The sequence below is a fragment of the Mizuhopecten yessoensis genome, unplaced genomic scaffold (genome assembly GCF_002113885.1).
Source record: "Mizuhopecten yessoensis strain PY_sf001 unplaced genomic scaffold, ASM211388v2 scaffold4033, whole genome shotgun sequence".
In the NCBI taxonomy this organism is placed as follows: Eukaryota; Metazoa; Mollusca; class Bivalvia; order Pectinida; family Pectinidae; genus Mizuhopecten; species Mizuhopecten yessoensis.
The window spans coordinates 848,269-992,447 of record NW_018405342.1 but is presented as its reverse complement, the minus strand read 5'-3'; the positions used below and the strand labels follow the sequence as shown (position 1 = coordinate 992,447).

At 36.5% G+C, this 144,179-nt stretch overlaps 2 protein-coding genes across 2 annotated transcripts; both read right to left on the bottom strand.

Moving 5' to 3' along the window:
- Nucleotides 1-16,615: 16,615 nt before the first annotated feature.
- Nucleotides 16,616-20,305, bottom strand: LOC110448398. The gene is made up of 3 exons (XM_021494615.1): nt 20,185-20,305; nt 18,718-18,883; nt 16,616-17,290 (listed from the first exon to the last, which is right to left on the bottom strand). The coding sequence occupies exons 2-3, from the start codon at nt 18,881-18,883 to the stop codon at nt 17,085-17,087; spliced, it is 372 nt and encodes a 123-aa protein (XP_021350290.1). The 5' UTR covers nt 20,185-20,305; the 3' UTR covers nt 16,616-17,084.
- Nucleotides 20,306-50,997: 30,692 nt separating this feature from the next.
- LOC110448397 (ras-related and estrogen-regulated growth inhibitor-like) lies at nt 50,998-84,227 on the bottom strand. Its single transcript, XM_021494614.1, has 4 exons — nt 83,718-84,227; nt 52,848-52,904; nt 52,222-52,295; nt 50,998-51,512 (listed from the first exon to the last, which is right to left on the bottom strand). The coding sequence occupies exons 1-4, from the start codon at nt 83,791-83,793 to the stop codon at nt 51,093-51,095; spliced, it is 627 nt and encodes a 208-aa protein (XP_021350289.1). The 5' UTR covers nt 83,794-84,227; the 3' UTR covers nt 50,998-51,092.
- Nucleotides 84,228-144,179: the final 59,952 nt, after the last annotated feature.

Below are 144,179 nucleotides of genomic sequence, written 5' to 3'. Positions count from 1 at the left end.
AGAGCGAAAAGAACACAACATTTAATCGACCGATAATAAGGTTTTTGGTCACGAAGGTGGACGCCGTCCGCATTTAACAATGAAAATACGTCCCAAATCGACCGCCGATGGTCCCAGAAAATAGTCTGAGGACAACACAAACGTTGTGCTAGGAAAGTATTAACCCGTGAAACCCGCTCGTTGTAAACATGAACTGAGACGTCACCCTTGTGGGCTCGCGTTGATGCCCGGAAAAACAATTTGCATACCGCAACCGTTTGAACACCACAGGATTGTACCAACCAGTCAACAAATGTACAAATCTCCTGTACGACCGTGTCTGGGTCTGCCGAGGGGCAGCTCAAATCATTGCCACCGCATTGTAAACAAACAACGTCAAAACCTGACCCACGGAATCTACGAGAAAACTCTCTGTATATCCGATTGATACCAGCTCCTGGAAAACCGTGATATTCAACAACGTCATGATGAAGCCCTAAATTCGCACGCGAGGGCAATTCATTAGCGTACCTCGAAAGCCGAGTTATGAAGCTATGGCCCAACACCAAAACTTTCCTTCGGGGCGCCGTGACATTGTCAGACATGGTTCACTGAAACACGTGCGGGCGTGATCAAATGTAAACAAACATTGATGATGACTCACCAAAAGTCCAAGATGTGTATCCTTGTGTTCGGGATGATGCTTAGAAAACTTTTGCCGTATAAAAGGTCAAATTACTTGTATCTTTTGTTTATCGTTCAGAAAATCAAAGATGGCGTGCGGTTGCAAATTTTTCTGTCCCCCTGTGGGGTTCACCTGCTGAAACAGGGGTCAGCTATCACGTGGTTTAGACTTGACCAATGAAATTGTATACCAAAATTAAACACCGGGAAATTCAAATAATATATTGCACATGAATATATACGTTTGTGAAAAAAGATGTCTATTGCTAGACTTTTATTTTTTGTCACCTCAGCGTTACCAAGGCACCGCCGTTGTTCTAACGATGTGCCTACGTTGACCGGAGCTATAGCGGAGTGATACCGTTGCGTTGCCGACGTTATGGTAGTACATCGTTAGTACATCGGCGGCGCATTAGAACTGCTTCGATGGTATTCGGTAATACTACGGTATCACATCGGTACCGGTACGTTACACATTGAGGCCACCGGAGAGCCGCCGATCCATTACGGGGCGCTACCGGTGCTCTACCGACATCAACGAAGCCGTACCGGAGTACTGCCGTTGTAGTCCCGTTGCTCGCCCCGGCAGCACAACGGCGGACATTTTTGAGCATGTTCAAAAAATTCTACCGTCGCCTGCCGTTGCTTAATTTTTCGCCGATGTCCTGACGATGTTCTTCCGTTCGTATCGATTTGATACTGTTGCGCTGCCGTCTTAGTAATGATCCCCGAACATCGCCAAATATGTGCTCCGGAATAGCTCCGGCGACCCAAATCGGCTGGGTGTGACAGGTCCTTAAATGGCCTGTTACACATTACCGATGTACCTCGCCGGGACTAAACCGGAGCAAAATATTAAACGGCAGAGCTCCGGTGAGAAAGCACTTGCAAAATTGACCGTAGCAATACCTAGTACCGGCGTTCCCGTTGTTCTACCGTTGTAAGAGGCGATTTGCTACCAAATATCAATTTTCTGTCGTTAGTGCATCGGCGGCGCATCAGAACTACTGGTGTAAGCGCAAGGCAAGATTTTTTCGAGCATCTTCAAAAAGTCTACCGTCGCCTGCCGCTGATGAATGTTTTGCCGATGTTCCGACGATGTCCTGACGATGTACTACCGTTCTTAACAATGTGATACTGTTGCGCTGCCGTCTTAGTAATGATCTCCGAAAATCGCCAAATGCGCCTGTATAGCTAGCTCCGGCGCCCCAATCGGAAATCTGAACAGAGCCTGCCATTTTCTCTAACTTTTGTGACAGCGACGCTGATTAGCTTCTTAATTTTACGGACCAATTAGCTTCGAGGTCACACAAGTTAGAGAAGATGGCAGGTTCAGTTCAGATATCCGATCGTCAGTCTGACCAGCTTGAAAACTGGACTCTGGTGTCTGACATGCTACTGTAAGGGCATGAACTATCATACATGTTAGTTTGTTTCCTATCGTAGAAACATTGTACTGACCATTTTTCGATGTTTCATGAAGTCCACCGAAGATTGTACTGCATGATATACGGCAAATCATACATCAAATTAAATAAATCTTACTGTCCTGTCTTATTAACGTTTATGACAAAATCGCATGTTTTTTGGAACGGGGTCATTTTACTAGCGGGAGTTAGCAACCTTGATTTAAGTGTATTGGTAGCAGTATACAATAGAAATGGCCCGACTCTGATAAACAAGGCACATGTCGGTGAAATGTAAACACAGCGGATTTACCCTACACAACACATGTATACATGTATATATATTTGTAAACTGCATTACATTTACAATACATATCAAGTACTGAGAAGTGTATAAACCTCTTTTTTCTATGTATGTCACTTGTGTGTAAACCATGGTTACCACATCAAAAAATACCAAAAAATGCCAAAAAATGCTATTTTTGACCCAAAATTTGACCCCCGCAACTAGTATTTTTTTCCCTAAGTTCTGTCTGAAGTTAAGGATTACTTACCTGGTTGCAGAGCTATCTGTATCCCAGTAAAGTTGTAAAACTTGATTTTTTGCAATTTCGCGTCGTGTGATGTTGTCAAAATTTTACCTCCTGTTAATCTAGCTTTTCAATTTTAGGCACCCTTTCGGATTATGGCCCAAATTTTATTCTCGAACCAAAAATTTTTTTTTTTTACAAATGTGAAGCTCACATAGCCCACTTCATCATGCTGATACCAATTTTAGTACAGTTTTATTTTTATGATTTTTTTTACATATCGTTATACAGGGGTTAGCTATTTAACAAAAATATCACCCATGGCCACAACCCTTTACTGTATACTGCTACCTCATACATCCCTTTCTCTTTCCCAAAATTTAATCCAAACCTTTTAAATGTCTGAAAAATGAGACAATGAACACAACGATGTATCCGTTTCCTTTCACAGTTTAATTTTGACCGAGTAATATGAATTCTCCTGACAGGTTTATTCCCCAATTCTGCTCTCAAACTACCAACAAAGTGAGGTAATCTGAAAAATGAAAAACTTGAATAGGTTTGTAGTTTTCATGATTAAAATTTCTTCTTGGGTGAAATATGATGCTTTGAGATCAAGTGCATGTGAAAAACAAACAGTACAGTGATACCATGATGTTACTGTCTTGTTTGATGACGTCATAGTAACTCTGATGTCATCATAACTATGACGTCATCAATGGACATCTATGACATCTTCGAGGATCACTGATATAAAAAAATTGAACACTAGGAAACCCATCTCAACAACAAACTAGCAACAGACACACTTCCCGTAACCGATGAACAGCACAGAAATGTCAGATATTCTGAAAAATCAGACAAATGCCACCATAGCAGCCGTTATTTACTTTCCTCGCATAGAATTGACAGTGACCCTCAGAAATTGTTCATTTAACATATTTCGCTAGAAAAAAAAGATTTTCTTCAGCTGTTATTATGGAAATAAAATATATTGACATCACTGACTTTGCTTATTAAATCTGTATGCTGAATCAAGTGGAAAAAAACATCTAAAATAGTGTAATTAGAATGAAAATAGAATTTTGCCCATTTTCAATAAATACAATTTTATGTATTAGTAACCATGGCTACCGGGTGCTGAACTGAGTGAAACAGACTGAAATCTAGTATGAATGCATCAGGAGATATCCTGTGAACTATTTGAACACAATTGACACATATGTGATCAATTGCAGAATTTCACATGTGCCTGTGAAAAGGGCGAGTTACTCCCTTTATACATCCACAGGTACATTGTAATAGGCTATTGACCTATATATTGACCTATCTATGTAACGTTTTTGGGGGCGTTTTTGAGTAGTTTTAAGCGATAATGAATGAAAGTGAAGCTGAATCAAGCATTAAAAGGCATTTTTTTCAGAAAAAATCAAGTTCTATGTGTATATGGTAGCAGTATACAGTAGAAATGGCCCGACTCTGATAAACAAAGCACATGTCGAGGAAATGTAAACACAGCAGATTTACCCTACACAGCACATGTATACATGTATATATATTTGTAAACTGCATTACATTTACAATACATACATGTATGAAGTGCTGAGAAATGTATAAACCCCTTTTTTCTATGTATGTCACTTGTGTGAAAACCATGGTTACCACATCAAAAAATACCAAAAAATGCTATTTTTGATCCAAAATTTGACCTCTGCAACTAGTATTTTTTTTCCTAAGTTCTGTCTGAAATGAAAGATTACCTACATGGTTGCAGAATTATCCGGGTCCCAGTAAAGTTGTAAAACTTGATTTTTTGCAATTTCGCGTCGTGTGCTGTTGTCAAAATTTTACCTCCTGTAAAACTAACTTTTCATGTGTAGGCACCCTTTCGGATTATGGCCCAAATTTTATTATCGAACCAAAAAAATCTGTTTTTTTTTTAAAAAAAGATGAAGCCATTTAACAAAAATATCACCCATGGCCACAACCCTTTACTGTATACTGCTACCATTGGCAGACGAGGCTAGTACCGGTATACCTGTGGTCTAACGTTACGATAACGAAAAGAACATTGACAACATACGGGGAGCAGACGCACAATTAATAGAAAAATGAACACGAAAAACGAAGAATCGTCTCAACAACAAAGACTGAATTGAAATTGGAATGAATGGTTTCCCCCGTGCCGAACAGAGAACCAATAGACTGTAATAACAAACGTCATATTCGACACGATTTGTGCCATTGGACAGTCAGTCAATATGTCAGGTAGATAGTCAATATCTTTGTATTTAAGTGATTAGCATTCCTTGTTTATCCTATACCTAGACGTAGTGATTCAACGTGCAAATGATTTTACGACTATTGTTTTATGTTCTGAGAGTAACATTCTAATTTTCGATACAGACGTGAGGTTTTTTTTTATGTGATGGAAGCTTAAAAAAGAAACAAAACCATTTTTATATTAATACTGCGTTGGTCATGACTTCCTATTAATTGCCACAGGGTTAATTTATCAAGACATTATTGATTAGTTATTTTTGTATCAGCCAAGTAATTGGTCCGCGGCCTGCTATATTTGCCGTTGGCTTCGTCTCGGACCAATATAGCAGGCCTCGAACTCAAGCAGAAATAACCAATCAATAATAGTATTATATGCGTACTCTGTGTTCAGATGCTATTTGGTAATGACGAAAAAGTAGGTAGGCGTTTTTCAAATCATATGTTGCAACTGTTGTAGCTCTATTATATGGTAAACCGTACTTCAGCGTAGAATAAAGTATCACCCATAGAAAACCTGGGCTACATACACTAGAACAAGGTTGGGGTCAAACGTTTACGCTACAGCAAAAGACGGTTTGCTAAGGAAACACCACCGAAAAGAGAAGACAACAGAGGAAAAAAAAGATGTACAATGTGTAGTTTCCAAGTTTGCAATGGGGCAGCAGATCAGCAATTCTGGTATCTTCAATGTCACTTGAGCGGAAGACACACAACAAACTCCCGATTCTGCGAGGGCTGCCACATAAGTCTCCCTTTAAGATAGCATGCAGTAAGATACAGCAGGACTGTTATTGGGAACCATTCGCTATTTGTGAGCTTAACAATCAGGAGGGACTGGTATATTACTACTAACAAACGGAAATTGCTTCAGTCTCTCTTGGTCTTTACGAGAAGTAATTGAATCAACTGTGATGCACAAGCCAGGGAATTCAATATTTGCCATGTTTTCCCGTCCTTTCGTGCGTACATCCATCCCTGCATGCATGTGTCCGGCCCTAAGTGCATCCCACTTACCCTGCATATTTGCATTTGTGTGAGTCGAAGTGGTTTCCTGATACTGTTTTATCAAACTTGGTACGTGGGTAATTGTAGGTCAATTGTAAGGTCACAAATAAAACGTAAGTCGATGCCGCGTTTGACCTTAATCAAGACACAACTGTTTCTCTTGTTATACGTAAAAAACACAAACAACAAAACAAAAAGAATAAAAAGAATCAAACGAATGAAATCTATATTTTTAGGACAACACAAGTAAAATGTGTTCTAATTTGTTTTCTTTAGTGCAATTTTGGGTAAACTCGTCCCATCGGGGATGTGGGTATACAAATGTAAGAAAGACAGGTACTCAAAAAATACTTTTATCTTTATTTTGGATCTTAATCAACGAAAACGGTGTCTCTGAATCATGTATTTATATTATTTGATATTGTATGTTTGTTTATCACTTTCCTTTTTACATAACATATTACCAATGTAAGAGTGAGGTCAAATCAAAATCAAAGTAACACTGCATTTCTAATTTCTACGATCTTGAATTCATGTTTACGAAAGTAGGTCATATATGAGAATACAGATTATAGCAGCAACTTTTTTCTCTGTAATCTGAGCCTCTGCGCTATTGTGTCATATAAAGTACCGGAAAATAAGAGAATTGAAACGAGAAAAGACGTTCTTTTTGCTTTCGGCCTAACGTCATCGCAATAGCCTAGGTAATATGTTAACATGATCCTAGTGAGACACGTCTGAGTCGGAGAAGGCAAAATCTATAGATTGTGAGTGATGCAATGGCGGCAGGTCATTGTTTGTTTCTCCCTAAAACGGAGAACAGAGAAAAAAACACCCGATTATGCAGAAACCCTGCATTAAATAATTAACTTTATACTAAAATGACATTCACCTTTGATTCTTACGTATGACAAGTTATTTATTTGTTTAGGTCAGGTGACTGACCTCCGTCTAGGTTCTTAGCTGGAGGTGACAGAGCTTAAGCATTTAGCAGCAAATCGATAACGAAATGGGACAGTGCATTGCCTTTGCCATCCGGATGTGATATCTCATTCCCCAAATCTAATAACACTCAAATCTAATAACACTTCAATTCATGACATAACGTTCCAGTATTTTCTTAGTATGCATCAGAACCTGTATCGCATAATAAAAAAGAAATGGATTTGTCATCAAAGTTTATTGAAATGTTCTACAGAGTATTTAGTTTAAAATGGCCTTTAATTACATAGGAATCAATTTACGCAGTTTACTTTTCACACGGCACATACTAGATAGAATCACTTGCATTGTAGATAATCTATGTCCTTTAACGTGAACCCTTTAAACATTTTAACAAAATACGTAGTCCTGCTAGGCTTTATGTTAATATTGCCTCTGGTTTTTGTTTGTTTTGTAGTCATTCTGATCTTATTATACTAAGGGAAGTTCCTTATCGGCTTTAATTAAATAAATGCTCACTCTATGTTTAGAGGTTGGTTAGTAATTCGGAAATATACTAACTATATACTCAAATCAAATGTCTCAGTCGTTACAGTGTATCCTTTGTAAGTACATAAAAAGGTAACATGCGTAGACAGAAGTTAAATCTGTTGAGGAAAACCCGGACTACATATCTTAGAACAAGTGAATAGTGAATAAATTGTAATTTGTAACCTACACGAGCAAGAGAAACTGTTATATTAAGGTTCAACAAGCCCCCTAAAAGATGCCTGTATAATAACAGTAAATTTCAACCCCCCTGGTTAGTCATGTTCAAATGACCTTTGGTAAAAATCAAAATATATGTATGTAATTTAAATATATTGAACGTGTACATTAGCTATTAAAAGGGCAAATAACTAGATTAACGTAGTCAATAATAAAGCATTAAGGCTGATGTCTGCATAAAAATAACTCTTTTTGAAGTTAATTTCTATACCGAGGTCATGCGGTGCTCAAATTATCTTTAACTAGATGTGGAGAGGCATACCGGCCTCTAATGTAGATCGTAATGGTTATGGGAATGTACAGACATCGTAGTAAAACGTCCGAATAATATATTTTAATGGTATATATGTGTAAAACAATAGACCTATGGCCATGAACGCTACATCAATTTCATATAATGTGTCCTTCTTAACATGTAATGTTGTTATCAAAAAGCTTGACATATGAAAAACTTTATCGCACTTTTCAGTTTAAATGTTAACCGCATTCATAACATCACAGAATGTTGTCAAATGGCTTATCAACCAAAGTTCATTTATCGATCAAGGTTGCTAAGCTTTAGTTTTCTTATTCATTATCTGCTAAAATATATTACAAGGGGATTTAGCTATGATTTTATTGGTTTCGCATGGCAACAGCTATCTTTATTTGAGGTCGGAATTTCTCTAAACAGCTAGTAGAAGAGACAAAAAGCTCCGCATGACCTAAGTTTCGATACATGTTTTTGTATATTATTGAGGTATGTCAGTTATTGCTTAAGTAAACTAACCCATTTTACAATTTATAGTGGTAGATATGCCACATGACTGAATGTGTGTATAGTTTGAGTAGGTTCGTAAAAGAATAGATATGCTGTATCCCAAAGCATAAAGTAAAAGCCGATTAATGTAGGGCTTTCTGTAGAATCTGGCTTTTCTTCGGTATCTTCTTCTTTGACAAACAAAGTTGATCTGCTGTTCAAATTGCAGTATTCGGATTTTGAGTCTTTTCTTTTCTCACTTCCTTTTTTTCCCTTTAGGCTGTATCTCACCAGACATCCGTATACATGTGACCTTATCTGTGGCTTAGTCGTTAAACCACATACAAATAAACAAAGATATGTGTGTTTAGTGTCGAATACACTGTTCATGACTCCTCGGCTACCAGAGCCGGTCTGGTATATTTAAGAGTCATTATATTTATAATTCATGAATGTAATTTGTTAAAATCAGTGTCAACAAAGAATGGTATGATATGAAAATAGATATAGCTTTGCATGTCCACCTATTTCTCTTTTAATGTTTAACCTTATGTTAAATTAGACTTGCGCGTCCTCAACTGCAGTAAATGGTATGTGTCAAAAATATTATCTGATTCTTTAGCTGAACAGACTGGCATTAATATAAAACCGCTCTAAAATATGACAGCTCTAAAATAGGTCACAAGAAATAAAAAGCAAGGAAGCATTTACTATAAAAGTTTTTTTCCTCTCAAAACAATACTGTACGATTAAAAAGGTAGCTAACTTGCTACATATAGTAATATCGTCTGCGTGTCTGTCTCTGACTGTCTGTCTGTGTGTCTGTCTCTGACTGTCAGTCTGTGTGTCTGTCTCTGACTGTCTGTCTGACTGTCTGTCTGTTTTTCTATCGCTTCTTGGTTTTCATATAGCGTTCTGAAATATTTTGATACGAAATCAACGGAAACTTATCTAAACAATGACAATTGATTCCAGTAATAAAAAACAACAAATATATTAATATTTTATTATATTTATTTTTTTACACATACCATTAACCGCTTGGCACGTAAAATGAAAGCATAACTGCACTATGGTATCGATAGTATTATGTTTATACAATTTATACTGCTGCACATAGACTTAACTTGTAACATCATCTTGAACAGTTTCACCTGATTAAACTGAATTCAGTAATGATAGTGTATCTGAGGAAAGACTGTTGTTAACATTTATATACATTTTAAGAAATTTGTGTGAAGAGTTTAGCTACTAATCCAGTTGATGACGGATCCTGTTGTCCGCAATAAGATGCAGTTCACATACTGAACAATTTGTTGGCCTCCTCGTCTTCTTGTCGTTTTTCAGGAATATATTCCTTGTGATTGCCCTCCTGGAATTTAAATGTATGTATATAAATATGCATTTACCTACAGTAGTCTTTTACAACTAATTATAATTATTCTAATCTGGTATAATTATAAAGGCATTCCGATCAAGAAAATGTATCTTTTGAACTCAATACTGAATCTATGACACAACTGCAAATTCCGTCAATTTGTTTCATTTTTATACGTTATTCATTGTAAAAATACGTAAGATGAGGGGCATCATAATGCGTTCAAAAGCTCTTCATTAAAAAGGACAGTTTAACATACTAAGAATCAACACTACCCAGTCTACTTCAGTAGTGGTTCAAAACAATTTAATTTGTTCAGTGTTCAACGTAGCAGCAAAAACTAGGGTAAAATGAAGACGGGCACATAACAGAAAGAACAGGGAAGTGATAAAGAGAAGACAGATATACAAGGTGATGCAATGAGAGCAGCCGATCAATTTCAGTGTATAAGACACAGGAGAAACCTCCGAAACTGCAGGGACCCTACATTAATCACGTCTTACATGTATGATAAAACGCAGTTGGAAACAGCAGGTCTATTCTCTTCCCAAACCTGCAGGTACTATTCTGTCTTTGCGTATTGCAGAGTTATCTTCTCTTGGGAGTAGGTATTGATTGTTACGTCATTGGTTTGTGCAAGAAAATTACGTCGTTTTCTCAAAAACTGATGACGTTACTCTCACAAACAAGTGACGTAACAATCAATACATGCTCCAAAGAGAAGATAACTCTGCAATACGCAAAGACGGAATATACAGTGACTAGTCATCGGTACTTCACGTTTCGTCATTTTCCTATAAGGCTCTGTTATTTTTATTTGGTTTTATTAATTTTTGTGACTTCGTTTGGAATCCGATTTTGATAAAATTTGACATCCCGATACAGTATTATCAAGTCTTGTCTCTGGTAAAATATACTATTATCCGTGGGTCATTTGTTTAGATTTCACTTTTTCCCAGCATTAAAGTTATACTTTAACGTCGTTCCCGTAGACTCATTGTTAATTTTCGCCGTACAAATGGTTTTGCCAAGTAATGCATTAATGTTAGAATGCTTAGAAAAGAATAATTTAATATTACCAAGAGAAGTGTTTGATCGTTCTCGTGTTATTTTTTGCTAAAAACGAAGCCAAAACAATGAACTTCTTAAACATAGATTCAAACTGGAAAATGACGTAACGTGAAATAATCATGGCATGGAACTGTATTTGTTGCATATTGAGATAAAGTATTCCGTCTTTGCGTATTGCAGAGTTATCTTCTCTTGGTACAGGTATTGATTGTTACGTCACTTGTTTGTGAGAGTAACGTCATCAATTTTTGAGAAAACGACGTAATTTTCTCACACAAACCAGTGACGTAACAATCAATCCCTGCTCCCAAGAGAAGATAACTCTGCAATACGCAAAGACGGAATAGATGTGTCAGAAGCATTTGCATTTGACCATATGTACTGGAAGTATTTAAAAGTTAAGACCAGTTAGAATTTCATTTTATAAGAAGCAATCAAATCCAATCGTCAAAGCACTTAAAATGCCAAATATCAGCAAAACCGGACAAAAAAACATCAGTCTGAAAAAAATATTATACTGAACAATAAAACCTAAGGGGGAAATAAGGTAGCGTGGATTATACTGAACAATAAAACCTAATGGGGAAATAAGGTAGCGTGGATTATAATAAACAATAAAACCTAATGGGGAAATAAGGTAGCGTGAAATACCTATGGCATGCCACTGTACTTTTTTGTGTAGACTGACAAAATGAACAAGGCAGACATAGTTGATCATCGCTAACGTTTTCAAATCTTGTGGGTACATGTATCTCCAGTCCGTAATATATAGGATGCAACCTGCATTTAACCGTTCACGTCGGGCAATTTGAACTTTATCATATATGATTAGACCCAATCAATTTTGACCACATACATCAAGAACTATTTGAAAAGGATCTAGAAACCAAAGTGACATCAGTTTTATCACAAACGTTTATACACTAATAGGGTGAAGACAATTTTCGAACACTTAACGCAGGTGATTATGGGTATTACCTGTCGTTTGCCGTAGTTAGGGAGGGAACACATCCGACACCTCCCACTGATCAAACACTGACGTAGAGAGATAATGCATCGCAAGGGGCACTGACATTCTGAAAAAAAGACAGGTTTAAATCGTAAAACCAAAACTCACGCATAACATAATTTTAATAGCGTCCATTAAGAGCGGCGTTAATATTGAACTATTTAATGTCGTACTGTTTACGCTAATTAAATCAAATATATAAAAATATATAAAATGATTGTCTTTTTTTTTCTTTCATGATTTTATATCAAAGATTTACAATGATGAAGATTTCAATTAATTATTTTCAAACTATTATCATGTATGTGTGTATTCTCTCATTGTATATTGATTCTTATGTTTTGCTAAACAATTCATAATTGTGTGCCTACTTCAAACAACATCATCATTGAAAGGAAGTAATTAGAAATGATGTATTTTCTTTCAAATAAAAGCAGTGAATATTTAAAACCTAAGCATTGAATTCCACCCTAACGTTAGCGGCAGGAAAACCACTAATAAACCTTCACACATGCCCAATTGTGATTGCAACCCTTTTCTGGTCCCTAGCATCACCGATAATTCCGAAACAGTTCTATGGTATAGTGTATTTCATTTTTTTGATATGCGGTATCTATTAACCAAATGTTATCGGAGTAATATCATAATGTCTCTTAATTTTATCTTTTAATATACAATGTTGTAGACCTGCATGTGGATTTTTGTGCCCCCGAGGATTGCCGTGACCTTGATAGCTACAGTTATCTTTATGGAACAGTGGTACGGTTCTCGATATCAATGTTTTACTCATTCTTAATTTTATATTAATCAGTACTCTGCTAACTTGTAAAATTCATAAAATTATGCGCCTAATCTTCAGTTCCAACAAGTAGTTTAGACAAATTTAGATTGTCACCTTTTTGGCCTTTACCATCGCGAAGAGTCCTGGAAGGACGACACAGCTGTGTGTTGTTGGTATGGTATTATAATATGGCATACTGCATCTAGTACCAATTTTTGAAGGTGCTTGATAGCTTTTGTGTGTGTGTTTTACGTTCATCTAGACAAGGTGATAAAAAGTTACTTACCTTGGATTGTTCTGTATATTTGTCGTGTCTTCAGTGATGTTGACCTCACACATGTCACGCATATCAATAAAGCAATGCAAACCAGGAAGATGAAATGATGCCGCATTGTTCTAAGATGAAAGTCAAACTGTGATTCCTGAATATCACTCTTACCAGAAAGGTATACAGTTACAATTACAGTTATTTCTATTTCGATAGAAACAGTGACGCATCCAACAATAACAGCTACCCAGTTTTGATAAGTCTAATTTCTCAGATGCCTATTGACCACAGCACAGAGTACATATACAGATATATTAAAACGTGCAGTCAGTCTTCTCTTCTGCTATGACCTAAGCAGCTGATCGCCTTTTATAAACATTTTTTGCCTGAATGACTTTGGTATTTAACCTTTCACGCATGCGTATAAAGATAAAACTATTTTTAACACATGTTAGATAATTTAATCAACAACGTAGGCTACCTCTATGATTAACTGCTGACACCTACAGTGAGCAATTATAATATGATGGTCGTTCACCGCGATCAGATCATAGCTGACGTCGCTGAAAACATGGCGTTAAGTGACTGATTTCTGCTCCCTTTAATTATTTGTTTTAGGATTCAACGCTACCGTTAAAGTCATATAAGTCATGTTTTGATCTAACAATCTAATACATGTTAGACAAAACTTAGATGTAAAACATATGAATTTAGATAAGTACATTACAACTAATATATTATCAGAACTTGTTTACCATTAGGTTAATAGGTACTAATTATTTATAACACAACATGGATTGAGGTGAGCGTGAGTGCAGAGCGAATACAGATTATTTAAGATATTATTAGATACTATATATATAATTAGTATCAGTTTCAATTCTATGTTTGCGTTGAGGAGTAGGCATACATATAATTATTATTATCAGTTTCAAGTGATATTGCAACTTGTTTTAATATTGAATGTGTCTCTTTGTCTTTCACAATGATACATGTACGTTTTTCTAACACAACGTAGAGGACTTTGAGTGTCGAACGGAAGCGGATGAGTTTTTTTATATATGCAATATATTTGTCTGTATATATTTACATCAGACTTAAAAAAAATAAAAAATAAATAAAATGAATAAACGGTGTATGGCATAAGAAAGACCTCCTACGTGAGGACACTTTTCTTAGTCAGGGGTTGCACCCAAGGCCCCTCAACCCTGGCAACCTCCACTATTTTAACTCTATATTTACATATGTATACCTCGGTAAGATTTATGTATACATGGAAATCTGCTGCTGAAGAATTAAATCTCTTTCAAAAATCCTATAAGGACGGATGCCTGCGGCGAAAACACTGAAAAGAAAGAGTCGGAAAGTGAGAAGATAAAAAATAAAAAATCCAAACTGCTTTAATAGTGAACAGTTCATTTCGTGGCGTTCAGTTTATGTGACCCCCTTAGCCAGTCACGTTATTCGACATTCAGTGGGATACCGCATGCCCATTCGTTGGAGAGAATAAACATATCATGGCAAAAAGAAGAAAGCAGCGCGATTCGCGTTGTTTACCAAAAATGTTTTTTTTATTGTTATCTGATACTTCACAATGGCAACTAATGTCAAATATGTTGTTGTCCTTTAACGCCACAATTACTTAACCAGACAGCAGGTTCGGTGTCCGTCTTTTTATATATCTGTTGTACGTTCTTGCGCAAGGTTATTGTTAAGATTATAGAAATCGTTGACTATATTATATCTATTTTGATATCTTTTTCATCAAATGAATGACTTGTCCAAATTTCTAAAATGACATCAAAATATTTTCATAGGACGCATTAATGTACTTAACATAACGGATAAAAAAATAACGGAAAAAATACATGGGGATATTTTTAGTTTTTCAGGGGTGAGGGCGGGCCGTAAAATATCCAGGCCAGAACCACCATGAGCAGGAACGAGACTCATGTGTGCAGACACCGAGTGCTTACTCTATTTCGTGTTTTTTTTCTATTAATTTCAACGTAATGGAAAGGGGATAATAACACCGGTTTTTGTTTTCATAAATTACGAAAGTACAGTAGTTACGTAAGAGTCGATTGATATATGGCCTCCAACTTTGTCTGGGATTTCCTTTGGTGTTTTCCACTTAGAGGGTATTAAAGAGACAAAAATTATCTGCTACCCCATTGCAACATTTGGGATCTATCTTTAATTTTTTCGCTTACCTTTTCTTTAAACAAAATTTGGGGTTTAATGCCTCATTTCTTAAATACTATTCAGAAACGTTCAACCAGTATTGTTTAAGTTCGCTTTCGGAAGCGCAGTACCAAATATGAGCGCAACGATGCACATATGATTAAAACAAAGTTTCCGTGCTTTGATCTTTGTGCATCACAACGCACACAGAAGCAATACCTCCGACGATAATTAACTACACAATATATGTCACATGGCTTGGGATTTGTATTTATTAGATTATTTTATTTATTGATATTTATTTTATTTCATCATTATTATCATTTTTAGCTGAAAATCCTCGGTTGCTAACACTGATCAAATCGACAAATATTCCATATTTTTGCGACAGTGTTTTAAAGTCTTCTCGAGAGTTTTTAAACAAAAGTATCTTTTAAACAGGATGATATTTTTGGAAGTTTACACGTTTAACAAATTGTACACATGAAAGCATATACATGAATATCAGAAAAAGAAAAGAATTTTTCACTGTCTAATTTAATATTGAATATATGGTAGCATGAGGGTGGCAGCTAACTTCAAAACAACTGGTTGATATGTTGGCAGTATAAGTGACCGGGTTGGATGCTATGCTGGATGTCTTAGGGATGATTACATTCAGTAAGGTAGCTCTATAAAATCGGCGTATAGCTGTGTTGACGAAGTGGTATGACTTCCAGCTGATACTGTTGTTTATCACTGTGTGGTCGCTGTAGTATTTCGTTGTGTTGATGGTGTTTTTTGTTTTTTGTTGAAGCTGAGATATAAATAAGGCTTGACCTTCATGTTGACGGCGTATACGGTAGTATAATCGCAGTTGGCAACGAACATAATGCACTCGATAAAGAATATATTCGTAACCAAATGCGTTGATAATACCGTCCTTATTTTTACACTAAAAACATATTTGAATGCTGTTCGCAAGAAACCAGTCGGAGCTAGTTGCTACGAAGGTATTTATATGACGTATGGTAGCCGTGGTTGCTAGGATAATATAGTTTAAGTGAATTTACATCGATATATGATCAAATTAAGAAAATACATAGTGAATAACACATTTTTTTATTTTTTGTTTTAAGCTTTTTAATTTAATAGTCTGAGAAGCTCCTTAGAACCTCCATATTCATTTTAATGGTACGTGCATTTAAACACTGCTCTGGAAATGACGCGGTCGAATGTTTCAGAACAAAGCTGCCATTTTTTAATTTTCGTCAAGGAAATTTGAATGTGCATTCGTGGAATAAGAAATGTGTCAGAACCCCTTTGTTGCGTAATAAGACATGATGAATTCTGAATATGTTCTATGTTTTTAGATATTGAATGACCATAGCAATTACTGTCATCGGACTGTTATCTCGCGGAATAATGATCGATGCTATATTTGAAAATAAGAATATGACAATATGTATCACTCCTCCGAGGTTTTTTGTCACTGCGTATACGCTAATTTATACGCAATAAGAGTTAACTTAGCTGAAGAAGGGAGAGTATAGATGTACATATCTCTGTGTGGTGAAAAGTCCTTTCGCCGAAAAATAACACAAGTTAATAATATTTGATTTTTATTAACATTCTGCTTTACTTACTCATAGATAAAGTTCAGATTGTAAAATGAAAGAAACATTTATTTGATAACACCTCAACGGCATTTAACGAACCGTACACATGATGTGCTGCTTAGTGCAACATACAAATTGCATTAGAAGAGCTTCAAAAACAAGGAGATAGGCATGCAAAAAGAGTGCAGTTTCCTTTTACAGCGTTTAACTGTTTGCAAGTAGTACCACATCGAATGCCTTGCGTAGTCTGCTTGTCCTGAAGGTCATCGAAAATGAACTGACATATTTTTACCATACCATAGCGTAAAGGTTCATAAGTATATGAGTTGACCGCAAGTGTCTTTTAAATTATAAAGTTCATGATAATCGCTGTAGGTGAAAGTCTGTTGATGTAAAACTGAATTAAAATGATAATAATAAGTTTCTTGCCATATTGCAAACTTCAACAAGGAAGTTCAGTTATATCCCTTTGTATATTTTAAACGTATCTACGGGCCAACCGATCTCGCCAACCTGTCCATTTTTAGCCTTAGGGAATGCCTGGCCGGGGGGAGGTCTGTTAAGGTAACCCGTCTGACTCGTCACTTCTGTTGACCGGTCGCCCTCTCCTACCATTTGAAACCTCTCGAATGTCGTCGTACGGTGGTGGCGGTTTCCATCAGGTCCTGAATAGAGAACATTTCTGTTAGTACACTATTTACGGACGCTGTGCCGTACCTATCCTAATTGAACACAAAGTATATGTACTTTTAGATAATTTTGGGTTAAGAAAATGCTTGCAATATCCCATGGATACACCTAATTATTTATTTGACATCATCGAACCTTATATTAATATTTAAGTCAATCAACATTTACGGACAAATAGATTTTTTAACATTCCTCATTCTAGAACTTGTATTAACAACTGTAGTTTCTTTCCTGATGTCATGCGCCTATGGAACAATGTCGATCATTCAGTCACTTCTTCTCTGACTATCAATTCTTTTAAAAAGAAAATTAATCAAATTCAAACACCTCCCAGGACCATTTCGGAAGACTTTATCACCTGTAATCCAAGAAAACTAAATAAATCATTGTGTCAATTTCGTAATAATACTAGCAATTTAAATTTTGATAAATGCAATGATCACTTGATAGTTGATCCATCTTGTTCTTGTGGCGCATCTTGTGAAAATGCTGAACATTATTTCTTCTTCTGTCCACTTTATACTAACTATAGACATTTCATAACTGACATCATTAATCATTTTGGATATTCATCTGTTGATCTACTTACATCTAGTAATGCTTATCTTTCTACTGATGATAATTTATTTATTCTCTCAAAAATTCATCAATACATTTCTGCTACTAACAGATTTATTTAAAAATTAGGACTGTTTTCATTGCCCCTTATACTTATATTTATTTATATGTATATATATATTTTTATTTTTTTATTTTTTTAGTTTTACAATTATATAATTTTTAGGTTTTTGAGTAAGGGCTTGTGTGTGTGTGTGTGTGTGTGTGTGTGTGTGTGTGTGTGTGTGTGTGTGAATACTTATTTATTATGTGTGTATGTGAGTGTGTATGTGTGTTATGGAATGGTTGTAAGTGTATATGAGTGTGTCTTGTTGATCTATGTACTAAATCTATGCTTCTTGTCAATCAATACCGGATAGGAGAAGACTTATTTAGGCTAAGCCTGTTGTCTCATCCAATTGTGATCCTTCGATTATTCATGACGAATTCCAGGAATACAGAGAGCGTAAGTGAGCATAATCCCAGAAGTATAGAGGATGCGTACCACCTCTAAAAACTTTAACTTCACATTGGAAACTTTGTTATGGCATGGCTGTAGTTTTAATAAATCATTTCTTCAACTTACAGGGCTTTATTGAAAAGAAGATAGAGACAATATAAACTAAACATTATCACCACTGTACGGATTGTAAAACTTCAGGAGGGTTTTGGGATCTCAGATTGGTACACTATCCCTCTAACCCACGGAGCCACCTGGTCAGCGAAAGTGCTCTTGATCAACTGGCTAAACAAAGGGCAGGGATCCTTAAGATATGTATGAGGTGCACGTGCTATTTGTAACTACCTGTGTAGAGTACTGGACCCTGATACGCCGTCCACATTTGATGACTTGCGGTGGCTGGGTTGGATGACGGCCCCGTGGCTGTGGCATTTCCTCCAGGAAGCGGTACCGAGGAGTGGTGCGAAGTGGTGCTAACGAAGGAAACAGGGCGAGCCTCTCGTTGAGACATCTGAAGAAACAATCACGTCATACTCAGAGCAACGTGTTCATAACCATCGGCAATTTATGTCAATTTGGCTAAATACGAAGTTCAAGACACACGGAAGTAAACAAATCAAACTCAGACTAAGTTAAATAGGTAAGAAACTATAATAATAAAAGCATCATACTTTAACCAAGTTTAAAAGTTAAAAACAGATACAAAAAGTATCATACCTGAACTAGGGTAAAAAGGTGAATAAATACAAAAACATTTATACGAAACATAATAGTCGAATAAAATATCATATCTTACCGTAAAGATTAACTTAGTGTAAATAAAAATATATTTAAGTCAATGAAGTTTTATGAAAATTCTTCGATGATAACTTTGTCAAGCATAGGCATCGGGTCTGCGGCGCAGTGGTGAAGGGCTAGTGATCATAGATTAGAAGGCCATACACCTTTACCAGTCAGCAATCACGTCTCCCATTTCTAACCACCGGAGTTGCTATTGTCATTGAATTAATTTAATGAACTATCGATGTAGGTATACACATAGCTTCGTTATCGGGTTTTATACGGTCAAAGCATTGTACATGCCGCTTTGTTAGCGTTGTTAGCAACTGATAATCAATTTGCGGTATTAATAATTAAAAAAAAATGAAATATAGTAGGGAGCCTTATTTAAGCAAGTATATATGTACAAACCGTGATAAACATACATCCGGACGATTACTATCTAGTCATCCAGAAAAATATTCTTTACTGTCATATAAATGTCACGGTTTTAAAGTTGATAATTAACGTTTCAACGTATGAGGTACTTACGTAACGCCTTATAGCTACATTGTACATGTAATATTTAAAAGAATCTAGTTTCGCCATTAAATTACACTGGCTATGATTTTACTTAAGCCGATATTTAGTGACAGATTTGTAGGCATTCGTTCTATTGCACAATATATGTATATATCCAAATATGTATACATGTTGCAATACAGGCTTACATTGCATAATTTACACATGCATGTACTACCATTAATGCGTAATTACTACAATACATTGAATATAGCCCCACATGACTTCGATTGTTTGTAAATAAAGAGTAAACATACACTGACTACAATAAATACAAACACAAACTCCGACCTATATATATACATGTACGTACTGTCGCACATGCGTACCACAGTCCATATCACTGATATTCAGTTCAAGGATGTCAAAATATCAAATATAAGTACTTACAAAGAATTATCAGTTATATGGCAACAGTTTACATTTTATCAGTTACGTGATCATGGTCCCTTTAAAACCCAGTCAGCTTACCTTGATTATCAATGCTGTGTTTGTTTTGTGGGGAGATAGTTTCGCGTTCAACGAGGGGGTACTGTCTCCCGGTATTCGGTAGCTATAATGTCTAACGGTAACGGCTGTTTGATATGTATACTGTCTGTAAATTGTTATGATATGACTGCAGAATGTAATTAATATTTAAATGGTCGTATGGGGTACATTAAGGATAAATGTGATTAAACATATATCGAAATGTGCAAATTGTCATATACGTCATGTGCCCTGCATATGTTAACGTGGTACGGTTGAAGTTTAAAACCAAACAGCAAAATAAAATCGTCCATAAAACAAACACAAAAAGCAAGAGTAATAGTGTCAATAGATAACAACAGAATTTTATTAAAATATTAAAGATTACAATTTAGATTTAGTAAATAGGCTTAATAGTTTCCTTATCGTATGGTATGCTTTCGTGAAATAGTGATTTAACCCATCTTTAAATTTCTTTATAGTACCAGTTAAGTATTCAATACTTAAAGGGCGCCACAGCTCCCCATACTGGACCCCTCAGCTAAGGAATTGACTTAACGGATTTATAAAAGAGCTTTTTGAATGCTTCAATACTGTTATGGTTGGTGGCCATATGTACAGGTCACGGTCATAATGGGCTTCCTTTGCTAGGGTTAATCGGAATGGATACAGAGTATTGAATAATTCTGATTCTGTAATGAAAACCTTGGCGTAGTATTCTACTCCGTCATTCATGGTTGGTTCCTGTGGGAGGGTATATACCTACCATAGAGGTATGACATATATGAACCAACAACAGTACATTTAGCGATTACAATCCGCAAAGGTAGTTGTAATGCATGTCTAACGTAAGAGGGTTTACACGGATCAACGCATTGTCATAATACTGATTTATACCTATAGAGTGTGTTAATTTTAATCGATAATCAATTTTATCAATTAACCGATTAGCACTTATTATTTAATTAATTCTTTGTTTTTCTAATAACCATGCATATTTATATCAAAAGTTTCATGGAACTAATTCTTTGCCGACCTATACATTAAAACCTAACCATTGTTTACTAAACGTTAAAACATGTAGAACATCTATTGCATTGTACAAGAAACAGTACAGATATGACCTATATGGTAATGTTAATAATCTTTATTACATACTTACTAATAAATACGTTTTTTTTTTGTATATGCGATACGACACAATTGCCCTTACTTATATCAGCCCTCGCCGTATCACACCCCAAAAGCCGTATCAGCCCCCGCCGTATCACACCCAAAAACCCGTATCAGCCCGCAAAACCCGTTTCACACCCATTTTGGAAATTTTTCTTTTTTCAATATTTCAAAAGAAAAATAGATAATAAGATAGTAGCTTTTATTAGTTAGTATGTAATAAACAGAATAAAGCATGCCTTTTTTTCCATATTACACCCAGTATGAACCCTCAACCAATATCAGCTCTCGGGCCTTCGGCCTTTTTTAATCTCACTTCACACCCTCTCCCTCTCTCTCTCTCCTTATTTTTAGTGTTTCTTTTGTATATTACATTTATATTTTTAAGCTAGATAATTCTATAAGCATTGTTTTTTCCTCTTTTACAATGAAACTTGTATGATTCATCTTAAGACAGTATACAGAATTATTAATCAATCAATAAGCTCAATCAAATACCCTTTTTAATCAAGGTCTTTATATTTTCTATAAACGATGTTCGAAAATATAAAATAAAATAAAAATGTAAACAAATTATTGTTTGAATGACAGATATTAAATCATGTTTGAAATGAAATAGAAACACATTTCAAGATGCCTTGTGGTATTCCTGCTCAGATACAATTTTGTAGATACTATTTGTTTCTATTATAAACGAGATTCTTATTACATTTTTCATATTAAAACACAAAACCACATATCATACATGCATATACAAGAAAAATAATCGAAAATCGAAAAACTAGATGTTACAATATATATAGACAATGCTGATTGTAAAATTTCTGTGTATGCATTTGAAAGTTTGGCATGGTTTTTCCCTGTTAGTTGCCAAATAACGTTATTATGACGTCATTATCAGGTGTTCATAGCATTACAGTTGATATGTAACAAAACATTGCGTAGGCATTACATTGGTGGAAATTTATCCTTATTCGGAATGTTGTAAAGATACGATTTGTTCTTTTAATGGCTAATTATTTCAGTCTATGAAGCAATATACGATGATCACTTTCTCTTCGACTGTGATTTTAGCATTCTAAGAACAGTGCCCGGGCGTCGTCAGGTCAGGCACTTTGTCAATAGTGAATGGCTTCTACAGTATAATTATATATGGTACACATACAGGTGTATGGTTGTCTGTCATCACGAAGTCTTAATGGAGACATTCACTGAATTCAAACATTAATCATGAGAAATAATCATTTCTATTTCGAGAATGTTTTAATTATTGTAACATCAAAGACGGACCACAAATGCAAATTGGGCTTTTCCGATTAATCCTGGTCATTGACCACTGTTACAGGAGCTTGGATGCATACACTCTGAATGAATATTGATAATTGCTAGTAAGGGAGTGGTGATTAAAAACGGTTTCAGACGAACTTTAATCTTTCGATGTCTACTTTGTCAATACTACTCTTACAAAAGTAGGTGTTGAACGGTCACTTGCCAATCACGTGTCTCATCTACGTCTGTTCGGACATTGTCACCTATGTAGTTTACTGTACCACAAATCCTGCTACTGTACCTCAAACCATGTAACTGTACCACAAATCATGATTCTGTACCTACCTGTGTCTATATGTACCACAAATCATGCTACTATACCAATAGTTAAGTTACTGTACCACAAATCATGCTACTGTACCACAAACCATGTCACTGTACAACAAATCATGCTACTGTACCAAACCTTCAGTTTCTGTACCACAAACCATGTACCTGAACCACACGTTACGATACTTTACCACAAACCGTGCTACTGTACCAAACCTTACGTATCTGTGCCACAAATCGTGTTTCTGTACCACAAACCTTAAGCAGCTGTAACACATACCTTCTTACTACTATACCACACACCTTTTTACTACTGTATCTTAAACCTTATAACTGTACTACAAACCTTGTTACTGACCAAACACCATGTTACTGTACCACAAACTTATAACTGTATTACAAACCTCGCTACTGTACTACAAACCTTGTTACTGACCAAACACCATGTTACTGTACCACAAACCTTATAACTGTACTTCAAATCTCGCTTCTGTACTACAAACCTTGTTACTGACCACACACCATGTCAATGTACCACAAACCTTAAAACTGTACTTCAAACTTCGCTACTGTACAACAAACCTTGTAACTGTACTACAAACCTTGTTACTGTACTACAAACCTTGTTACTGACCACACACCATATCAATGTACCACAAACCTTAAAACTGTACTTCAAACCTCGCTACTGTACTACAAACCTTGGTACTGTACTACAAACTTTGTTACTGTACCACAAACATTGTTACTGTACTACAAGCCATGATACTGTACTACAAGCCATGATACTGTACAACACACATTGTTACTGTACTACAAACCTTGTAACTGTACTACAAACCTTGTTACTGTACTCCAAGCCATGATACTGTACTTCAAGCCATGATAATGTACTACAAACCTTGTAACTCTACTACAAACCTTGTTACTGTTCTACTTTCCTTATTACTCTACTACACTCCTTGTTAGTTTCCTATAAGCCATGATACTGTACTACAATCCATGATACTGTACAACACACTTTGTTACTGTACTAAAAGCCTTGTTACTGCACTAAAAGCCATGATACGGTACAAGAAACCTTGTTACTGTACAACAAACCCTGTTACTGTACTACACTGTACTACAAGCCATGATGCTGTAGTACAAACCTTGTAACTGTACTACAAGCCATGTAACTGTACTACAAACCTTGTAACTCTACTACAAACCTTGTTACTTTACTACAAACCTTGTTACTGAAAAACAACCCATGATAGTGTACTACACACCTTGTTACTGTACTGCAAACCTTGTTACTGTACTTCAAACCTTGTTACTGTACTTTAAGCCATGATACCGTACTACAAGCAATGATACTGTTCAACACACCTTGTTACTGTACGACAAGCCATGATACTGTACTGTTACTGTACTACAAGCCAAGATACTGTACTACAAGTCAGTAACAAGGTTTACTGTACTACAAACCTTTTTACTGTACTACAAGCCATATTACTGTACAACAAACCTTCTTTCTGTACTACAAGCCTTTTTACTGTACTAAAAGCCATGATCCTGTACTACAACCATTGTTACTGTACTACAAGTCATGAGACTGTATTACAAGCCATGTTCCTGTACTACAAGCCATGTTACTTTACAACAAACCTTGTTACTATACTACAAACCTTGTTACTGTTCTACAACCCTTGTTACTGTCCTACAAACCTTGTTACTGTACAACAAGCCATGATACTGTACTACAACCATGTTACTGTACTACAAACCTTTTTACTATACTACAAGCCATGATGCTGTACTACAAACCTTGTTTCTGTACTACAAGCCTTTTTACTGTACTAAAAGCGTTGTTACTGTACTACAAGCCTCGTTACTGCACTACAAGCCATGATACTGAACTACAAGCCATGATACTGTCCTACAACCCTTGTTACTGTCCTACAAACCTTGTTACTGTGCAACAAACCTTGTTACTGTGCTACAAACCTTGTTACTGTTCTACTTTCCTTATTACTCTACTACACTCCTTGTTAGTTTCCTATAAGCCATGATACTGTACTAAAACCCTTGTTATTGTACAACAAACCCTGTTACTGTACTACAAGCCAAGATACTGTACTACAAGTCAGTAACAAGGTTTACTGTACTACAAACCTTTTTACTATACTACAAGCCATGTTACTTTACAACAAACCTTTTTACTTTACTACAAGCCATGTAACTGTACTACAAACCTTGTTATGGTCCTAAAAGCCATGATACTGTACTACACACTTTGTTACTTTACTACAAGCCATGTTACTTTACAACAAACCTTGTTACTGACTAAAAGCCATGCTACTGTACAACAAACCTTGTTCCTGTACAACAAACCCTGTTACTGTACTACAAACCTCGTTACCGTACTACAACTCATGGTACTGTACTACAAACCTTGGTACTGTACTACAAACTTTGTTACTGTACTAAAAACATTGTTACTGTACAAAAAGCCATGATACTGTACAACACACCTTGTTACTGTACGACAAGCCATGATACTGTACTGATACTGTACTACAAGTCAGTAACAAGGTTTACTGTACTACAAACCTTGTTTCTGTACTACAAGCCATGTTATTGTACAGTAACAAGGTGTGTAATACAGTATCATGGCTTGTAGGACAGCATCATGGCTTGTAGTACAATAACAATGTTTGTAGTACAGTATCATGAGTTGTAGCACGGTAACAAGGTTTGTAGTACAGTAGCAAGGTTTGTAGTACAGTATTATGGCTTGTAGTACGGTAACAAGGCTTGTAGTACAGTAAAAAGGTGTGTAGTACCGTAACATGGCTTGTAGAACAATAACAAGGGGTGTAGTACAGTAAAAAGGCTTGTAGTACAGAAAGAAGGTTTGTTGTACAGTAACAAAGTTTGTAGTACAGTACCAAGGTTTGTAGTACAGTATCATGAGGTGTAGTACGGTAACAAGGTTTGTAGTACGGTATCATGGCTTGTAGTACCGTAACAAGGATTGTAGTACAGTAACAATGGTTGTAGTACAGGATCATGGCTTTTAGTACAGGAAAAATGTTTTTAGTACAGTAACAAGGCTTTTAGTACAGTAACAAAGTTTGTTGTACATTAACATGGATTGTAGTACAGTAACAATGTGTGTTGTGCAGTATCATGGCTTGTAGTGCCGTAACAAGGCTTGTAGTACAGTGACAAGGTTTGTTGTACGGTGACATGGCTTGTAGTACAGTATCAAGGCTTTTAGTACAGTAACAATGTTTGTAGTATAGTAACAAGGTTTGTAGTAGAGTTACAAGGTTTGTAGTACAGTGACAAGGTTTGTAGTACAGTACCAAGGTTTGTAGTACAGTAGCAAGGTTTGTAGTACAGTAAACCTTGTTACTGACTTGTAGTACAGTATCAGTACAGTATCATGGCTTGTTGTACAGCAACAAGGTTTGTAGTACAGGAACAAGGCTTTTAGTACAGTAACAATTTTTGTAGTACAGTAACAAGGCTTCTAGTACAGTAACAGGGTTTGTTGTACAGTAACATGGCTTGTGGTACAGTAACAAGGTGTGTAGTGCAGTATCATGGCTTGTAGTTCAGTAACAAGGTTGGTAGTACAGTATCATGGCTTTTAAAACAGTATCATGGCTTTTAGGACAGTATCATGGCTTTTAGTACAATAACAAGGTTTGTGGTACAGTTACAAGGTTTGTACTACAGCATCATGGCTTGTAGTACAAACCTTGTAACTGTACAACAAACCTTTGTACTGTACTACAAACTTTGTTACTGTACTAAAAACATTTTTCCTGTACTAAAAGCCATGATCCTGTACTACAAACCTGGTTACTGTACTACAAGCCACCATGTTACTGTACAACAAACCTTGTTAATTTACAAAAAGCCATGATACTGTACTACAACCATGTTACTGTACTACAAACATTGTTCCTGTACTACAAGCGTTGTTACTGTAGTACAAGCCTTGTTACTGTATAACAAACCTTGTTACGGTACTACAAGCCATGTTACTATTCTAGAAGCCATGTTACGGTACTACACACCTTTTTACTGTACTACAAGCGTTGTTACTGTACTAAAAGCCTTGTTACTGCACTACAAGCGTTGTTACTGTCCTACAAGCTTTGTTACTATACTACAAGCCTTGTTACTATACAACAAGCCTTGTTACTGCACTAAAAGCCATGATACGGTACAACAAACCTTGTTACTGTACAACAAACCCTGTTACTGTACTTTGTTACTGCACTAAAAGCTACAAACCTTGTTACTGTACTACAAGCCTTGTTACTGTACTACAAGCCATGATACTGTACTACAAACCTTGTTACTGTACTACAAGCCATGTCACCGTACAACAAACCTTGTCACTGTACTACAAGCCTTGTTACTGTACTACAAACCTTGTTACTGTACTACAAACCTTGTTACTGTACTACAAACCTTGTTACTGTACAACAATCCATGTTAATGTACAACAAACCTTGTTACTGTACTACAAGCCATGCTACTGTACACCAAACCTTGTTATTGTTCTACAAGCCATGTTACTGTACTACACACCTTGTTACTGTACTACAAGCCATGTTACTGTACAACAAACCTTGTTACAATACTACAAGCCATGATACTGTACTACAAGCTATGTTACTGTACTACAAACCTTGTTACTGTACTACAAACCTTGTTAGTGTACTACAAGTCATGATACTGTACTACAAGCCATGTTACTGTACTACAAACCTTGTTAGTGTACTACAAGTCATGATACTGTACTACAAGCCATGTTACTATTCTACAAGACATGATACTGTACTATAAGCCATGATACTATACTACAAACCTTGTTACTGTACGACCAACCTTGTTACTGAATTACAAGCCATGATACTGTACAGCACACCTTGTTACTGTACTACAAGCCATGTTACTGTACTACAATCCTTGTTAATGTACTACAAGCCATGATACTGTACTACAACCATGTTACTGTACTACAATCCTTGTTACGGTACTACAAGCCATGATACTGTACTACACACTTTGTTACTGTACTACAAGCCATGATACTGTACTACAAACATTGTTACTGTACTACAAGCCATACTATTGTACTACAAGCCATGATGCTGTACTACAAACGTTGTTACGGTTCTATAAACCTTGTTACTGTACTACAAGCCATGATACTGTATTACACACCTTGTTACTGTACTACAAGCCATGTTACTGTACAACAAACCTTGTTACTATACTACAAGCCTTGTTACTGTACAACAAACCTTGTTACTGTACTTCAAACCTTGTTACTGTACTACAAGCCTTGTTACTGTACTACAACCCTTGTTACTGTACTACAAGCCTTGTTCCTGTAATACAAGCCATGTTACTGTACTACAAGCCATGATACTGTACTACAAGTCATTTTACTGTACTACAAACCTTGTTACTATACTACAAGCCATGATACTGTACTACAAGCCATGATACTATACTACACACATTGTTACTGTACTACAAGCCATGTTACTGTACAACAAACATTGTTACTATACTACAAACCTTGTTACTGTACTACAAACTTTGTTACTGTACTACAAACCTTGTAACTGTACAACAAACCTTTGTACTGTACTACAAACTTTGTTACTGTACAACAAACCTTGTTACTGTGCAACAAACCTTGTTACTGTACTACAAACCTTGTTACTGTACTACAAGCCATATTACTGTACTACAGACCTTGTTACTGACCACACACCATGTCAATGTACCACAAACCTTATACCTGAACTACAAACCTCGCTACTGTACTACAAACCTTGTTACTGACCAAACACCATGTCAATGTACCACAAACCTTAAAACTGTACTTCAAACCTCGCTACTGTACAACAAACCTTGTTACTGTACCACACACCGTGTCACTGTACCACAAACATTGGTACTGTACAACAAACCTTGTTACTGTAATACAAACCTTGTTACTGACCACACACCATGTCTATATACAACAAGCTTTATACCTTTACTACAAACCTTATTACTGTACTACAAACCATGTTACTGACCACACACCATGTCAATGTACCACAAACCTTATACCTGTACTACAAACCTTGTTACTGTACTACAAACCTTGTTACTGTACAACAAACCGTGTCACTGTACCACAAACATTGGTACTGTACAAAAAACCTTGTTACTGTACTAAAAACCTTGCTACTGACCACAAACCATGTAAATGTACCAAAAACCTTATACCTGTACTATAAATCTGGTTACTGTACTACAAACCTTGTTACTGTACTACAAGCCATGATACTGTACAACACACCTTGTTACTGTACTACAAAACCTTGTTACTGTACTACAAACCTTGTTACTGTACTACAAACCTTGTTACTGTACTACAAACCTTGTTACTGTACAACAAACCTTGTTACTGTACTACAAGCCATGATACTGTACTACAAACCTTGTTACTGTACTACAAGCCATGGTACTGTACTACAAGCAATGATACTGTTCAACACACCTTGTTACTGTACTACCTGTACTACAAACCTTGTTACTGTACTACAAACCTTGTGACTGTACAACAAACCTTGTTACTGTACTACAAGCCATGTTACTGTACTACAAACCTTGTTACCGTACTACAAGCCATGATACTGTACTACAAACCTTGTTACTGTACTACAAACCCTGTTACTGTACTACAAACCTTGTTACTGTACTAAAAGCCATGATACTGTACTACAAGCCATGATACTATACTACACACCTTGTTACTGTACTACAAACCTTGTTACGGTACTACAAACCTTGTTACTGTACTACAAACCCTGTTACTGTACTACAAACCTTGTTACTGTGCTACAAGCCATGATACTGTACTACACACCTTGTTACTGTACTACAATCCATGTTACTGTACTACAAACCTTGTTAATGTACTACAAGCCATGTTACTGTACAACAAACCTTGTTACTGTACTACAAACCTTGTTTCTGTACTACAAGCCTTGTTACTGTACTACAAGCCATGATACTGTACAACAAACCTTGTTACTGTACAACAAACCTTGTTACTGTACTACAAGCCCTGTTACTGTACTACACACCTTGTTACTGTACTCCAAGCCATGATACTGTACTACACACCTTGTTATTGTACTACAAGCCATGATACTGTACTACAAACCTTGTTACTGTACTACAATCCTTGTTACTGTACTACAAGCTATGGAACTGTACTACAAACCTTGTTACTGTACTACAAACCTTGTTACCGTACTACAACTCATGATACTGTACTACAAACCTTGTTACCGTACTACAAGCCATGATACTGTACTACAAGCCATGTTACTATTCTAGAAGCCATGTTACGGTACTACAAGCCATGATACTGTACTACTAACCTTGTTACTGTACTACAATCCATGATACTGTACTACAAGCCATGTTACTGTTCTACAAGCCATGATACTGTACTGCAAACTTTGTTACAGTACTACAAGCCATGTTACTGTACTACAATCCTTGTTACTATACTACAAGCCATGATACTGTACTACAAGCCATGTTACTGTACAACAAACCTTGTTACTGTACTACAAACCTTGTTACTGTACAACAAACCTTGTTACTGTACCACAAGCCTTGTTACTGTACAACAAACCTTGTTACTGTACTACAAGCCATGATGCTGTAGTACAAACCTTGTAACTGTACTACAAGCCATGTAACTGTACTACAAACCTTGTTACTGTACTACAAGCCATGATACTGTACTACAAACCTTGTTACCGTACTACAACTCATGATACTGTACTACAAACCTTGTTACCGTACTACAAGCCATGATACTGTACTACACACCTTGTTACTGTACTACAATTCATGTTACTGTACTACAAACCTTGTTACGGTTCTACAAGCCATGATACTGTACAACACACCTTGTTACTGTACTACAAACCTTGTTACTGTACTACAAAAATTGTTACTGTACTACAAACCTTGTTACTGTACTACAAACCTTGTTACGGTACAACAAACCTTGTTACTGTACTACAAACCATGTTACTGTACTACAAACCTTGTTACTGTACTACAACCCTTGTTACTGTACTACAAAAATTGTAACTGTACTACAAACCTTGTTACGGTACACCAAACCTTGTTACTGTACTACAAGACATGATACTGTACAACACACCTTGGTACTGTACTACAAACCTTGTTACCGTACTACAAGCCATGATACTGTATAACACACCTTGTTACTGTACTACAAGCCATGTTACTGTACTACAAGCCGTGATACTGTACTACAAGCCATGATACTGTACAACACACCTTGTTACTGTACTACAAGCCATGATACTGTACTACAAACCTTTTTACCGTACTACAAGCCATGATACTGTACTACAAACCTTGTTATTGTACTACAAGCTATGAAACTGTACTACAAACCTTGTTACAGTACTACAAGCCATGATACTGTACTACAAACCTTGTTACTTTACTACAAGCCATGATACTGTACTACAAGTCATGATACTGTACACCACACCTTTTTACTGTACTAAAAGCCATGTTACTGTACTAAAAGCCGTGATACTGTACTACAAGCCATGATACTGTACTACAAACCTTGTTATTGTACTACAAGCTATGAAACTGTACTACAAACCTTGTTACCGTACTACAAGTCATGATACTGTACTACAAACCTTTTTACCGTACTACAAGCCATGATACTGTACTACAAGCCATGATACTGTACTACAAACCTTGTTATTGTACTACAAGCTATGAAACTGTACTAAAAACCTTGTTACCGTACTACAAGTCATGTTACTGTACTACAAACCTTTTTACCGTACTAAAAGCCATGATACTGTACTACAAACCTTGTTACTGTACTACAAGCCATGCTACTGTTCTACAAGCTATGATACTGTATTACAAACCTTGTTACAGTACTAAAAGCCATGTTACTGTACTACAATCCTTGTTACTGTACTACAAGCCATGATACTGTACTACAAACCTTGTTACGGTACTACAAGCCATGTAACTGTACTACAAACCTTGTTACTGTACAACAAACCTTGTTACTGTACTACAAGCCTTGTTACTATACAACAAACCTTGTTACTGTACTACAAGCCATAATGCTGTACTACAAACCTTGTTACTGTACTACAAGCCATGTAACTGTACTACAAACCTTGTTACTGTACTACAAGCCATGATACTGTACTAAACCCCTTGTTACTGTTCTACAAACCTTGTTACTGTAATACAAGCCATCATAGTGTACTACACACCTTGTTACTGTCCTACAAGCCATGTTACTGTACTACAAGCCATGTTACTGTACTACAAACCTTGTTACAGTACTACAAGCCATGTTACTGTACAACAAACCTTGTTACTGTAGTACAAGCCTTGTTACTGTACAACAAACCTTGTTACTGTACTACAAGCCATGTTACTGTACTACAAGCCATGTTACTGTACTACAAGTCATCTTACTGTACTACAAACCTTGTTACTATACTACAAGCCAGGATACTTTATTACAAGCCATGATACTGTACTACACACCTTGTTACTGTACTACAAGCCATGTTACTGTACAACAAACCTTGTTACTGTACTACAAACCTTGTTAATGTACTACAAACCTTGTAACTGTACTACAATCCATGTTAATGTCCAACAAACCTTGTGACTGTACTACAAGCCATGCTACTGTACAACAAACCTTGTTACTGTACTACAAGCCATGATACTGTACTACAAGCCATGTTACTGTACAACAAGACTTGTTACTGTACTACAAACCTTGTTACGGTACTACAAGCCATGTTACTGTACAACAAACCTTTTTATTGTACTACAAACCTTGTTAATGTACTACAAGTCATGAAACTGTACTACAAACCTTGTTACTGTACTACAAACCATGTTACTGTACTACAAGCCATGATACTGTACTACAAGCCATATTACTGTTCTACAAGCCATGATACTGTACTACAAACATTGTTACTGTACTACAAGCCATGATACTGTACTACAAGCCATGATCCTGTACAACACACCTTGTTACTGTACTACAAGCCATGTTACTGTACTACAATCCTTGTTACTGTACTCCAAGCCATGATACTGTACTACACACCTTGTTAATGTACTACAAGCCATGTTACTGTACTACAAACCTTGTTACTGTACTACAAGCCATGATACTGTACTACACTACAACCATGTTACTGTACTACAATCCTTGTTACTGTCCTCCAAGCCATGATACTGTACTACACACCTTGTTAATGTAATACAAGCCATGTTACTGTACTACAAACCTTGTTACCGTACTACAAACCTTGTTACTGTACTACAATCCATGATCCTGTACTACAAGCCATGTTACTGTTCTACAAGCCATGATACTGTACTACAAACATTGTTACTGTCCTACAAGCCATGATACTGTACTACAAGCCATGATACTATACTACACACCTTGTTACTGTACTACAACCCTTGTTATTGTACTACAAGCCATGATACTGTACTACATACCTTGTTACTGTACTTCAAGCCATGATACTGTACTACACACCTTGTTCCTGTACTTCAAGCCATGATACTGTACTACAAACATTGTTACTGTACTAAAAGCCATGATACTGTACTACACACCTTGTTCCTGTACTTCAAGCCATGATACTGTACTACAAACATTGTTTCTGTACTACAAGCCATGATACTGTACTACAAGTCATTTTACTGTACTACAAACCTTGTTACTATACTACAAGCCATGATTGTACTACAAGCCATGATACTGTACTACACACCTTGTTCCTGTACTTCAAGCCATGATACTGTACTACAAACATTGTTACTGTACTAAAAGCCATGATACTGTACTACACACCTTGTTCCTGTACTTCAAGCCATGATACTGTACTACAAACATTGTTACTGTACTAAAAGCCATGATACTGTACTACACACCTTGTTCCTGTACTTCAAGCCATGATACTGTACTACAAACATTGTTACTGTACTACAAGCCATAAAACTGTACTACAAGCCATGATGCTGTACTACAAACCTTGTTACTGTACTACAAGCCATGTAACTGTACTACCAACCTTGTTAGTGTACTACAAGCCATGATACTGTACTAAACACCTTGTTACTGTACTACACACATTGTTACTGTACTAAAAGCAATGTATCTGTACTACCACCCTTGTAAGTGTACTACAAGCCATAAACCTGTACTACACGCCATTATGCTGTACTACAAACCTTTTTACCGTAATACAAAGCCATGATATTGTACTACCCCCCTTGTTACTGTACAGAAACATGGCTAGTTACTACAAGCCATGTATCTGTACTACAAGCGTTGTTAGTGTACTACAAGCCGTACAGTAACAAGGGGTTTAGTACAGAATCATGGCTTGTAGTACAATAACATGGCTTGTAGATCAGTAACAAGGTGTGTTGTACAGTAACAAGTATCATGGCTTGTACTTCAGTAACAAGGTTGGGAGTGCAGTTACATTGCTTTTAGGACAGTATCATGGCTTTAAAAAAATTAAAAAAGGTTGTTGTAAAAAAAAATTTTTTTTTACAACAACCTTTTTTACTTTACTAAAAGCCATGTAACTGTCCTACAAACCTTGTTATTGTACTAAAAGCCATGATTCTGTACTCCAAGCCATGATTCTGTACTACAAGCCCTGATACTGTACTAAAAGCCATGAAACTGCTCTCCAAACATTTTTACCGGACTACAAGCCATAAACCTTGTTACTGTACACAAAACATGTTACTGTACTACAGTTACTATACTACAAGGCATGATCCTGTACTACAACCCTTGTTCCTGTACTACAAGCCAGGTTACTGTACAACAACCCATGATACTGTACAACAACCTTTGTTCCTGTACAACAAGCCATAAAACTGTACTACACGCCTTGTGAATGTACTACAAGCCATAAACCTGTACTACACGCCATTATGCTGTACTACAAACATTATTACTGTACTACAAGGTTTGTAGTACAGTAAAAAAGGTTGTTGTAAAAAAAAATTTTTTTTTACAACAACCTTTTTTACTGTACTAAAAGCAATGTATCTGTACTACAAGCCTGGTTAAGTTCCTACAAGCCATGTTACTATTCTAGAAGCCATGATACGGTACTACAAGCCCTGATACTGTACTAAACACCTCGTTACTGTTCTACAACCCTTGTTAATGTACTGTACAACAAACCATGTTACTGTACAAAAAGCCTTGTTACTGTACACAAAACATGTTACTGTACTACAAGGTTTGTAGTACTCATGGCTTGTAGAAGAGTAACATGGCTTGTAGATCAGTAACAAGGTGTGTAATACAGTATCAAGGCTTGTAGTAAAGTAAAAAAGGTTGTTGTAAAAAAAAATTTTTTTTTACAACAACCTTTTTTACTTTACTAAAAGCCATGATCCTGTATTACAAACATTGTTACTGGACTACAAGCCATGTTCCTGTACAAAAAACCTTGTTCCTGTCCTACAAGCCATGTTAATGTACTACAATCCATGTTACTGTACTGCAAGCCATGGTACTGTACTACAATCTTAGTTACTGTACTACAAGGTTTGTAGTATGACTTGCAGTACTGTAACCAGGTTTGTAGTACAGTTACATTGTTTGTAGTACAGTAGCGAGGTTTGTAGTTCAGGTATAAGGTTTGTGGTACACAAGGTTTGTAGTACGGCATCATGGCTTGTAGCACAATAACAAGGTTTGTAGAACAGCATCATGGCGTGTAGTACAGTTTTATGGCTTTTAGTACACTAACAAGGGTGGGAGTACAGTTACATGGCTCGTAGTACAGTAACAAGCCTTGTTACTGTACACAAAACATGTTACTGTACTACCCTTGTTACTGTATAACATGCTTTGTTAAGGTACTACAAGCCATGCTACTGTACAACAAACCATGTTACTGTACAACAGACCTTGTTACTGTACTGCAAGCCATGGTACTGTACTACAAACTTTTTTCTTGTACAACAAGCCATAAAACTTTACTACAAGCCATAATAATGTACTACATGCCATGTTACTGTACAACAGACCTTGTTACTGTACCACAAACCTTATACCTGAACTACAAACCTCGCTACTGTACTACAAACCATGATACTGTACTGTAAACTTTGTTACAGTACTACAATCCTTGATACTGTACTAAAAGCCATTTTACTGTACAAAAACCCATGATCTTTTACTAAAAGCCATTTTACTGTACAAAAACCCATGATACTGTACTGCAAACCTTGTTACTGTTTTACAAGCCATGTTACGGTACTACAATCCTTTTTAATGTACTACAAAATGATTCTGTACTACAAGCCCTGATACTGTACTAAAAGCAATGATACTGTACTACTACTACAAACCATGTTACTGTACAAAAAACCTTTTTATTATACTACAAGGCATGATACTGTACTCCAACCCTTGTTACAGTACTGGAAGCCATGTTACTGTAAAAAAACCCTTGTTACTGTCTTACAGGCCATGTTACTGTAGAACAAACCTTGTTACTGTGCAACAAACCTTGTTACTGGACTACAAGCCATGATATTGTACTACCCCCCTTGTTACTGTACGGCTTGTAGTACACTAACAAGTTTGGTAGTACAGTTATATGGCTTGTAGTACAATAACAAGGTTTGTAGCACTGTAGAACAGTAACAAGGCAGTATCATGGCTTGTGGTACACTAACAAGGTTTGTAGCACTGTAGAACAGTAACATGGCTTTTAATACATTAACCAGGGTTGTAGTACAGCATCATGGCTTGTCGATCAGTTTTATGGCTTTTAGTCCAGTAACAAAGTTTGTAGTAGTAGTACAGTATCATTGCTTTTAGTACAGTAAAAAGGTTTTTTGTACAGGAACATGGCTTGTAGTAGAGTAACAAGGCTTGTACTACACAAGGTGTGTAGTACAGAAACATGGCTTGGAGTACAGAATCATGGCTTGGAGTACAGGAACAAGGTTTGTAGTATGACTTGCAGTACTGTAACAAGGTTTGTAGTACGGCATCATGGCTTGTATAGTACAGGATCATGGCATGTAGTATAGTAACATGGCTTGTAAAACAGTAACAAGGTGGGTAGTACAATATCATGGCTTTGTATTACGGTAAAAAGGTTTGTAGTACAATAAAAAAGTTTGTTTTCAGTAACATGGCTTGGAGGACATTAACAAGGCTTGTAGTACCGTAACAAGGTTTGTACTACAAACCATGATACTGTACTCCAAACCTTGTTACTTTACAACAAGCCATGTAACTGGACTACAAACCTTGTTGCTGTACTACAAGCGATGATACTGTACTACTACTACAAACTTTGTTACAGTACTGCAAGTCATACTACAAACCTTGTTTCTGTCCGACAAGCCGTGTTAATGTACTACAACTACAAGCCATGATACTATACTACACCCCTTGTTACTGGACTACAAGCCATAAAACTGGACTACAAGCCATAAAACTGGACTACAAGCCATTATACTGTACTACAAGCAATGTAACTGTCCTCCCAACCTTGTTACTGAAGTACAAGCCATGATACTGTACTACAAACCTTGTTACAGTACTGCAAGCCATGTTACTGTACTACAATCCTTGTTACTGTACTACAAGCCATGATAATGTACTACACACCTTGTTACTGTACTACAAGCCATGATACTGTATTACAAACATTGTTACTGTACTACAAGCCATAAAACTGTACTACACGCCATGATGCTGTACTACAAACCTTGTTACTGTACTACAAGCCATGTAACTGTACTACAAACCTTTTCACTGTACTACAAACCATGATACTGTACTAAACACCTTGTTACTCTTCTACAAACCTTGTTACTGTACTACAAACCTTGTTACTGTACTACAAGCCATGTTACTGTACTACAAACCTTGTTACTGTACTACAAGCCATGTTACTGTACTACAAACCTTGTTACTGTACTACAAGCCATGTTACTGTACAACAAACCTTGTTACTGTACTACAAGCCCTGTTACTGTACAACAAACCTTGTTACTGTACTACAAGCCATGTTACTGTACTACAAACCTTGTTACTGTACTACAAGCCATGATACTGTACTACAAACATTGTTACTGTACTACAAGCGATAAAACTGTACTACAAGCCATGATGCTGTATTACAAACCTTGTTACTGTACTACAAGCCATGTAACTGTACTACAAACCTTGTTACTGTACTACAAACCTTGTTACTGTACTAAAAGCCATGTTACTGTACTACAAACCTTGTTACTTTACTACAAGCCATGATACTGTACTACAAACATTGTTACTGTACTACAAGCGATAAAACTGTCCTACAAGCCATGATGCTGTATTACAAACCTTGTTACTGTACTACAAGCCACGTAACTGTACTACAAACCTTGTTACTGTACTACAAGCCATGATACTGTATTACACACCTTGTTACTGTACTACAAGCCATGTTAATGTACAACAAACCTTGTTACTGTACTACAAGCCATGTTAATGTGCAACAAACCTTGTTACTGTACTACAAGCCCTGTTACTGTACAACAAACCTTGTTACCGTACTACAAGCCATGTTACTGTACCACAAACCTTGTTACTGTACTACAAGCCTTGTTACTCTACTACAAGCCATGTTACTGTACTACAAGCCATGATACTGTACTACAAGTCATCTTACTGTACTACATGTACAAACCTTGTTACTATACTACAAGCCATGATACTGAACTACAAGCCATGATACTGTACTACACACCTTGTTACTGTACTACAAGCCATGTTACTGTACAACAAACCTTGTTACTGTACTACAAACCTTGTTAATGTACTACAAACCTTGTTACTGTACTACAATCCATGTTAATGTACAACAAACATTGTGACTGTACTACAAGCCATGCTACTGTACAACAAACCATGTTACTGTACAACAAGCCTTGTTACTGTACTACAAACCTTGTTACTGTACTACAATCCATGTTAATGCACAACAAACATTGTGACTGTACTACAAGCCATGCTACTGACTACAAACCTTGTTACTATACTACAAGCCATGATACTGAACTACAAGCCATGATACTGTACTACACACCTTGTTACCGTACTACAAGCCATGTTACTGTACAACAAACCTTGTTACTGTACTACAAGCCATGAAACTGTACTACAAGCCTTGATACTGTACTACAAACCTTGTTACTGTACTACAAGCCATGATACTATACTACAAGCCGTGTTACTATTCTACAAGCTATGATACTGTACTACAAGCCATGATACTATACTACACACCTTGTTACTGTACTACAAACCTTGTTACTGTACTAGAAGCCATGATACTGTACTACAACCCTTGTTACTATACTACAAGCCATAATACTGTACTACAAGCCATGATGCTGTACGACAAACCTTGTTACTGTACTACACGCCATGTAACTGTACTACAAACCTTGTTACTGTATTACAAGCCATGATACTGTACTAAACACCTTGTTACTGTTCTACAAACCTTGTTACTGTACTACAAACCATGATACTGTCCTACAAACCTTGTTACTGTACTACAAGCCATGTTACTGTACTACAAACCTTGTTACTGTACTAGAAGCTATGATACTGTACTACAAACCTTGTTACTGTACTACAAACCATGATACTGTCCTACAAACCTTGTTACTGTACTACAAGCCATGATACTATACTACACACCTTGTTATTGTACTACAAACTTTGTTACTGTACTACAAGCCATGATACTGTACTACAAACCTTGCTACAGTACTACAAGTCATGTTACTGTACTACAAACCTTGTTACTGTACTACAAGTCATGTTACTGTACTACAATCCTTGTTACTGTACTACAAGCCATGATACTGTTCTACACACCTTGTTACTGTACTACAAGCCATGCTACTGTACTACAAGCCATGATACTGTACTAAAAACCTTGTTACTGTACTACAAGCCATGATATTATACTACAGGCCATGCTTCTATTCTACAAGCCAATATACTGCACTACAAGCCATGATACTATACTACACACCTTGTTATTGTACTACAAACCTTGTTACTGTACTAAAAGCCATGATACTATACTACACACCTTGTTACTGTACTACAACCCTTGTTACTGTACTAGAAGCCATGATACTGTACTACAACCCTTGTTACTATACTACAAGCCATAATACTGTACTACAAGCCATGATGCTGTACGACAAACCTTGTTACTGTACTACACGCCATGTAACTGTACTACAAACCTTGTTACTGTATTACAAGCCATGATACTGTACTAAACACCTTGTTACTGTTCTACAAACCTTGTTACTGTACTACAAACCATGATACTGTCCTACAAACCTTGTTACTGTACTACAAGCCATGTTACTGTACAACAAACCTTGTTACTGTACTACAAACCTTGTTACTGTCCTACAAGCCATGATACTATACTACACACCTTGTTACTGTACTACAACCCTTGTTACTGTACTAAAAGCCATGATACTATACTACACACCTTGTTACTGTACTACAACCCTTGTTACTGTACTACAAGCCATGATACTGTACTACAGGCCATGCTACTATTCTACAAGCCATGATACTGTACTACAACACACCTTGTTACTGTACTACAAGCCATGATACTGTACAACAAACCTTGTTGCAGTACTACAAACCTTGTTACTGTACTACAAACCTTGTTAATGTACTACAAACCTTGTTACTGTACTACAAACCATGATACTGTCCTACAAACCTTGTTACTGTACTACAAGCCATGTTACCGTACTACAAACCTTGTAACTGTAATACAAGCCATGATAGTGTACTACAAACCTTGTTACTGTACTACACCCATGAATCCTACAAGCCGTGTTACTATTCTACAAGCTATGATACTGTACTAAAAGCCATGATACTATACTACACACCTTGTTACTGTACCACAAACCTTGTTACTGTACTACAAGCCATGAAACTGTACTACAAGCCTCGATACTGTACTACAAACCTTGTTACTGTACTACAAGCCATGATATCGTTAATGACTAAAAGAACCTGTTTAAACTAGAAAAAAAATGTCCTATAAAGACGAGCTCGTAAATATACATGCTTGGCACTTTTTTAATAGTTCTAAATGCGAGCTTTTTCTTTTCTGATTACAATCTCGAATTTTTATACATTTATTTTTACATTAAAAGGAATAGTTACACAAGATAAGCGATACAGGCATTTCGAGTCTCCATTTTTTAATTACTATTATCGATTTTGTTAATCGTTAGAAACTTTTCTGTTATGAAGCAGAAAACGTAACAAAACGAAAAGAAGCTTAATAGAATTATCACTTTTGCGCCCGTTTTTACAAGCAATCTGTATATGGATACATAGACAACAGAAAGTTGATACGATTGTTATTACATATCATAAAGCTAAAACAGATAATAAACAATTTGGATGTTTTGAACACAAACATGAATTGAAAACTTATTTTGCGAGCTGTCGACAAGGTCTGTTTCCTTGGTAAAGACTCTCTGCTTTGCAAGCTTATGAATATCTTTTTTCGAGTATTTGGCTTATAGGAATAACTTTTGATGGATTATTGTCTCTGTTATAGATATGTTTTTTTCTTGTAAACATCTAAAGCCATTTTGTAGTACTTGTTGTCTATATGAAGTGTGACTATCTTGCATAGTGCCCGTCTATTATGACTTATATAAGGAGGCACGGTAGTCCAGTGGTAGGACGCCGGGCTCGGGACTGAAGGGTTGCGGGTTCTAGTCACATCACGGCACTTTGTTGTATATTTGAGCAAGATAATTTACTCTGATTGTTCCAGTCTACTCAGTTGCAAATGAGTACGTGGTTGGGCAGTGATAGAATTGTTGAATACTATTTGTAAGCGCCGGCTGTATGATCCCAAGGGAGCTGAGAAAGATAATGGCTGGTTACAAAGGCCCTATACTAAAGGAAAATAATGTGTGAACTTCTTTGAGACGACCTACGAACTAGGTTGTGATACAGCGGTGTATAAGACCCTCGAATTATCAATTATCTATTTTTGTATCTTGCCAATCTTTCAATTAAATCGATAAAACAGTGGCATACGTTGGTTGTTGTTACAGTTTTCTGCACCTATAAAAAAATGTTCATATGAGGCACAGTACTTCATTTCTTTAGAGTTCTAGCGATAACTTTTAATATCTTCACTTTTATGTTTATTTGTCAAAAAACGACTGCCCTTCCATGTCCGCATCTTTAACGGCCAAAGTTGTTTTTTTCGTAGGTAGCAAACAAGAATTTCTTTGTCTAAGGGAAGGGTGAACATTGTTTTTACACGTAATGGCAAACAAAATCGAAACGTAAATATGTCAAACGTTCTTATCTCAAACTGATTAAGCTGCGGTCACATCTTACGTCAACGCTCGTAGTTGACCGTATTGGGGGATGACCGCAGTTGGCTGTAGTAGACTGTAGGTGACCTTAGTTAAACGTGTTAAACTATGTAGTTTAGTGACACTACGGTCAACTACGTTCACATGAACTACGGTCAACTACGTTCGTGACCGTATGATGTGACCGCGGCTTTATAAGGCGGATTCAAACCAGATTTATTACGAACTTCTACTTTACCGGTTTAGGTGTTGATGTCTTCTGTATATCGGTAAAGGTGTTTTTCCGTTTTGTTTAAATACTGTGTTGTATTTCAGTTTGTTCTGAGTTTGCCTTTGCAGAAGTGCTTGCTGTTTCCGTGTTACGCTCTCTTCTCCGCTGGAAACGCAAAGACGTTGCACCATTGTATAATGATTAATACATACACCTGTATTTGTTAAGTTAATTCTGGTGTTTGTACGTTTTTATCAACACTCATTATCACACTGTGTGTTCAATACATTATTATTCTATTTCTTTTTAATTTCAAGTTGCCGTTGATCTTTACCCCCGTAGGTCGGAGATTGAGAAAAGAATACACCTGCTGTTACCCACTGCATGTTGTAAAATGCAGCTAATGTGGGAACTCACTCAGAGTTTGGAACTTGCTTTCGTGCCCTCTACTTGAACACACCACAACAGTGAACCAAGATATATCTGCTGCAATATTTCGGATCTTTGTTTTTCATCTCTTCTACAAACTTTTCAAACACTGGGTCGCGAGTTCGAGACCTACGTGGGGCAGTCGCCAGGAACTTGCCGTAGGTCGGTGTTTTTCTCTCTCCAGAAACACCGTCTTTCCTCGACCACCAAAACCTGGCAAGTCCTTAAATGACCATAGCTGTAAAAAGGACGTAAAATACAAAAAAAAACACCATCAAAAGACCGTCCAAGCTAAACATACCGCTGTACTTCAGATATAAAAATTCCCCATTGATATCAGATATTCTAAACAAATTGCTTCCAAACTTTTCAACTACAAGTAAAGGCTTGGGTTGCTAGATAACCAAGGATACCTACCTATAAATCTTAACAATGTTACAAAGACGAAATACTAGCAATTCACGTTTCTGTTTTACAATCTTTCCGAATACCAAAACATGAAAGGGATACGGACCTGCCTCGTTATTATTCGATTCCAAAAATTCACAAGGTTCCTTCCTCCCTGCAGACTCGGGGTTGGATTCCTCCTCGTCTTCTATTAAAGGGGCAATTGAAGAAATCAGGAATAGACCTAATGTATCCCACTGCACGTGTATCGTAAAAGGTAACTAATGTAGGCCCCCCTACAGAATCGGGGGAGGGGGTTCTTTGGTGTCTACTACGAAAGGGGGCATGGAAGATACCATGCTCCCATTGCAACACTCTTGTGATCTTTGTTTGTTTCCTATCTTCCCTGCCTTTCTGTCTTTTTTTTATCTTCTTTCTGTTTCAGGCGGTGTCTCCCTAGGCACCCGTCATTATAAACCCTGGATTTAGCGAGGACGTTAAATCCCAAATAAACAGAACAAACAAGGTTCCCAATAAGCAACATTTTATCGGTGCGTCTTCGTTGCTCCACCAAGCCATTATCCAAACTGTTTACTATCATTCTCGGTACCATTAAATCGTGGTTACAGGCATATTGTGATACTGTATACTGAACACGTGGAATAAACGTTATGCGGTTTTTTAAGAATTCAAAAGATCTTTTGATCGATCTTGAACATCCTTTTCCCAAATGTTTCTTCTATCAAAACTTTTAACTTTTCGACCCTCAACACTAACTATCCTCATAACAAACTGAACAGTCATTCGTTTCAAATGAAGGACACACTTGCTGGTCGGGGATCGAGAAAAGAATACATCTGCTGATACCCACCGCATGTATCGTAAGAGGCGACTAACATGGGGCACCTTCTGCAAAATTGGGAATTTGCTTTTGTGCCCTCTATTTAGAGATCTAAAAGCGACCAAATAAATCTGCTACACCTATTGTAATATTTACGTATCTTTATATTTCTTTCTACATCTAACTACCTTTTATTTCCTAGTGCCTTGCCTTGCAAAACCTAACTTTTGGCTTTGATGTTGAACGTTCGCCCATTTGATGAATGCATATGGGTTCTGTTCCCAGGCCGGGACATATCAAACTCCTTAAAAATTGTAGTTGTTATTCTCTACTTAACGTTCAGCATTTAGGGTAATGACAACAATTGATTCACCCGTTGTCAGTATATTGTGACTGTGCAGAATGTTGAGATGGGTGCCTTCTGCATGGTATTTCATTGAGAAATCACTATAAAGTCGGCATCAGATCAAATCTGCGCTATAACAAGTAGGCAAGTCCATCAACATACCCTGTCTACGACACACATACACGCTTACACAACAAACATGAAGGAATGTCCTTAAATGATTTTAGCTGTTGATGGGACGTTAAACAAGATGTAACCAAACCAAACCAAATTAACTGAGGAAGATTTTGTGAGAGTTATTGCGATCTTTGTAGATAATATCTGCGTTGAGTTCGGTAGCAAGATGTTCATGCAGACTGTAGACATTCCCAACGGAACAAGCCGTGCCACTAAAGCTTATTTGGACTGGTAACAAAACCCTTGTGAAGTCCTTAAATTTCGCATGCAGATATATCGACAATGTGCTGTCTATGAATAAGAAGACATTCGTTGACCTCATCGATCGTATATACCAAGAGCATACAATACAAGACATAACGGCTGTTCAAATTCAATCGCTTTCCTCGATCATTTCTTACAACATGACCAACAAGGACGGCTTACTACTAAGCTATATGATAAGCGGACGATTTTGACTTTCAGCGTGAACTTTCCCTTTCGTAATAGCAACATTCCCGGCTACCCTACCTATGTTGTTTACATGTCGCAGTTGGTTTGGTACTCAAGAGCCTTCATTCGTGATGGATGTCTTCTACTGACGGAAAACTTTTAACACAGGGTTTCCCATGATGCAGGTTGACAAAGTCGGGATATCGCAGCAAAATATGCTTTTTCTTTTTTTGATATAAAGGTCGATGTTTTTTTATTATGCTTACTAAAGTGCCTTATGGTGTTTTTTTCACTACCCAAGTACTTCATACGAGGACGTGACATTACTTGGATTCGACTTAGATTTACATGGCGGGTTTCATCGATGAATCTGAAGACGCTTATTTTTCCGGAACACCTGGTCTTATTATCCTTGTACTTTTGATATGGTCGGGTATATCTTCCCTTTGTTCATATTTTGCCCTAGTTTTATCGATTTAGAGTCCGTGATAACTGTGATAGTGGTCTTGAACTTCGTGCTATTCCGTTGTACGTTTATACTAGATTGTACCTGTAGTAGAGCGGGTCTCCATATACAGGAATTCACTGACTCATTGTCATGCATTAATCGCTCCGATTGAGAATCCTCCGTATCCAAACCCTGTTTTGTTGAGTGGACAATCTATCCTCAAAAATCACTCCGTTCTTGTGGATCTTCAAGTGACTTTCCTGGAAATATTTCAGCCTCGCGCGCACAACGATTAGACCTAGGTTGCATCCTTCGTTCAAATAGAGACGAAAAACGCCAACACTTTCCTTATATAATCATGTTCATCACCGCAGTATGCTAAGATGGCATATCAGTTATATAGTTAATAGTGTACATGTAACAATGTTTTAGAAATAGATAAATTGTTATTTATAAATAAACAACGGATTTGTTTGAATAAAAAAAATTTGAATTGGATAATCATTATAAGGATTTATCTGGCTTATTAATAGTTGTGGCTTTGTCATTAAAGTCCCATGGAATCAAAACATCGATTTCCATCTATAAGATAAGTTTCTGAGACTTCTGTTGATAAGATGATTTGCAATGCACATATAAATCTCTTCTTTTTTATTGTGATATATATTGTCTTTAGACACGACAGGCTAGTCGTAACTGACATCAATTTCGTTATTTTAAAAATGGTATTTATAAAACGCTTACTGTCGGGAACGGAACACAATAGAGCCCCTATACCTGTTATTGATATTGCTATACGAGATATCATCATTTGTGGAAAAGGGAGACATCCCTTTTGAAATAAGATACAAATAAGGAAGGAGAGCAGGATATATGTAGCTGTGGGCGCAGCGCCTAGGATATTGGCCTAGGAAATACCTTGTCCTAAGAATGATTAATACAGTTGTATGATTTCCAAACGCACCAAAATTGCCGTGCACCACCGTTAGATCATAGTTCGCACAACTGTGCGATTTAACAATTGCTCACCCCATTGTGCGATTAAACGCGCACATATGTCCGATATGGTAAAATCGGTTTATCTACATTACGGAATGAAAAAAAATCCGCAATACTCGAGTGAAATAAGGTACATCGTACAGTACATTTACAATATCCGATCGGTATACTTTGCACTTCAATTCTTCAAGGCATATGATACAATATTACAATGACTGTAAAACGGTTTATAATGGGGTTATATTGTCAGATAGGGAATTGAATGGACCGGATCGCACTGTTGTTCGATAGGTATACATTAAGAAATGGCTTGTGAATGAATACGATTTCGTATGTAAACTTATATCTTTCCTGATTTAAGTATGGTATCATATCTTAGCCAGACTCACATGGCTATCCAATCATTTAGCAGTAATGGACACATCCAAAAATGTTCTGAAACGTAATTTGATACAATGTAAGCAAAGCAGCCATACCTGACACAAGCTACCTGTTCATTACCAGATAACGGGTACATTTCGTTTTCCTAGTCAACCGTGAAGGAGATTTCAAATTTCCATACAAAGCAAAACAGACACAATTGGATTGACATGCAGAAAAATAGCGTGCGTATAGAAATATTGAAGCAATAATAAAATATTAAACACAAGATCGATTTTGTTTTCATTTTGAAAAAATAGATACATGTATTTACGCAAATGAGCAGTTGTTTTAGAGTATGAAATAATATTAACCATCTGCTGCGTTATCCACTTTGTCAAAAACATATCTGTTTGATGGTTTGTTTGTCACAGTTTTTGAAACTTTTAACTTGTTTTAGCTTTTACATCACTACACTGCAAGGTTGATTTTGTAATAACACACATAGATTTTACGGCATTCTGCCATGAAATGAAAAACAAAACTTTCCTGTGTTCTGTAACCAAACCCCTGAAGGTACTCGGACAAAAACAAAAACATCAGGAAATGACCGAAGTGTCACCTCAACCGTAAAACGAACTCAGAGTGGACCTAAATCTTTGCATTTGTTTCTTCGATCGAAAACAGTAATTATCAGAAACATGTTATTTTCTAGATATAATATCTGAATGTCGTGGAAGAAAAAGGTCTCCAAACTCGGAAGCTGCCTCGGGCTCGAGTAGGCCCGTGCCTACACATAATGTTGTCAACTGTTTGTTTCCAGTCAGTGTAAATTCAAGAAATTAAAAAAATTGAATATGTGTATTCATTTTAAATAAAGATTATATTATATCCAAGATATTTGGTTAAGTTCTAGTGCAAAGTGCGAAAATCATATATCAGATTTATTTCAGTCACGCAACGATGAACAAGGTACGGAAAATTCGAAATATAAAAGTTCAGAGACCATGTCAGAGAATCCCTCTCGCAGTGGAACTGTCTCGTCTTGCAATCTTTGCCTGCAGACACTATTATATTGTCTGCTTGCAAAACAAGAACTAAGCATGCTTGATAAGCAAGGTAACCCTACCTATACACTTTCGAGTTTTTCGAAAGACAAATTCTGGTTAATCACGCTTCTGTATTTCAACCTCCAAATACCCTTTAATGAAAAGTTTACAGACCTACCCCGAATGTATTTGATTCCGAAATTTCACGAGAATCCTTATAAATAACGTTTTGTCTTTGGCTCATCTCGTTGCTCAACCAATCTGTGGAATACATGCGATGTGGAGTTTGAAGAATTTAAACATCTATTTACCTATCTTGAACATCTTCTTCTCAAACATATTTCCTCTATCTCTTCCTAAACTTTTAACTTTCCGACCCTTTACACTACTACATGTATTCATCATACCAAACAAAAAAAACGCATTCGTTATCTTATAACAAGAGCTATGCGGCGAACTACGATATAAATGAATTGTTGTAAATTGTTTAGCAGCATATTTTGTGAAAAACACAACGAAGGCTAAAATATGTATACAGAGGAATAAATTGTGAGAATGATTGAGTTTCTGGTTGACAATATCTTGGCGGCACGACTTTCCATTAGTGGGCAGACTGTAGGTACGTATTCCTATAGGAAGAAACCGTGCTCCTCCTCCGGTCAGCTTTATTTCATACGAAGCTAAATTTATTGTTCCGTAATAACGACAAAAACCCCCAAGACTTAGCCAAGTCCTTCTATTTTAACGATGTGCTGTTTTAAAATAACAAGAAATGTAATGACCTCATCGATCTTTAACCTCAGCCGCCTTCCTCGATCTTCCCTGATCAAAATAGATCTCTTAAAACTACGCTCTACGATAGGAAGGACGATTTTGATTTTTTGGTCATGGAGTTTCTCTTTCTTGATAGTTATATCTCTACTTCCCCATGATGCAGTTGATTTGGTCGGTATTCAAGAGCTTTATCAAAATACCTTAACTTCATGACTTCATCATGATATCATAGGTTTCGACTGCTGACTGACAAATTTACAGCATAGATATTCATAATTTACATATAACAGGGGAATATGCAATTTCTGTTTTGTGATAGGAAGGTCGATATTTTTAATTATGCCTTTGTTCATATTTTCCCTATTTTTATCGATTTTGAGTAAACACGTATGATTTTGATGACGCTATTCATGAACAGTCAAGCAAAAAACATGATTGCTGTAAAAAAAAAAGTGCAGAAATCAGTAGCGTAATATTTGACGCCATGTTTTAATGACGTCACGCTTGACAACAAAAATCAACGCATGTCTAACGTTTACAAGTATTTTCGGTTAACTTTTCCTAACAAAAATAGCTAAATAAATTATTACCAACGGCCTGAATCTGACAAATTATCACAATTCAAGTTTGTAGTATGCAATGAAAATTAATGAATTTCGAGCAATTGGAAAAAAGTCGAGATATATGTGGTTGGTGTTATGTGTTGTTTTATTTTTAAATCAAACTAACATTAAAGTAATATTATGTATATGTATACAAATTATTCAAATAATGCATTTGCAAAAGAGGGGAAATTGACAAAGTAGCCTGCATAATAGTTAAATGTGTATGAAAACAACTTGATTATTTCCCCAATATATACATATTTTGTTGACTTGACGTATGGTCTATAAATGTAATTTGTCAAGTTTCAATAGTATTCTTAGTAAAACTTTGAAATGTTTTAATGCATAGAATGTCTAGAAGGACACGGTTGCATACATATACAGTATACTGTACATGTAACCCCTTATTTCTTCTAAGTTTATGCATAACGTTATAAAATTGGCTTAATATATTTTGATTAAATTAATGCGTTCTAATTATCCTAATTCTGGCTTGCATGGAATAAGTCATTAAGTACAACTTCCCATTCGATTTTTAGCTTTTATTTTAAATATAGCTTATCATTTAATATGAGTTCCTGATCAGTAGATTTGTACTGTTCTAATTTTTCAAAATATGTATAAAGGGAGGCGACTCGCATGTAATCCGGGATTTCGATGCGCCGCTAACGTGGCTTCGCAGTCATAAAGTTGGCTACTCTGCAGCGTTGTAGGTTTTAGTATCTGATATAATATATTTATCCAACGTATAATATCGTTTATAAATTCTACATGTCATTTCAGTAAGTCTACTTTCTCTTAATAAACAGTTTGGATTTGATTTTCTATAACCGCAAAATAAGATCCATGGACCTAGGTTATCTTTTGTTGTATTTTGTCGTCCTGTCAGCAGTCGAGTTAATGAAAACACATACCTCCATGTGTGTCATGTATCCATGTACATGCGGTGGGGAGGGCATGTTGTACATTGTCCTATTCGTGTATATACAACTGCATCGGTGGACCTATTCTCCGGTATACCATTGCATTAATTGACCTGAATCCAATATACAGAAATGTACCTATGCTCTGGTAAACAATCGCATTCAACCGGTGTATTCAAAGTCTTATTTATCGATATGCAATTGCACTACTGGACCTATTCTCGGGTAAACAATTGCATCCATGAACCCCTTTCTTCATTATACCATTCATTCATGGACCGATTATCCGTAATGCAATTGCAGTCATGGACCTTCTATCCGTAATACCATTGCAATCATGGACCTATTCTCCGGTATGATAATACGCTCATGGACCTATTATCTGATAAACTATCACATCCATAGACATATTCTCCGGTATAAAACACCATAGCGAATCCGTATTATGAATGATGAAGAAAACATGTTTCACTTTCAGCGAATAATTTATTAAAGGGACAAAACGATGTAAAGTTTATAACATAAAACAATGACGGATATGTAAGAGCTCGATACACTATTATAGTCATGACGTAATTTGTTTGCTGTTCTGCTTATTAAACATTTTTGTCAATACTTGACGAACTTGTTGGGCTGAGCTGCGCCTGCGTGGCTTACTTTCGATCATCTTCCGGCGTTTCACCTCGCGGTGTAGCTCACAAAATAGTTCACAAATTTCCTCCCCGCCGTCACTGGCGGAGGTTTCAAAGAATGCACACGCCATGTCCTGAGCCAGCTTCTGTCCTTCAGATGTACTGATTTTCCGCTCGTGCAGAAGATCGGTTTTATTTCCCACTAGTATACACTGGACATTTGTCCGCTTGATGTCGTCCAGGTACTGTTTTATACTGTATATGTCCTCAAAACTCTGTCGGTCGTTAATGGCGTACACCAACACGAATCCATCAGCCCAGCGCACGTGACCTTCCCTATGGATTGTCTCGTCCTAGTAGTAGGAAATCAAAGAAACAGAATTGAAATACACACTTGGGAATGTACATGTAAGAATTTTGAAAATAGATGTTTTTGCCAATTATGAATCACACTGCGTCATAAAGATTTTTCGTGACTCGCCGGTGATACTGTACTAGGGATCAAAACGTTTAGAAATCCAAACTGGTCTAAATTACTGTAGAAACAGAAGGGATACAACGCTCCTTGATTATATGAATCATTAAGAAGACAACTTTTTTATTTAAAAGAAGGAGCAACAAAAAGGAGCTGTTATGGCTTACTGTAACTTCCCTGTCAAGTTATGTATTTTTATGTTTTTATACTTTGCGGTCCATCTATCGAACTTTCATTTCGATGCTGTTAATTTGTGATCCTTGGGTTATAACATAGGTAAAGTGTATAGGTTTGGCAGTGTAAAGGTGCTGAGTTTGACACCTGCAGTTTTGAATTGTATTTTTTTGTCAAACATTCGAATTTCATCCAACCATCGTAATTCAGTAAGATCCATTCCCTATGCCTTTTTTGATGACTGTACCGCATAATATCGTACATCTATTATTTCAAAATAACATGTGAACGCCACAGCCGTCTGGGAACTGTTCCAGACATATCGGGTTACTTAAGAAGGTAAATTAAAAAAAAGGGAAATCGTAAAATAAGTATCGAAACCGAAAGCGTGTTGCTTCGTTTTCTGTACCAACCTGTCCCGCTGTGTCCAGAATCTCAATAACCACTGGTTCGTCATCCACAACGGTATGGTGTTTGTATGTACATTCTGAAAATATAACAAGTTATTGTTATGAAACCGCGGGAAATGAAATCGCTTTTAAGTATAGTAAATCATCTCTATAATGTACCACGTTTTATATGCTACTTCGTTTACCACCGACATGTTTCAACCCCCTCCCCCTTGTCTTTTTTTTCATGAGAAAAATCCTGATATGTTTCCTCAATTTATCGCCCGACCCCTTTATAACGCCAAAATTCGCCTAGCAAAAAGATTGCGTTATAACGTGGTTTTACTGATCTCGAAAAACAGTGTTTAATGCTTCGTACATTGATGTTTCGTATGCTCTACAGATACATATCACGCTACGCAGGTTTTTACACCAAAGTTTTAAACGTTTTCAATGTTCATTCTGCTGTGTTCAGTTTCTCTGGACTGGTTTAAAATAAATTGATCCCGGCAAATGATTGACATTTAAATGGAACTTTAGATTGCAATGTTAATAACTGCATTCCGCTAGGAAATGGTTTTGTTTTCTTATGCTGGCGAAAGAGTGTTTGACGCGCGGGGTTTCTGTTTATCTTCGCGTTTTTAGCTTACCTAGTGTCGGGTCGTATTCCCAAATGAATCGCTTTGTTAAATACCTCACAACCAGGGCTGAAAGAAACAAAATTTTCGTTAGATTTCAAACACAACTCTTACCAACTTTAACGTAAAACAGCGACAGTACGTATACCTGTATTAACTCACCTTCATTCGTAAATTGTTATAATGTTAAATAAAATGTATTTATTATAACGATTGGACTTGCTTTTTGTATTTTATGTTCGGTGAAATAAAACTTTTTTTTTATTTCATCTTTTCGAAGCGTTAGAAATGAAGGTAGAACACACACATGTGATTTGACCTGTAAAATCTGGTAATTGGTACATTCACACAAAATAGTTAGAGCCCTGTACCATACTACTGTTTGGACATGGTGGTATCAATGGTGATACTAGGGGCCAAACAGGTGGAAACACAAATTGGTCTAAACTAGTGTTGAATTAATAAAAAGAGTACAAATTCAATTCAATTTAATAATGAGAAAATTATTAATATCATAAGTCGTGCCTCTAATTGTGGCCATCAAGGTTAAACGTTTAAAAATATCTTTAAAAATCATGAAATCATTAAAATTTGTTAAATTCCACTGTTAAAACAATTTAAAACTGGTTATTGTCACGTGTTGGTATCGATCTATTATTTAATCATAAAGATAACAAGCCGTTTAAATACTTTTGACGTTATGGGCTCAACTAAGCATTGCACTGTTTTGGCGTTTGACGCCTGAAAAGCTGTGTTTTTCTTTAGCCTGTTACATGCTATATATAAACACAGTTTAATGCTCATGTTTTTTTTAGTAAACGAGTGTTTTGAAATCCTAGAAATTAAAATATATTTATTCAAATTCTGCATTTAGTTCAAGTCAGTGTATGTATCGTGTGTTTGTTTACGTCACAGTTATGACGTCGTCATCTTGATGACGTCAACACGTGGGCCATGGCGCGTACAGGTTATATAAATACCAGGTATTGATCAGATATTAAACTTGCTTAAAGCGGGAAGACAGTGGATTCTGTTTCCAGGCTGGGATATACAAAAGTACTTAAACATGGTAGCTGTTCGACATTGTATTTCATTGAGGAAGCACTCTACAATCGATATCAGATCTTTGCTATCACAAGGATGTTAATACAACAGCATACCCTGCCTCCAGCACACATGCATTCAAACATTCCACACAGGGCGTAACGTGTTTAATAAACTGAGCTGTTAATAGGACGGACGCTAAACCCTAAAAAACAAACCCAAACCAAACTTGCTTATGAACATTCGTTGTGATTCCTCTAGCATTTAATGCCATTTTGTGAGTGATCGATGCGGATATAAGCCAAACGAAAACTACCGACAAGTATAAAGTATAAGGAGCCACGAGGGAGGTCATGGAAAAAGTCAGAACCACCCAGTTTTAATTGGTTACATAATAGCTCAAAACACCCAAATCAGTCCCTAGCTCACGATATTCGAGTGGGCTTCATCCTGTTCTGTCTAGATTTTGCATAATTTTTTAAGAACCTCAATATTTTGTTCGAAAATGTATATGTACATGTATGAACGCATTCTGTTTTAGTAGATGCGCTCCATGCTATATCAGCAATCATCAACTACAAACCAGAATGTTACCTACTAATTTAAGTTTTGGTTTGATTTTATTTTGTTTCGCCTCCTATTAACAGCTAAGGTAATTTAAGGATGTGCCTCCTTGTGCGTAGTGTACAGGTGCTTGTGTAAGTCTATGCAGAAGACATGGTATGTTGGGTGTTTGCCTTTTTGCCCAACACAGCATTCCGCCCGGTCACATTATACTGACAACGGGTGAACCAGTTGTTACCATTACCCTTAAACTAATTTAAGGACGTATGATTCATGTTTCTTACCGGGATTGTGCTTGTTTGTTAAGGGTTTAATGTCCTCACAACGGCTTGTGTCACATGCAAACGAGTATCTAGGTAAATACCATCGAAAGGGAGGAGTAGGTAATATAATACAGAAAGAAAAAGATATAGAACGGAAGTGTTGCAATGAAAGCAGAAAATCAATTGTGGTTTCTTCAATATCCTCTTAACAGAGCACAAATAAGAAAATCCCAATTCTGTAGGGAGCCAAAATTCGTCGCCTCTAACGATATAGTCGACGGTGCATCGCTAGAAATAATTGTTGACCCCGGATAATAATTTATGAACCGCTTTGAGACGACCTACGAACTAATGTTAGGTTGTGATAACGCGGTATATAAGAACCTCGAATTATTATTTATTACTTATGTTCTGAACATTCCAATTTACTAATTAAAATCACTAATTATCATATGCTAAACTATTTCCAAACACCAATAGACCACAGATAGATATAAACAATTACACATTTGGAAATAAGAGGATCTTCAATGCACCTCTTGCTATTGCTAATGATTCTAAATATAGCCTCTTCTCTTCTAGTACAGGTATGAACTTTCAAAATAAAACGGTATTTTCTACAATTATCTCTTAAATATTTACGTCTGAAAACTTCTGAAAAACTCAGTGATTTCATGTCAAATAATCATACTAGTGCTTGTTTCTATTTATAGATAATACATATAAGAATACTAATTATAACATCAGTCAAATGCAGTAAAGGAATATCATGCGTCACTGTTTTTATAGTGAATTATCTCCCTTTAATTGAATTTTTTACATGTACTTTTATAGATAGTATCATTCGTGGTCAATAATAGTTTGCCTGAAATCAACTAATCATCGAATAATGTAACCGTTGATTGAATCGCCATGACTTACGCCAAATAAACAAATTACATTTGCATTACCTTTCACGAGATTATCTTCTTGACACTTTTACAGTATATTTTAGGTCATACAAGCAGACTTTCAACTTACACAGGTAGTATATTTTCTATATTCATAAATGTTTGCATTTTTGGACAAATCTGGTTTTATACTAATTGCTTTGTCCTTAAAATGGTACATGCAGATGTTATTTCAAGCTAGTTATTCGGAATTTACGGTAATAGTAACATCTTATTCAACCATTGTCAGTATATTGTGACCGGACGGAATGCTGTGCTTGGTACCTCGGCATTATATTTCAGTGAGGTAGCACTATAATGTCAGTATCAGGTCTGCGTTATCGCCAGGAGGCAAATACGCCAACATTCCCCGTCTCCGGCACACATACACACATGCATTCATACGTGTCGCACATAGAGGCATATTCTTAAATGACCTGAGCTGTTCATAGGATTTTAAACCATATAAAACCGAAATCATGTACAATACCGATTAATAACACCACACATAAATGTCATATACGATGTTGAAGGGCTATTTGTAAATGTCAGATATCGAGTACATAGTGTAATGTCCAATGCCTAACCAAATATTCCCCGCTATATAGAATATAGATGCACTTTCGTTTTTATCAGAAATGGACAGCTTAAATACAGATATGAATGTACGAGTACATGTGATATCAATACATTATACTTTGTAGAATAATTATTTGACTTCGAAACCAAAACATTTTAAAGTTTCTATTTAATAGCATCATTATAAACAGTCATTTTAGAATGAAGATATTGTGTCTCTGGGGCTTTACAAGGAGACATCAGATACATTTTGGTTTTATCATATTTCCCCTTAGCCAAGGACAAGGCGAAAAAGCTATTTATAAGTCGCCTTATACGACACTTAGCAGGTTGTCTGCTGGATAACCGAACTACTCGGTAGTGAAGCGGACGTGAAACCTATCAATCAATCAATCAATCAATCAACACTTAGCAGGATACTGCAGGCGGGCATTAAACCCTCTACAACCGACCTACCTAGATATTCATTCCCTAGACCTGCAGAATAACAAAATAATACGCTAAACATTTGGTTACATAACGGCATATTACGAGAGTACGGATCTTATATCTAAAAACAATTAACGTAGCTGGAAACGAAACACTGTTTTGTCGACAAACACGACATACAGCTCTTGTCTGTTCCTGTTACAAGGTGGGACATCATCGAAATTAGTTGTGTTTAGTTACGATTTTTTTCATCCCCGGAATACATGCCATGACAAAATTGAAGGAGGCTATTTGATTAGTTTCATATAAATAAAGACCAACCGCTTGGCTGAACGATACCTGTCCTTTGAAGATTTCAGATGAGCGGCACCCGACTTCCAGTAGCCCCTGGAATTTCGAGTATGAGGTTTGAAGGATGTATATTGCCCGTTACACGTCTAACATAGGGTAACTGGGTCGTTAAAGTGTTTTAATCAGCTGTACTTGGAACACTCACTGACCCAGAGTAGGAAACAACGTGTAATCCCCGAATAATTGAATATTTGCTTTATTGCTTTGACGTATTCTTGATGACGCAAGCGTGCAATGTCATCAATTCCTATCCGCACTTATTAAATCACATAGCTGACCCTGTTAACAGGGGGAGAGCTACTTACATGCTCTGTAAAATAGTGCCCTAACCTACTTCAGCGCGTCTTGATGCATTAAGTTTTAATTGCAGCGCAGGTATTTTAATATTTATATTGCAGTTATGACGTAGGAGATTTCCCTGGATTTACAGCACATTGTACTGGATGTCTTATCCAGGAAACACTTTCTCCCTCGGAACACCTGTTTCGCATCCGGTTATTGTTGGCGCTTATGACGTCATTCCTTTTTGTTTCAGTATCAAACATTTTACCAGTACAATTTGTTCTTTTGCGCTTCATGATTTCTTCCATGGCTATTTCTTCTTACATTGTATGATATTCTTTATTTTATTTAAGGGGGTTGTAATAAACGAAGATGAGAGCAAACATGTCTTTCTTGGATTTACTGCCTTAATAATATAAGGTGGACTATTTTTACAAAACATCAGTTATTCAACGAACACGCGTCTTGATTTCTGTACAAAGCGTCAAGATTGACAGAAACATGATTTTCTCAGGTGTTCATGTGACATCATAGATTTTTTTTTCTATTTTTATGCATGTAAAAATATATATGTAAAACGATATCCTACCAACGCAAGCTTCCATACAAGTGCCGTTAAATAAGGTTGTATATGTAATGGTAATGTAACAGATACCCTTTACCCTACACACAAATTACAGTCAATACGGAAGTGTAACACAACTGCCGTGTGTGTGAACGTTTTTAATTCAACAGCTATTCTATGTACTGCAGTTAACGCCTTACAGGATTGTATCAGAACATTCTATGACCTACAAGGTGTTTTCAGATACAATCTGAACTGAGCAATTTGTTTAAGTAACGGCTTCCAGGTACGGAGTGGGCGAAGTAATTAAACTCACTTATCCTCACAGAACCATACTGCGCTAAACAAACCATTCAGCATGTTTTTTGTCATTAACAGGTAATACGCGGATGCATGTTCGCGTAAATGGCTCACCCAAATACAAATGGGCCGCTGAATTAAACAAATTATTTATTTTGTTTTCTTCTTTTGATTATTTATTTAAATGATTTTTCTTTCCTAATTTAGATTAGGCGGCCCATTTTTTTGGGTGAGCCATTTCGGCCAAAACCGTTCACCTGTACAACTATAAAGTTGATCAGATCCTACGTCAGAAATATGACGTATGTCTCAGCCAATCAACAATCATATCTATACGTATTGATTAATAAAGGAATAACCAGGATCATTTGGGGGGATATACGTTATATACAAATGTGCCAAAAAACTGTGCATTTTTGTGCATGAACCGCTTCGCCGATTTATGCAAAAAGTGGAATTACCGTATAACCCCCACTGGTTATTCCATACACAGTGTAGGTAAATTAAGACAGCGTTATTGAGTCCATAGTTTATGAATATTTGATTCATCACTGATAAAAGAAAAACTAAAGAATTTTGCACAAAAACACAACACTGCGCTGTAATGTTATCCCTATGTATTTTTAACCAATCAGAAGTTACGATTAAAAACACCGCCCCAAACATATGAGTATACGCCGTCATCATTATACTCTAAAACGTCTTTCATAAGGGCATTTGCGTTTCCTAGTGCCTTGTTTGGTGATACCTCACTTCTGGCTTTTATGTTGAACGTTAGCCCAGATAATGAAGGCAATGGGTTCTGTTCCCGTGAAGGGACATACCAAAGTCCTAAAAAGCGATAGTTGTCATTTCCTGCTAATGTTCAGCAATAAGGGAAACGGCAACAACTAGTTTCCCCATTGTCAGTATAAAATGACCGTGCGGAATACTCTGCTTGGTGACCTCGGTATGGTATTTCAGTGAGATAGCACTATGAAGTCGGCATCAGAGCCGCGCTTTCACAAGGAGAAAATATACCAACATACCCTGTCTCCAGCACACATTCACACATGCACGCATGTATTTCACACATTTAAGCACGTCCTTAAATGACCCTAGATATTGATAGGACGTTGAACCATATCAAACCAAACCAATCCATTCGGGGAATAGCCATTTTTTTTTTTTTTTAGATTTAACTATAATATAATAATCCATATGTTCCAAACGACAACACTCGGTAATACTGTTCACAATATTTCATTATTAATATGATATAATTTGATCGTTAACCACAAGGCTGCATCCACTTTTGGCTGAAAGAACTGTTTTTCTACATTGTAATTTGACTTGAATTGTAATTGTTGACGTTTTCATTTTATTGTGCATGGACGGGGTATACTATTGACCCATATGGTTTGAAAGTAATGAGGTATGTGTGTGTGTATATACTTTATTGTTTATAAGGTATTTAGTGAACATTATGCAAAAACGACAAAGTTGTAAGAAAACGTTATAAACAATGACAAGAGCATATCTCGTAATTATTTAAAATGCTAGTGGGAAAAGATATCAGTTGAAACCAACATTATAATCTGAAAGAAACGGAAGTCTCGTTCGTAAAACGATAAAAATGTAGAGCGAAGTAGCGACAACAGATATAAATCAGAAATATAAACATAGCATACATGAAAAGCTATCAAAATGATAACCTAAAAGCGTGGTTGTTTTTAGATTATTTGTCTTACAACAACCCTAAAGGAATGTTTATGAATCTGTTTTTATCAGCATGTTGGTCTTGTTTGCATAATACGTAACATCGAGTTATCTTACGTTATTTGCAGCATGTAAACTTAACACGCTGATATACTGTATATCATAATAGCGTTACAGAGTAGGCGATATCGACCACCTAACGCATGTTGTTGTTTGGTAAAATGGAATTGTCATCAGCGCAGTATACTGCCCGGCTAGTGATGACGTCGCGTCAAGTTTTGTTGCTGCACTGCTTGCTACTCTTTGTTCACTGGGACAGATCCTCAACATTTTGCAGAACCCGAAAAATATATACACATATATGTCATGTGGTAGAGGTCACCCAGGGGACAATCTAAAAATGGTAGTTGTGAAATGTGAAATGCTGTGTTGGGTGCCGTCGACAGGGAATATCAGTGACGTAGCACTCTTAAAGTCGGCATTAGATCCGCGCTACCGCCAGAAAGCAAATACAGCAGCATACCCTGCCTCCGGCACACATACACAAAATCACGCATACATTGCCGCATGGAAGCACGCCCTTAAATGTCAGTAGTTGTGCATAGGACGTTTAACAAAACAAAACAAAACAAATCGTCCAGGGAAAATGCTTTTGAAAATATTTAGTTAAAAATCGCTTAGAGATTCTGTGAAAGTTCTTTTATTGACTATCGACTAGTTGAGAATATACTGCTTAGTAAATATCGCTGGTATATTAGTGATATGTGTTACATAATGTTGCGTTTTAATGATATAACTTATCTACATCAGCTTCATTTGTAACTGACGTTTCATATAAATGTAAACGCATGACTTTGAAACGTAATAGTCTTGTGAAGTTTACAGAAAAAACCTTCAATATCCACACGTATATTGCACGCGCTAATAAGCTGTCTCGCGCACGTGCATGCGAATTATGCTTAAGTGCTTTAAAATCATGTAACGCGACTGAGTTCTGGTTTATCAATGTTAATTAACATAATGGTTACACACATTAGTGCTAAAGAAATATGCTACTCAGTAATTATAAGCAATATTATTTTGCATTACAATGCTTATAAACACTTTGTTAAGTATGAAACGCATCGCATCGCAGTAATGCCATGCCGTTCAATTTGATTTAAGATTCAGAAACTCATTAGGTATAAGAATAGGAGTCATTACTAAACTGTTCGCTCGCTTCCTCATAATTTGTCTTTCTTTCTCTCTGGATTAGCGTACAGACAAAATGTACTGACGAATGTACTTCAGTAGATTGATGCTGTAGGGGGAGATTGATAGGCCGCAGGTTTTTTCCCTCTCAACAGTTTCCAATCTTAACCTGAGAGTGCGTTATCCGCTGATCCGCCTGGCCTATGTCAACGTCCGCAAATGTAAAAAATGGTCTTTCTATTAGCGTTATGTACTTTTTGGTAGAACTTCGAACGAAATTTAAGTGGAAATGCCGTGTCGTACGGAATGACTTAAGATAATTTTAATGTTTGAGAGTAAATTTTTTGTTAAGTATTTCATCAAATCATATTTGAAATGACGTTTCGAAGCTAAACGAAAATGGGCAGGTATAGAACGGAGCTTCCTTGTAATGTCTCATTAATTAGCAGTTAAGTAAACACATCAATGTTCAGTCTATAAATAAAACTTGAAACATTCCACAGATGTGCAAATCTGTCCATATACTATAACTACACAGAAAATATATAGACAACAGATGATTCAAACTGACTAACATTGCTCCTAGGCTCAATTCCTGTCATACCTGAACGTAAATAAGTTTTGACATTTCATAAGAAGCATTTGATAATACGTAATTGAAAAGTAGTTGCCAAGTTCTTAATAACGGAAATCCAAGGGTGTTTGTGAATACACTTTTTTATTTTGTTTGTTTATTTTGGGGTTTAACGTCATCATAACGGGTGTCTAGGGAGACACCGACGGTAAGGGGTAGAGAAAAGATATAGATGTAGATCCCAAGTGGAACAATGTACATGAAGATCCCAAGTGGAACAATGTACATGTAGATCCCAAGTGGAACAATGTACGTGGAACAATGTACATGTAGATCCCAAGTGGAACAATGTACCATTTAGACAGCAGATCAATCTTTGCCTCCTCAATTACCGTTAAGCAATCGTAAAGAAAGAAGACCCCCGATTCTACTGGGGTCCACATTAGTCGCCTCAGTTTGCGGGGATCACTCACTGCACGTTATCTATGTATTGTCTTCGGACCCTCTGAAATCACTTGTAACTGGTAAATTAAATAACATACAACTTAAACTAAAAATAATACAATTTAAACTTAATATAAGTTATAACTGCGTTTGGTAATTAAATCTAAAAGGAACGTTTTAACTTCAGTACACGTTAAATTGTATCACACCTCGTCAATTTTGTAAACGGTTAGTTAGGATTTTTAAAGGGACTATAAAAAATAAATTACACAAGGCTTCTGTTTTCTCTCTGCTTATATCTGAATAAAAAGGTCACAAACAAACAAACAACTGCTTAAGAAATATGTAAATCCAAGATCACATAATCCCCGTTATTTATGTACAAAAGCATCTCACTGGCGCCTGGGGCATATTGTTCGACCTAGGTCAAGGGTCCGAGAGATGTTTACACCTTAATCGCCTTTAGACCAGAGGATGACCTGAAGTTACGGTATGTGTCCGTGGCTGATCTTGGTCACGGTACGTGAACAGAGATGACAGACATTGTCCAAGCATGACCTTTAATTGCCCAACAAGGTTTAGTGTGATATCAGTGTGATATTTATATTACTGAAAGTCTAGACTGTTTTTGGAAAGGAACGGTCGGAATGTTTAGCCATTAACAAAGAAAGATTTATTTTTAAACTGTAAATCATTTTTGTTGCTATCTTTAACATCTTTACTAACAATCCGACGTAGGATTTGTTATAAAAGAATCAAAACAAGAAGCGATTAGGGTCGGTACCTCAGAAGACAAGAGTAAGCGACGCCTGTTACAGTGAGGATGCCTAAATTTCAGATTTTTGTTTAATTTTTATCTGTTGCTTACGACCCATCGAAAGCTAAAGAATTTTTAAATTCTAGGAGCAAACAACATTAGAAATAGGCGTTCACACTAAATTGTTAAACTAAAATCTTCACGTGTTATAAAGATGCTAAAATGCACCAAAACAAACGAATTTGCTGCAGAATGTATCATATTCTCAGGCGTGCTATTAATCATACATTAATGACACAGAAACTGAACCAAATACATTTTTCATCGACGGAACATTATAAAATTTGTCACGCATTTGTTTGATATCAGTGTATTCAATCATAAAATGTTTAACTGTAAAGGGTTAATGACATTCATGATGATAGTGTTGGTCTCTCCATTCATGCAATTGAAGCGTTTGTGGTGTAGGCATGGCCTATTCGCCATTGCGAGAGGTCAACTTCCTCTCTGCGGTCTGCTCAACAACGTTCACATAGACTGACACTAGGCAAAATTGCAAGTAACTTGTTGGTTATTCATTTAGATGATTTATGTTGCCAATATTTTATAAGTGGTTTACACATATCTTAATTCCAAATACACTGTAACTTAGTGCAGGGTTAACAAGAACGCACGTGTAATAATAGAGGCACGGGAGCCTTAACAACTCGCCTGCTAAAGTTTTGTTTTATATGAAACAGGCATTTAGATTTCAAGAACATCTTTCGTACAGTTATTGTGTGAAAACGAATTTTTGCAAATCTGTATGCTTAAGATAGAATGTGTAATCCTGCTACATTTTTAAATGAATATAATATTATGTTCAATAAATCTCAGCATGTAAACACTTAAGCATAAATAATAATAAAAACATTAACTATTTTCCTAGGATACAGTATTTAAGCAAATGTTTCGTAATAACAACTTTTCCCTTCCACAGCGTCTTGATATTAGAAGAACCTAAGAATCAACCAGGTCAAAATATTGATTTTAACTATTTTTATAAGAAATATGACTTCAAATATTCAGCTATATGTCCATTATTTGGCCCCATCCCTCTGTCCAATGAGGACCACTCCATTCTCTTATTCAANCCCCCCCCCCCCCCCCCCCCCAAGCCTAGCCATGCTCCAAACCGAAATTGGTCAATATCTAACTCTTTCTTGACTAGAAGGCTTTAAAGTGAAAATTTGACAGACGGATGACGGCGTTGTACTACGGCATATAACTCATCTACCCTTCAGGCAGGTGAGATTAAACAACAACAGATGTACATAGATACAGTAGTACACATACACATACACATATACAATGGATAATATAGTCATTATACATATGTAAAACTGGTGCAAGTTAATGCAATTGCACAAACACACGAGTACATTTATACAATAGTGAAAATGACACGTGTACAATCGGTAAAATAGTACACGCGCTTGTGTACAATTAAATGTTTGTAAAAAGTATAAATACATTGTACATGTGTAAAATCCAACAAGCAGCTGTACACGATAGTGTTACAAACTGCAGTAAATTACTCTCACAATGCAGGAAGCAGTCATGTGACCGAAATACATTTATTATATCTGATACTTGGCATTTACTGATCGTTAGTGCTAAAAGGAACAACGTTCAGATATGCACGTACCAATGTTTCTATTTCTGCACCTGTTTTTTAAAACATTTAACAGGTGTACGTATGACATCAACAAATTATTTATTGATGATTAACTCTGCAGAAATACATAGATACAGCTCGATTATGAATATAATAGTTCATACAAAAATAATAATGACCGGAAAATCCATCCTCGTGCCTTTCTTGACAAAACGTCTTTCAATTGTAACGTTCACCAAAATGAGGAAGGCGATGATTCTATCCCCATGTCAGATGATACCAAAGTCCTAAAATGGTAGCTATCATTCCCTGCGCTGAACGTTCTTTTGCACTGAAGATACTGACAACAACTGGTTTACCCGTTGTCAGTAAAATGTGTTGGGTGCCTTCAACATGGTATTTCAGCTAGATAGCACTATAACGTCGGAATCAGATCCGTAAGGATGCAATTACACCAACATACTCTGCCTCCCGCACACACACATGAATGGCCGGTTTTATCTGTTAATGTCACACTCACACCAATAAAACCAAACCAACCCTAACCAATCTCATTGGAACTAATACGACGAACATTTTGTTCACACAAACTTGTTCTTATCCATTAGCATATAGACAGATTTATCACTGAAATTTAATACATTTATATACTGGTCTAAAAGCAATTGGTGAGATCAAGCCAAAGATATATACATTTGTACAGCCACGTGTGAATTAACATTTATTTCAGAACGAAAGTGTAAAGGCATTTGCAGAGAATGATTGAGTGATTCAATTTGTACCTTACAATCTGTCCATAATTGAGCTAGGTCTAGTATATTATATATATGTTTCATATATATATATCAACAGTAATACACACCAACAAGTTAATTGAATATCTGTATGCTAGGCATACAAACGACTGATTACGAAAATATCTGTTGTACGATGTGTATGGGCTCTGCAGCAGGGGTGTGTGGATAATAGATTATTCATGAGTCATGCATTTAATGGTCTAAAAGCTAACATTTAATGTTAATATCCAAAAGGTAAACAATATTAATGTATTGAATGTTCACGTAAATTCAAATATATACGCAGTTCATATTGCATTTGGTTTCTGAATTTTCAAATGTATCATAGTCGCTTGGCATACAGAAATAAACACACACTACTGTGGGGCGATTTTTCGGTTTCGTGCGAAGTCCTCCGGTATCATTAAAATATTTATGATACCAGACACTCAAAAGTGGTTTGAACGGGTGCCATCCCCTCTTCTAATAAGTAAAAGGGGAGGAGCGTCCGTTTAACATACATCGGCTGTTCGAGAAATTAACTCAAGAAATAAAATATCACGTCAAATTCGCAAATACGTATTCTTTAGAGGAAAATTTCCTGTAGAACTTCATAAACTGGTGAACCACAATGACAGATCTGTATATAGTAACCTATATATAGCGACGTATCATGTGACGTCATAGTTTATGAGATCATGGTTTGCCTTTATATAAACAGTCAAATAACTACATATTTCTTAGTTCTACTAATGTTATGATATATATGTATTTATATAAAAAAAAACTTTTTCAAATGATATTTCAATTCGCGTAAGACTGTTTCCACAAGTACAAGCAAATACATATCCAAAGTAATACTCACAACAATATATTAATTAGTATTGACCAGCAAAATTCCGGTCCTGGAAGAAAAAACAACAGACCATTGACCCAAAATTATTTAAATTGTCGAAGGGCCGCCAAACAATGTAATAATATACAGGTTAATTGGTTGAGGTCAATGCTTTAGGTTGATCTCGTTTGAGTGAAAGGACCAAGACAGACCCTTTCTCTGCTTGGCTTGTTTAATATGAAGAACAATGTTTTTTTATTTTGCATGTTAGTGTGACTTGCTGTTTTGTAGTTACTACCGTGGTTCCCGCCTTGAGAACGTTACATTACTTGGATTCGACCTAGATTTACATGGTGGGTGCCATATATGAAGCAAAAAACGCTTACCCTTCCGGACAGCGTGGTCCTATCTCCTAGTACCTTTTCAATGTTCTCATATAAATATTTCCTTTTGATATCAACAATCAGTTATTCGCTTTTAATTTGAGAGACAATCAATATATATAAACTTTATTTATTTAACAAAAGATTATCAACTAAATACCAACTTCTATAAATCAACCTTGATGACCGGATGTTAATACGCGGCGGAATCTCAATGTGGGAGGAAACCGGAGTACCCGGAGAAAACCCACTTGTTCGGGTAGGTTACCCCATATCTTTTCACCTACGATCAGGAATCCAACACCGGCATCCTTGGTGTAAGGTAAATGCGTTACATGTGTCCACTGCGTCAACCGACGATTTAATCAATATGTCAATGCACATCCTCTCACACTAGGTGCGATAGTCTTACTTGGTATTCTTTTACTGGTTCTTTAGACTTTAGATAATCACCGATCTGCTTTTTTGTGTGGAAAATTTCATGCCTTTAAAATCGTATAAGTTTATGCAGGTCAATTTCATAATTGACCAATTAAAACGCTACTTTCTTTTCACTCTATTCAAAGCCGTAGATTTGCTTCTCAAATGCAGATAAAAAGATCGCAAAATAAGGGGTTATTTTGGTACATCTTTGCTTCACACGGTCGTGAGGCAGACTATTCAGATACTTTTAAATTCCGATTCACACTTGTGACAATATCGGTATTCTGCCATACTCATGAAATGAATCGGATATTCAACAGGAAATCGTTTAATACCCTCGATATATAAAGAAACCTAAGTGATATTGGTATCGAACATCAATGTGAAATACATGTATAACGTCTAATGTAAAACGGTTTCCTGACATATTTCGACAATTTACAGAACATGAACCGCCTGCGGATTTCTTTTCCGTTGGAAGGAAGAATGCTGCGATAAATCTCTCAAAAATGTACTCTTGATATAAAAGCACACCGCGTTATCTTTTGAAATAGATATCCTAATTTCATTTCACTATAAAAAGTTAAAGACCGAAGATTGAGCTGATAATCTGAATTATTTACGTTTTAAAAGAATTCAAACTATTAACAGCCGAGGGTGAAGCAATGAATATGCTCAGCTGATGACAAGTATATAAAAACAGCCATAGTATCGCAGAATCTCGCATCGATGTGATCAATTGTCGCTTTGGTGCGAGATTATACACAATTTAGGTGTGATAACGAGGCTTAATAGGTTGCTATTGTTGAGATGGCTATAGAGCTTTAATGTATGCTAATATATAACCATTAACATACGGGTACAAGTGTTATGGTCCTGTTTTCTATTTTACCATTGTTGTGGTAATCTAATTCACTGGCGTACATTGTTAAACCTATTACAGCACGCGATAAAACATGTTTAATGGGTCTTGTAATGGTACATGTATAATACGAATATATCACATATACGATGGTGGCCCACAAAGAAACTCGTGCATTGGTGTATAACAGATATGTAAATTGTCGTTTTTGACAAGAAGTCAAAACAGCCTTAACGATTTCGATAATGACTTTTTTGATATATTTGTTTTCTTAAATCGACGTCCCTGTTCAGATCCAGTTGATGAATAGACCAGCATTATCCCAATGCATATCGTAAGAGGCGACTAATGTGTGACCCCCTGTAGAACCGGGGTCTTTGCTTCTATCCAGAGGACACTGAAGAAACCGAAATAGATCTGGTGGCCATATTGCAACACTTGGGATCTTTGATTTCTTTCCTCACTTCCCGCTCTTTCATTTCGGCCATGTTTCCTTGGGCACCCGTCTCCATACATATGTATGACTTTTGCTGTTATGAGGATACCACAAACAAACAAACGTATATCTATGAAACCTATTTGTGTTTAATGAAATCCAAAAGCAGAATTTACATATTACATTTGATGCAACACACACAATTAACAGTTAGTAACAACAGGTGCTGATATATTGTGTGTGTTTGAGTGCGTGTATATGTATATGCGTACACCTGTACTATAATTGTACTTGTAGATATATCAAGGATCACCGTACCGCTGTGTAACTATGAATTTTTAACTTTTTTACCGACATGGAAATAGCTTTAATATATCTCATCGGAAAAGATACACATCCTTTGCAGATTCTTTAAGGGGAAAAAAATGAAGATGAAATAAACAAAAATATTAACAGCAGTGGAATACGAGTAAAATTACAATGCGGCCGATACGGCCAGGATTCGAACCCTGGTCCTCCGATCACATAGCGTTCGCCTTCGGGCGCGTAGCTGCCTTATACGCAAATAAACAGTTGTATACGCATCAAAATCCTAATTCATATGTATAATTTGTGTTTATTTGGGGAAAGTAAATACAGAACAAATTAATTCTGATGTATTGCTCTCAAGTCACCAGCGTCACAGAGCTTTTAAGGAATCAGACATTTCGGCTGGGAGGGGGCGTAGAAACCCCTAGGATAGTTCAATAATACTCTGCACGCTGCACGCACATCGCTTACAGTCCAGCTACGCACCTAGTTCTAACCAGCTGATCTACATGTTCAAAGGCAGTCACTCGATCAGCTCACTCACTACAGTTATTTATATCAAAAACAAAAGCAAGGGGAGGCAACTGTATGTTTGAAAAAAATACAAATGGGGACAGAGATCCTTTATACTAGTATGTACCATGTAGTGCGATTATAACGTTAGCTCGTACGTACGGGTTACAAGTATATGGATCGGTAAAGGTGAAAGTTTCTACGTGTACCGTAGAAGTTCAAAGTAATATATGATCTACTGATGTCCTCTACCGTCCACGAGTGAGCAGCGTACCGTTGCTCACCAGCAGTGATCCTGCGGAGTAACGCTGCGTGGCTTCTCATTCACACCTGAAGCATTGGAATTCTCTCCAAATCAAGTCACATGTTTTCCTACTTGACATTTAGCGCATCGGTAATTTTATTACAAGTAAATGTGAAAAGGCAAAAGATCAAATTGTCATATGATGAAAAGATTACAGATCTAAGTCTATAGTTATATGACATTACGTTGATGATATACGGATGTGAGGGCTGTTTGAACAGAATACCCGTCTATAGTCCTCGTGGGTATAAGCAATGCAACACAGCGTATCAAATTCAATCAAGAAGCCCTTCAACTCTTCCTGTCATCATCGCCTTGCCTGATTTACAGCCTTACACTATCCAGCTTCTGGTGTCTCCGGGGACATAACCCATTAATTCAATGATCAGATGTACCAACAAACTACATTCCTATGATGATTTCCGTTATGTAGGTTATCTTTTACTATTTTAACACCTGACAGAGGTTGTAAAATGGCGCCTTCCGCTAGATATTTTATAAGCATTAGGGCCTATTGTAGGGAGTAGTGTAATAACTGCAACTTTTACCTAATGAGCAGCACAGCCAATCGCCGAAGCCACCTTCACTACTGAAGTTATTATTTTTACCATCAAATTATTAAACACTTTTAACTACCAGCCGTTAACGTATCCGCGGCCAATTATTATCGGTACAATCCTTGTATTTATCCTTATCCACAGTCAATAATGAGTGACGTTTCTACCTGCCGACTTTTATATCCATCAACAAATCAAAGACAACAACGCTGCAAGTCGGGAATTAGAAATAAATAAACCTGCTGTTATCCGCTGCATGATTTGCAAGAGGCGACTAATGTTCAACCCGTGCAGAATTTTGGATTTGATTTTGTGTTCTCTACTTGGGACACAATTTAGTCTGCTTCATATTTTTCTTCTTTCTGAATACGTTTACGTTTCCTAGTGCCCTTCTACGCAATACCTCTCTTCTTGGCCTTAGGCCTAACCCGTTGGCAGTATCATGTGACCGAGTCGAACATTGTGCTGAGTGCATTTGGAGGGGTATCACGCTTAAAGTTGATAGTAGATCTGCAGTATCACAAGAAGGCAAATGCATCAGCAAATCGCATACTTGGAGGCACGCCCTTAAATGATCTTAGCTGCTAATAGGACGTTAAACAAAATAAACCAGACAACTTTCAAACAAAATTAACAATTACATTTTAGTAAGATAGGCCTTCAATTTGACCCCAAGATTGGCACCGTTATCTTCGAACACCATCTTCATATGACCTTATATAACTGTTGTGATAAGGAAAATCTTTTAAAGACAAACAAAATAATTTCAACTATTAACAATATCCTTTCGACGAAACTTATGACGTCATTTCGACTACTGACCAATCATCGACGCGCTGACATTATTGTTAAACGTGAGGCTACGCCAGACAATATGTAATTACCACATTCGTTTCGAATGTACTTTACAAAATAATTGCATGTATTCTATTTCAATTTTATCAAGTCCACATATTTATTTTATCTATTTCAATGGATAAAACGTGGGTGTTGCCTTAAACGTTTTAGCACGTTTCTACGATATCTACTTACATCTGGGCTTTTCTGATATATAGAGGATTGGGACGGGCATATCTGAATGTCTGTGTGATAAAACATGCTTAATAAATCAAAAAAGAAGTATATACTACATGAGTATGTTATTTTTATAATCAATAAACCTTAAGAACTAAGCCCACTAACCAACATGCGAAACGTCGGTGAAAAATTACGCAGTAAGCTTATGAGGATCGCGTTAGATGTTCTGCATGTTGAGTCCATTTGTGATAAGAAGCTACAATCAAGGGGATGAAAGTATATGTATGCATGTTCGTCCCCTAAGTCGTACACCGTCCATACCACATTACACGTGCTAATCATTTTAACACGCGTCCCTACATTTGTAAGCACCATCAATCAAATGCAAACCAGACCAAACCCTGTGTGAGCCCTGAACATTTTTATCGTGCTTTACTATTCCGTTCATTTAATTTTTTCAAGAAAACGTCATAGTCTTATACATGTATATCAGCGTATTCATTTCATAAGGATTGTGATTTAACAGTATTACGTTTTGTGTATACATGCTGATCATATGTGGTCTCATAAAGCTTTAAGTTAAAATATTAATGGTAGATTGATAGATACATGTATGTACTTATGGTGAAAATTTGAAATATCACAGAAAGATCATTTTCTTGCATAATTTATATTTTAGTAAGATTATTGAAATTTTATATATATAATATTATTAGATATATAAAGACCCTTTTTTAAGTCGGATTCGAGGCCTTCTTTGGGCAGTCGCAAGGAAATGGCCCCATGCCGAAGGTTTTCCTCCGGGTACTCCGGCTTTCCTCTGCCACCAACAGCTGTACGTCTAGTCCTTAAATGGCCATAGCTGTTAGTTGGACGTAGAGCAAACACGATCCGAACGTCTCATATTAGCATCACTGCTTGTATAATGTGCTTTGAATATAATCTCGTAACTCTTTAAGAGTGTTTTCTTCCAAATGAAAATGTATGTTGATTTTATACAATGTACCACTGTATAGAACGTACAAATCGTTGGAAGGTGATATTTTAATACGATATCAGTATCTATTTATTTCATCTATCTCTTGGTCGGTTTTGTCTGAAATTGTAAACTAGGGATAACAAAAGTCCTACCAACGTAGTGTATAAATCCTAGCAGAGTAATGGTATTTGTTTATACATGTATAGTATTTCTGATCAACAACGATGTTATCAAAATATCTCAAAGCTCAAGACATCCAAATAACCGATTCCGTAACTTAAGATAAATGTAAGATACACAGCGCAATTGCTCCTATAACATGTGGCAAAAGATGTAGTATGCCAAAAATTAATTACACTGTATCCCACAGCTATCTCGTGCCTCTAGGGTTCATCGGTAATTCTATGTTGTAACAACAGGAGGGATGCATCAATCCCTTAAAGGTTGATTATTTCCATAAACAGACGTGCCATTCATTTTTTTAACACTCTCGATGTAAAAGATGCAATATTCAAGCAACCAACACGTTTTTTCATGCTTTAAAGTAATTTTACCTTTGTGAAATTTTCCATATGCATTGATGCCCTTTTGAAAAATCAAATATTGAACAAAAGTGACAATCGTTATAATATAGTTTGACTTTTGGCACCTTTTACTTTAAGGGTTCTTTGATGTGTAACTCTAAGGAACCAGAAAAATAAACACGTCACAAACAGGTAGTTTATATCCGCAGTGTTTCAATGTAGAGGTGATTTGTTTATTGATACGGAGGCTGAGGTTCATCAACGTAAACAAGCAGGCGATAACGTTGTGTCGAAGGATGCTAAGTGACATTCTTATTAGGGAAAAAAGAAATGCTGCAGATAAAATCCCGCTGTTTGAATGCAGTTAGACGTTAACATTAGTTCCATCTTGTCTGATTGATTGTAGAGTGACACGACCGATTGGCATTTTCTTGAAACAGAATTAAACTATTCCACAAATGTTGATTGAACCAGAAGCTATGAAACAGATTTTTTGCACGGTGACCTTGATTTCCGAGACACCTTTCACCACGTTTGATGAGATAACGTAATACTGCGGTCATGATCGAGATTTGTCTGTAATTAACAAAGGGTGTAAAAATAAGATAACATTAACCAACTTCTTACATATACAAAGTGAATAAACTTCTATGCGTTCAGTAGGTGTCTAAAGCGGCAACGTTCAATGTGTTCAGTGTCTAAAGCGGTAACGTTCAATGTGTTCAGTGTCTATAGCGGCAATGTTCAACGTGTTCAGTGTATATAGCGGTACCGGCCCATATGTTGAGTTTTGTCTATAACAACACTTTCTACGTGTTTAGTTTTTGTCTATAACAATACATTCTATGTGTTTAGTGTTTGTCTATAACAACACATTATTTGTGTTCGTTGTAAGCTCCATGTGCTAGGTGTGTGCTATACATTTAGTGGCGCCGTGCCAGGTGTTCGGTATATGTCCTTAGCTGTACCGTTCTATGCGCAGAGTATGTGTCTATATACAGGTACCCTTCCATGTGGTCAGTGTGTTTCAATTACGACAAAAATACTTGCAATTCCTGCAACAAATATTATTTTTGTACACCTTTCAGTATTTTGTATGGTCGTCAAATGTCCTCATTGACTGACCAGGCGATGGTATGTTAGCGGTCATTAAATAGCCATGAAGGTGTCTATATCGGCCGGGAGATGTCAAAAGTCTCGTCTCAGCCTGGAAACTGATATATAAACACGCGATACGTCTCCCCATGCTCACCCTATTATAACTGTGTTTACGATGCCGTTAGTCGGTGTTAAACCTGGTAATCGCCACTATTAAGAGGGAACTCGGAGCGGGAGAGATAGCAATGACTTGGACGTATCTACAATGATGTTTGGTCGATACATTTTCTTTCCGTGTTTCATTTTACACCTTTCCCAACACTACTGTCAGAGTAAATCCCAACAGACTGCAATACAATCCTATTATCATTTCAGTATTTACACCTACTTGAATTACACGAATCTGCACCTGGTACAGTGGGCTATATTTGGTTTTTATTACAGTTTTACATGTATAATATATTTTTTACGTACAATTTAAGTGCCAAAATCCGTAATTTCACAAACTTTGTTTGTTTGTGTGTTTGTTTTGGGGTTAAACATTATCGCAACAGCCAGGGTCATATGAGGAGGGGGTTGGGTGAGGTGGGAGCAAGAGAGTAGATTTGAAAGAAAGAAAGTAGGCAGACGAAAAGTGTTGAAATGGGGGCAGCAGATTAATTTCACACACCTCGATTTAGACGAGATTATTGTTCTAATTAATAACTGATCATGTATCTTCACTATTGTGTTGACATAACTATTAATACAAGGTAGGTTTAATACAAGGAAGTGCATTTCAATACAAAGCAACACCATATGTACACGTGTTAAAACTATGACAAAACCTAGACGTTTACTGCCATTATACATTAATTGTATTTACCAGTCTGTTTTTCACTGTTGTTTGAATAATGGCCAGGTAAAGTTCAAAACATAACAGTACAAATCTCCGTATTTTGACCGAAAAATGATCAGGCTTGCTCACACAAATTGAATGTTCTTGCAAACATTTGGTCTTGTGCGTGTCTATGTTACATGCAAGTAGCATGGGATTATCAATACTATAGTTATATAAGTGTTAGCATGTCAAAAGGGACTTAACCAACCCTGTTTCAAACTGTATAAGGTGTCTAGTTAATTGTAGGTGTATATATACATGTATACTAATTGCAGAACATAGTTGGCAAGGGCGGAGGAGGGAGTGGAGTAGGCGGCAAAATATACACACACTGATGGATACGTAAATAAGCGAGTAGGGAGGGAGGGGAGGGACTTACATCTGGTCCGGATCAGGTAAACAAATTGTTTACAGTATCGGGTGGTAAGAAAACAAACCAGGAAAATGAGATTTTCATTCGATCGTGATCAATTGATCTAAAAATAGGCGACTACAATGCTGCTGCGGTGATTATGTACATTGTTTTCTGTGACGTATGTAAAAATATAGTATCTTAACGTATGTTATCGGCATCAAAGCACGTACATTACACGCGCGACCTGTATAAACATTCAATTCACCGCTGTTGTGATTAGAGTCCGCCAGACAAGACATGTACTCGCTGATATCCCATGTCTGTTACCAAGTACAGTTTATCTCTTCCTCGATTTCGTAATTTAACAGAAACTTTATCTCGGCCTTAGATAAAATCATGTTTAACCTGTGCTTTTGGCCAACTGGCGTTGCGGGGGTGTTTGGGATGGGGCGACTGTCATAAAGCGTTGTTATTGCAACAAGCCTGTGCTCGTAAAACAAGCAATACGTCTTTGATACTGTACCTTAGTGTACAGGGTCAATGCCAAGCTGTGAACATATTCTTTTGATGATAATATTTTATAATATTTTTATCATTTGACATTTTGGTTGTTTTTAATAATTGATTTTTTATGTTTTAGACACAAATACGTACTGTTTTGTTCAGTCTGTCCAACAAAATCGTGCTTGAAACTAAGATAACGGGAGACGCTTGGTTATATGTGTTTCGCATGAAGTACCTCCGGTAATGAGAACAACATATGTCCGATTGATCGAGTGCGTTTGATATTAAAACGAAAGTATCCGGAACACGTTCTGGTCCTTATTCCGAACATGCACACACACACACGCGCGCGACGAGAATAAAACAGAAACATGCCTAGGCCCTTTATCGCCAGACACTCCAACCAACTTAAAATAGTTTGTCTTATTAAACCTCGAGTAGTCAGAATATTTGCGGGTTTCAGGAGACGAAACACTGACCACATGTTACTGGTTTAGGCTTCGAGTGACGCATGTTTTAGTGCGGAATGCGTGAATGAATTAGAAAATACATGTATTCGGTACAGTACGTTATGTGACGTGGTTTCTTCGTCTAGAGACATGGTCTGATAATAGTACATACAGCATTTACCAAAGTAATGATTGGTCAATTTGTCTTCAAAATCATTTCACGAGGTTATTTAACTTAGAAACTTCACATATCTCACGGGGTTACTTAACTTAGCCACTCGTCTCACGTGGTGACGTAACTTAGCAACATCACGTATTTCACGAATTGTCCTAAATTAGCAACTTCACTCATCTCACTTGGTGACGTAATTTAGCAACATCACTTATTTCACGAAGTGTCCTAAAATAGCAATTTTAGTCATCTCACGAAGTGACGTAAGTTAGCAGTTCACTCAACTCATGGCTTAAATTAGCTTACTCAGTAACTTCGCTTCTCTCACGAGATGGCATAGCTTAGCAACCTCATTCACTTCACGAGGTACCTAACTAGCAGCTTCAACCATCTCACGAGACGAGGCGACTAACCCCCTCGCGGCTCTACCTAAATGTCTGCCACCAAGATGAAAATGAGGTATCATTACCGCGTATTACACACACGTCGACAAAATGATGGATGGCAGAAGAAAGTGTTCCTCCTTACAACCTACCATTTTAATGATCATCCAATTTTAACAAGTCGGTAGAGCGGGCACCTGCTCTGTCAATTTGCTCCTACAGGAAAACGTATAGTATCGTTTATAATTATGTTTGTAGGTATGCATGAACAGCACACAAAACAACAGCAAAATCATCTTGTTGTCACATATAGGTACATCTCAAATCACACCAGTAGCCACACCGACAGGAATATTTCAAATATTTTCGAACTAACCACCAATGCACTACGCACTGTCATAAGCAATGCCGGCAAAAACATGAAGAAGTTCTCTACCCATACACCCTAAGACCAATAGATCTATGCCTGCTTCTTTATATAAAGACGATATTCATTTCCGATCAAATTAATGAAACGAATATGAGTTTTTTTTTATGGGAGCAAATCTTTTGCGGGGATGAATGAGAACTCAAGAATAATCCACCAATCTCATCTACGTTATGAAAAGAAAATGGTAAGTAAAATTCCGTGACGTCTAACGCTGACCGAGCCAGAATCTGCAAATCGCTCGGCTACAAAATACTACATAGATAAACATATAAACAGACAAATTTGTTGCATGGATGGCTTCTGATGAAAAGTACAAATCCTTTATCGACATATAATAGCGACGTCATAGTCAAACGCTATCTGGCATAGTGTTACGTCCCAAAAATGCGGGGTTTAACGGCTTTGAAACATAAAAGGTCATACAAGGACGGACGCTCATATTTTTGGTCTTTAATAATGCTACTGGCTTGATGTTGGATGTATAATGCCAACACTTGACTTTGGTACTTGTATGTCCCAGCCTGGAGACAGAACCAATTGCCGTCATCACTTGGTCGAATGTTAGACAATAAGAATAAAAGTGAGGTATTCCCAAAGAATGCGTCAGGAAACAAAAAAGCCTGTGAGGAAGTAGAGGGTCTCCTCGCTCGGAGTTCCAAATAACGTATCAATTATTGCCAATATTGTGACGTCACAATTCCAAAGAGATAGTTCTATATATTATATCACTCATAACATATTACATACTTACGTTTCCACAGCATAACAAGTGAGTTTTGTGATTGGAAGAACCAGCTCCCCCACGCGTCCGTGATTACATTGCTGTTAAGGCAGCAGGGTGTTTATCATTACTATCTGTAAAGAGCAATTACTTCTCCTGAATTTTAGGAGAAAATACTTGAGCCTATTTCATTCTTGTGGCACTACCACTTTGTGGCACTTGACCTCTATGTACTGACGTCTTGGACTAGCTGTTAAGGCTATTTAACCTCAACTAACTAATTAAGATGTGCACCGGCGGAATTGTTTTTTCAATTATACAAGACGCAATATTAGATATACGGCTACACCATGTAAACATTCCGAGAAGCGTTGCTAAAAACATGACAGGTCTCAGATACATATCAGCTAGGGAGTCAAAATTCCACACAAAATAAAAAAAATGACAGATATAAAATATGAGCTGTGCATATCTGATATCGAAGCTTGCAAAAACTAAACATAATTACCATATGGTTAGCACTCGTAAAATGTAATTTAAACATCTGTGTTCCTGGTCCAAACGTCCGGTTAAAAACACCTGGGCCGGACACCGGAGACGGACCTGGTGGCCTTGATATGTACGTATTTGCCCTCCCGCTCTCTGATGTCTTGTTACGTGTATTAGGATACTGCTGTGATGTGATTTCTCACATGCGTAATTAAATATTAAGACACCTACATAACTATGCTAATAATGACTTATAAAAGAGAGAAGGCCACACGACTCGCGGCTTGGTCCTGTTGACATGTTGTTTTTTAATGTTTTATTCTCGAAATTATACGAGCTATAACGTGTGAAACATAAGTTGAAGCCTCTTGTTTACCTGACTCCCAAGCTATTTACACTCCGACCGACATATTGGTTTACACCATTTTGCTAAAAAAAAATTATTAACTTTTGGGCTGCAATTTTGATACAAAAAGGTAGAGAATTTGAATTTTAGAAATAAAGATACTCTCAGAACAAAAGTACATGAAGATCGATGGCCGACTTCAAAGCTTCGCCGTAACTTTAAATCACTGTAATCTGTGCACAAGGCAAATACAATTTAGCATTTAATATTTACAACTAGTTCTAGATCAAACATCACAGATACCCTGGCGAGCTGATATTTTACCTAGCGACGGGAATCCAGACGTCGTAAAATTCAAAATACTTAAACTTTTATCTCAATATCTTTACGTTATCTAAAATGATATAATTTGATATATATAAGAACTAGAGAGAGGCACGTTTTGTTCTAAAAATACCTGAATTTATACTCTCTAAACAAACAAAATTTACAACTCTTGGACGTTTAATGCTGTAAACACAGCAACATGATCACCCAACCACAAACTAGAAAGGAATCTCAATTTGTGTGTGATGTTTTTTTAAATGAACGAGCGGTATTAAACGATTTACGTGATTTTGACATCAACAAAATAATATACTGGTAGGTTATCGCTTACAAATTAAAGAGAGATAAAAAGATGTCTCAGCGAAACAAAAGTTAATTTAAAATATCTGTTTGTGCAAAGAATGAGTCGTTTGGTATTGAACCTAGGTAGGGCCACCATACATGTACCAAGCACCACTGACTATGCAACAGTACTATCGGGATGATAAAATATTACGATGACGATGCTTGTTCGATGATATGATGGAGCTGCCTAACTGTCACTGTAACGACACGTCTCATATTGTCATCGCCATTGCAGTGTTTAAGCATCACAAGCATAGCCATAGTTGCTGCAAGATAGGAGATGGCACATCTTTTCTCTACACTCTCATTGGATGGATTATAATCACATGGTTGTGGGTATTCGTGATATTAATTCGGTGTTACTATTTTTAGAAACAGCAGGTTAATATTCACTTCTTGGCGTAACTTCGATTTGGACGTCAAATTGCTCTCTAACAAATACAGTGTACAATACTTTCCTCCGTACAATTTCCATACGTCCCTAATAATTAATGAGCAAAACATCAGCAAGCATCTTATGTAACAATTGAGTACTTTTATTTCGGTGAATATATGGTTATATAGACCTGAGAGAGTGATATTAACCTCGATTTCTTCTTTGTCAATATCTTTTCTCAGGTCTATATTCACGTTAACAATAGTCCATGATTAATAAGTATAACCTTTGACCCCTTCCATAGTTTGCGGGAGGTGCTACGATGAAGACTACACACCATGAAAACAGTGCATACAACTAAAGCAGGGCTATGAACAGTGATGTATTGTGTTTTTAGCATTTGTTTGTTATGGATTTGACGACCTCGCACCAGATAGGTCAAATGAAAACGGATGCTAAGGGAGAAAATAAAGTGCTTTGAAGAGAGAAGGAAAGATAAATATCCCAAGTGATGCATGGGGACAAAGATCAATTCTGATTTTTTTTGTTGTATTTACCGATCTTCTATCATAGATGTAAGCGTTAAGATATACGATGTTCGTAGGGAGTTTTTACAGACGCAATGACGTTTGATGGAACATGTAAAGTCGATACAACGATAACAGTACAGGCAATGTATCGTATTTCACTTATACATTTTTTTCAGATTGACAAAAGGAAGACAGGAGACACCATTTCTTTTCTATGTACACTGCAACCCCCATCCACTATCCCCACCCCACCCCCACCTCCACACCTTTTCTAGGTAACCCCCATCCACTATCCCCACCCCATCCCCACCTCCACACCTTTTCTAGGTAACCCCCATCCCATATCCCTACCCCACCCCACACCTTTTCTATGTACACTGTAACCCCCATCCACTATCCCCAGCCCACCCCCACCTCCACACCTTTTCTAGGTACACTGCAACCCCCATCCACTATCCCCACCCCACGCCCACCTCCACACCTTTTCTAGGTAACCCCCATCCACTATCCCCACCCCCCCCCCACCTCCACACCTTTTCTAGGTACACTGCAACCCCCATCCACTATCCCCACCCCACGCCCACCTCCACACCTTTTCTAGGTAACCCCCATCCACTATCCCCACCCACTCCCACCTCCACGCCTTATCTAGGTAACCCCCATCCACTATCCCCACCCACCCCCACCTCCACACCCTTCCTTCTCCACCCTATCCTTCTCCCGTTCCCCCAAAACATATACATTATATATACCATATGTTTTGAGGAGAGGACTTAATAAAGTTGTACAACTTGTTGTCCATCCATTTATATATTTGTACAATAAAATATGTTTAAACTAAAGAGACACTTGGACCGTTGTAATTACAGTATCATTGAAGGGACAGATACTATTTACTCTCCGTCCGACCGTTTGGACTCTCGGTCCGACCGTTTGGACTCTCGGTCCGACCGTTTGGACTCTCCGTCCGTCCGTTTGGACTCTCGGTCCGACCGTTTGGACTCTCGGTCCGACAGTTTGGTGGTATTATTTATGGGAGTGATGGGGCTTGGACTCTCGATCAGACCGGAAAGTGGTATGGTGTTAGGGAGGTGTTGCATTTTAACTCTCGATCCGATCGTATGATGACTATTGGCCTCAAAGTCCGACCGTATGGTCGTACGGTTTTTGAGAGAAATAATGTCCAGTTTGTTTTTCTGATGACTCAGCGTGTGTACTACAGGAACCTTTGACCGTTATCCAGGTTAATGAAGTAGTATTTACCCATGCATAACGGTCAGTACATAAACCACAGGTTATCTGCAGCAAGGGACAATGCCCTGTGATGTTATCATCACCATCGCAGGAATAATCTCAACCGGAACCTCATACATTCTGTGATCTCATATTAAACATTTAGCTTGACTGAGCAACTAACACAGCCTATATAAGCTCTTTTCTCAACCTTGCTATGCACATATATACCACATCGAGTCATTTTCTACGTTGTCCGACACCAGGTTTATAAATGGATATGCGTCAAAACTGGATACCCTGTTTGTGTCAGTATTGGTCATCTTGTACATGTTGTCTTTAAAAAGTTCCAGGTAGTTGTCAACGATTACTACATTGTAAATGTACAAAAAAGTACGCGTACACAAAAATGTAGCACAAGGTGGACTTAAAATACACGCACGTGATTGCACCTGTACATTTGGTAATAAATACGTTATACATGTACCAAATGACTGTACACTGCGTCACACAGCTAGGATTTAAATAAATCCTGACTCGATTCCAAGTAAATTCGAGAAGAAACAGATTGAATGTATCAGGACTTCAGTAAATTAACCTACTTTAAACGTTGGCTATTTTACCCCGTGTTCTAATGATATTAAGGCTAAGATATCGCTTGGTTCTACGAGTACCAGTACGCGACCAAAGTAATCATAAGGTGTGGAGTGGGCGGTCCTCATGGTATCTTATTACAACAAATTAGGTATAAAAAGCTAATTCCACGTTAGATTGGCGGTAGTAGTCTGAATGCTTTACACAAGCAATACAATATCCCATAGAGTACAGCCACGGCTACCTCCAGACGGTCAACAATACCCCCCCGTCCGTGTCCCCAAAATACCGGCGTGCCTGGGCTCTACTGTGTATGTGTATCGCTAGACACCGGTCAACTCATTAACTACCTTCGGCTCACGGTTGATGGACACCAAATGTAGCGACCCCCAGTCGTGGTCAAACAAAACATAAACATCCCAGCTCTATCCTTCTGTACTAGATCACAATATAATCCGTGAGCCCCGTGGAGACATGGGTCTTGTGCCCTTCAGAGACACAAATCTTTGGTATGTAGCAATTAAATATACCGATGACTAGTAAAAAACGTTGCATTGACCGTTTTATGATAAACAGCGCATAAAGAAGTCGTATTAAATATTAAAGGTTGTTTCTTTTCCAAATATCAAATACATTTTATAGACAACCACATGCATTTCCTTGCTAAAAATTCATATTTTAAACGTCGTTTTCGTGTCGCGCTATAAAGCTTTACCACAACTGCAACAGCTACCCAAAGGATTTTAATTGCGATATCATTGGAAACATTTTCGAAGGCCAAATCATCTACATCGTTTTTGTACTTTGATAAATGACTGAGATATTTATTTTACGGACATCAAATGCATATTTGAGTGACAGCATGCCCTTCTTCGCGTTACTTTCATATTCTATACCGATTTCGTGTTAAACACTGCTAGTAAATGTTTTGTCTCCAGTTAAATATTCTACTCATACTAATTTTTTTGCCTGTTCATTAAAAAGTCATTAGAACTAAGAAGAGTGGCCTTCTGTTTAAATTGGTATATCATTTTCAATATAAAGTTATTAATTTGAAAGATCTTCATGTAAATCTTTACTTCGTTCATTAGTTTAAGTTATGACAAACTATAATTCTAACTTATGATTTTAAGTTCGAATTATGGTTTTGTTGTCACTTCGAGATTCTCTTGTTTTTTATGTGTTTTACATGCATTATTATTTGTTTTGAAGTTACTATGCTATAAAAACTGAGCGATAAATAGAACGAATTCAAATTCAATCAAGGTCCCGTTAAAGCACATAAAATGTAACATGTTTCACCGTGAAGACGGTTCAATAAAATTCAGGACGGTGATCGTATCTGAACCTACATTAATACGGCCAATCGCTAATACGGGCAGCATATAGTTAAGATGTAGGTGGTATGTGTTCACGTTTTAATGCTTACCGTATGCAATCAGAAGATACACATTGTTTTATAGTTCTGCTTTAGGCCTACCTGTGTCTTTCATAAATCGACTTTCAACTCGACAAATTGGAAAACATCCGGAGGGCCAAAATTCCAAAACTACAGTTTAACTTTACTAATATTGAATATTTAACACAGGGGGTCTTATCCCACAGGAAGAAACGTCTTATAGGGGTTAACGTAGGTGTACACTACACAAAGCGTACGATACCCAAAACGTGCTTTTGTTTTTGAAAAAAGCCTCCCTTGTTTTGTTTACCATATTAGCGTAATTTGTTTTTGTTGGCCACATAGGGCGACCACATGACAGTCCAATACAAATAAACAAGATAAAAAAATACTCATATCTTAAAATCATTAACAGGTTAGATTAGAAAGGGCAGGCGATAGATTAACAAAAAATGATAAAAAATATGTAATGCAAAGTTTAAATAGATAGAGGTGATTATATTTACCGTTAAAACATAACATGTTATTTAAATGTATCAAATTCTATATAATTGACATATGCTTTTACCACAAGTCTAAGGAATATTTTTCTATGTAACACTGAAATGTTTAGTATGTATACAAGGAGAGTTTTTCCCATTTCTCAATCGAGTCCGGATTAAATAGGTTTTATAATATTATTTTGTCCGTATACATAGGTTCTTACCTGATTTTCCAACACATGGACGGCCTAGTACAACTATCCGGGTGTCCACGGATTTAGATTTCCCGTTTGTCGTCATAACTCAGGACTTGTTTAGAAGTTGATGTTGGAAATATTTTGATTAATTATCCACTGTGCATTCCGTATATATAAGAGCTATGTAAATCATAATGTCGTTTTTTAAGTGCAGCAGTATCACAATGGTTTATGTAAACATTTGTAAAGGAAACAAATAACTAACTTATTCTGCATACACACAGCAACAGGAAATCACCGGTCTCTCTCAAGTAGCCAGATATGAAGTGGGTCCGACAGCTATCTCAACGCCGAAATCCGCAGCGTTTAAAGTATTTAGCAATCATCCATGTCATTGTTGAATAAATATGAATGAAAATCCACCAGAAAACACTAGTTAGACTGTACCGGTGTATGTACGTGTGTTTTGTTTGAAATAAATAGGACAGTGAGTATATCTCCTATGAACCTCTCAGACTCTAGTGTTAACGAGAGGGTGCAGACGACACTCATATCCGAGGCCGTTTGGTACGGTATTCATGATTGGCTGATATGGTGTTGTATAAACACGTGACTCATCCGAAACGATTTCACATGGACAGCTCGCGAGTGCATGTTGGTTGTTTTGGTGGCGTATCTCCGTAACTAACAACGCCTCGTTTGTCACTGGGGGAGGCAGTGAGGGTTTAAGTCCCATTGACATGTTTCCCTTGTGTTACAGTTAGACATGTACATGGCCCGGTTGCATTGTGTTAAAATAGTGTCGACTTTAGGACTGTAGTTAGTTTCACAAAAATGCAGCAGATCGAAACACAGTATTTATAGTTCGAGCTTTAAATATTACTGAACATGCTAAATCATTCGATACTGTCTTTAAAGTAATGGTACATGGTAACTGCTTTGAACAGTTCAACTACCAGATGATGGTGATTGCGTGATACGCCAAGAGATAACAAATTTGATTAATAGACATACTCTTTCCCTTCGCTGAGGGTAACAACATTTTGGACGATACGATGTATAAACTAGAATAACGTCTGCTTTCCGAACTCCTTAATATTTCGACCATTATGTTGATGAGGAATCAAATCTTCGTTGGTATATTTAATATGCACATGTTCCAAAAGACTACAATTCGATTGGAAAAGTGTATATTAGTTTTCTGGTTCGCTGTGAGGGGCGAGATGAAGGGTTTGTTAGGTTCAAAACTTTTGTTCCTCGCTGCTTTAAAAACTCTAATTTATAAATGTACGTATTGCATGCATATGTCATTGTTACGTTGAATGGAGACCTTGTAACAGGCCATCCCTGACGATAGCTGCGGAATACTAAAACACACAATAACCACTTGCTATACAAGTCCCAATCAGGCACACAACATACATGATATATTTAGCTACAAATTCAATTAGTTTCTGGTAAGGTAAGGTCCATTCATAAAGTTGTGATTTCTGAAGGATTAGCCAGCCTACAGTAGTCAGACACGGTCACCGAAAGTAATTGAAAAATAAATGTGATAATTCATGCTAATATAGTGTATGAACAAGATATGCAAAGAAACGGAATCAGCGGATTTAGCACAAAATTCCGTCTGCATGCATCGGCGGGCGGTCCCTCGATATCCTCTAAAGAATCGTGCCTCTTTAAGCCGTTTATAATGACGAGGATCTGACGGTACGTCAATTCAGCCTCGTCAGCAATAATCACTAATTTACATTTCAATAGAAGATGCATTCATGACTTACTCCATATTTCTTTCATTGAGAACATATCCTACTTTTCATATATGTACAAACTTCTCCCTAACATGATCAGATTAACAGCACATTTCGTCTCGCCGTGCCGAATGCAGTTATAGATTTAGTATTGTCAGCTTGAAATGGGAAATATGATATCGAGAATCTTCAAAACAGCACCATAAAGTCAGATGATAAAGCGAGTTTTCTTTATAAAAGAATCAAAAAAGCAAAGTATGAAAAAAAAAAATTTAATCCAATTTTTACAAGAATCATAAAACATAGTTATAGACCTATTTGTAGTTGCTGTAAAGCAGCATATGTTGAAGTCGTCTGTCTTTGCTTAGTTCCTCTGATGTTTCTTACATATTATAAATTGGATCATCTTGGGATAATAAAATCTGTTTTTACAAATATATGTTGTAACCCGAACATATGTGCATATCCACTTTCTTCAATGTACCATAATACATCGCTACTTGGATGACAACATTAAAGACGGTTCACCGAGATGATAGGGCTACTATAAAGTGTCGACTCAATGAAATGTTTAAATCCGGGTACAGTAGCATGTCACTTCATCCGGGTACAGTAGCATGTCACTTCATCCGGTCACAGTATCATGTCATTCCATCCGGTCACATTATTCTTATAACTGGCCTACAACAAGTGTTCTTGGAGCACCGTAAAAAAAACGGGAAGTTAAGAGCGAAAAGAAAGACATAAGTGCGAGATGTTTGATGTGTGAAGAAGGTCTATCGCGGTTTCTCCAACGTCTCTCGGGACATCGCAAAAACTTCCCCTGATTTGCAAGAGTCTCACAACATTTGTCTAATAACCGATGATAAAGTGGGTCAAAACGAGGCTTATTCTTTCCTCGAACCTGATGAGACACAACACAGTTAACGACATTCAACAATGATGATAGTTGAAATAGCCACAGCGACTACGACTTCAAATAACAACTAAGACGACAATGAACACCAACCACAACCACGTACAATAGGACGGTAACTTAAACAACATCGATTACAACGAAAAAGTGCTCGACAGTAGACAACATTGATGACGATGAATTTCAGAAATGAGAAACAGAAACGAATATGGCGATTTACAATGCCATCGATGATGGTAACAACAATTGAAAAAACTACAACAAAGAAGTTAACTGACGACAACGTCAAGGACACCAAAAAGACGAGAACGAGACAAAATGACACAAAAGAGAACAAACTATGACAATGACAGTGACAATTACACAAACAACAATGGGAGTGATGACAAAGGCATCGACACAAAACCATGGCAGTGACGAGGACAACGACACACACAACAACGATAATGACAACGATAGGGCACAGACCGCAAAACAAAATGGCGACCAAGACAATGCCACACAGCAATGAGAATGCTCAGGACACACACCACAAAGAACACAACAAGTACAACGACATGCACACACGATAGTTACAACCACAAGTGAATCGTCGAGAATGACAACTGGGACAACTACACCATCACAAGAACACGATCTTATTAAAAATCTTTTCTTTTAACTGAAAAATAAAAAACGTACTATGCAAAAACAAACGCCAGTTTGTATATCACCTTAGTATAATAAATATTTAAGGGAAATATACCGGTTTCGCGTGGAGTTGATAAGGAGTGTTTCTTACATAACAGTTATTATTATAAAATATTTTGTAGATTAATCACCCTTATGTATCAACCTGTTACATACAGGTAGTGGAATGCATTTGTTATGTCTGCACTCGCACACACATACTGGTACCTAGTGAATCCACGTGGTATACGTTTCATCTCGATAGCCCGTCGACACAGACATCGTTCTTGAGATATTTTACATGTTATTTTAAATGATCCTTCAACTATTACCTGTCTGTCTTCTCCTTGACAAACATCAAAAACTTCAGAAAGATATTAAAACCTGTTTATCAATCTATAAAATACACTGAAATAACATAACTGGTTTTCCAAAATATGCTTTGATTCATTACTCAGACGGTTTGTTTTGTTTTACCGCTCATGGACATTTTATTTTAATTTAGGAAAAAACACTAAAGAAAGACCGCCACTAAAAGGAATGCGACTAACTTAAACTTAAAGGTTAAACTGTTTAAAAGATAAAAAGGCAATAGCAAACGAATTAGCTGTAAAAATAGGAAGCAAGGAGACAAAGGTATGGTTTAAAAAAGTTTACAAATTCAATACATATTCCATACGGTGCAGTCACCTCATCGACCATTTCCTCTATTGATTCAGCTTCCTGTAAGGTCATTGGCATACTTTCGAAGGTAGACATGAATGTGGATACCGCTTCATGCACGTGTGTGCGGAAGGCGGCCGGCGTTTGTCTGGCTGCTTACTCAATCATAAAGGAAAACACTCACTATAGCCAACCTATTATACTGAACCCGTTCCTTTTCATTTCCGGTGAATTTTCCAAATGGGTCTGGTCCTGTTCAGATTTAATTGAATGTAACATCTTGAGAGATATACTCTGATAGATCTGTTCCCGCACATACGCATGCAATAAACAGACCGGAGTCTTTAAGGGTTTTACCGGAAAGACCAACAACTACAATCACAAGAGCGTTTTACTGTACAATTTTACAGAGTTCAAAGAAATGTGTGGAAGATTAACTAGTCGATAAACAGAGCAATGCACGTATACAATGTAATAACATTATTTTACCTGGTAACACTGTCATGTCAAAACTAAAATGTTCCCATCCGAACCTCATGAACTAAATACATACCAGTGACATATACACGATTTCGGAAGTGACGGCCCACTTTGACCTATTCTCCAAACCTAACTGACCGATAAAGCTGGTCAGTGACTTGTAAGGGCGATACTACAAAGCGTGTTTTCAATCGTAAAGCAATTCATCGGACATCTTCAATATCCTCACGCTAGATAAGCCCATGACCTGAGAGCATCAATCTTATAAAAATTAATATAAAGCGAAATAGATAAATACAAAATGCTTGTACATACAAGATGTTTTCACGCGGAGGACATTAATAACAAAACTCAATATACAGTGAAATAAATAATGGCAACATGTTTGTTCAAACACAAAATGTCTTCACGAGGAAGATTTTATAAATTTGAATTAGTGTGATTGATTGAATGTTAAACTTCGTTACCGACCAACAGGCGTGATATTTCCTTGTAACCTCCATCAGGTGCGATTGACAATAATGCTCGACTGTAATTAGTATTACATGTACTCTATGAGCAATCGCCATCTTACCTTCATGCAGAGACAGCATGCATTTTGACCCGTGAATCTGGTCTGGTTTTGAGGTCAGATTTTGTCCGTGATGCTTATTTGATATACGAACTCCAACTTGAATTTCTGATCAGGATTAAACGTTGTTTTGGTTTGGTTTTAATGGGGTTAACGTTCTATTAGTAGTTATGGTCACTGGCAATTATTGTTATTACCCTATGTTAAAGACAATATGAAATAATACTACTATATGTTTAAATACAAAAAACAATTTTCGTAATTCAGTACAATGAAATGTTTAATTTGTTAATACGAACACGGATGGTGAGTGAGTCACACTCGAAGGAGAAGGAAAGCTAGAAAGGAAACGATACCTATATCCCATAGAAGGAAAGCTAGAAAGTAGACGATACATATATCCCATAGAAGGAAAGTTAGAAAGGAAACGATACATATATCCCATAGAAGGAAAGCTAGAAAGGAAACGATACATATATCCCATAGAAGGAAAGCTAGAATGGAAACGATACATTTATCCCCATAGAAGGAAAGCTAGAAAGGAAACGATACATATATCCTATAGAAGGAAAGCTAGAAAGGAAACGATACATATATCCTATAGAAAGAAAGCTAGAAAGGAAACGATACATATATCCCATAGAGGAAAAGCCCCAATTCTGGCCTTTTTACCCCTGTCCTGCACAACGTTTAGTTTGTACTCCAGCTTATCAGTATTTGGTAGCAAAGAAATATAAATAATATAAAAGCGTCAACACATCAGAAGTTGGACGCCAATCTGACCCGAAAATCAATAATTGAGCAGTCATGCCATAGAGAAACTTAAAACTGTGTAGCAGTTAGTTACGATACTATTAAAGTGGGTTACACCAGTAATTTAACCACTTACTAATGGTGCTATATCACAAGTCCACCTATCTATAAACCACGGACATAATTGATGGGGATTGAAAGACTTTATCTAAGGTTTATAGGCGGTGCACATGTTGAGGGAACCGTACGTCACACGTAGCGGGTCTCCATCGGCCGTGCCTACAATTATCTCCGGTATGGGCGGACACATACGTAGATATCATTATATTACCGAGATTTATATTTTACCTAGGCGTCTAATAAATATAAATAAATATTCAACAGGTGTTTTTTTCTGATACGTTTAATTACATTTGTTTATTGGTATTACGTCCTTTTTGCAAAACGGAATGGCTTTGAACATTTAGACAAATATGTTGTACAAAGACAATGCGTATAACCCAAAGTATGTCACCAGGTACATGTCTAAAACTACCGAAGATCTCCAATACATTATAAACTAGTGGACTGTTAGTTAAATGATCTCGTGAGGTCAATTAATGCTAAATAAGTGACATGTAACTGGGATTTATCCAGGTTAGTACCGAGAACGAAGCCTTGATTGCGCCTGTGTTTTGCAGCAGGGGATTTGGAATGCATTCTCATTTATGTGCGGTGTCGATGTTAGGGGACTCTGGTATAAGACATAGAGAGTATTTATTGTGAGTAAAATATATTTCGATTAGTTTGTTGCTTTATGACTACATGCAAACTTGTCATTAATGATCATTAAGTCTCGAATACTGTCTCCATTCTTATCTTGTGACCTTGATTGGCCGATACAACACGGAGGTTACGACGCAGTTATACACCTTATGTATCACAACAGTCCGATCATCGACAGGTAAGGACGGTATGGTGGCAACTAAGGTATTGGCCTAATTATATCACGCTCGTGTCACAACAACGTGTCCCGGTAGCGGACGTGTGCATGTCACTGTTAGTACAAACTGACGCTTAAAATGTTGATAGAATTTTCATTCACGTTTGTTGATCCCGTTAACATACGCTGTTATCCGACTGTACCCAAAAACAAGGTCACGTCTGTCATGATCTACTGATAGTAAAGCGACGGTTTCTGTTTTGTTTATATGCTAAGTAAACTTTCTAGATTACATATTTTTTGAAGATGTTGTTGTTTTTGTACCTTAACACAGGGTATCGCCGGAGACATTTGACTAACTGTAGAAATGCTCATTACCATAAAGATATACATGTATATACAATTTGTGAAATATGTGAAAATATAATGAGCTCGTCTTTTGTTAATTAATATACCAATATTTGTTCCTTTTTCTTACAGAGTTAAAACATATCGCAATAGCACATATTCACGTTGCGACGTTATTGAAATGGGATATTAAAATTATCTGTACACCATTTGGATAACCTTAAATCCCATCTCAGATAACGCTTTCAAGTAATGTCAATGTGACCTCCACACTGTCTAATAGAGATACATGTACAAATATTAAGATATTGACAATGTCAAATTTTTGCATTTGTCGACTACAACTTTTATCAAATGCCTAGATGGAAGAAGCCAAAAGAAAGTAAACAATTTTAGTTCGCCATATGGCCATTAGTCAAAATAATACAAGCCATGTCAAAACCGTTTTAAAACACATTTAAATATGCATATAAAACCTCAAAAACGTTAAAAATTCAAACAAATTATATTATTGTCTTTAACATATAGCTTGTTCTTAAAGTAGTATTTCAAGGAATACAAGACAGAAAGTATTCCATCTTCAAGGTAACTGCCAACTTCGGTTATTAATAATCTACTAGCAGATACAGCAATATCTTGTGACTAATCACAGTAAATACATAGTAAGAAACAAACAATATACATTAGTTCGTTAGTAAGTCGTTTCGTAAGCCCAGCGACGTACTGTACTAAAAATATTGGTTACTGCCTTAAAGCCTTCACGTGGAAAAACGCAATGAGTATTATGGAATTTACTTAGGGCGGTTTATAGGAGTCACAACAGTATACATTCCGTTGAACACTAAATCAAAGATCTTCGTCTGAAATGGCAGAAAATAAAATTATAAACATATGTAATGTTTTCTGCAATGGTGTTATGCGTGTTTAAACATGCGGCTACAGACGTAAGACAATTTTCGTAATAATGATTCTGACTATAACATGAACAATGTTTGCCAAAGGAAAGAAATAATATGCTATTGAATGTCTATTATTAGAAGTCATCAGGTGATATAATGCTGAATACTACATAGGGTGAAGGAGTACATTTTGATTTTGTGGCACTTGACTTATCATCTGTCATATCAGATTCCCCGCTGATGTATCACGGCTCCCTAGTACGTACAACTTCCGAAATAGTATGCACCCTAGTTGCAGTGCCCCTTTACAGTGGGGTATTTAGTAGGGTACTTATGTATCTGAAATGAACCCCAATCACACCACTTCCCAACCCCTCTTCAGTCCGTCAGAGATAGGCGTATAGATAGGCGTATAGTGATTTACTCGGGAGATGAATCCCATCAATAAATGTGCCAATTGCTTCATACCCATTACCGCTTAAGAATGTGCCAAGTCCGCCTTGAAATATAGATACTAAGGAATATCTCTCGTGCCGATAAGTAGGTACTAATACTTTGTGCTAATTCTGGTGTTGATAACAATTTTGACATCTTTAAAGTGCTCAATATCATTTATCAGATGAGAAGAGGCCACGTTCTCTAAAAGGAGCATACGACGAACGATAATGTTTACAGTTTGTTATTTTAAATTTGACGGTAGCCGTTATGACGGCTGCCACGTCTAATATGGATATTTTTTTCCAAATTCCAGTGCACAACGTTTTGATTTAGTTTTCGAGGTCTGCCGCCACCTTGATAGCCACAATTGCCTCATTTAAGTAGTATAGTGGCATAGTTCATAATTGACACTTTACTCATTAATTTGAAACGAACCAGTACTCCTCTAATTTTGGAAATCCGTATAATTAAGGAGCAATACGAACCTCTCCCTTTATTTCAATGGTAGTGAATCCAATTTGGAACTCCACCTTTTTTATCACTAGAGTCCAAAAAAGAAGGTGAGTCTTTAGAAGGACGAATAAGCTGTATGGTGAAAAGTAAGTAGTTTTACATACTGTATCTATTACCAAATTTAATAGGTGCCATCACTCTATTATGTATCCTACGTCAATCCTCACGTGGACAAATCTTTCATTCAGGGAAGTTCCTGTTCTTTCGTTTCGTATCCCTGTTTTTTCGGTTGATGCTATGGTATCTTTTTTGCTATTTCACGTGACAGAAAATGTTTTCTAGAATAAAAATAGCTATGCTATTCAGCAATATTCAATTATGCAAATAATTTCACCAAATGTGTCGTGTATTTACCCGACAGACGGATAACGATTCCAACCGGAAGTAGCATGCACGTGCTTATATTATAGTACATCTGGTGATTGGCATACAGTGTCATAATATTACTTCACATTGCCATAAAGCACCGTAGAACACCAACGATCGGACGTCGTGTTAACTGGCGGCAAAACTGACAGAATAATCACACGTATAAAGACAAGTCTAATTAAGTAGGAACTGAAACCTACAACACCCAAACGATAACCAGAACGCCACGTATAAAAGAACACTTTTAATTGGAGCGCGAATTGATAACCAGGTAAAAAGGTACACAGTATATTACATTGACGCGGTAAAGGATTGGATGAAGACTTAAAGCGGACGCTGCTCCGTGCTATACAGTTCAGCCACAAAGGAAACCTTGCTGGTTACTTGATGGAAGTACTCAGGAATAATAATTGGACAAAACCAGCTACACGTTTTTATAATTACATTTATTACAAAAGCTTACAAATAAGTATATATTATTTTTTCACCGGGAACATATATATATATATTGAAAACAATTATATTATAGATAATTGTTCAACGTGTTTCCAGAACATTGCACAAATAACCTGCAGTGTTGTAAATGTTGTTAAATTACTGTATTCGTTATGCAATCTGTTTGGAAATGAAATATTGTTAAAGTTAAAACGAGAACAAAATCACATCACACAGCACGTTCCCTGCCAAACGACGTAGTTAAGCGGGTCGCACAGAGGATATTGTCTTTTTATTACACACGCTTATTTTTTTCATCTTTGCTTTGGATTTATGCAACACCTAAGGTCATCTAAAGACTGATGGCAAGGGAAACACCGCCGAAAAGGGAAGAGCAGAGAAGTGCTTACATTTTGCGAAGTGAAGATAGACGTAATGTCACGCTTTTAATTGATCATTTGCGGTCAAACATTTCACGAACAAATTAGCCAAATTAGAAAAAAAATGTGTTATAAATTAAAATTAAAGATTCTGTTTCGATAGTTTCCGTGTCATATTATATATGCTATGTTTGTTAATTTGTTTACGATAAGATAAAATTTATTTTATATTTTACAACTGATTTGTTTGATATTGATTGTTACTGTTTTTCATCCTTTACAGTTTGATGTTTTAGTTGATGTTTGCTGTATTCCTTTTTGAATGTTTTACAGTTATGGTTGGCCCTGAATGACTAACAAATACATTTTGTCAATGGGCGGTGGAACAATACAACGAGAGCAACTAAACAATGAAGACTAGACAGTATTGATTTATTGGAACAGTTTTGTTTTTCTAACCCATAGTTATTGTTTACGTTTAACCTGACTAAATAATAAAACGCCAATGACACCGAATCAAAAAATCGTCATTTAAAATTGACAATCTGTTAATGTTGTATTGTTATTCGGCCCATAAACAATTAAAGACATCTAGGCCCAAACAGCATTGTACAATTAGACGTTCAAAAAATGAAGTACATCGAACTGTAATTTAAAGTTTGATGTAACTGTAAAGTATGCGAAACACATCAATAGCAAATGAAATGGTTGTAAACTACCCCATATATATCAGATCTGGATGGTACAGAGGCTGAAGTTTTCACAGGGGGTACGTCAACAATTTGTCTAGCGTGTGTTTAAGGTCAGAGCATTCGATCATAAAAACTTTGTACTGCAAAGGGACAATCGAAACACAATAAGGCTGATATTCCTTTCGTAAAATGTAAGTTTGTTGAAATTATGCATTTGCGTGACGACAACTTCCTCTCTCTGCAGACTGTTTCACTTATCACACAAACACCAACATGTAAGGTTCTATTGCAAAATAAACTGCTATTTATTCCCATAAAGCATTTTTTTTGCCAATAAATTTAAATGAAAATGTTTATGAAAGGACAGCAATAAGATAACGGCAGGTTGATATATTCCGGTGGTTGGTTAATTTTGTTTTAACAATCTGATCTACTTTTAAGTTTCCATGAATCCTGACCATGGATCTTGAATGAGTTTAGGTGGCGGACCACTACAGTCCTGTTTATATGAAGAAATGTTTTGGTATGATGTTTTTGGGGGATTGTAATTATAAAACCATTTCAGTACTGAGTAGATCATTAATTCCTTAACGTTGCTTTTTTTTCATTTGATTAAAAAACAGATAAAATGCAATTATTTCAGCTGTTGAAACAGAAGCATTAATAGGTGATGGGAAGATATGATATATTGTTGCTGTTTCTTCAGGTGTATAGCCCCAAGAGCATAGGTGTATAGAGGATATCGTTAGATGTATTAACAAATCCAAAAGTAAGGAAATACAACATTCCCACATCAAAATGAACGATGAACGAAAAAAGCACCTTAATCGTATTTTATATGCTAAAACAGAGTGCTTTGCTGTAGTCAATATGTTCAAATTATTTAACGAGCACAGATATGACCAATGCAATAATTGTTAACCAAAAACTGTGTCTATTTTCTAATTTCAAGCTTGCTAAATATTTATTTGTATAGTTTATTGCCTCTTCGTGGAAGGCGATCCGAGGTGTTCTTATAACTTCCAATTAGTTACGTAATCGGCTGATAACATCTAATAAGCCTGGCACTTTTAAACTATACTATGTTTGTTCCAAGGAAAAATAAGCGTAGGGCGTGTAAATATCCTACATGTACAGAAAGAATGAACGCGTGTCCATTTTGCAAAAGCGAGGCGGTCTTTAACCGACCTTAACCGTTTAAAGGGCGTCAACTTTAATCAACTAGTCTACACCAAACCGATACACAGACCTTAAGAAAACAATAACAACAGGACTGGGGAGTAATTAAAACAGAAGGAAAGACAACATGATAAACCCCCTCCCCCAACCCAGGAATAACCAGAGACAAAGCTATGTGCTTTTCAGTTGTAAGAACTCACAGCATTACTGTGTCAATTTGTCACTTCTTTTGTTTTATTGATAGAAATGATATTGCATTAATAGTGATGATTCATTTAATAAACGTTCTTGACGCGCAACAAAACCAGGATGATCGTTATCTATATGTACAAATGCATACATTGACAAGGCGAAATGTGAACATACATGTAATTGGGCAAGTGATAGCTGTTTGCCAATCGAGGTTTTAAATAATCATGAAAGTATAAAAGTAAGAATAATTTGAATTCTTCATATCAGATAAGCTATCTATATAGCTATCATATTGTATACGGAAGGCTTCTTCTACTATTTAAACATCTCTGAAATAAATAAACTTTGTTTCGTCAGTTATGGAGTACCACTACAGGTTTAAGAGATCGGTCATGACATTTCATTGTGATAGTACATACTTTAAGTTGCCCTTTCACCCGTTGACACCGCCTCCATATCACCCTGACCTGCGCCAGGACGTAAAACCAACAGAAAACCAAACGTTGAACCTTCCAACTAAACTGCACTAAAAGATGGACTACAAACGTATAGTTGTACTACTACATTTAATTGACGAAACGGTAAGATCTATTAGATTTGTATTTTGAAAAATTATAAATAAGTGCAAGCGATCTATGAACCACCATCACAATCTTTCATTTCAATGTTAGAAAATCCATACTCACACCATATAACATACTATATCATTTCTAGAAAAGTAAATGTATTTAATTACGCAGTAGACATGTCACAATTTTTCTTTTTAAAATACCTCCTCTAAGTAAGTTGTTCATGTCGTGACTTTTGTATGAAAATAGAATCCCTGCTATTTCAAATCTGCCCCAAGGTTTTCTACTGGAGAAGCATCAGTCTACGCCCAAAATATAAAAGGTGTCATTGTAACCTGCATGATGATCTTGTTTTTGATAGTTGTTGACTAAATACTATTCTGGATGGACCTAGAGATTAATAGAATCCATTACTATGGTGTAATATGGGCTGAGAAATTTCAACCGGATGGTAAGATTTTTGAAGATTTGTTAAAATTTAAACATTTTATCCCGAGTGTTGACAATTTTCTGTCTGTATAACGTATGAATTTCAAACTATTTTCTCTTATATTGTCCTACTGTAAAAATGCAGTGCGTCATTACCAAGAGCGTGTGGAATGTGTGGCATGACACTGCTACATTGTACCACTGCACAAAAGAATGATGACGGTTTCAAAATAATATAGCACGTGTGTGCCGTCTCTACCTACCTAGTTAAAGACAGGTTAACGTTTTTCAAAGCAGAACAAGAACGCATCTCTAAAGTGTGGGGGAAAATACGTCATAAAGCAAACTGAGTACCTCGCTTTGAGAGTTCATGACATCCCCTCTTCTTTAACAAACAAGCTTCGGTTGTATTCTGGTTTCGACTTTGATTCCGAAATTAGCTTTATTTGTTATGGCGCTGTGATACATGTTGTTTTCTTGTTAAACTTTGTATAAACTCATTTCCTTTTTGGCATTGAAAAATGTTGTCTTAGGCAAACAGACACAACAGTAGTGTTACTCTTTAAAAGCATACAGAAATTGCAATTACGTCACAAACCATTTTCCGATGACATGAATGCGAGCGTTTGACGTACATATTAAACACTATAATCATAATTCAAATGCGACCTTTCAATTGGTGATGTACGTATTTAGACCCTTACGACCAATCCCATTCAGAATATTACGAAAAAAATAAACAGAAAATTACGCGAAATGATTTACTCGGGAATTGTACAATGTACAATGAAAATGATGTACGTTTTTTCCTGATACGTTTGACTCTCTGTGTGGTTTCGCTGGAGCGATATATTGCGTTGCTCGTTCTGTCTGTGAGAATGGCAGATCACGGGAACTAATTAGATCGTTTGTCTGTTTTTGTCATCGTCTACATCCCCTATTATAGTGCCGACTTTTTATCTGGCCAACTACAACTTATGCTAGACATCGCCAGCTTCATTGATTAACACTAGGCGGGTTTGTCTGAACGGCATTGTTCCTAAAAGTGATTGCGATTCCAGGTTTAGATTTCATGCCCGGCTTCCTCAGTATTCTAAACATTTATTCTAGTTAATTAATGTTTCATTCAATTTATTGTTGGCTACAAGGTTCTGTGATACTATATAGAGCTAATTGGTAGAAGTATAGGATAAGTTATAAATAAATAGTGCAATATAATATATTATCATCGTTTTATTATCTACTGTAATACTTTCATGTTCCAGGTTCAAACATTCACGGAATTGCATCTAGACAAAATGCGCCGTATTTGGGTTTCGTTCTGCAATGTGTTTTTTTACTAACTTACACAATGGAAAGCAGTTTCCGAATTTTTATTTTTTTAATTTTTGTATCCAGATCGCCAAAATAGTGAAAAAGAATCTTCAATCTATATCACCGCTAGATATTGCTAAAGGCTAACTTGTTGTATAATAAAAAAAATAAGAACAACATCAAAACAACAAGGTAATGATTTCTGCAATTTTAAAGAATATCAGATAAACATAATATGCAAATGCATTATTTGCAATAAATGGCGTTTGTTCTGACTGTAAAACATTTCAGATGTAAACTGTTTTAATGAAATATTTAGCTAGGTGGCGACTTTTGCCATGTTTATAAAGCACAAAAGATTGGCTAGGAAATTTACATTTGTTTGAGTTACAATTCATATCAATTCCAGCAATATCATATCATTGTATAGAAGTAGCTAGGGTCCGTATATGATGTTTTGCAGAATTTGGTTTTGTTTGTTTGTGCTTTACGTGTGTAACAACTATGGTCATTTAAAAACGAGGTTTTCGGTGGAAAACCGGAGTACCCGGAGAAAAACCACCGAACTTCGGCCAGTACCTGACGACTGCCCAACGTAGGCCTCGAACCTGCGACCCAGTGGTGGAGGGGCTAGTTATATATTAACTACTCGGCTAGCGCTGCCCCCGTTTTATAGGAATTTATCCGTAATAAATTAATTGTATTACACTATAATGAGAACAAGCAACATGGATATATGTACGACAAGCTACCATTAACATAATCTTTAATGTAGATAAGTCTACATAGATACCAATGTGTATGCTTTTGTGTCGATGCTACATGTAACGACTGCAAACCTGTCTCCCTAATCACTGTACATGACAGTTCGGACTAGAAATACAGGCGTACACTCTTAGTTAAACTCAGTGAATGAAAGGTTAAGTTCCTCGAATATTTTTTCTGAATAATCATTTTTTTCCCTGGTCAGTACAAAAACACGTATGACCTTAGATGAACCAACAGTGGCTCTGTATGAATTAGAAAAAATATGCCTATTGTCACAAAACACATCGCGTGTTTGTTAAGAAATGATAAACTACTATTTTTGTTCGCGGTCAAGGGTGGTGTATTCTATAATCTTTGTTTGCGAGTTCAGAAGTCACCAGACCTCGTAAAGTGTCGCCGTCAACATGTTCTCCAGTCGACAGTTTAATAAATATGGGTGTGAATATAACTCGTTAAGACTGTAGTACTATTTCGGATAGATTCATCTCCATGCTTTTCGGTTTAAATGGGTGTCTAAACGTCCATTGTAAAGGATACCTTAGGAAGTTCCTCGTAAACACATTAACAATTTGATCAAAATCAACAAGGGAGTTATCTTTTATATTCCTAACGAGGTAAAGTGTAAATATATGGGACACAACTACAGTCCCCCTGCCAGCCCTCAATGGCAATAGAAAGCATGTGTTTGTCGGTTATTGCAACAATATTTCTGTCTAATCCTTATTTCTATAATTGTATATACAGTATTTAAAGCACACACCCATTTGAATAAATAAACCACAAATTTAATTATCGTTATGTTTATAGACCGATTCCTGCTGGTAAACGCAAAGGTGACATTTATGACGTCACAATGCAGATAACGTCACATTTCGCCGAAGCAAATCGCATTGCATGCATTTCATGTAAACTAATTTTACAAAGCAGCTTTCATAGTCAATATGAATGTTAACCAAGGAAAATAAAATCCCATGGCGGACTCGGTTGATAATGTCGATGGATGAGTATAAATGTGTTACCACCAAATGTTTAGATGCTTCATTAATACACCTCTGTCTATTTTAGTAAAATGTCTGCAGTTAATTCCGTAAGGATGGACGTATTGCGAAAAAAGGAGACACTTTTAAATGTACGAAACCTGTTACATGTAATTGCCAACATTGGTTACATAAACATGATGGATGTTTATACTGCAAACGTACATATTTTAGCGTACTCAAATTTTAGCGAATTATCAAAATTAGCTGATATATTTACTTAATACAATATACTAAATTGAACTTCCTACATACACAATGTGTCACTTACTCATAAGATAAAATGAAACAATTGCTATTTTTCATAAATCTTCATTTAATTCTTATCTTCATGATTTATTAAATTATTATACTATTATAAAATCCGATAACGTTCTTATTATGTTTTGCGTATACGTAATAATCGGATAAATGTTATGCAATAATGCGTCTTCCAATTCAATAAGAAGCTTACATTTTATCAGTTGAATCGCAAAATTTTAAACAAAATATTTATTTTTTTATATTCACAAGTATACATGTCTCGCTGCTGATATCTTTATCGTTTTACCAAATATAAATTACATGACATTCATTTTGAGAGAGATAATATCCAAAGATGTGTAATTTTGAACAACATGTTTAATGTATTTCGCCACTCACAATAGTACGCTGATGAAAGCACCACGCTGTAAGAATAGCGGTTCATCCTTAACTACGCTAAACATAATTTCTTTAATGTAATATATGGGCTCTCGTACCAGCTGGTTTGTGTCAGATCCAAGGTGATTTCAAGCTGCTTTATTAGTCAATTGAGAGATAAGTGCCATGCAAAACAACTTCTGGTTATAACTAAAATATCAAAATGTATTGAAAAACGAGAGTGATTTATCATAGAGAGGTTATCTGGTACTGCCTGCCCTTCGTCAGTTACACCTGTAGAGGGTATCTGTAACATGACTGCAACTGTTCTTCACCCCAGCTTCCATTAAGGATCCCTGTCCCACTGCATCGTGTTTTGTTTTTATATAACCTCCCCTTATTTTCTCTTTGTTTATAAGTGCAGCACAGTTGTCCCGTTCACCAGGTAGCTCTTTCGGTCAGATTGATAGTGTACAATCCTTGGTGTGAAACCACTCTAGCCCTGCAGTTTTTTTTTTCTCTCAGAATACTGTTATTAATTTTATTTGGATTATTCAATCTTAGTTATTTAAAAAGAAAATGCCGGGAAAACAGTTTCCAAAGAGTAGTTACATGGTTTAGCATTGGTTAGGGCCTTTTATATAAAAAGGATCAGCATATCCTTAGTAACAAGGGTTTGAAACAGTTCTATATATAAATCGTGTAAACATGCTAGCGGTCATAATATCAAAAACTGTGATCACTGCATCTAAGGAGAAACGTTATTATCTATAATATCTACGCCACTCTGTACTGTCACTTTTCTACGCTGTCAACATGACTGTCGGATTGGTCTCCCTTTCTACCAGAAATTGATTTAAATTCTATTTCACATAGTTGTAGACGCGAATGGTGAGCCCTGTAGCTTTTTAGGGCGCATTTTGATACAGTTACATAAATAATTATTAAAATTTGTATGTCAATAGTGGTGATTTGATAAGGAATTATCAACATTGTCGGTATATTTATAGGATGATAACCCCAAAACAAATTAAATTCATACAGGAGTGGCTTTTTCTTTATCAATTCCGGCAAGGACGTAACAGTTGTCTCCCTTCGTCCTGTTAAAAACCACATGAAATATGTTACGCTAACAGTTCAAAAAATTACGTAAAATGTAACATACACAAGCACAAACACGTGCTTGTACCTTTCAAATTTGCTAATAGATACAGTATGCTAAAATATGTTACACTACATCATACAGCTGTTGCTTCATAAATATAGTTGGTAATCCAAACTGTCTCATCCCCTGTACAAACATTGGGCAGGTGCGTAAAAACCCCTTCATTTCTGAGTTTAACATCTATCAATATCTCACAAGTAAAAGATTAAAAAAAATGTTCAGACTGATTTAATGCTTATAGAAACAAGGAAATAAGTAACATTAAATTTAACAGCTTATGTAATTTACGACGGGCTTCCGTGTGTGTTGTGGATGCGTGAATGTTTGTTTGCCTCTTTGTGATAGCGCGGATCACTGAAATACCTTGCCGAAAGGCACCGTCCAGCACAGCATTCCGCCCGGTTACATTATAGTGACAACGGGTGAACCAGGTGTTGCCATTACCCTTAATGCTAAACGTGAAACTCGGTCGGAAGTCCCGAACCGGTTCTAAAATCAGAAACCGTAATAGTCGGACATTAATGTAACCCAGGGAAGCCCCATGGGACCTATATAATGAGACCTAAATACGATTTTTCGGGAATAAAAATATTAAACAGACTGACCTGTTACGTATGGTGGCATATTTCTGCCATCCACTTGCGACTTACGAGTTACGTATGTCGACACAATTATTGAAAAATGTCGACATAATCTGAGAATATGTCGACATAATCTGAGAAGATGTCGACATAACTGTTAAATTATGTCGACATATTATCACATTTGCCGAGATAATTTTGCTGAGATAATTATCTCGTAAGTGGGTAACTCGGCTTTTTATCGTGTTAATGCTCGGGTGTGACATCGACTTGCCACTTACGACTTGCCACTTACGACTTATTTATGTCGACATCCTAGTAGATTATTGCCGACTTACCAAAACGAGGCTTGTGCACGAGGACCGCGAAGGTGGGCTGATGGTGACTGAACAGTGGTGACTATACTGGTGAGTAACTTGGTAAAATCAATGTAAATATGGGAAATCAAAGATATGGATATTACAGTAGGTTACTATGATGTACAGAGTTTATCAATCAAAGAGGGATTTTACATAAATAAGTCGTAAGTGGCAAGTCGTAAGTCGATGTCACACCCGAGCATTAACACGATAAAAAGCCGAGTTACCCACTTACGAGATAATTATCTCGGCAAAATTATCTCGGCAAATGTGATAATATGTCGACATAATTTAAAAGTTATGTCGACATCTTCTCAGATTATGTCGACATATTCTCAGATTATGTCGACATCTTTCAATAATTATGTCGACATACGTAACTCGTAAGTCGCAAGTGGATGGCAGAAATATGCCACCATAGTTACGATGTCGTTTTTGTTCTCGATAGTACGAGACTGATTGAAAAAGAGATGTCGAAAACATCGTAAATGTGAAATCCCAATGTTGTGAGGTAGAACTCGTATTTTGTTTAAAAAAATCTTAATCTTAATAAATCTTCAATCAAATAATTTTTCTCAAGAGAAATATTTCAACATTTGAGTTCGAGTAGAAATAACATGTCTCTGTTGTTGTTGTTACAAAAATGACCGATTGACCGGTTACTTGGTCGGAAGATTTTCGAGTAACCGGTTGCTAAAATCCGCCCGGTTTGATAACTCTTTTTTGCCCTGGACATCCGTTAATGCTCGGATAGGTTCATCTACTACAAATAAGGTATACATTATTTCTCAAAACATATTATGATTACAATACATTACAACACATGTTCAGCCAAACCATACACTGTCACCCATGTAAAACATAAGACCGGGTACCATTAAAATAGTCAGGATGTGAATCCGTTTATAACATGCTGTTTGTGAAACGATATCATGGAGTTCAAAGCGACCATTAAACTCTGAAATGAAAAACCCCATAGAAGTCATAATTAGTTCATCGGTTACTAAACCATATAAGTCTTAAACATCCAAATTTAACATTTTATATTTTACCACTTTTCATTATGAACTAATCTTTTGTGTTACATGGTTTTTTTTAAGCAAAAATAGCAAAGAGTTTGTAAACAGAAACTTAGACAAGGAAATGTTGGGAAAAGTGTTTCTTGCATATGATCATTACATGTATGTTATTGTATTATCAGTCAAAGAGTAATCCCCCTTAGTCCGTTTTTCAGGGTTTTGAGCATATATTTCTCATTTTACAATTTCAATGACCGGACAAACGAAAGTTTTTAAAATTAATACTTGCTGTTCTCTATGTGCCTGGTTTCCCCGTTGTCATAATAATGTGACTGGATGTACTACACTGCTTCGTGCCTTCGGCATGGCATTTCAGCGAGGTCGTGAACCACTTGAATTAAGTTGGGAATCGCAAGGAGGCGACAACGTACGTATTACAAGCATGTCCTCAACTGACCATAATTGTAAAGAAGACGATAAATACAACAGATACAATTTTCCATAACCTGCGTTAGTAAAGAGAAATACCAACAGCTTTTTGTTTAAAGGAAATATTCAGTTTACCTAGTTACAAAGTCTCAGAGAAAAGAGGGAACACATAGATCATATTTTGTCAACTACTATTAATCTGGGCTATTAACAGTGTACTGGAAGTTCCACGTGATTAAAATTGTTTACCGGTCGGTACAATCCACAGTGATCCTCAAAAATATACTGCAGCGACTCATAGTATGTATACGCTTACATGTATATGTGTTTGCATCCGGATTTGCCAACATAATTTTACGCGTTTTGAATTACATGAAGACGTTTATGGTTTTTTTGGAAACATTAATACCTGATATAGTTTCTCTTTACCGCGATATCTCTTTTTGGACTCTGTGTGAGCCCTCTAAAGTTCCTTATGTCCCTTTTGACTGTAAAGTGGCCCAGTGGATACTTTCCTCGTATGACCGTAACGTTCACTCCAAAAAATCCTCTTGCGTGCACTTTAACACGTCCGATTACACAAGTTATATATTTCTAAGCACCCAATGTCAGTATAATGTGACCGGACAGAATGCTGTGTTGGGTTCCTTCAGCATGGTATTTCAGCGAGATAGCACTATACAGTCGGCATCACATCCGCGCTGTCACAAGGATGCCCGTACACCAACATACTGTGCCTCTAGCATTCATATACACAAGCACGCATACATAACACACATGGAGGCACATCCATAAATGACCTTAGCTGTTAATAGGACGTTAAACAAAACAAAACCAATCGTTCTAAGCACCACTAGTAATCTCAGTGGTACATGTATCTTCCTAGGTATCCGTGGATAACCCGGGCTTTCGTTTTCGCTATTCACTCCGTTTAACCGCTTTCGACCCACATGTTACCATTGTTTCATGTAGCACGGTTGTCTACATTGGAAGCTCTTTAGATTCTGTGGTCAGAAAAGTATGACAGAATGTTTGTCCTGTCACAGATTTGCTTCATCGCAATAGCAAAGGTCATATGAAGATGTCGTCCCAAGATCATGGGGCCCTCAAGACTTTAGTGTTATCTCCGAGAAATGTCATAACCTAGAAACAGACGGTGGCCTGATCATTCACACATTCATATTTGGTGATATTGGGATTTTCATAAGTGCCTAATGCGACAATGATGGAATGAAAAGGTGGCAGGCGAAACCGAGGTGCTGGGGTGACACGAACGAATAACTCGTCGATTCTGCAGAGGCCTTTACTACTTTACATATGTCGCCTGCAATGGAAAACAGACACATCGCCGTAAATGCACCAGGCTTGACTTGGCAAAATGCATATTAGTTGTAGTTGCGACAAACCGTAACATTTGAGTGTGGGAGTGCATTTGAAAGAAGAATCATAAAACTGCCAAATCATCGGTGGACATGATCGATACATGACTGATCAGCTGTAACCCAAAACAAAAATCATTTTGTGAATAAGGGATTTTAGGAATGTAGAGATAAGAAAGATATAAAAAGGCAACAACAGTGCTAATGACATGTCTATTACTTAATGGGTTTGTCTGATTAAGCTTACCGTCATTATGAAAACAGCTAAGACTAAAGTAATTTAAGGGCGTTAAACGTAGTACCCCCCCCCCCCCCCCCCCCCCCCAAAAAAAATGCCTCACTCACATAGACGAACGTCTTGCAATATAGCCCAAACGAAATGGTGCAATTGTGCCGACGGCACATTGGAAATAATCGGGCAAACATGTAATAATAAGTGATGGATGGATTGCTCTTTTTCTTGTTCCCTCGACCAGTTTGCTGTGTTTTCCGGCATTCATATAAACGCGCTCTTTGGCTTCGCAACGCACAAGTGCCTCTACCACAGCAAAGTGGCAAAACATCGAGGGATAGTGATAGGTTTGGTAACGATTAGTTTCCAACTTCACATGACAAGGGACGATCAAACGGACATAAATAAAAAGGACACGACCTTGTGATAACACAATATGATACGTTGATGATAGGACATTACCCAGACCACACGCAAACCACGCAATTTTAACTGCGACATATCAGCAGTGAATGATATATAAAGTCTGTACGAAGTTAATGTTGCCGTAAAAAACAAGAAAAAACAAACCCATGCGTTATAAATTTGTGAAAAAACAATCAATTTTTACGAGCATCTTACATGGCGACAATAGCAAGGATGATACTTATTTTTTCAATTTAGTTCCTTTGATGTTGGCACATGTTTTTGCTTTTAACATGAAACGGCGCCGTTTGACATTCTGCTTGCGATATATAATTTTATCGTCAACTGTATAACGCTGATACTATGATAGATAAGTATACTGTCAGTTGACAAGTCTTGCTTCCACTGGATGCATGAGTCCCGTCAAAGATATCCAAACTTGCATTTTTGATAATCAATGGCATCAGAGACATGCCCTTCTATCACTTACCATTTGAATCCAGCACAAGATTGGTTCTTCCATGATCATGTTAATCAGATGTGCAATTTAAGAAACACCATACCAGCCTTCAACGTCGATTTATTCTTGTATACTCTACTGCTAAGCATAGAAGTGCACATTCAAATACATTTGTATGTCGACAATCTGCTACAGTATACTGTCAATGGGATCAGTCTTCGAAAGTAAGGATGGTCAAATGACTTGCGGACATAAAATAATCTGACCGGTCTATGTCACGCCCAATTGGCTATGCACTTATGGTATGAATGCTATACATTGTTCTAGTCATTACTATTTGTTATGTGGAACGAACGGAATTTGTGTTACATTTTCTAAAAGAATTCGTTTCGAAATCGACGTATAAGTGACGGAAACAGTTCATAGCGTCATGAATTGGTTACAAAAACTTTAACAGGGGAGCGAACTGATGAACCTAACGATGCAAGCGTTTCTGTGACACAGTTATTCAACAACATGGCACATTTTTAACGGTTTTATAAGTGTGCCCATCCAAAAAAACGAAAGACACAGTACTATGAAATTCCACTGAAACGTTGATTCAATTTAAAATGATGTTGAATTGACATCGTTCCAAAGGCATCGGGTAATTAGGCAGGCTTCATTGCTACGAGACGAAGGGCGCTGCCGTAATGAAATGCAAGTATTGCCTTGAGAGAAACAGAATAAATGGCGAGCATGGTACAGGGAGCTCCCAATATCGGTATGAATTAGGAATAGGAATAGGAATAAATATCACCTACGAAAACGAAAAATAATATATGACAAGTTTTCATCATATAACTCTGGTGGAAACAGGAAACATCTGAGCCAGGATATCATAATCTGGATGGGCCAGGTATCATAATCTAGATGGGCCAGGATATCATAATCTGGATGGGCCAGGATATCATAAATGGATGGGCCAGGATATCATAATCTGGATGGGCCAGGATATCAAAATCTGAATGGGCCAGGATATCAAAATCTGAATGGACCAGGATATCATAATCTGGATGGGCCAGGATATCATAATATGGTCGCAAGTTTCAACAAAGTGCCAGCTGTGTGTGCTGACCTGCAAATCGGGAAACATTTTGAACAGGAATAAATCAATGGATGAAAGAATTTGTAAAAAAAACACTCAATTCTCAATTTCAATGTTTGGTTTTATGGCATTTCCATCCTATCAACATAATAATGATATTGTATTAAAAAATGGTTTTCGAAAAACTGACTTGGGCCAAGGGTTTGTTTTTGTATATATCAACTGTTAATGGCAAATTCAAAGTTTCTTTCAGGCACTGCGAGACTTATTACATGTATATTATTATAAAAATGTCGTGTTGGTAAAAGGTCAATTGCATCTAATACCAAAACTATTAATCAAATGCACTGTAGTAGCTTATACACCGAGTTGTAAACATGGATTGGAGTTACAAATCAACTATGAAATGGATACCCGTTTATTATTGTAGCATATCAACTGTGACGTCAAATACACCGACAACAAAGTATGATATCAATTGCTGAATGTAAACACAGGCACTGTAGTAGCATTAGCTAATTGATTGCTTACCGACAAAATAAAGGTCATAGCAGGTCAGTCAACAATAATATAGGGAACAAGAACAGCTTAATGGTTTTTAATTGTGAAATGCAAGCTCATTTTTGTTAGGGTTTAGTTTGGTTTATTTTACGTAGGTGTGAGTTACACGTCAGATGAAAAACCGGTGCATGAGTGTGGATACTCCCCAAATAGAAAAACAACTTCCTAGCCTCGACACCCAAAGAACAAACCTCCGTTAAGATATCACTTCTCATGTTTCCCGTTGATGCGATTTCGTCTTGGATTGCTCCTGTCTAAGGATTCCACCAGCATGGATAAATCGCTTAACAATGTCCTGCTCGTCAGAAAACCAAAAACAATTAATTTTTGAATCGTTTTGATATTGTGTAACCCTTAAACAACAGGAGTATTAACACAATAACAACGAGAATGTGTAAAGCTGGTGCTTTAGGATCTTGTTCTGTAATTAAAAGAAAAATATGATACGCACCATAAATAAATATCCTAATTGGTTTGGTTTAAGCTTCCTATTTACAGCTAAGGCCATTAAGGGACGAGCCTCCATGTGTGTGATGTATAAGTGCACCTGTGTATGTGTGCTGCAGGCGGTATGTTAAGTGTAATTGGGTCAGGTTAAAATGCGAAATACACCAATTAATGAAAAATCAATACAGAATCAGAGTGTAATTATCCGGTTTAAACAACCACAACTATCGCTGTGATCGTCACTAACCAACGAATGAATTATTGATAAACCTCACGAGTTATATATAACACTTGATTGGGTGCCATTTGTCATCACATCCAACTGTTCCGTCACCTTGTCGGCTCGATTATGGAAAGCTATTTATTGTGCAATAAGGAAAATTGATGACCTAACTAACCGATTAAATGAGAATTATCTTGTATTATTTATCAGAGGAACATAGACACACTCTTCACTATGTCATTATTAGTTTTATTATCTTATTAGCAATGACTAATTTTCTCAATTTTTGATAGACAGAATTAGTTTAAGATTTTTATGTTTAATATTTTTTATATTGGACTTGTACGTCTTAATAGCTATAATTAGGAATGATTAAAGTCATAAAAAGATTAATGCCTACGGAGACAATGCAAAAGGAAAGAGAGAAGGTAAGAGAGGAAAGAAAAGTTAGATTTCAAGTGTTGCAAAATAAAAGGGAAAAAAACAACATTCGCAAGGTTTAGACATTTAAATCAGATGATAAATCAAAGTGAAACTGCCATCCACTGAAAACGTCTTCAAATGACGTTAACTGTTATGAGGAGTAACGACCTGAACAAGAACAAATCAGTAATATATTACATCGTAAAAACCATAGGTAACCCAACACTTAATTTGATATCACCTCATACACTGTATTTATATTGAGCTACGAAATAATCCTGGTGGGTAAAAACAATAATTCCTAATGAAAAAGTTATATTATGATTCATGTTTTAAGATCGTATTTTTATTGCTTAAACAACAAGATCAAATAGTTACAGTAATCAATGAAAGACATAAACGAAAATATAACAATAGCATAACGGTATAACGAGGTGCCCCTCAACTGCCATTATACAGCCCTTCTCCAAGGATGACAGATTCTTCATATTCGTCGCTGCGAAATATATGACAGATCCTGGCAGTAAATCATTATAGAAATACACATGTATAGTAGTATAAGTGAGTTACGGTGTTTTAGAATGTTACGTTTTCTACGTATTTCAGTTCCTTTTGAAACTCCTCGGGGAAATCTCCAATTTGAAAATATAAATGATGTTACAATGGGATATTTCCCTAAAGAGGCACAAGAAGTCCCCGGAAACTGTCTGCCTTTCTTTTTTTTCTACTAGGCCAGTTCAGATTTGTCTTACAGAATTATAGAAATTATTTTGTGGGAATATAAAAAGCACAGACAACGGCAATACATTTTCAAACAATGCCAACCGCTTGTACAAGATTTTTTTTTTTTTTTTTAAAAGAGATAGACATTTTTCCTGTTAAGACCTTTCCTTAAAACACATAGCTTATGGTCATTGTATTCCGTATTCTTAAGCACTTTGTTTCCTTTCGAAGGGAGATATTCGCAGTGGGTTCGGTTTCATAGGTTTAACGTCCTATGAATACTTTTTTAAAGTCATTTAAAGACGTGCCTCTATCGGAATCAAGGAAAATGGACAAGTTAGAAGTTTTAAGGCAACGGAACGAAACGAATTACCACACAGATTGATGGTAATGTTGACAAAACCACTCAACAAAAACTGCATTACAATACACATCATTTACAGGAAATGAAAATAGAATACCTTGTATCGTTTGAATTAAAGTTCCGAGCGTGATACAACTCGAGAACTGATGATATGAAGCTAAGACCGATTGCCTGATGACCTACTTGTCCTACAATCCGTCTAAATAACCTCCTTGATATCCTATTGAAACATCGTGTCAAGGTATCTGGAGTTGTTCGACACGTGAATAGAGGCCATGACTGGGCTCATTTTGTCAGCTTCGATGTCACAAGTTTCATACACAATGTTTTGATATAACACACAAAACTGGCATTGAAACATTAGGTTTCTGAATCAACAAGCATCCAAATGCAATACACCAAAGATTCAACTTTGACTTACTTCCTGAAATGTTAAACTAAAATAACTCGTTTCAATTTGATGAAAAATGCTTCAATGCCAAACCAAAGTTGCACCAACCTGTGTTTTGAACAAGAGCCACACGACAAATTGGGGGTTAACAGAAGGCAAATATTTCAATACTTATATACAAGATCGTTCGACAAAGTAAGTAACCGCACAACTCTTTTATCAGATGGACTATTTTTTTTTTATAATTTTCATCTTATTTTTATTGATTGATTTATTTCGGGNGGGGGGGGGTCAAATTAATTCTAACAGCAAGGGTCATTTGTAGAAAAATATCACTGAACAAAATATACAGGTCGCCATACTGAGACAGCACAAGTACATATACAAGCGATATATAACGAATCGAAAACGTCATACTCATAACGTCATCATCAAAAGTCATAAAATAGACCTGTGCCTAGGCCCACACCGCCGACATCAATGATATGGAAGGTGTGGGGATAAGAGATCCAAAGGTTTTCAATGCTTAAAGCAAGTCAATGTCCTGTAGTAAAAGGCACTGGAAAAAAGCTTTCCTCGTGCGACACATTGTGCTAATATCTCATACATGTAGCACATACTTTCTATAAACTAATGTAAACAAGTATATAGACTTCAACTCTTGCCATCCCTCAACTACAAGCTGCCTCGCTAAACGGTTACATGGAATTTTCATGGACGATATCAAACGCACACAAAGGCTGGCTAACCTTTGATCCTTCTTGATAAAACACCAATACCATACCATACCATTACCGCATTAATAACGAAGTTCTTCAAACTCGTACCAGCTAAACACGTAGAGGAATAGAGAAAAAGAAATGAAGTAATTTTAAAAGTTTAAAACATGTATTGTTAGTCCTAATTTACATTCTTCTTCGACAAAAAGCCAGCCGGAAATCCGGAGGAAAATCCCACAAGGGCAAACAACAAGTACAGAATAAAGTCAAGTGATTTCTTGCACTTGCTTGACTTGTACATTGTAAGAAGTACATGTGTTACATCAGATAGAGAGCAAATACGTTGTCTGAATTAGTTCATAACCACAAACACCAGAAACGCAACAAATGTAACTTAACTCAAATATTGCTCCCCGAGACAAGGTATTATTCTGGGTGTATATCTACCACAAACCATTATAATATCATGACAAGACTTACACGTACAGATTCTGGCAAAGAATAGGCTTGCTTTATCCCAATGCGTGCCGTAAAAGGCGACTTATTTATCCCCCTCTCAAAGGGTCTGGGACTTTCTTCTTTGACTTATTCCTCGGGGATATTAAGCAAGACACATTTCTATTCTTCCCCCAAAGTAACACTATATCGTTTCTTCCTCAACTCGGTTCTTTTATTTCCTTTGCGTGCCGTCGCCATGGTATTTCAGTGAGGTATCACACTAAAGTCGGCATCATATCTGCAGTGTCGCACAGAGGCAAATACACCAACCTACCACATACAACATAAACCACAGACATGGTGGCAAGGTTCTTAAATGCAAACATGACGCTTAACCAAACAAAACCAAGCAAAGCAAGATCGTGATAGTTTTCTTGCGTGACCTCAACGTGGCGTTCGCTCGCTCGTTTGCTCTAAATGATTTTATCTTTTTATATAATTCAATTGTTTTAACATTCTTCATTTCTAAATTCAAGCAAGGGAGATATGCAACATCCCAACAAAAGAAGCTATATGCTGCAATATTCAATAAACTCTTTATTTGATTCAATCAGGGCTGCTCTGGGTCTGCAGATATCGTGTTATATGTGGTTTTGTTTAAATCAGAGTCGTGATTTTTTTTCTTATCATTGAAACGATGGACGACAAACACGATTGTTAACCTCTTTCAGTTTTCCTATTGCGGTTGCCCAGAGGCAGTTACGGATTATAACAGCACTGCAGTAACAAAAACAACACGCAGTCGTGTTGACATAACGTACACATCTTCATTGACTATTGGCTAGATGTGTTCAAGATGGTACAAATCGAATGTAGGAAGTAAACATGTTTTTAGTCAACATTATTCAGACAGAATGAAATTTGCATTATTCCTGATATTGGGTCACCTGCCCGACCACGTGGGATTACCCAGGATACTCCAGGCTAACAAGTTGAATTAATCTCAGTTAAAAACCTGATCATAATTGTTGTAAAATAAATAAAGTTTATATTTGATATACAGCAGGCCTATTATTTCCTTATCTATTAGCATTAAAACACTTGGTCCCTTTAGGTTGTATTTGTGTTTGTATTTGCTTGATTGACGCTCTGTGAATTATATCAAGCTAAAACTGATACATGTATATGTAACTAATGCAATTCTATATCAATATAGTCATTGTTCACTGATAGCGCTTTGTTAGAAGTATATTAAGTTAACATTACGAGGTGGTATTAATTAGAAAATGAGTTTTACACATTTCATGAGAAACTCGTTTAATTAATTTTAGATAACTGTTCCGCAGAGTCGGCACATCAAGGGCATCGTTTGATAACGTTTATTATATGTGAACACGGATTAAAGTACAAAGTCATGATTTCCCTCGAGTCAGACCAGTTTGCTTGTCGTGATAAACGTCATTAAAATCACCCTTACCTCGTATATGTTGCGAATTTCACTTTCAATACAAAAGTGTAGTAAAAGGATCCCATATTTTCATCGGTCTATTACATGTATTAACATGTATCACAATGAAAATTCTACGAGTACGTACGATCTTAACCTTTCCACCACTGTCGTCCACACCACCAGGAAAATACTTATCTTTCTCTTTTTTTCATATCTACACCGATTATATACACAAAATACCTGAATTATGTTTTATACTCTGCGCAGATTTAAAAATAAATAGACCATCGTTATCGTACGAGGCGTCCAATGTACCATCATGCATGAGCCGTGTTTTCTTCGGCTTTTTGCGTTAAGGTTCAACAAGCCCCCTAGCAGATGTTATAGTCACCCTGAATTCCAACCCTATGGTAAGTCATATTCACAGACCCTCATTAAAATCGGAATATATATATGTAACTGAAATATATTGAAACCGTACATAAGCTATAAGGAAGGTACACAACAAGGTTAACGTAGTCAATAGTAAAGCGTTAAGGCTGATGTCTTCATTAAAAAATAGCTCACCGGACTTATAACATGTCGATCTCTGTGCGACCCAACTGAATACTACAAAATAACATATTCTTTAAAGTTTATTTATATACAATGTACCTAAGTAATACGGAGCTTACTTTTTCTTTAATTAGCATAGAAGGACATGCCGGCCTCAACATGAAATGATCGTGGATAAGGGAATGTACAAATATCATATATGTAGCAAAATGTCCGAGTATCATATTTTACTGGTAAAATTTACCATAGACCTTTGACAATAACAACTCCATACACTTTACACGAAGTGCCCTTTCTTAACATTTAATGCTGTTATAAAAAAGCTAGACATGTTATAAACGTTATCGTACTTTTCAGTTTTAATGTTTATACATGTCACATGTCTAGCGCATTCATAACACCGCAGACTGTTTTATTATCAATAATATACTAAAATATGTTACCAGTGGATTTTAGTATGATTTAGGTGGTTCCGCTTGGCAACATCTATCTGGATTTTAGTTCGGAATTCCTTTCAGGTGCTAGAGGAAGAGGAATCAAGATCCGCATGACCTATGATTATGAATAAACTTTAAATCAAATGTCATTTTCTAGCACTCAGTTGGTCGCAAAAGAGATTAATATGTTATAAGTTCGATTAACTATGAAGACGTCAGTCTTTAGCCTTATTTTTTGGCTACGTTAACATGGCAATGTATTATTTAAAAGCCAATGTACAAATTCAATATATTGACATTACATAATTATATAAGCCCCGATTTTTAATTGAAGTATTTGAATATGACTTATCAGGGGGTTGAAATTTAGGGTGACTGCAACATCTATTAGGGGGCTTGTTGAACCTTAAGACAATGCATACACGAATTCAACCTGCTTCCTCATTGCATTTGTTCTTAATTTACTTCATGCCGATCAGTACATAAGGAAAATTGGGATTCAGTTCATAACAAAATGCTTTGAATGGTTTAAGAACAGACATGACATGGTTTGTTTTCGATTTAAAGATTTCAGCGTCTTAAAAGGATCTAAGGTCATTTAAGGACTTACCTCCTAGTATATTATGTACGAGTGCACGTGTGCTGGAGGCGGAATGTTCGTGTCTTTCCCTCATTGCGAAAGCGCGGATCTTATACATACATGTACATGTTTAACAGGATATCCAAATTTATATCAGGTGACATAACTTCAAAATCCAGTTTACATGAACGACAATGATTTGTATGGGATTATTCCGTCTTTGCGTATTGCAGAGTTATCTTCTCTTGAGAGCAGGTATTGATTGTTTCGTCATTGGTTTGTGTGGGAAAATTACGTCGTTTTCTCAAAAATTGATGACGTTACTCTAACAAACAAATGACGTAACAATCAATACCTGCTGTCAAGAGAAGATAACTCTGCAATACGCAAAGACGGAATTCCTATTTTTGGTATTTGTACCCATCTAGTACGAACAACGAAGCGGAGTTGTTTTCAACTTCATCTTAAGGTAGATCAATTGCGATTGTTTCAGCTTCGAAAATAGAGGCATTACTTGGTAAAGGAAATGAAGGCGATACATACCAAACAATATTTCGTCAGGTACCCGCATCTACCATATACATCTCTCTCTATTGATGGTATTTTCAGCTTAATACACAAACATCGCTATTGATAGTTACCCTCTTCAGTATCGTGCATGTGATAGGTAATTTCTATTATTTAGAGGTATTTTCAAAAGAAAAAAACTTTCAAATTTTAAGTTTATATCGGGAAAACATTTTTGCAAATATGAATTTAAGACAGAGTAAAAATGTATTAGTTTGTGAATCATAATTTATTTTCTCATGCTTGTTTACAATTGGCACACTCGATGATAAAATGGTATAAAATGTAAGTATGTGTAATGAAGGCACTTCATAGGCCAGTCGCATGAAGACAGTTTCCTCTCAGTTTTTTTTTTCGAAATGTTGGATGGTTTTTGGTATTAGAAAGATCGATTACGAGGACTCCCACCACCAGAGGGCTCTCGGTACGTGGGATAGTGCCCTCGGGATTGAGCCGACCATTGATCAAATACGTTTCTGTTATGCTATTGAGTAAGTATTACTTTGAAGCGTATCTCGAGGGTAAATGCCTTTGTATGCAATGTACAATATGTCTACCAGGGTAACTATGTGACCTAATATTTCATACATAACGGGCTTTTTAAAATCCTGATTTAGGGATCAGCTGACCACACATATCCATGGTGATGGACACGTAATAAACAGGCATGGTTGATCTTGTCTCCTGGGTATTGAACGTGATTAACATGGTGACCGTAACTATACATAAACCTGGTCTTCCTCAAACCACGTCCATGTGACATTTAATCTTTACTTGACCGAGGTCACTTATTTGGTACACTTGTATCTGTTAAGCATCACCTCAAAGTAAAACTTCCTATCGATACAGTTTAAAAAGTAAAAGTATTTGTAAAATGTTACAAGCGGTTTCGAGCGGAAAACCTTGAAGTATAAACCCATGTTAATGTTGAGATTAAAGCACGCAAAAAACTACATTAGAATATAGCATTTGTATTTAGCGTAAAATGGCGTACGGGGGCTTTATATTTCAAAGAAGCTTTTCTTGTCTAAACTGTCGGTTGGAAATAAGTTATTGGTCCTAAAAGTGTCCCGAATCAGTTTAAGACCCAGATATGTTACATACAAATAGTAAGACTGAAGGGTATATAAAGAATGTATAAAGCTAGTTGCGCTATTTTCGTTAAGTTTCTGACCGAACATCGCTGTTGAAGACAGGCATTCATATAGTTTCAGGATTATGCCTTAAAAGCATAAATATCTTTAAGACAGTGTTATATAGGTACATGGATATATATTTTTAAAAATCGTTCCGTGAAAGTGACAGTACGCTAGGAGAGGAATGTTAAAAAACACACACCTAATACAGTCGTGCGATTTTCCTTTAGGTTGAGGTTTCGCATTTCGATGAAACCAAGAACAATGCTGGATAGGTACAACCATACAGGACTGGTCAAGAGGGGGAGGGGGGGGGGGGCGGGACCAAACATAGAACAATCCAACCATCCTGCTAATACGAAGGACGTTTTTATGTGCCATTATGTCACACGATAATAATGCTTAATGGCACATTTGTGACAAAAATGTGCATAAAGAACATAATCGCTACAGTTGGGACCTTATCCATGCCGCTTCACTTGTATACTTAAACTTCGTAACGCCTCGGTCTAAGTGAGGAGAGCAATGACCACGTATCTCAAGGCCGGAACATACCATCGTTTATAAAAGCGGTACTGGAGTTGTAAGTCTCTGCTAAATGGTTGGCGGTGTCTCCCTACTACTAGACACCCGTCTTCATATGACCTGTTGATAGGATTCTAAACACAATACATCAAACGTCGCTTGCCACCCTACACGTTAAAAGTCTACTGACAATGGCAAACCATTTTTCTTCCTCCAAGGAAACACGGACGAAACACCTCGTCTTATCAGTCGGCATTATACATGCGTTATTGCAATAGCGGCAACTACATTAACATATCGCCTCCAGCAGACATACAATCATGCACGCATACGTAACAGTGATGAAGAATTATTCTTGAATGACGCTTACCGTTGATAGGACGCTAAATCAGATAAATCCAGAATCAAACTTTAAGGGCCTCACATAAATTGCCTCGTACAATCATACGGTAGAAAACCGTAGTTATTCTTTTCCCCAAAGATAAAAAAAGAGGTAAATGTTGTTTTAACTCTGTCTTATGTTTTGTAATAGTCAGTAAATGCTGTAATACTAAAATGCCGGAAATTACTTCTCAAAAATAATTACAGATTCTTTTTTTGAATGGAATAGATAGCCACGGTTCAGGTAAATTGACACTTTAATAATAAAAACGGTAGATTTGAATTATATATACGTATTTATGAACCGAGAGACACCATTACTGAAATAAAATTTCATTACAATTACATGCCTTGAAAACCCTCGGGGAATACTGTCATGACACTCTACGACTTTCACAATAATCATCTGTCTTCAAGGAAAATAGCGTGCAGTTTGAATTCTATAAACGCAGAACATAGAATGTAGCTTCAATACGCCAAAGATTGATACGTTTGGTAAATAAATTGCAATGTCGCAATCTAAAATCACTGATACATGTATCAGCCGAGGTATTAAAACTCTCTGCAAATTGAAATAAAATATCAAATTATTGAGTAATGCAACACCCCACTAACCATTTCAGATATGTTCAAATTAAAATATTTCTTCAAGTAATGAAGGTGAATTTACCTTCAATATTATATGCACTGCCCGAGGTAGTCTAACGTTATTAGTAGTTTTGTGGCTGATGCTGCCAGTTATGGTTTTTGCAGTGCAGTGTGCTTGATTAGACAAATAATGCATACATTTTACTAGTTGGTTGCGTAATTCAGACCTTTCTGCCTAGTAATTTGCTATATAAAGAAAATCTGTTTAACAATCAGTGCTTATTTCTGGAATTGATTAAAAGAATAATATTGATCTGAACGTTTTCTATTAGCTCTTGCATGTTCATATGTATCAGCCATATGCACACTTCGACGGTCATCATAGTGTTGCGTTTGTGACACCGTTCTCCAAATAACATGTAAAACTGAGTGGTTTCTTTTTTGAAAAAACAAAAAAGATATGTAGAAAGCCTTTAAAAAACAAACCTACATGAAAAGATGCAAATTATACATGAAATTAACAAGTCTAATTAAGTTTTTTTGTTGTTCTTTTCTTGTCTTACTGTAGATAATATGTAATAATTGTTGCCGTAGTTGCGAGCTTCCTACTGGTTGAACAAGAACCTTAACAAGGATGAGTAGCAAACGACTTACATAATATGTATTCCTTCAGACAATTGATATTGCCGATAATTTTGAATAAAATCTGCTTCGTATTTAAAACATAAAATTTGAAAACATGGTTATATTATTAAGTTTACATATTATCGTTTACAGTGTATATATTTGAGGAGATATTGAAGAAAACACAATGGATTTGTTACCCCATTTGGGACCAAACTCTTCGTTTCTCTATTGTCGTTCCTTTTCCGTGCTGTCTTCATAGGCAACCCTGTTTACATGACCTTGGCTGTAACGAGGACGTTAAGTAATGAACAAAAACAAATCAATATTATTCCTTATTTCCTGTGAACATTATTTCACGAACTTTGATAGTAGGTTTTAACTGTTTATACTTAAATTCACCAATGAAAGGATGCTAATAAAACATAATGGTAACGATCAGTGTTATATATTTACTTTGCGAATCAGTATCTTCGTGAGTTTGTATGTTTGGGGTTTTACGTCTTAGCAACCACTAAGGTCATATATGGTCGGTTTCCAGGGATGATTGTCACCACCTTAAAGTGTCATTAAACTCAAAATTTCTTACCCGTGACATAGAAGCATGACACTTCAGGCCGGGTAAAATGATACTGACAACGGGTAACTATTCCTTACAGCCATTCAAAGCCTAACATCAAATAGGGAGCAGTTATATGTAGTACTAATTATGACTTTAGTTTGGCTTATTTTCCTGTTGTTACTACCGGGTTTCTCGATATGAGGACGTGACATAACTTAACCTATATTTACATGGCGGGTGTCGACGATGAAGCAAAAGACGCTTAGCCTTCCTGGACACCAGGTCTTATTCCCCTGTTTTGTAAATATTTCTTTTTTGTTCATGCTTTGTCCGAGTTTTTACAATTAAAAGTTCGAATAATGTTTTTATTTACACGTTCGTATTTTCTTGCTGTGTTTGTCAATGTAAATTTTGCACTTATCAACACAGGTGAATTTCCTGAAATGAAAGTTTAGCTAAAGGCCTTTGTTTTACATGTTAGTTGAAATTTGTACCGAATGCATGCTGTTTCGAATATTTATTTTTGTTTAAATAGTTTCAGAAGTTGTTATTAGAGCAGATTTTACAGGAATATAGACACGTTTTACGAAGGTCTATTCCTCAATTAATACTGTTTTCTACCCACGCGGTTGTATGAACTGTAACACAGGAAGGCTGCACAAATACTGGTTCCTTTTGATATAATAAGGAAGCAACACGTTTTATGTCTCTACGGAGATGACGCTACCCTTCATTCTCACAAATACTGACAGAACAGGAAAGCTTTTGTCGGTTGTCAATACAATCACAACATCAAATTCTGATTATAACATGTTAAAACCTTAATTTGTAATGGCCGTTAATCATACACGAAAGAAGACCTTACGGGAAATTACAATCAATACCAAACCTACGTCGTTAGTGAATCGCGAAAAACCGTCTTTACTACGCCCAAGAGGAGCAATCAAACGACAGTCCTAATAGAGAGGTAGTCCCATCGCAAACGAGGACGCTTAGACTACTTTTATCAGGTACCTGATGCCATAGCGTGAGCGACTTTGTATACATCAACACAGATTCAAAGTAGATGTTATAAAATACACTCTCGAACGTGGTACACTGTATCAACCCCCCAGGGACTTAACGTGTTGTGAACTGTGACGAAATTGGAACGACAGAGAGCCAAGAGACTCGGATGAGCTTGAGAAGATGCTTTTAACCCAATTGTTATGTCCCCCTTGACTGCGATCGATGAAACCGATCACACATTTTAAACAGGAAATGTGTGTTAATCAAAATATTATATCATATTAAAGCAAATACTTCTGTGCACGTTATCTGATTAGTATGTTTGTCATTGGAATTAATTTCTACCCTCGATACAAGTGGTGCACTTATCTGACAAATGACATCTTTTTTATATTTATTATTTGTGTGATATAAAACAATAATATGTTTCGTATGGTGGCATATTTCTGCCATCCACTTGCGACTTAGGGGGTTACGTATGTCGACATAATTATTGAAAGATGTCGACATAATCTGAAAATATGTCGACATAATCTGAGAAGATGTCGACATAACTTTTAAATTATGTCGACATATTATCACATTTGCCGAGATAATTTTGCCGAGATAATTATCTCGTAAGTGGGTAACTCGGCTTTTTATCGTGTTAATGCTCGGGTGTGACATCGACTTGCCACTTACGACTTGCCACTTACGACTTATTTATGTAAAATCCCTCTTTGATTGATAAACTCTGTACGTCATAGTAACCTAGTGTAATATCCATATCTTTGATTTCCCATATTTACATTGATTTTACCAAGTTACTCACCAGTATAGTCACCACTGTTCAGTCACCATCAGCCCACCTTCGCGGTCCTCGTGCACAAGCCTCGTTTTGGTAAGTCGGCAATAATCTACTAGGATGTCGACATAAATAAGTCGTAAGTGGCAAGTCGTAAGTGGCAAGTCGATGTCACACCCGAGCATTAACACGATAAAAAGCCGAGTTACCCACTTACGAGATAATTATCTCGGCAAAATTATCTCGGCAAATGTGATAAGATTTCGACATAATTTAACAGTTATGTCGACATCTTCTCAGATTATGTCGACATATTCTCAGATTATGTCGACATCCTTCAATAATTATGTCGACATACGTAACTCGTAAGTCGCAAGTGGATGGTAGAAATATGCCACCATAGTTTTGTGCAGAAACAAAAATGCAAAACTTTTCTTCAGGACTGAATATAAAACATGGATTGCATTTTAATTTATATAAACGGACATATTTTAGCTGTTTTAGATAAAGTGCTTGATTATGATTGTGCTAATTCCTGTTTATCTAGCTAGTATTCTTTCAATTCATCCATGCGATGTGAATCTGTGAAAAGTCGATAAAACAGAAATATTAGCCCGAAAAATATTTATTTTTACAGTATCGTTAGGGGATTAACGTATTCACTACAGCTAGGGTGAAATGAAGATGGATGCCTTTGGAAAACCCACCGAAATTGGAGACTCAATAAGAAACAGAGATGAGAAAATATGGATCCAAAGTGTTGCAAGAGGAGGGGGGCAATTTTGGTTCCGTCATTGTACCCTTAGAAAATGCATCGATCCGTGTAAACATTTGTTTCTGTCCGACAGGCTTCCAGCAAGCACTATCATACATATTTGAACCCATGCTGTGACCTACACAGTTGGGGATATGTGTTGCAATTGATGTAACATAACGTGGAGTCTAGTCGCAGTACATATTAGTTTGTGCTTTTAGAAAATAGAATTCATCTGTTGCAATAATGCATTCCGAAAAAGTTTTGTAAAAATGTGACCCACTGCGATCTGGACATTGGGGCTACGCGTCATACTGTCCAGTAATTTCTTCGCATATCTACTTAATTCATACCATATGTCACGTTGTTATATGTTCAGGAGAACATTCAAGTTATTTAACTGCGAACTCTTACTGTGATATATTTAACGATAAGCCTTATTCTATCACAATGTTTGAAATTGACCAGAACAAAGTATAAGAGCACAATTACGCAATATCTGTGCAGGTTGTATCCTAACATACTGTACCCTGTCTCCGGCAAAAATACACACTTGCACACTTACACAACACACATGGGGCCCGTCCTTAAATGACCTCAGCTATTGATAGGATGTTGGATGCTAAACAATATAAAACCATAACAAACCGCAGAATCTGTATACAAGACATAATATTCCCTGAACAAACAGAGAAATCGTCGGGTCAATGGCAGTGCAAAAAAAATATGCATGTGTCGCGTTTAGAAAACTTTCAATTTAGAAGAGCATACGCGTTCACTTCATTTCTCTTCAATTGCAATTTACATTATACAATGTATATACATGAAGTTTGTGCAGAAATCCTTGACATGTGTAAACAAACTTCAACAAACAAACTATGTGGGCCAGCCTGTTTTCCCACAGATAACACGATTTCTCTCCAAGATGAACAATCGTGTTGGGTGAACAATAGTGTCGTACATCCATGTAACAGATGGATTGCACCACCTCGATGTGGCCAGGCGAACTTTGCGCGTTTTTAATATTTGCTAATAGACATGAAAAGTTGAACAGTTTTGCATTTCATTCAGGGGATTCTCTTTATATTCAAGTGTACTGGCGCGCATATAAATACCTTCTTATACAAACAAATTATAAAGGTACATGGTACAAACAAGTTACACTACAATTATTAAATATAATCAACATTGTCAGTATCGTTTGGCGTGGCGTCCGTCGTTTGTTCGTTCGTCAACTTTTCCTTGAAACCACTTCTTGTCAAGAACGGCTGACGAGATTGTACCTACATTCGCTCTGGAGCATCCTTGGGAGATTATGGGAGAAAGAGAATAAGCGTTGTATAAACAAAGGGACAGAGGGGCGGGGCTTTATATGGCAAAAATATGTAAATCCTTTAAAATTCTTCTCACTGAGTTTAGGTCAAGAGATTTGAACCTAGTTTGTTCGGAACCATCCTTTTGCAGGGGGAATCTATTATTGTGTAAACAAAGGTCATGACCCCTCTAGGGACAGAGGGAATGGCAAAATAGGGGGAAAAGAGGTCAATCCTCCAAAATCCTACTCATTCAGTACAGGTTAAGCGATTACATGCGTAATTAGACTACAACATCCCTTGTTAAAAAGAACCCACATTCCACTGGTGGCAGAAGGGCGGGATCTTATGTGGGAAATATACGTCAATCCTTTGACCTCTTTGAATACGGTAAAGGGATTTGAGCCAAATTTGTCACAGAACATCTTTGGAACAAAATCCAAATTTATATCAAGGAATGGTTTGGCTTCGCTTTGGGCAGATGGGCAAGGTCGTTCAGGGCGGAAATACCCCTTCAAAATCTTAATCCTTAAGTACATGAAAAGCTGTATGAACCTTATTTAGTTAAGAGTATCCCTGGGCGTGGCCGCATAGGGGGATCTGATATTGATTAGATCTCTATGCTAAAGCCGTATATACATAATGTACGTCTCATGAACGTTACGAAGCAATTAAATTCATTTGTCCAGTATTAATTTTGGGGTATCGCCCCTCAGCCATGAAATCCATGTAACTATGGGGACTTAGTCCATGAGTCATATATTGGAAACAGTTCAGATTCACACCCTAAAACCGCATTCTCATTTGCTTGACATGATGTGACGAATACATCCATGTTACTTGGATTGAAGTCTATTTAGATCCTCAACCGATAACTATATGTACACCTGCTATGCATAACGAAACAGTCATGCTTTTACGATTAGCCAATCAATCAGCCCTGCACCTAGAGACTTATTCGCAATACTGCTCTAAATAGGAATATCTTGTCATGACTGCATTGAATATCCAGATCGGCGATACAGGACCTATGGGACTCTTGTTAAATAATTATTTATCTTTTAAATTCTATTCAAAAGAACTAAAAATTACATCTTTAAACAAAATAACAGTTTTCTTTTTAGACATTTGAATGTTAAGAATATGAAATAAAAAGTAGAACAAATGCAGCAGTCAAACCTATAACCTTTATGACTTTAATTCCTAGCCAATTTTGCCATTTGGGATAAAAATAAGTGTTCAATTTATAGGCCGCAGAGCCTTTAAAAAACTGGCAGGGGAAGTTACTCTAAGCCAAAACAACTGTTTATCGTTACTTCATCTTCTATATAGAAAGAACATAATTTCAGTCTAAAATACACCGAGTGGAACCCTTCGCCATTATACCTGACACAGTGGTGGCATATTTCTTACATTTTGATGTTATAAGGAGTTAGCAATCATCAATATAATTCATATTACTAGAATTATGTGAGCAATATGTATGCATATAACGGGCTATTTATCTTACATTGATATCGATTTGATAATCATTTAACACACTATTGACCACTATATAGTTGTTTACGATATCGACAATACGTGTTAATACCATATAGGAAAAACAAACAAACTCAATTTTTGAGGAAGATGCATATGATTCTATTTTGGGAGTTGTGAACAACGTCAAAAAAGTCGTATTTTATTCTAGACACGTGCCATGCTATCGGTCACATTATACAAGGGGACTTAACCATATTTATAACGCTGCTATGGACAAACAGGAAAGGGTATGACTTTGCATAATGTGACCATGAGCGGTAGCATAGCGATTCGGATACATTCGTACACATTGGCGACATAATAAGATTACATTGTCAACAACCATTCTGTTTTACAGTTCCATGAATAACAACTGGAACTGTCTCGACGAACAAATATTACTCTGTTAGGAGTTGTGTTCGGTGTCCTTTGTACAAACATGTTCAGTCAATACTTCTACTGAGCGCTTCAGTGAGTGTCTCTGCAGGTTCGTAAAAAGAAAACGTATCCTGTTTCCCACTGCATGCTATGCTAAGATGTTGATCGTGTAAGATCTTATGAAGAATATGTTGTTTTTCTGGGTCTCCTCCTTAGAGACATTAAAACAAATCCAAATTGACCTGATCCCCACATTGTAATACTTTAGACCTTTATCTTTTCTGCCCAATACTTCTCTTGTTTTTCCTTGGTTGTGTGTCCCTCGAAACAAGCAAAACATCATAACATGTATATCCCCCTCCCTCCCCGTCGAAATAATAGCTATGCGAGACAAAAAGTATTATCAGAGCGTCATTTTGTTTATGGTATAAATTGAAACCTAGATGTATCTTACAAATCTTATATTTCCTGTCTTGTATATGTAAATCGTGGTCGTTGTAATTGAAAAGCGTGTTGTTGAAGACGAATTCAAGATTATCTGATTTTCCTAATAAATGATTCCTCTTTGATAATTTTCTTGAAACCCACTAAGTCACTTTTTCCTTAACTATAACAGACGTCGGCGCCATCACTACTCAATTATATAGACCTATTTACCGACTCAAAAACACCGCTGTACAAAGCTGCGTTCTGTATAATCGTTCTCATGTTTATTCATTGAAACTTGTTTTTAATGCATTTATCTTTTGTGAAACCATTTCAAAAAGGATAATAACTTCAATGTATAATACACAAAATAGTGATGATGTTTTCGAAAACTTATTGTATTACTTCATTGAAACCTACTGATAATTTCATTAAATATTTTTATATGTTTTTTCCCATGTTTTACATAAGTTTCCCTTAAATATTGTTTTGTTAAATACCTGACTGCATTTTATTATTGTAAGGGTTGTTGTAAAGCATGCTGCCAATGTTGACCTCTACTTGCTAATGCCTTCGGATTTTATAAAAAAAAAAGGTGGCATATCAAAAGTTTTGTTTTATCAAAAACCAAACTGAAATTTCCATAATTTTCAAAACTCACCAAATCAAAACAATATCTAAATAATACGTTACACAAAAAAAAATGTTACAAAACATCTTTCAGTGAGAAGTTGAAAATAGGACGAATTGCAACTAAGCATCAGAATACCACAAGTCCATCGATTTTTTAACAATAAATATATATTTCTCTCGTACGCAGAACATTACCACATAACTGCACTATATATAACACAAGTAAAAAGATGGTCTTGCAATTAACTATGATGATTCTTTTTCTAGTCAATTGAACGTTTTTATAATAAAGACAATTTGTTCATCAACAAATGTAACTTCTCCAGATCGTCCATTACACCAGTGATAAACTTGCAATGTCGATTCCTGATTGATAATCAGATATAATGTAATGATATTTACCAAACCATTCATCAGCAGATTGTAGAAACACTACGTATGCAGGTTTGAAGTTTGAAATAACAGCTTTAATAATTTCTGTATACTGTTTTGATCTCATAAAGATCCAAATAATTTTTTTTTGGCTAAACGTATTGTGTTTCTGTAGACATACTGTTTTATTGACCATATTTTAATATAGATATTTAAAAAGTAAATTTTTGAGATATTAGATGTTGTTTTTTGTTGTCATCTACTAGCTTTGTTTAACCACATCGGCTCCTTCGGGCCATATTATTTTACTACTACACTGAAAGGGGAGTTGAATTTACAATAGCATGTGTGTGTACTTTTATACAAGGTGGTAAAAACGATTAATTTCTGAATGTACTTTTAATCTTTTTCCGTGACGGCTGGTGTCAGGTTCTTCCCTGTTTGATATATAGCGTGTTTGCTATCTAAAACTCTTCGTTGTAGCAAACACAGGTAATTGTCCACCCACATGACATAGCCCTGTTACTTCACTACAATCGTTTGGTTGGACATCACACTGTGGATCTGCATCAAGAAACCAGCTTCATTTATTGTTTTTTAATGAGCGTGATTGATTATTTAATGTTATTGATATACGTCGTTGTTAACTTACACACAAGGTGGCACGGTGGTATTATAATATTATAATCAATCCTGAAATAAATTTATTTTGAATGTTTTCCCCCTCGTTTGCTTTGTAAGTATTTATGTCATTAAGTTTCTCATTAAATAAAGGTATGTAGATCTTGTTGAAAATACAAATGAATTTACCCAGATTAACAATAATTTGACGACAAATATCTGTTCGTCCTTTAATTTTTGTGTGATAGTCCACATCAGCCACGTCAAGTTCCAAATTGACATATCGGAATCACAGGCATCGAGTATGCTAAAACTGTGCAACAACACCTCTAAGGTTTGGTATCGAGAAAAGAATACACTTGCTGTCACCAACTGCATGTATCGTAAGGGGCAACTAATATGGGAACCCCCTGTAGAATTGGGGATTTGTTTTCCTCTACTTGTGGACAAATCTGCTATACCAATTGCAATAGTTGGGATCTTTATGTTTATCTCTACTTCTAACTACGTTTTAACTGCTTGTCAATTACGTCACCCAAGTGTTTGCGTTCGCCGGGGTGTCTGGTACTTAAAACTGGTAGTTGTTATTCTCTGCTTAACGTTCAGCATTTATGGTCATGGCAACCACTGGTTCACTCGTTGTTAGTATAACGTGACCAGGCAGAATGCTACATGTATGCTGGGTGCCTTCGGCATGGTATTTCAGTGAGATAAAACTATATAGTCGGCATCAAATCTGCGTTATCGCTTGTTTGTTTGTTTGATTTTGTTTAACGTCCTATTAACAGCTAAGGTCATTTAAGGACGGCCTTCCCTGTATGCAAGATGCATGCGTGTAGTGTATGTGTGTGTATTTTGGGAGGCTGCGATATGTTCGTGCTTGTCTCCTTGTGATAGCGCAGAACTGATGCCGACTTTATAGTGCTACCTCACTGAAACATACTGCCGAAGACACCCAGCAGGATGCTCCACCCGATCACATTAAACTGACAACGGGCGAACCAGTCGTCCCACTCCTAATTTGCTGAGCGTTAAGCAGGAGTATAAACTACCATTTTTAAAGACTTTGGTATGTCTCGGCCAGGGGACAGAACCCAAAGCCTTCCTCACAGGGGCGAACGCTCAACAATTGGCCAAAAGTGAGGCATTGTCAAGGGAGACATTAGGAAGAAGAAAGTTATTTAGAAAGGCGCGACGAGATAAGGACCCAAATTTAATCGCCTCTTACGATCATGCAATTGGGGGCAGCAGGTACAATTCTTACGCCCTACCTGCAGGAGGTTGCGTTATCGCAAGGAGGCCAAATTCACTAACATGTCCTACCTCTGGCATGCATCCACGCATGCACGTATACACAACACAGGTAGAGACAAGCCCTTAATTGACCATAGGTGCTGAGAGGACGTTAAACACTTTTAAATCAACCAACCAACCGTGCAATAAAATGTGCACTAAATATAACGATATCTTCAATTGAATATAAACAATATTCTAGCAAAAAGATCATTTTTTATGAATACAGTTATCATAAGGGAGGGGATAGGAAGGGGGGGGGGAAATGGCCATGGCACGAGTTATCATAAGGGAGGGGATAGGAAGGGGGGGGGGGAAATGGCCATGGCACGGCATGACTTTTGAAAATGGAATCCTACTTGTTTGCATGGATAATGACGAACCTACTAATAGACAGCATCAATTCTAAACAATTGGGATACTACTATCCAGTTAGAATATTACTGACATTGCTAAACATTTTCTTCAGGTTGGTAAGTATAGATTATGAAAGGTTCTTTTTTAATTTACACTGTCACCTTCATCAGACAAATGACCAGTGAATCGTATGCACACAAAGGTGTTAAATGTGTACGAGTTGTCCACACAATCGATGTCGATTTCGGCTACGCTGTAAGCGTATGTACACTAGTTGTTATATATGTACCGAAATGGCTCGATCCAGCTACGCTTTGTTTAATACTTGATCATAGATGTGCGAGAGTCTTTGAGCCCCCTCGTTTCGATTTAGAACTGGTCTACTGCGGCGTATCCAGATGGCTTCCTTTATCTGCCGCTTGAACAGACAGCTCTCTCTGTTCAAAACTTTGGAGTTTTTCCCAGTCAATCACATGATTTTTCTGTGTGGCATGGTCTTTGATTGCCGATTAAACTGACATGTTTTCGGGTAGAAAGGAAAAATCCTTAAGGATTGTGGATGATATTATAAATTGAACATAACACACAACCTTTAAACTTGGGTAATATATACAGCATGCATGCCAAAAACGAATTACACATCACACGTCTCGTTCCTCCAGGACCATTTGGCTTCGTTAACTGTAGCTATTTGATATAACTATTTTTAAATTTTAACGTTCATGTCAAATGTTTTTATTTTGTACATGTTGGGCCCTGCGTGACCTTGGCTGTTGTTGACAGGCCGTTAAGCTTTTATCAAATTGAATCAGTCATGTTACATCAGAGTTTTTTGGCAAAAGTAAACGTCGATATTTATATAACAGATTGTTCCGCACTATCGAGAAGCACTATCCATTAACCAAAAACAAATTTAATTATCCTTATTGATAAGATCAAAAATTGTACTAGAAAATGGACAACTCTGAGAGAAATTCGATAAAATCCGAAACATATTCAAAAATGAATATATGGTTAAATATTATGGTTTGCTTATGGTGCCGAGGTTATGATATTTCAGTCAGATCATCCATAGACATTACCAGATCTTGGCTGATTAAAGGAATCCTAAAAAAGATATATAATTGTAATTCACATGCATACCTAAACCCCACGCTCGACCATTAGATTTTGTTTGTTTGTTATAACATAATTAATAACCAGGTCACCATAAGGCGACCAGAGGTAAACATTGGTCTTTATTATGAAGTATAATCCTTATATCATCAAAAAAAAACAACAACAAAGCTGGCGACATATAACTCCAGGTAGAACTTTTATTGTCTCTGCCAGTCAGAGGCAATGGTTGCTATCCTGTAAAGCCATTTGATGTAATGAAAATCACCTATGCATCACTCACCGAAAATCCCTCTTTTGATTGTAACACATTTTTAACAAACTTCTCGAGAAAGCATGTGGTCAAGCCTCAAAATGACTAAAAAGACAAAGGGAATTCACTCCGAAAAATAGTCCATAACGAGATATGAATGTCAGGTACACACCTTCGTGATGTTTCGATCACGCAAATACAGTTTTGTTTTTAAAATCTGCTCATTAGTTTAAAATGAGTTGTTTTAGGACAAGCGTTTATCCATTAACGGTTGGACGGGCGGACATACAGATTACAATATACCTCCCCTAGCCTCGTCGTGTGGTATTATATCTTATCAGAGATGTATATCCACTCGATTTTGCTTTATATTCAAACCTCTGTAAAATCAATATACAGTAAACAACACACAGCGGTCTTCCTTAAATGACGTTAGCTGTTGATAAGACGCTAAACGTTATAAAACCAAAGCAACATATTAACATGCGTGTATTCTGCTAAATCATCAATAAAACTGTCTCCTATTCTATTTGTTCATGAGTTTATGACTTTTAAATTTCAAAAACTATTTCTTGTATTAAAAATATCGACCGTTCCTGTAATGCATTTGGGTGAGACTGTCCCCGATAAGAATGGACCCTTTCTATTCAATGATTTACTATGCAGATGGTCCTTCCCTTGGATAGCCCATTACATTGTGGTAAAATAAGAAGAAATATTGCTGAATTTGGAGTAGTAACAGAGAAGCACGACTGGAAAATTTATGTCAACGACGATCAATTTAGTAATGCAACAGTCTTCCTGTTTTATCCGTGGACTCGGATGCATTGTTAGATAAGAATTTGCCATCATCGTTCTAAATCATCATCTACATAATGTGTTTTGGGTTTCATATGCGTTTGATCTATCACAACATTTTAGCTGATGAGTATAATGCTCTTTGAGGCAGGACTATGAACGAAATCAAACCAAAGCGTTTAAGATAACAAGAGGCCCAAAAGGCCTGTATCGCTCACCTGGATATCTAAGCAATCATGGCAAAATCTTCTTCAAAGAAGATCCCAGGGATATGGTCAGACCCTGATTTTTTTATTGTTTAACGGCCAATCACCAATGTAAGTTGATACTTACATTTAGTTCCAACAACACTGTAAAAAGAGGCATTCTCGAAAATAAACACACCAAACCAAAACTCAATAGCTTAAAATATGTAAAGGATTAAAGGAATACATCAAAATCGAAAAAATGTCAGGACAACATTGTAGCTGTAGTCCATAGTATAACTGTTGAGATATGGTGTACAGGTATTTAGCATAGACTTGCACATGTTTTGATCTGCATACTAAATTTGGTCGAAATCTTACCATTTTGACGGTAGTTCTTGCATGGAAACAAAACCAGAAATTTGTAGTTTTATCTATATATATCAGAATGGCAATAAAACATATGAAACTTTCTCTTATGTTTATGTGTATTCTAAATTTTGCTGAAATCTATTGATTTCTTATACAATGAAATTAATTAACAAATACGAACCAACTAGCCTCATTAAATATATATAAATATGCATGCATCAAATTGCCAATCAAACTCGGCCTAAAACTTCTCATTATTGATATATATGTGCTTATGAGGTTTAGTAGAAAATTGACCAGTTTAAAGGTAACAGCTAAGGAAAACCCGACAGAAACATTCAACAAAACTTGTATCCCCATTTCCTTCATGATTAAACTTATGCATCAGACATACATTCTTATATTTTATGTGGTCTTATAGAAATAAATTTCAACAAATGCCATGATTTAGTACTTAACAGAATTAATTAAACCAGGCCTTAATGTACCAACATTTTTTGGTCTATGACATATAATCATTTGTATATTTTTCCCTTTTGAAGATCAATACTGTTGATACATGATACAAGATTAACATTATGATGCTGATTACATATAAAACAGACCTATTAATTAACTGTGTATTTCCCTTCTATCTGTTCCTACTAAATGACAATAAACAAAATCCAATCAATTGTGTTGATGATGATGACGCAGGCACATGTAGCTCACCTGTGGCTAAACCATTGTCATTCAACACCTGTTATTATTGCCTATGGATCTTGTTGTAGTATTGTACATTGTTATTTACAGGCAATCCTGATAATGCTGTGTAGTTTACACAACCATGTAACTTCCTGTATAGGGCATGCTGGGAATACTTATGGAACTGACATGTTGGTGGAACTGAGTATGGTTTAAGATTAACACCTATTTTACACAATCTAGACTAGTTTTATTGAATAAGGGGATCTCATCTACAGGGTCATATTCTGATACTCAAAACTTCAGATCGATGACAAATCATACTTACAAGGTTCCAAATAGTATTGACAATTTAATTAACATTGATTGGACCAATTTTATGTTCTTTAACATCCTTTCTTTGTCATTGAACAGGGATTCTTTTAAATTAATATCATTTTTCCATACTGAAGGAACCAGCACTTGAGTATTTTACCCCTATTTGGCCCAAGTAATCAGTTAAAGGTGAGGGGGTGTCACATACTTCCATAGTATTCTTCTAAATGAATCGTTGACAGATGGATGCTTTACTGTGTAAAAGCTCATCTGCCCTTCTGGACAGGTGAGTGAACATTTTAATCTATTTCCCAACAAATTCTGTATGATATTTTGGCCAAAGAAACTTGGACTTTGACCTAAAGTGACAGTATTGGAGGTGTGTGCTTACCATGGAATTCGAAGAAGGTCTTGGGTTCAAATGAGTCTGGGTCAAGGTGATCAGTATTCTGCCACACCTCCTCAAGCTGTTTCTTGGTGCCCTGGAAATCAAAAATTAGTATGTGGTTAATATGCTTTTATCTAAAATTCATACATTACAATCTTTTTATTACTAACACCACCAGTGAAGCATGCATGATCTTGTCAAGTGTATATACATTTACAATACCATTTTTAATGATACTATTTAAAGATACTGGTAAGAAACATTTATACAAAAAAAAAAAATGATATGGTAAGAAATAAACAACATCAGGTATCGTTGCACAATACTAATTCCATTTATCGGTATTGAAGTCGAGGAATAGCATGGCTTGATTTTTCATATCAAGATATTGTATGGTGCAGGTTCTATGAGACGACCTCCGAACTAGGATGTGATAAAGCGGTATATAAGAACCTCCAATTATTATTATTATTACAAGCTAACCGGTAATAAGATTTATATATATATTTTAAATGCCGCCGTGACTATTCTCCATAATTATGTTTATTGAAGATTTAATAGAAACTGTGGTTAGGTATACATGTAGCAAACACTAGTGAAAGCAAGTTTTTTTTTATAAAAGCACTGGACAAAGTCTTGAGTGTAATCAGCCCAACAGAACTCAAAATATAAGTAGTGCATTTCATAAACTGATTTTCTATTCGTATAGTAACAGTGATAGAGACCTAACCCACGGGCCTGGAAAGTTATCCCAAGCAGGCACTTTCTTTGAGGAAGCACTCTATAAAGTCGAGAGTGTAATCAGCCCAAGAGAAATCAAGATATTTTGTGCATTAGTGCATTAAACTGATTTTCTATTTATAGTGACCCATTGACCTTTGACCACTGGACCTGAAAGGTTATCCCAAGCTGACACTTTCTTCCAAAATCTGAGTGTAATCAGTCCACCTGATATTCTATTTATAGTAAGTGACTTTGATCTTTGATATCAAAGACTGAAAAGCTATCCAAAAGCTTAAGCAAACATTTCATTACACTGGATAAAGTCCATGTTTGCACACACACAAGGTTCTACACTTAAAGTTGATAAGTTGACTTTAATATTCATATGTTTGTTCTGTTATTACCATCTCCATAACATATTGGATGAAGTTGCTAAGTGTTTAAATTGAATCAGTTGATGATTTTCTATATAAAGCAACAGTGACCTTGGCCTTGACCTTGGAACCCTGAAACACCACAATGTCCAAAGTATACTCATACTTGACCTTTGCATAAAGTTTGACCAAAATCCATGAACGAATGAAGTTGCTAAGTGTTTAAATTGAATCAGTTGTTGATTTTCTATATATAGCAACAGTGACCTTGGCCTGACCTTGGAACCCTAAAACACAAGGGTATACCCATATTTGACCTATGTATAAAGTTTGACCAAAATCCGTGAACGAATGAAGTTGCTAAGTGTTTAAATTGAATCAGTTGATGATTTTCTATATGTAGCAAGTGTGACCTTGACCTTGGATCCCTGAAATACAACGATTTATGAAGTATACTCATACTTGACCTTTGTATAAAGTTTGACGAAAAACTGTCAAAGAATGAAGTTGCTAAGTGTTTACATTGAATCGAGACGGGACGCGACGGGACGGGATAATTTGCTATATATAGCAAATGTGACCTTGGCCTTGACCTTGGATCCCTTATACAAAGATACAAAAATACAAAGATGTTCGAAGTATACGAAGCTACGGGACGCCGGACGCCGCACCAGGGCAAAAGCTCTCTTGTCCTTGGCAGGTGAGCTAAAAACAGATAGAAGGTCAAACAGACGTAAAATCTGATTACTAAAGATGTGCAGGGGTCCTAACAACAAATTGTGTAATTGAATTGGAGAATCCCCCTTTGGGACCCCACTCCTCCCCCTAGGGAGCCAGAGTATTATGAGAGAGACCCTCTGTAAACGGCAATCAGTCTTCTTAACCAAGTAATGCTCCAGACCATTGGTTTGAAAACATCATCAAGCCATACAGAAGGACTTCAAAGGATGTACTGTGTCAGGTGATTTATGTCCGTGCAACAGCCAGGGTCATATGAGGACGGGTGTCACCTATAGAAGAAAACTGCAATTCGAAGGAAGTGCATGTGTTGACGGAAAAAATACAGTTATTCTAACTCAAACTGTAATCCATTATACATGTATACTAAGTTTCAAACAATATGGAAAACAGTTAATTATGAGAATTTCCTATGTGCAAAAGGGCCATAACTCCAGTCAAAAATGTAATTTTAATACATGGTTCAAACTCTGTAATCTATTATGATAAAGCCACAAAGTTTCAAATTGATATGGAAAGCGGTAGTGAAATAAGTAAAAAAAAAAGAAGTTTATTTTGATAATTTTCTATGTGCGAAGGGCCATAACTCCAGCAAAAAAAGGAATATTAACACGGGGTTTGAACTCAAACTGTAATCCATTATGATAAAGCCACATACTTAGTGGCAAGCGGTAACGAACAAAGTATGGCAAACAGTTAATTATGAGAACAATTCCAATGTGTGAAGGGTCATACATGTAACTCCAGCAAAAATAATAAAAAATATTGGCATATCTGTAATCTATTATGATTAAGCCACATACAAAGTTACAAATTGATATGGTAAATGGTGGCGAAAAAAAGTCTGGAAAACTTAAATGTGACTGCCGCCGCCAACGACAACGTGTGATGACGGACAGACTGATCCTTAAGTGTTCGCCATGCTTCTCAGGCGGCACGACCAAGGAAAGGCAGAAAAGTGAAGAAAGAAAGGAAAGATTTAAGATCCCATGTGTGTTGCAATGGGGGCAGAAGATCTATTTTGGTCTGTTCAATGTCCCCAAAGTAGTAGACATGAAAGAAAAGACTATCCCCCATTCCCCATGGATATTGTATGTAAATTATGGTTTGACAGATTTTGACAAATTCGATGACTCAAGCAGAAAATTGTTTGAATCAATCATGTAATCTTGAAAAAGAAAGTGAAGGGACATAACTCTTTATGTAGAGTCCAATTTAAGTAATTTGTGCTGATCTGACAGATATGCCAATTCAAAATCTATCTGTACACCAAATTCAAGAAGAATTACACATTAATATATGTAAGCATGTCTGAAATTGTCCGACATTGTCAGTATGGTAAGTTTTAAGCAAAACTTCAAAACTATCTGAAATTTTTGGATATTTTTTCCCAAAATCAACGGAAAGAAAATCTACATTTTAAAGAAAGTGGTAGCTATGGGAGCACCCTATATATGTTATTAACATAAAAATATTGGTACCTTGCAAAACAATAAGCAAATTTCGCAAAACCACCAATTCTCAAAAATCACCTAAACATGACATATTTTATCTAAAAGGAAACTGGGAACTTATAGAAGTAACAAACTATATCCGATATATAACAAAAAGGTATGCGAGGAAATCATGTGAGGGACACAACTCACAGAAATATTATCCAAAGGAAGACAATCAATCATCACTGCACAAATACTTAAAGTACATAGCAAGTGTTCGTAGTTTAAAACAGAGAGCATGAGTATTACTTGAAACAAGTTTTAAATTATATAAGAAATAATTCTGAGGGACACCATCTTAATGAAAATTAATTGATTGATATAACAGTCGAGATGCATTAAAAATCCTCCCCACACGGAAAGTAAAACAAACATTACCGCAAAATGTTTAAACCTGGCCTGCATGGTGTAAAGTTTCACCTTTTGGCCTTTATAACTTTCAGCTTTCTTGGCGAATTTTGTGCATTTTTAAATATCACCCATTCTCATCAGATGTATATAAAGTGCATAACAAATGGAAAAATAAAAATATGAATGATAAACTGCCAGAATAAGATGTATAGGAAAGCAAACAAAGGGGCACAACTCTTCGAGTTCGTGAACATCCAGCCCTTACTTTCTTTTATTTTTAGGATGCTTCTACACCAAAATCAAATAACTTTGGCTACTTCAACTTCTGACAGGTCAATGACCCTTGATGAGACTTATTTAGATGTCAAAGGTCAGACCAAAAAATACTGCAGTTCAATTTTATGTCAACTTATGTATTAGTAGATTTGAACCCTACTGTAAATATGAATGAGCGAACACATTGTTTTTTTTACAATCCTTTTAATAACAAATTTAGGGAATGAAGGGTTTTAAAGTTGTTTGTTGATGTTTAGTGGATCGAAGAGATACATGTATAACAGGTTTTTTTAAACACAGTATTCTAAAAGATATGATTAAGGTAAATCAGACTCTTTTCGGTTATCAACATCTTGTGAGGAAACTCCATGTATTGTAGCAGAAAAATGTCAACAAACAATATGAAGTGTAGTGCAGTTGATATAGAAAGTTCAATTCCTGCTATATGTTTGTAGAAAAGTTGTCAAAGAATCAGATATTTGGCAGACCTTTCTTATACATATGACTTAAAAGTCGTTGCAAGGATTTATAAAACCCAAAAAACAAACTGATTCCTATCCCTTATATAGAGGTTACACAACGAGTGGTTGTTGAATATGGTATTTATTTCACTCTCGTTGGTTAATTTTCAAAAGTTACAGAAAGACACTCGCTAAAAAAGCGAGTGTCTTTCTGTAACTTTTGAAAATTAACCAACGAGAGTGAAATAAATACCATACTCAACAACCACGAGTCGTGTGATCTGTTTCTACCACAATCTCATGATCAGTTGGAAATAACACACACACATGTGTTTGTTGACAAGGCTGGCGTAGTGATATGACCCATATGTAAAAAGTCACTCATAAATATTCAAAAATGATTTTTTTTTTACAAATTTAATTATTGTTAAATTGGTAAAATTATTGTTTCGGCAACAACTTCATGAAGAAATGAAATAGATGAACTCAACAAACAATAGAGAGTAGCAGTATTGCATTTATTTATATAAATTAACCACGGACTATATGCGCGTAAGCATATCGTACGAAGTCTGCGTCCCGCCAAGTGATGAACTCACCGTAACTCACCGTTGTAGACGAACTTATCGCTGTCAATATCCAAAACCATAGGCCTACGTTTCTTCGTGACGGTTCTATGGTTGACGTTTATAGTGAAAGTTCAGCCAAAGTCAGACCGTCTAAATAGCGATAACGGGACGTTGGGAGAACGAAATATTTCCCGACACTAGCTGTGACAGATCTTGTTTCCGTTTCACGACCTGGACACGCGACGGTGTGACGTCGAAACGATATCGAGCATCTGTAGCAATTTTGCCTGAAACTAGCGATCACATATTTAAGTATCATCTTTTAATATTGCCTTAATAACTCCCCTTTTCGCATAACCTCACAAAGTCACCAACATTTGTCGGATGTTGACAGCCGACGAAGTAAACAAAACAGCAGGTGGCAAAAAGCACGTGGAAAAAGTCTTCCCGGTCAAAGTTCATCTTCTCGACCAATCAAAACTCTTTAAGGTCATATACCACGTGTGGTATATAACTCATATTTATCTAACAGTCTGCGTGTTTATACAATGATCTGAGAGTGGAATAACACAGCGTATTGTGGTAGAAACAGAGATTACAGTGTGGAAATATAGATGAACTGAAGGTATTGAAAATAACGTCAGGTAATTCGGGTAAAATGGACTTCTATCATGATTTTACATATTCATAATGTGTTTATACAGCCTCCCTTAAGAAAAACATCTTCCATACATGTTTTCAGCCTGTTTTTGTTGTCATTATATCTGACCAGCCTGTAACATCTCATCTTTGCTAGTCAAGCGTTCATTTTGTATTCACATATTCATGTATTCAACCTTAGCGGATTTAGCCTTGTTCTCTAAGCTTTCAAATGATTGAACCTGGCACAGGGACTTGGCACGAATTACCATCCTATGGTCCACATATTTTTTTATATCATACATTATATAATACACATATATGTTAACTGAGGATTAGAAATGAATACCAAGTCCCTGTGCATGTAAATAATAATGGCGGCGCCCAGTACCAAGTTGCCTTGTCGACTATATCATGATTTATGTAAAATTACAAAGGAGGACAATACCTAAAGAAACATTTTCTGTATATGATCAGTTGGAAGAGATAATTGGCCATATTCTAACTGTAAATGATAACCGAGGGAAAAATACATAGGGGACCAGTGCTGAAATAATCTTGAAAGTTTAAAGTTTTGCTAGTTAAGTGTCTATGCAAGGTGGCAGAGGAGGGAAATTAAACACAAGGCTAAATCTGCCAAGGTTGAATATGCAAATTTAAATTATGAACTCTTGGCTATTGAAGATGGTGAGATAACGAGGTTCGATCGTAAAATAAGATGTGTCTTCAGCAGTATGCTCCAGTGAAATTACACTATAAAGTTAGCATCAGTCCTGCGCTATCACAAGGAGACAAACATGAACATACCACAGACTCCCAAAACACAAATTAATTATGAACACACTCACCACACGCATGCATCTAGCAAACGCTTTAACTTGTAAGCGAAAAATACATCACTGGCGTCACGAGCATCATCAGTACTAAAAACGTCTTTTAATATTAACGGCTACCAAACCCGTCCACCTGGTTACAAATAAATGCTATGTCTCAATCACCTGCCCTCTCGACTGGTTTTTAAGTAAGCTGTTTTAGTGCCAAATTTTGTACAGTATGGTTATTTGGCCTCTTTATCTTAATCCTTCCAACGTAGGTATCTTGTGATAAAAATGTTTTGTTTGCCTTACACTGTTACCATGTTTTTTACCATTTATATATATATATATATATATATGTTTGTCGAAATACAAGCTCCTGAGCGCTTATGACTTATGTTAACTATGACATATATTCAACGTAAAATAATGATTCTTGTATCTTGAAGTAACATACAACTTTGCTTTTATCCGATAATTTTAAGATAAAAAAAAACCACACACAAGCTTTTAATCACGAACTTTTCCTCGAATGCGCCTATGTATAATCGTCGGCACGTTGTTAACACAAGTTAAGGTATACTGTTGATGCCGACATGTACAAATGTATGTAAACTGTAAAACGAAAGTAGGTCTGCGCGATCGCAAACATTTAATGCTGATATTTTCGCATAAATGTCAGTTAGTACTTGATGTGATAGCAATGGATTAAACGAGTGTTACCTTGTGTTGTATTCTAGCACATCAGTGTCTCAATACATACGGTATTTATCTGTTAATGTTCGATAAACGTTTGTTTATTATTACTGTCCTGATTATGTTGTGAGGTATTTCCGGGTCGTTCTCGTATCAAGTGCGCTTCCGGTTACGTCATAAAATGAAAAATCTTGGATATTTATCAATTAAAGATAGTTTAAAAAATAAAAGAGTTAATAAAAACAATATCAATACATTGTAAATATTGTGTTCTTGAATTTTGGGAAGCAGACGACGTTTGATTATAATCGCGAAACTAGAACATTTTTTCAAAACAGGTGTTTTTTAACATTTGAAAGAAAAAAGTTTGAAGGGGAAAAAATCAAAAAAAGAAATATAGTGGATAATTGATAGTAAATTTATCAGAAACATCATCCTTAGAGAGTATGTTCTGGGCATGATCGTTTAGAAGCTTTGTAATACGTCAAACTTTTCAAACGCGCATCAGCTCGAGATAAGGCCCCTGTTTACAAAATGGCGACTGGAAGTAGCAAGGCGGATTAAATTGGAACTTCAATTGTGAATATTTCGGCAAGTAAACATTGTTCACAAAGCCCATGTGGTCTGTTCATCTAATTTAGTCAAGATGTACTCAGGCCAGTCGTTGTTTAGTCGCTAGTGTCATTCATAAAAAATAGTATTATTACATAAACTTATTATAATTATTATCTATTTGTATGAACTGTAACCCTGACCTTTGACTTTTGGACCTGTAGAGTATTCCACACCAGACATTCCCCAATAGGAAGCGGTGCAGGAGGGAACTCAAGTTATAGTGTGGAAATCTTTCTCTATCTATATTCAAAGTGACCTTGACCTTTGACATTTGCATTTAAAAAGTAATCGTAAGTTATTCTTTTGTTGAAGGATAATGTTTGAAGTTTAACTTTCATTGTATTTTCATTCCACTGGAATTCCTCAAATTATTGCATGACAACCCATTTTCTATTTACAGTATATATTTACTTTTGACATTTAAACTAAAAAGGCAATTAAAGCAAGATTTTTTGGAAAGGAAGCATTGTATAAGTTGATCAGTCCCAAACAACTGGAGTTATTGTGTGAAAAGTAAATGTTATATGTACAAAACAATACAATCTATTTTATTATAGTGACATGTGCATACATCAAAATTACATACGTATACAATGTTTCACACATCATTTTAGCACCCGACCCAAAGGGTCTATAGGTCACTTTAACTTAAATTTACCTTCAAAATATCACTTGCGTCATTGGTTAAATCAAAATTAAATTAAATACATACTTGTAGAATGAGAAAAAATCATTTTTTTTACGAAATAATATTTTTTTTTCCTTTATCAAATATTTTCGAGATATTTTCTGTTTGCCTGGGAAAGTCATTTACTAATATTTTAAACAGTTCGATGTTTGATTGATGTTGAAAGGTTATACCAGTGTTTAGAAGTAGGTCATTTCTCTCATTATCATAAAGTGCTTCGTCCTCCACCGCTCCAGAGTTAAATAAAGTTCATACACGGTCATTTTCAGGTTCATTTTTATACCGTCCAGTCTCCACTCGCAATGGGAGTACACCACACCTTAATTGTGCCATGAATGATCTCTCGGATTTTGCAAGGGTTATTGACACGTAGTTCTCCACATGGTAATAAGTTTTAATTTATATAAAGTTCCTTAGTTTTGGTACAAATTTTACTTTATCTGACCACTCATCTTGATATTTGTGTACGAGTGCACGTTTTCCGTCCTCAATGTTACAATGTTGAAGATTGTCAAAGCAATATTCCATATTTACATATTCTAGCACTCGCTGCACGTTGCGGCACCATGATTTTTCCTTATTTGAACGTTTATCCCACATAAACACTTTTTTGCATACCCGGGAATCGTCCATTCGTATGAGTCTGTTCCATAGACGTATAATGTTAAGCCATCTCCCGTGTTGTCTGATAAGCCATCAAGTTTCTCCATTTACGGCCAAATTTGGTGTAAACCTATGGACGCCAAGAAAGTATCTAATCGCGCGATTTTGGATGGTGTCGATACAAGGATGTATTATAAGTGACCTTGATCTCTGATCTTCAGACCTGAAAGGCAAATTAAAAAAAACCCACACCATTTGGTGAGAAAGCATTCTATGAAATATGAGTAGATCAGGCTTAAAAGAACTCGAATTGTTGTGTGTAAATGGAGTTTGGACAGACAGACAAAGAGGCAGACAGACAGAAGAGCATCCTGAAAATATCCCCTGGTTCGACTGAGGGGATAATAAACCTTGTTTCCTACGGAGAAAAAACAGATACTTTGGCAACAATGTTTAAAATGATTCAACATCCTTTGTAATATGAAGATATAAAAATTCTATCAAAGTGTATAGAATTTGGTCAGACCTGAGGCCTGCAAAGGTTTTGACTCCAAATTATACACCTGGGGTAGAATGTTCATACCACTTAACCAATAGAATGACTGACATTTTTTCAAGAACATAATTATTTAGAAAGAGTTATTTTTATTTAATTGAGTAACAGGATACTTCTTACTGGGTGGTGCATTTTCGGATGAACTTTTTGCTTTTTCTGCATTTCTTTAGTGTTCTTCTCCCTTTTTCGTCTCTCCTTCTGCATATTTTTAAATTTATCCTCTCGCTCATGTTCATAAGGTTTGAACTCCTCTCTCCTCTTTTTATCAATGGCTTACAAACTTTTTGTAGCCTGGAGTGTAAATATGTGACGATTAAGTGACATTTCAGTAGAATAATGATGGCATAGCAGATTTATTGCAAAACAACACTGATGAGCTTAAATCAAATATCAATAACCAAAAGTTGAAACCATGACCTCCCTTAAATTTGATAACATGTAAAAAACATAACTGTATAAATATGTTAGGGCTTCTGTGCCATAATGTCGTGAAACCCGTAACAATAAACCACAAAAGAAAACAGACAAATTTTCTGATTAGAAAAAACACGTCATTCAAAAAGCTGCTAACCTTTGGACAAACATGGTCGAAGGGCCATAGCTCAGTTTATAGCGATGCGCAACACCTGATTGCTGCCTTTTCATTTTGCCATCCCAAATACTCATATAAAAAACATTTAGCCATTTTTATGGAGGAAACAAGATATTCCCTTTTCAAGGTAACACACTATTGGACACACTGACTGACAGACGGATTCTGAGCAAATCTATGGTTCCATCTAGTAATAAACATACATTTTAAAGATATAAATAAACCTATCAACTTGAAATACTGTTATCAAACTAACTGAAAGTATAACACCAGGAGCTATTACAGGTGAATGTTTAATAGAATCATGAAACTGTTCAGGTCTTTCTGTAATGGTGTAAGTGTGATGGGAGACCAACAATGTAATACGGTCGAGTTCAAACTTGACAGAAATTCGCAAAATGGTCTCAGATTGGCATTTGTTGCCCCATATAAATGGTAATCATAGAACAGATATTTGTATGAAACTCTGCCACTAAACAAAACACATATTATATTTGTTAACACACCTATGCATTTATCCCTTGTGTTGCATGATATTTTGAAAAATGAAACAAAGCAGAAAGTGATCCAGCTATCTGAAGATATACCACCTGTGTAACAGAGGTCTGAGTTACAAATGAGCAGTTTTATTTTACAAAAAGCAATATGATTCGTCAACAAAAAGCGTTAGTTTATATAATGTTTATTCACCAACAGATGGCTTGTTGCAAAACTGTTCATTCGAAGCCCTGATCGTCTTTCCACATTAAGTTCATTATACACTAGTTAGATCAGAATGCCAGCCAGAGTAGACATCTAGGATAAACCTAAACAATATCACTAATTGATCAGTGCAATACCGTGACGATGAACATTATTTGGAAAGTTTGGTCAAAGTGTTCTATTAGCAACCTTTTAATAGAAAAGTGAAAATACCAAATTTTAAAGAACAGACCATTAGGAAAACTCACTTAGCTAGCATTTGGTGCAGGTTACAGACAATGGACGATGCACCATGTCACTTAA

What these genes read in the sequence shown, in the direction of transcription:
- LOC110448398 (XM_021494615.1), bottom strand. Translation starts at nt 18,883, where the DNA reads ATGTCTCAACGAGAGGCTCGCCCTGTTTCCTTCGTTAGCACCACTTCG. An exon ending in GGGTCCAGTACTCTACACAG is followed by an intron (nt 17,291 to 18,717) that starts GTAGTTACAAAT and finishes TTCTCTATTCAG; the next exon opens with GACCTGATGGAAACCGCCAC.
- LOC110448397 (XM_021494614.1), bottom strand. Translation starts at nt 83,793, where the DNA reads ATGACGACAAACGGGAAATCTAAATCCGTGGACACCCGGATAGTTGTA. An exon ending in TCCATGTGTTGGAAAATCAG is followed by an intron (nt 52,905 to 83,717) that starts GTAAGAACCTAT and finishes TGTTTCTTTCAG; the next exon opens with CCCTGGTTGTGAGGTATTTA. An exon ending in GGAATACGACCCGACACTAG is followed by an intron (nt 52,296 to 52,847) that starts GTAAGCTAAAAA and finishes TTATATTTTCAG; the next exon opens with AATGTACATACAAACACCAT.